Consider the following 141,915-nt stretch of genomic DNA (forward strand, 5'->3'; position numbering starts at 1 on the left):
CGCAGCAGCAGCAGCCCACTACTGTGTCTAAAACATGAATGATACAGAGAAGGTACTTCATAGAATGAGACAATAAATGGATGAATGAAAATAGTATAATACTGTCAGCAACTGAGTAAGTTCTACAACTTCCTCAGCAGGAAGAGCAGAGGCTAGAGACATGGGTGTTACTCTTTAAGAGCAAAAAGGGACTGAGGGTTGGAAAACTAGATGCTAGGAGCACACTGGTGTTCACAAGCCACAACTGTGGATTGCCAAAAAGATAAGCATATATCTCAAAGGCAGAAGAGAGAGAATAAAATACGACAAAAGCGCTCACAAGTAACATGATAGATTTTGTGGCTCTGGTCCCGGGGGATGTTGGGGAAGGTTGCCTAGTGCTGTGAATGTATTGGACTTGCTGTTTGTGCCTGTGAAGGAAAAGTATCATGGATCCACTGACCCATATCATGAATCCCAAACAAACAACATCAACAGAGGAGAAAATCACTGAACAGATTGATTCTGTAATTGTGTTAATGGACAGACAAGAGCAATGGCCAAGATTTGATTTCACACTGACATTTCTGCCATTCTTCTGTCCAGTCATTCTCATGGGAACTATGACATTGACCAGCAAGTGAAACATCCAGCTCAGGATACATGGAGTAGTAATATACTTCTGGGATCTGAATTTGAGTTCTGCCCACTTGGAGTTTGGGGGGTTAATACTTAAGGCCTGAAAGCCACCCAAAAGGCAGGTGATGCTGAGAGAAGTTCCCCAGGCCACTCTGTGAAAATAAAAGACAAGTTTACACCCAATGTCACTTAGGAAATACTTCATCTCAAAGGCTGCCAATGTTGGAGGGATTCCTCCACAGATTAGGGTCAAAGTATTGGCTAAAGCAAGATGGTTGATTATTTGCTCAATTGGTCTCAATCCATGCCTCTTAAAAAGAGAGCAGATACAATGACAAAGGAGTGAGACATTCCCCACAGTCCCTATTCCAGCCTGAGCGAGGATCACCGTACCTATTGCCCCATCAACAGAAATCATTCCTTCATTGGCTGGGATATGATGGTTATGCTCAGATACACGGAACCTGGGGAGAAACAGAACACATGTATGAATTTCTTCAAGTCAAGTGAAGTACATTTCCCACCAGAATTTCTTTAACAGTTCCTTTCTGGAAATTCTACTCTAATGTCATGCATAAAAATCCATCCATGAGGAATTCCCTGGCAGTCCAGTGCTTAGGCTCAGGTTCAATCCCTGGTCAGGTTCAAACTGCTCAGGGTACTAAGTTACCAAAAACTTTGCAGCACATGAGGCCAAAAAAGGAAAAAAAAATCTATCCCTAAAGTTTGTTTCTCTTAATCACCCAGTATAACCCTCATAATACTTATAACACCTGAAATCATTTCATTGGATTATCTTATTTCTATCGAAGGAAGACAATTTCCTCCAATAGAAACATGAGAGCTATTAAAGTAGGGATTTGTCTATCTCGTTTTCCACCCATATCTAGGGTCTAGAACAATCTGTCACTAGTAGGCAGTCAATAAATAACTATTACATGAATAAATGAATAAACAAATGAATGGAGTCATTACTATGACTGTGTGTGCTCAGTCATGTTTCATGACTCTTTATGACCCCATAGACTAGCCCATCAGGCTCCTCTGTCCATGGAATTTTCCAGGCAAGAATATTGGAGTGGGTTGCCATTTCCTACTCAAGAGGATCTTCTTGACCCAGGGATTGAACCTGTGTCTTTTGAATTGGCAGATGGGTTCTTTACCGCTGCACTACCTAGGAAGCCCCAGGCACACAGCTATTCAATATTTTTCTAATTTTTTCAATAAAATGGCAGGAAAAAATTATTCCTCTTCAAAACATAGATTATTTTATGTGTTACATTCAAAGAACCAACTGAAATTTCTTAATTTCTTTTTTCTTTCTTCTTTTTTTAAATTTTATTTTTTCTCTCTCTCTTTTTTCTTTACAAACCCCTGCGTCAAGGGCTGACTTTAAATAGGTCACAGACAGGAAACCGCTCTGCTATAAAACTGAAATATTTTAGAAGCAATACACTAGTAATTTATCCAAATATTATACAAATGTGCAAACATTTTAAAATATACTTTGAATAAGCACTTTAAAATTTAGGAGTAAACTATGTCAATAATGTACTGGAAATATAAAAGTAAAAAAAAATTAAATAACATAAGAGAAATCTTGAATGAGCAGAACTAAATTCCATGTTCTTAGATGGGATAATACGTCATCAAGATTTGAAACTTCCTCAAAGGTGTAGATTCAATTCAACATCAATTAACTAAACAAACAAACAAACATACAAAACTAAGTCATTCTTTAAAGATAACAAAAGAAAAATAATGATGATGAAGTGGATTGACCTACCCAATTTCTTAAAATCTAACACAGGAATTAAAGTGTGTGGTATGGGAACTTCCTGGTGGTCTAGTGACTAAAATGCCATGCTCCTAATGCAGGGACCCCAGGTTCAATCAGTGGTCAGGGAACTAAATCCTGCCTGTCACAACTAAAAGATCAAAGGTCCCATGCACCTCAACTAAGACCCATTGTAGTCAAATAAATACTTAAAAATAAAAAAATTTCAATCTCATACTGCGGTTTTTAAAAAATTGTGTGGTACAAATGAAGAATAGTTAAACATATCAGTGCTTCAGAAAGAAGTTTCAGAAAAAAAATTATAAATAGGAAATTCAACAAGCATGTGCTCACTGCACCCCATGGACTTTAGCCTGCCAGGCTCCTCTGTCCATGGGATTCTCCAAGCAAGAATACTGGAGTGGGTTGTCATTGCCTTCTCCAGGGGATCTCTCCAACCCATGGATCGAACTTCTGTCTCCTGCACTGGGAGGTGGATTCTTCACCACTGAGCCACCAGGGAAGCCCGATCTTACAGGCAAACAAAATTCAGGGCAAAAAAAAAAAAATCAGAAAGAGCAGGAAACAGACACCCACACACACTAGAGGTGTCACTGACAAGAGAGTATTGTAGCTGGTTAGTATTGTAGCTGTAGAGTATTGTAGTTTCCTATTTATAACTCCTGAATGGGCTCTGTATTTGAGCAAAAAGTGTGAAGATGCCTCCCTAGAGTTTTATTTAACCTGAGGTTAAGAGGGACTTCATTAAATCATTAAGCTCTTGTGAACACTGACCCTGTGCTAGCCGCTGCCCTGATCTGTCATATTTACTTTCAAGATTCATATGTTCCCCTGGAACACAGAGCTGAAGGCAGGGTTCACATCAGGTGTCTGATTGTAGGACCAATATCACATCTCAGAAATCAAGTCTTGGACCCAAGTTTGCTATTAGGAATGAAGACCCAACTCTGAGGATATTCGCTGGTAAAGATGCCTTCTGTAATTGGATCTGGCACTAATTCCAAGCTGTATTATTTCAGTTTGAAGATCAAAGTCTACAACAATGTAATTTCCTAGGGCACCCGTTGTAGTAAAGATTTGGACAAGGTCTTAAAATCTTCATACAGGGCACTCAAAGAACTTTTCAGTATAAATGAGTTTCCCCAATTCAGTCTCATCCAGACAAGGTCCAGTGGAAACAAGGCCTAAACATTTATTTAAGATAGTGTGGGGACTTCCCTGGGGTCCAGTGGCTAAGACTCCACCTGACCACAGTGTAGGGCGCCCGGTTCAATCCCTAGTCAGGGAAATAGAGCCCACAGGCCACAGCTAAGAGTTCACATGCTGCAACCAAATAAATACATATTAAAACCAGAATAAGATAGTTTGTGCACTATAATAATTTAATACTTTAATGTTTTATACATTTAATTCATCTTGTTCCTGTGCTTAGGGAATCTCAGACTAAGACACTTTAATCAAAGGACAGAATGAATGAAGACAGAGGTGAAAATTTGGACAGAACTAAAGCAGGGAAAGAAGTGAGATGACTTTGGAGGCAGTGAATAAGAGGAATATTCTCTGCGATAATCAGAAAGCAGCCCTTCACACAGTCTCTCTCAGGGACTCTTGCATGTTCTAATGAAAAGGAATTATTATCCAGATCTTGGGTAGATTCTCATCTCCAAATACTCACTTCTTTTTTTCTTCCAGGCAGTTTCTAAGTCCAAAATAAAAACTCCACTCACCTAAGTAACTTCTGTTCTGGGATGCTGAATCCAATGATCACTACATTTGTCATGGGAGGGAAAATCTGAATCCCTTTATTATAGGCTTGGTTTTCCTGACCTCATCTCTCTAGAGCTGTAATTATTATGTTATTTCTAGCATCAATGACAGTGCCTCCAAGAAAAACACTAAACATCTTTTTCTTGGCATACTAATTATCCAAATTAATTATGAGTGTTTAAATAGACTATCCCAAGATGCTGTCAGAAGTGACTGGATGTAAACATTTTTTCCACATTCCCTACAGGGATGAGGTCAGATAATTGTGAGTCCTAAAAAGTGAGACCTTAGAGAATAAACTGTGATGCTGTCTATATTCTGAAAATCTATGAAAAACATATTTCTTAGGAGAGAAGTCTCAGATTGCTAAGACCTTGATGAATTCCACCTATTCAAGATTTGGTAAGAAAGAAAGAAGCCTTTCTCAAGGAGACAGTGTGGGGGATATCTAACTAAGGTAGCATGTATTGACAGAGAACCTATTATAAAAGGTACGATAGATTAGATGGGGCTGGTCCAAAGGGAAAGAATCCACCTGCCAATGCAGGGGACACAGGTTCCATCCTTGGTCCAGGAAGATCCCACGTGCCGTGGAGCAACTAAGCCCACACCTATTAAGCACCACAACTACCGAGCCCACATGCCACAAGTACTGAGGCCTGCGTGCCTAGAGCAGAAGCCCCACAACAAGAGAAGCCACTGCAATGAGAAGCCCACCCACCACAATTAGAGAGTAGCCCCCATTCACCACAACTAGAGAAAAAGTCTACGTGGCAACAAAGGCCTGACGCAGCCAAAAATACATAAATAAATAATTCAAAGAAAATAATGGTCTATGAGCAACTTGAAAAAATGTTCTACAAGATTAGTCACTAGGGAAACACAAAACCACAGTGAGATATCACTACACAATCACTCAAATTGTTAAAATTTAAGAGACTGATGATGAAGAGCAACCGAACCTCTCATATATTGCTGGCAGGAATGTCAAATGTTAAAACTACTTCGGAAGACAATTCAACAATTTTTTATCATGTTAAACCTATACTTATCATACAACTCAACAGTTTCACTTCTAAGTATTTATTCAAGAGACGTGAAAATGTACATCCCCACAAAGACTTATGCATGATGTTCATAGAAGATTTATTCATAATAAAAGTTGGAAACAATCCAGTGAATAGATAAGCCAATTATGGTATATTCACAGAATGGAACACTGTTCAGCAATGCATAGTGATATAGTTCAACAGAATTCTGCTCAAGACTGGACAACTGATACAATACCAAAGATAAATCTCAAAAGACATTTTGCTGAGTAAATAAGCCAGGCACAAGAGGGTACATACTGTATGATTCCATTTATGTGAAATTCTAGAAAAGTCAATCTGTAGTGACAGAAAGCAGGTTAATGGTTGCCTAATTGCCTGTGACTGGGGAAGGAGGTGGAATTGACTACAAAGGGACATGACAAAACATATTATGCTCATTACCTCAGTCCTGTCCGACCCTTTGTGACCCTATGGACATAGCCTGCCAGTCTCCTCTGTCCGTGGGATTTTCCAAGAATACTGGAGTGGGTTGCCATTTTCTCCTCCCAAGGATCTCCCCGACCTGAGGATCAAACCCCAGTCTCTTGCATCTCCTGCAATGCAGGCGGATTCTTTATCTCTGAGCCACTGGGAAAGCCTAACAGAACATATTGGGGATGGGGAGATGTTGTATATCTTGATTGTAGTGATGGTTGCATAGGTCAAACACACACTGGTCAAAACTCGTTGACCTATACACTTACAGTGGTACATTTTATTGTATGTACATTATACCACAGTGAAGTTTATGCTTTTTAAATATTTATTTAGTTGGCTGCACTGGGTCTTGGTTGTGGCATGTGGGATCTTCAATCTTCTTTGCAGCAGGTGGGATCTAGTTCCCTGACCAGGGACTGAACCTGGGCCCCCTATGTTGGGAGCACAGAGTCTTAACCACTGGACCACCAGAGAAGTCGCACAAGAAAGTTGATTTAAACAGGAAAAAACAGAAGACATTGATGTTTGGATAGGATGGAGTAGTATAAAGCTATCAAGAAAGCTGAGTGCCAAAGAATTGATGCTTTTGATCTGTGGTGTTGGAGAAGACTCTTGAGAGTCCCTTGGACTGCCAGGAGAACCAACCAGTCCATCCTAAAGGAAATCAGTCCTGAATATTCATTGGAAGGACTGATACTGAAGCTGAAACTCCAACACTTGGGCCACCTGATGCGAAGGACTCATCTGAAAAGACCCTGATGCTGGGAATGATTGCAGGCAGGAGGAGAAGGGGACAACAGAGGATGAGATGGTTGGATAGCATCACTGACTCAATGGACAGGAGTTTGAGTAAACTCTGGGAGTTGGTGATGGACAGGGAGGCCTGGCACGCTGCAGTCCATGGGGTTCCAAAGAGTTGGACACGACTGAGTGACTGAACTAAACTGAACTGAGTATGAAGCAAGCCAGTGCTTCTGATCAGAACAACTAGAAAAGCCAGATCAATTACTACAATCTTATCTTAAAGATATCAGAGAGCTGTGAAAGCAACAAGGATGAAGGAAATAAAATTCCAGAGCGGGAAGAATTTTCAGGCAAATGCTGAGGATCCTCATGTCTCCCCAGAGTCCTTTGCAAACTCTGGGTATAGTCTAAAGACTGTGAATCTGGGCTTGGTCCAGGCATGGGGCCACTGCTGAGACATAGTGAAGCCAGAGGAACTTTCAGAAGTTGTGTTGAGGGTGGAGGGATCAACCAGAGATTTGAGGAGCTTCAAGAAACTGACTTCCGAGGACTTCCCAGGTGGTCCAGTGGTTAAGAATCCACCTTGCAATGCAGGGGATGTGGGTTCCATCCCTGGTCAGGGAACTAAAATTCCACACGCTGTGAAGCAAATATACCCGCACCGCAACAAAAGATCCTGCAGGACGCAACTAAGACCCATTGCAGCCAAAGAAATAAATAAATACAAAAATAGAAAAGAAACGGACCTCCTACTTAAGACATTTGCTAAATTGAAAACTTGGCTGGGTAGGAGACTAAAAAGCTAAACCAAAACCGCAGAAAACCAGAGCTACAACTCCCATGGTATCCAGGTATTTGATACATAGGAGACAAAGTCCTAGTGGGGGAAAGGCCGTGAGAACAATAGGTAAGATCTGGAAGTTCTTGCCAGTGTGGTAAATTGCCACTGATGAACCACAGTGACTTTCTCCCTTGGGTTATTTGCCAATATGACTCAGAAATGGACTGCAAACTCAGATTTTTGCTCCAGAGCAAAAGTCTGCTGCCACAGTTCAAAACAAAATCCAAGTGGGACTTCCCTAGTAGTGCAGTGGTTAGGGCAACACCCTTCAATGTAGGGGTGCAGTCCAATCCCTGGATGGGGAGCTGGGATCCCACATGCTTCACAGCCAGAAGGCAAAACATGGAACAGAGGCACTATTGTAACAAAATTAAAAAAAAACTTTAAAAATGGTCCACATTAAAAAAAATCTTTAAAAAGAAAGAAAAGAAAATCCAAATAGTTGTTGCTGTTCTGTCAGTCAGTCATGTCTGACTCTTTGCAACCCGGATGGACTGTAACCTGCCAGGCTCCTCTGTCCATGGGATATTCCAGGCAAGGATACTGGAGTGGGTTGCCACTTTCTTCTCCAGGTCCATTGTGGCAAACTGCATCTAATTTGGAACGCTGAACACAAGTCAACAGAAATGAGACATCCCCCAAGAGAGGGGTCAAGAGCCAGATCTGTCAGGAGTGGGTGGAGGGGTCACAGTCCTTGTGATGTCCTCTTCCAACCCACAGTTTGGGGGCAGGAAACCCAAGTTAGGGATTCAGTTACTCAGCATGAGAAACGCAGAGCTGAGGGGCTTGCCTGGTGGTCCGGTGGTTAAGAATCCACCTTGCAATGCAAGGGACATCTGTTCGATCCCTGGTCCGGGAAGATTCCACATGCTCCAGAGCAACTAAGCTTCTGTGCTGCAGCTGCTGGAGCCAGTGTGGTCCAGGGACCACGCTCTACAACAAGAGAAGCCACTGCAATGAGAAGCCCACACACCACAACGGAGAGTAGCCCCCACTTGCCAAAACTAGAGAAAGCCCAAACACAGAGACAAAGACCCACCACAGCCAAAAAAATAAAATAAATAAAATAAATCTACAAAAAAAAGAAAGAAAAGAAACAGAGCTGATGGGGAGCTCAAATTTAGATAGTCCTATCAGAGAATAAACCCTTTCCTGTGGGTACCTGCGAGTGACCCAGATGGTCGAGCCGGCATGCATAGCGTTGTCCCAGCTCTGGCCCCCACAGAGGGCTGCCCTAAATCTGTAACAGTCCTTGAGTGTGAGTTCTATTTATTGAGCTATACCTGCTTTCATTTCAGCCCAGCTCATGGCAGGTTTTCACTTACAGACACGACCAGGCAATTAGGATCTGTTGATTCAGGATTTTTTTTTAAGCCAGCAGATGTTTTTTCAGCAGCAGCAAAGACACTACAGGGCCAGACAGCCATGTTCCAAACCCAAGTGACAGGCAAGGTTTTCCGAAGCCCTTTTTATCTTGTCAAACTTTGAGTCCAAATTGATCTACTCAAACTGTGCACCTCAAGCCAGAAAATCATCAGCCTCTGAGAGCTGTCAGATATAGGACAAGGACCTACTGTATAGCACAGGTAACTCTGCTCAATATTCTGTAAGAATCTAAATGGGAAAAGAACTTGAAGAAGAATGGATACACATATAACTGAGTCACTTTGCTGTATACCTAAAAATAATACAGTATCATTAATCAATTATATGCGTGCTTGCTCAGTCATGTCTGACTCTTTATGACTCCATGGACTGTAGCCCGCCAGGCTCCTCTGTCTGTGAAATTTTCCAGGTAAAAATACTGGAGCAGGTTGCCATTTCCTTCTCCAGGAGATCTTCCCGAGTCAAGGATTGAACCTGCATCTCACCTCCTGCATTGGCAGGTGGATTCTTTACCATTGTGCCACCTGGGAAGCCCATTAATCAACTATACTACGATATAAAATAAAACTTAAAAAAAATAAGAGTTGTCAGATATACAATTTCACAAGAGCTCCTTAAAAAATGGGCTTCCCTGATAGCTCAGTTGGTAAAGAATCTGCCTGCAATGCGGGAGACCTGGGTTCAATCCCTGGGTTGGGAAGATACCCTGGAGAAGGGAAAGGCCACCCACTCCAGTATTCTGGCCTGGAGAATTCCATGGACAGTCCATCGGGTCCCAGAGAGTTCGACATGACTGAGCGACTTTCACTTTTACTTTCCTTAAAAAACTGAAAATTTCTTTTTTTAATCTCTAAGTGACTTTATTAAGCAATTCATGAATCCAGCAGCAGCAGTATCCCATCTAGCAAATAGATACACACTCACTGAAAATTGCTTGAAACTCTAAAAGTGTATCTTTATATGGAGATTGGCTCTCTTTTTATGTTCTCTCATTTTTTCCCTTGGACTTCAATAGGCAAATGTCATTGTTAAAGATCATCACCTAAAAAAAAAAAAAAAAAGATTATCACCTATTGGGACTTCCCTGGTGGTCCAGTGGTTAAGACACTGCACTCCCACTGCAAGAGGCATGGGTTCAATCCCTGGTCAGGGAACTAAGATCCTGAATGCCAAAATGCGAGGTCAAAAAATGAGATTTAAAAAGAAAAAAGATCACAACCCATGGAAACTTGTTCTGTTTATAGTACTCGAAACAGTTCATCCTAATCCATCCATCAGTGGCAAAAAGCAAGGAATTTGAGTCCCCCTATTTTGCAGCTCTTCCTATAAGGATGATCCCTCTAGAATTTATGAAATTAAAAGCACTTAACATTTTATACCCTGATGCTGGGAAAGATTGAGGGCAAGAGGAGAAGGGGACAACAGAGGATGAGATGGTTGGATGGCATCACCAACTCAATGGACATGGGTTTGGGTGAACTGCGGGAGTTGGTGATGGACAGGGAGGCCTGGCGTGCTGGAGTTCATGGGGTCGCAAAGAGTCGGGTGCGACTGAGCAACTGAACTGAACTGAACTGAATATTTTATATCAATTTTACCATACAGCCATATGCAAGAGTAACAAGATACAAAACAACTAAAAAACACCACCCTTTTTTTCCTCATTGAAATTTCACTCAAACCTCTAGAAGTCAATTTAGCACTTACAAAATTAATATTATAGCTTTCAGGAAAAATCAAGGCTGGTATGCAAGTGGGAAGACAGAATTTAGGAGCCCTTTCTCCTCTTCCTGGAGGAGAAAACAAAAACTAGAACCATCACTCAGCCTGCAGTTTTCCTCCTCACTTTAGCCAGCATGGCCAAAAGCAGCCAGGGCATCCAGTGAGCCAACTGTCCTGGGAATGATCTATTACTCTCATATTCCATAGGTAACTTTTACCTCGGGCTTCTCTGATGGCTCAGGGGAAAAGAATTCAGTTGCCAATGCAGAAGACATGGGTTCGATCCCTGGGTTGGGAAGATCCCTTGGCAAAGGAAATGGCAACCCATTCCAGTATTCTTGCCTGGAGAATACCATGGACAGAGGAGCCTGGCAGGCTATATAGTCCATTGGGTCACAAAGAGTCTGATACAACTTATCAACTAAACAACAACAACTTTTACCTCTCACAACAGATGGCAACTCAGTGCTATTTCACACCACGAATGATTCCACAATCACCCAGGAACCAAGTTTTCATCATATCCCATCCCTTCATCTTCATTTCCCCTTCCTAAGCAATGCTATTGCTGAAGTTCAGTGAGTTAGAGGTGGGTCTAGTGAATCCCACTTGTGACACCATTTGTATCAGAGGTGTCCAAGAAAACCAGCCCCAGGGTCAATGATTCACTATAAAGACTCAGGATTAAACCTCTAGTCATATTCATGGCTATTAGTTATTCTTATGAAAGGATGCAGAAGAGACAAAGAAAAATCAGCAAAGGGAAAAGTACATGAGCCAAGTCTGAAGGAAACTACACAGAAGCTTATGATAGTCTTCCCCCAATGGAGTTATACAAATACTGCATAATTCCTCCACCAATGAGTTGTGTGATATGAAAGCTCAGTCGTGTCTGACTCTTTGTGATCCCATGGACTATAGAGTCCATGGATTTCTCCAGGCCAGAATACTGGAGTAGGTAGCCTTTCCTTCTCCAGGGGATCTCCCCAACCCAGGGATCGAACCCAGGTGTCCCACATTGCAGGCAGATTCTTTACCAGCTAAGCCACAAGGGAAGCCCATGTGATATACTGTACAATAATAAAATGGATGAATTGCTGCTATATTCAGCAACTTGGATGAATATCCCACATATAACGTTGAGCGAAAGACGCCAGCCACAAAAGAGTACATACTGAATGATTTCACTTAAATGAAGGTCAACACTCTAGAAAAATTCATCTGGGTTATTAGAAGACAAGACAGTGTTTACCTCTCAGGAGGAGGTCAGAGGTAGTACTGGAAGAGGCATGAGGGGAAATTTCTGGGATCCTGTTAATGTTTTGTTCCTTGATTGGGTGATGGTATATTCACTTTAGAAAATTCATTAAAATTAAATTAAAATTAAAATTCATTAAAATTCATTTACCAATCATGCATTCTCCTGTATGTTATGCTTGTATTAAACTTTTTCTCCAAGGGACTTCTCTAGCAGTCCACAGGTTAAGACTTCACCCCTAAATGAGGAGGCAGGAGATAAGATCCCACATGCCTCACTGGCCAAAAAACCAAAACAGAAAACAGAAACAATATTGGAACAAATTCAATAGTGACTTTAAAACAAACAACCCATATGTATACATATGGCTGATTCATGTCGATATATGGCAGAAATCAATACAATATTGTAAAGCAATTATTCTCCAATTAAAAATTTTAAAGCTAAGAAAAAGTGTTAAATTTTGAATTTTTTTTATTTCATTATATTTTCATCATGAAACATTTTTTGATATGTTGGTCATGAGTTTTTATTTTTATGAGAAGACTAAAGAATTTACTAAGCTTATTTATAAGTAACTAAATGTGAAAACTACACTATAATTTCTAATATCAAATCTAACTCCTCCAACTCAGAGACCTGTGATAACCTTCACAAGTGTAAATAAGAGGAAGTTCTAAGACTCTGAACTCCCAGTGTAGGGGGCTCAGTTTCGATCATTGTCAGGGGAATGGATCCACATGCCGTAACTAAGAGTTCAATGTGGCGATGAAGACTGGAGATCCTGAGCGAAGCAACTAAGACCTGGTGCAGCCAAATAAATTATTGATTTGTTTTTATAACAAATCCCACTGCCACCAGCAATATGTGAGAGGATCCTTTTCTTAGCGTTCCAAGCAGCATTGACTTTATAAGTCATCTTCTGTTTTGCCAACTAATGGCTAGAAAATGATATTTTATTTTTGCTTTAACTGTCATTTCCCTGGATAATAAAGGCAGAGCATCTTTTTCATATGTTTTATCGGTCTCTTGGATTTTTTTCATTCTATAATTTGTCTATTTATATTTTTTTGCCCAATCTTCTTGGTTATTATTCTTTTATTTGTACAACTATCTTTCGTCTGCCTTGCATGCTACAATCCTTGCCCATTGCCTTGTTTACAGTCATCATCTGCCTAGGATTTTTATTAGTATTTTATTATACGGACTTGAGAATCCTTATCATAAAGGTACCTACCCATCGCAAAACTGTACACAAAATTTCTTCAGTTTTCTTCCAAGATCTTTACAGATTTTTTTTTATCTGTAAGTATTTTGTTCATTGGAATTTGTCTCCTGAATGGCATGATATAGGCTTCCCAGGAGGTTCTAGTGGTAAAGAACCCGCCTGCAAATGCAAGAGATGTAAGAGACACTGGTTCGATCCCTAGGTTAGGAAGATCCCCTGGAGAAGGGCATGGCAACCCACCCCAGTATTCTTGCCTGGAGAATCTCATGGACAGAGAAGCCTGGTGGGCTACAGTCCATAGGGTCCCAAAGAGTAGGACACAACTGAAGCCACTTAGCACACACGCACACATGGCTTGACGCAGGAATCACACTTTATTCTTTTCCAGTTATACCAGCACCATCTTTATTTTTTTAATTTTATTTTTTATTGATGTAGAGTTGATTTACAGTGTTGTGCCAATCTCTGCTGTACAGAAAAGTGACTCAGTTATACATATAGACATTCTTTTTCTATTAATTATTTTAATTATTAAAATATTATTTTCCATTAATATTGGACCTTGCTGTGTATCCATCCTACATATAATAGTTTGCATCTGCTAATGCCACACTCCTGGTCCCTCCTTCCCCTCCCCCCTTCCCCTTAGCAACCACAAGCCTGTTCTCTATGTCTGTGAGTCTGTTTCCGTCTTTTTTTTTTTAAGTTTTTTATTTTGTATTGGGGTTTAGCTGACTAACATACAATGTTGTGATAGTTTCAGGTCAACAGTGGAGGGACTTAGCCATACACACGTAGCCATTCTCCCCAAAATCTCTCTGCCATCCAGGCTGCCACTAACATTGAGCAGAGTTCCATGAGCTATACAGTAGGTCCTTGTTGGTTATCTGTTTTAAATATAGCAGTGGCAGCACCATTTTTAAAAATAAGCCATTCTCCTACCAAATTCAAATACCACCTGTACATGTGATAAAATCATATTTTTTCTGGGCTCTATTTCTAATGTTCCTGATATATCTGCCGAGTCATATAGCAGTCCTACACTATTTTTATCTCAATGGCTTTATGGTGATTTCAAACATCTGATAAGATTAACCTCTTCTCAATTTTCTTTATGTTTATAATTTTCTTGCCTTTTATGAGACATTATTGTTCCATGGAAGCTATATAAGTATTTTACTCAAAAAGTCCTTTGAGGGAAAAAAATGTCCTTTGGGGATCTTAACTGGCACCACATTAAACTTATAAGTTCTAGGAGAAACTATATCATTAAAAGTTATGAAGCTCCTTATTCAAAAGCATGGCTTTCTGTTTGTGCAGATTTTGTTTCATGTTCTCAGAAATGACTTTATGTGGGACTTCCCTGGTGGTCCAGTGGTTAAGAATCTGCCTTGCAATGCAGGGGACTTGGGTTCAATCCCTGGTTGTAAAACTAAGATCCTGCATGCCATGGAGCAACTCAGACCGTGTGTGGCAATGAAAGATTCCGCCTAACTCGAGGAAGATCCCACGTCCCGCAGCTGAGACTCAGTTGTTGTTCAGTCGCTCAGGTGTGTCTGACTCTTTGCGACCCCATGAATTGTAGCCTGCCAGGCTCCTCTGTCCATGGGATTTCCCAGCCAAGAATACTGAAGTGGGTTGCCACTGCCTTCTCCTTAAGACCCAATGCAGCCAAATAAATAAGTAGATCAGTTACCATCTATCAGCATAAAATATTATTAATTTTATCCCCTATGTGTCCATTACATCCCCATGACTTATTTATTTTATAGCTAGAAGTTCGTACCTCTTAATCCCCTTCACCTATTTCACCCATCCCCCTATCAATCTCCCCCTCCGGCACCGTCTAGTTTGCTCTCTAAATCTATGAGTCTGTTTGTGTTTTGTTTGTTCATTTGTTTTTGGTTATTAGATTTCACATATAAGTGGAATCATGTAGTATTTGTTTTTCTCTGTCTGATTTACCATAGTTCAGTTCAGTCACTCAGTCGTGTCTGACTCTTTTTGACCCCATGGACTGCAGCACTCCAGGTTTCTCTGTCCACCACCATCTCCCAGAGCTTGCTCAAACTCATATCCATAAAGTCGATGATGCCATCCAACCATCTCATCCTCTGTTGTTCCCTTCTCCTCCTGCCTTCAGTCTTTCCTAGCATCAGAGTCTTTTCCAATGAGTCAGTTCTTTGCATCAGTTGGCCAGAGTATTGGAGCTTCAGCTTCAGTATCAGTCCTTCCAATGAATATTCAGGACTGATTTCCTTTAGGATTGACTGGTTTGATCTCCTTGCAGTCCAAGGGACTCTCAAGAGTCTTCTCCAACACCACAGTTCAAAAGCATCAATTCTTTGGCACTCAGTTTTCTATATGGTCCAACTCTCACATCCATACATGACTACTGGAAAAACCATAGCTTTGACTATATGGACCTTTGTTGGCAAAGTAATATCTCTGCTTTTTAATACACTGTCTAGGTTGGTCATAGCTTTTCTACCAAGGAGCAAGTGTCTTTTAATTTCATGGTGGCAATTAAAATCTGCAGTGATTTTGGAGCCCAAGAAAATAAAATCTGTCCCTGTTTCCACTGTACATTGTCTTCCAATGAAGGCCCAGTGCAGTAAAAAATAAACGAATAAATAAAAATTTTTAAATAAATAAATAAAATAACAAGTGTTAGCAAGAATGTAGAGAAATTAGAAACATTATACATTGCTGCTCAGAATGTAAAATGGTGCAGATACTTTGGAAAGTTTGGCAGCTACTCAAAAAGTTAAACAGAGAGTTACTGTTCGACCCATCAATTCAACTGCTAGGTACATGTTTTCATACAAAAATTTCTACACACATGTTCATGTTAGCATTTATATTAGTCACAATGACCAAAAGGCAGGAGCAAGTCAAATGTCCATCAACTGATAACAGAGGAACAAAATGTACTGTATCCATGCAGTGGAATATTATACAGCCACAAAAAAGAATGAAGTACTAATACATGCTACCACGTGGATGAGCTTTGAACAAATCACACTAAGTGGAAGAAGCCAGACAAATAATTCCCTTTATATGAAGTGTCCAGAACAGGCAACTCAATAATGACAGGAAGTAATGAGTGGTGCCAGGGGCTGGGAGGTGATGAGATCTAGAGTGTCTTTTAGGGATGGTGTAAGTGTTCCGGAATTATGTACAGTTGATCCTTGAACCACATGAGTTTGAACTGCATGGGTCCACTTATACATGTATTTTTTTTTTCAATAAATACAGACAGTACTACATGATCTGAGGTTGTTGGTTAAAATCTGTGGATGTGGAACTGCAGATAGGGAGGAGTGATGGTGGGACTTGAGCATTCTCAGTTGTGGGCATCTGTGGTGGGTCTTGGAATCAATCCCCCATGGACTCCAAGGACGATCCTAGTGGGAATGTTTGCCCAGTTCCATGAATGTTCTAAAAACCACTGAAATAGGACTTCCCTGGTGGTCCAGTTGCTAAGATTCCACACTCCCTATGCAGGGGGCTTGGGTTCAATCCCTGGTCAGAGAACCAGATCCCGCATGCTGAAACCAAGAGTTTGCATGCCAAAACTAAAGATCTCGGGTGCCCAAACTAAGACCCAGTGCAGCCAAGTAAATAAATTTTTAAAAAATAATAAGAACAAGCACTGAATTGCACACTCTCAAACTGTGAATCTTATGGTAAGTGAATTACATGTTAGTTTTTAAAGAAAAATAAGTATGATGCAGGTATAATGATAAATGGCTACTGAAGCAGAGTCTTGGGATAGACAAAACCATAAGGAGGGCGGCAGTTTCTAATTACCTAGAGGGCACCTTCCCATCACTCAGCTCCAGGTCACTGTGCCATGAATGCAGGTTGTTGCCAAGTATTGCCAGATCTCCTGCATATTTTTCACAAGTATCCAGAAATCTGAACTTTTTTGTGAAAGATCCCACTGTGTAAAACATTGATGACCATTATCAGTTATTCAATTAGGAAAAACACTGCAGCATGGGCCAAGTAAAATATATCTGCAGGCTGGATTCTATCACAGGCTCCCGGTTTGTCATCTATGGGATAGGTTGTTCCTGTTGTTTAGTCGCTAAGTCATGTCTGACTCTTTTGTGACCCCATGGACTGTAGCCCTCCAGGCTCCTCTGTCCACGGGATTTCCCAGGCAAGAATCCTGGAGTGGTTTGCCATTTCCTTCTCCAGGGGATCTTCCCGACCCAGGGATCAAACTAGCATCTCTTGTTTGGTAGGCAGATTCTCTACCACTGAGCCATCTGGGAAGTCCATGGGATATGTATCTCAAGAATTCCTGAATTGTTTTTTATTTTATTTTTAATTGGACAATAATTACTTTACAGAATTGTGATGGTTCTGTATTATTTAATATCAAAAAGAGAAACACAAACAGGAAAGGATGAATCGCCCACAATTCCATCACTTGTTTAACATTTATGTAAACAAGAAATTTATATAAGTTCGCCCTTTCCAACTGCAAGAAACATTGAATAATAACTATTAGGTAGTTGGTGCTTATTTCTGACTGTTTTCTATGAATAATCTTTATAGAGGTGTATATATATATATATATAGAAAATAATATGCACACATTATTATTTATTATATAGGGGTCATGCTAAGAAAATTTGTCTTCCCTAGTGGCTCAGTCAGTAAAGAGTCTGCCTGCAATTCTGGAGACCCAAGCTCAATCCCTGGGTCAGGAAGATCCCCTGGAGAAGTAAATGGCAACCCACTCCAGTATTCTTGCCTGGAGAATCCCATGGACAGAAGAGCCTGGTGGGCTACAGTCCACAGGGTCACAAAGAGTTGGACATGACTGAGTGACTAACACTTTCACTTTCAAGAAAATTTAGCTGAATATTGTTCTTTAAAATATTTATTTATTTGGCTACATAGGGTCTTAGTTGCAGCTCATGGGCTTAGTTGCTGTTATGGGATCTACCACAACCAGGAATTAAACCCAAGTCCCCTGCACTGCAAGACAGATTCTTAACCACTGGGCCACCAGAGAAGATCCTGAATATTGAATTTTGGCTTCCCAATATGTTGCAGGTTTCTTTCCAGATCTGCATGTTCAACTCAACCTTGTTCTTTTTAATAGCTGCATCATATTCTAAATTTTTTTGATGATAATTACCCTAGCCAGTCCTATATTGAGAGGCACTTAAGCTGTTTCCAATGTTTGTACTATTTAGAAAATAAACTGCACTGAAGATCCTTGAGCCTATGTCTTTATATAATCAAAATATTTTGTGGGATTGATTTATACATATGGAATGGCTAAGTCATAGGGTATATGTGGCTTCTTAAAAATTTTTATGGTAGTTGATTTACAATGCTGTGTTAATTTCTTCCATACAGCAAAGTGATTCACTAGGATTTATGAGTTTGTATTTATTTATATTTTACCTTTTTGGCCACACCGTGAGGAATGTGGTGTTTTATTATAGTTCCCCAACCAGGAATAGAACCCAAGCCCCCTGCAGTGGAAGCGAGGAGTCTTAACCACTGGTCCACCAGGGAAGTTCCAGGATATATGTGTTTTAAAATTGCATTCTGTGATCATGAGATTTCTCTCTAAAACATGTGCCAATTTACACTCCCCCCAGCATTGTTTATGAGCTCGTCATCTTCCACACACACTTGGCAGGGCTTGACGTTATCCGTCAGCTGAAGTTTTGCTGGTCTGAGGTCTACGTGTGCATGTACATGCTCAGTCACTTCAGTCATGTCCAACTGACACCACGTGCCCTCCTCTCTGGGGCCCCATGGACTGCATGCAGCCCACCAGGCTCCTCTGTCCGCCGGATTCTCCAGGCAGGAATACCGCAGTGGGTTGCCATGCCCTCCTCCAGGGGAATCTTCCCAACCTAGGGATCGAACCCGTGCCTCCTTCATTCCAGGCAGATTCTTTACCACTGATTCACCAGGGAAGCCTCACTCTGACGTCTACCTGTCTTTTATTTGAAATCTCATTTGCATCCAAGTCCACCAAAGTAGAAAAGAAGCCCTTTCCTCAATTAAATATTTGATCCGAGCAAATATCCTCAGTCTTCTCAACTTAAAGGGGGGAATAAAATACCTTCTTTTCAGGTGTTTCTAAAAAAAAAAAAATAGACCATACAGAGAGCACCTATCACAAAGCAGAAGTTCAGTGAGCAGCAGTAGCACCAAGTGTTACTAAAAACGGTACCCTGATGATGGCAGAAGTCTCAGATCTCTGGTTTACTAGAGCAGATAAGAAGTAGAACTCTGTGAGGCCAGGGCATACTTACTGGGATTTGACTTATGGAATTTGAAATCAGACTTTCGGGGCTCAAATCCTGGCCCAACCACTTACTAGTTCTGTGGCATGGGGCAGGTTACATAACCTCTCTGTGCGTCAGTTTTCTCATCTGTCAAGTGGAGCTGAGGACAGTAATAACTACTGCTTCATGAGGGTTAAACTAGGTAAAACACAGAAGGTAAGGTGCTTAAAGCAGTGCCTATAAAAGTCAGCACTATCTAAGCACTACTATTATTATTGTTTCTCTCTCTCCACTCTTTCTTCCCATGCATCGTCCATAACCCTTCAGGAGAGGAGAGGAAGGACAAGCTACTTGCTCTCTGTCTTTAGAGTCACTTGAGTGTAAAAAAACCAAAGACTTGAGGGACATGCCTGGTGGTCCAGTGGCTAAGACTCTGCACTTCCAATGCCTTGGGCTCAGACTGAGTCCCTGATTGGGGAATTAGATCACACATGTCACAACAAAGACTGACGATCCTGTGTGCTGCAACAAGACCTCTCGAAGCCAAATAAATAAATAAATTTAAAAAAATAAATATTTAAAAAGAAATTTTAAAAAACCCAAGGACTTGAAAGAGGAGATATAGACTCTAGTCTTAGCTCCAAAGAAATTACCTCAACGACCTTGGGCAAGCCCATGCCCTTGTCTATGAGAGTTTCCTCCCCTCTCGAATGGGATGGAAGTGGTCTCCAGACATCCATCATTGGGAGGGGTCCATACCCAGGTCAGGCAACCCTTCATTGCCACCCCAATTCCTGCCAGAGCCTGGGGTTGAGTTAGATGCTACGAGCTGGCCCCAGTATGGCGCCAGTAAGAACACCGACTGCATAGACTCCAGCCTGGTAAAAGGAGGAGGATTCTCTCCCAGACCATGCAGCCCAGAGCCACATTTTATCAGTCAGCAGCCCTGAGTGTGAGCCCTTCTCATGAGTAACCCAAGACTTGGGCTTTACCCTCTCTTAGACCCAGAGCCCAAGTGAGGGAAGGATCTCATCTAGGTGACTCTGCCATTTTTTTCCTCACCCTTTCCCAGCTGCAAATGATTTGGGACAAGAAAAAATACTGTGCATCTGCTAGCTGGTGTCTCTAAACAGTGACTTTCCATCTCTCGATACAAGTCTCCTTTTGTAGAAAAGGATGACAGCACCTGCTTGTTACAGTCATTATAAAAATATCAGTTAGGGAGCTAACAGCAGGAATAATGTGAATCAAGTGGTTTAAAATAAAAGGGATTTATTTGGTTATCTCACTTGTAAGCAGGCCATATGTAGGGCAGGCTCCACTATTTATAGTTGAAATAGCCCCAGATGTATTTCTGTACTTCTTCCTTCTTATACAGGGTGGGAGAGGGGGAGGAATACACAAACATAAAGCAAAAGTTCACTACACTCTCATCTCTTTATCTATTAATTATGCAAAGCAGAAGTGACAATTTTCTGATCCCAACCCCTAGAGGTCATCACTGATTAGAACTTGTGGCATTCCTTTTTTCAGACATTTTTTTCCTACCCGTCAGCAGACCACATCTGAGTGTTACAGACACATATACAAATACATTGTAACCCAAATAGAATCATGCTATGTATGTTGATTTTCAAATTAGTTAGGGTTTATCTAGAGCAGTGATTAAAAATTCATGATAATTTATGATCCATCGAGACAGAAAGCAGATTGGTGGTTGCCAGGTTTCCGTTTGGAGAGACGAATAGGTTCTGGAACTAGACAGTGGTGATGGCTACACACCACTATAAAGGTACCCAATGCCACTGAGTTGCACACTTTTCAGTGGTTAACCTGGTAATTGGTAAAATTGTATGTAATGTGTATCTTACCACAGCTTTAAAAACATATATGCTCAAGAAGGACAGGGAGAAAAGGTAAGTGGATGAAGAAAGACAGGTGTAAGCAATAAGGAGGGATGGGGGTTGGGGCAAATGAAAATGTCAGGCTGGTGATCACAACTCAGCTCAATCAATTGTCACCATGGGGGAACGTGGGCCAGATTTTAGAATTTTTCGAGATAAGACAGAGATAGGGATTTTATGTGAAAACAGCCAATCTGGGTGTGTGAATTTTTTTTTTTAAGATATGTACTATTTATTTATTTGGGCCAGCCAGGTCTCATTTGCAGCACTTAGGATCTTTGATCTTCTTTGGGGCATTCAGGATCTTTAGTTGTGGCATGCGAGCTCTTAGCTGCAGCGTGCGGGATCTAGTTCCCTGACCAGGGATGGAATATGCCTCCCCTGCATTGGGAGTATAGAGTCTCAGCCACTGGACCACCAGTGAAGACCCAAGTGAAGTTCTGAAAAACAGAGTGTGGGCCTGCAGATCCCCAGTTTACAACTTTAGCAGCAGATGACTTATAGGGTCCCTGAAGAAGGAAATGGCAACCCACCTCAGTATTCTTGTCGGGAAAATCCCATGGACAGAGGAGCCTGGCAGGCTACAGTCCATGGGGTTGCAAAGAGTCAGACACGACTGAGCATGCACCCATGCATACACACACACACAACCTATTGCATTCACCAGCCAGCTCTAGAAATGTGCTGTATCAGGACAGGAACCAGGCACAGGAAGGTGTCCTGCATGAGTGATGCTCTGTGAGGGGAAGTCAGTTCTGCCCCTGAAAAAGGAAACCAGCCAAGCAGATACTGGAGTGCAGAGCCTCTGCCCTGAGGTTGGGGTTTGGCATCAGCAAACACTGGCTCCTCCCACTTCTGCAGGGGGTGGAGTTTAGTTTCCCTCCCAGTTGATAGTGGGCCTTGCCACATGAATAGCTTTGGCCAAGGGAGATATGTCAGCAGCGACAAAGGCACACAAAGGTTTTATATTATGCTAAAATATTTATGCATTCATTTGACTGAGCTGAGTCTTAATTGCAGCATGCAGGGTCTTTAGTTGAGGAATGCAAACTCTTAATTGCAGCATGTGGGATCGAATTCCTTGACCAGGGATCAAACCCGGGCCCCTTGCATTGGGAGCGCAGAGTCTTAGTCACTGGACTACCAGGGAAGTCCCACAAAGGCTTTAAATACTCTAGTGATGGCCCTTGAGAAAAGTATGTCCCCTTCAGCCTGGGCTGCAGAATGAACACATACAGAATAAGCCTGAATCCCACCAATGGCTCAGAGCCAAGCCCAGCTAAACATGCAGGCTGGCGCACAGTCACCCACCAAAGTCTGCTCTATACCAGACACACTGCAGTTGACCTCAGTCTGGTGATCAGGAGGCTGTTTGCTGAAGCTGCTGAAGTTTGTGGGTAGATGATTAAACAGAATTATTGAGTCAATATCTGACTGATGACACTTGCCAAGTGTCTTTTGTGCCCAAGGAGTCAAGTGGGTTTGGTAAATCCAAACCCTAATCCAAAACTTCTCAAAACTTCATGGTATTAAGATAGCCTAAACTTTAAGCAATCTTTACACTCTTAAAAATTATTGAGGATCCCAATGCACATCTGTTTGCATTCCATCTCTCAATATTTACTACATTAGATATTAAAACTGAGAAATTTGAAATACAAAAATGGTACTCAACAACATTAGCCACCAGAGAAATACAAATCAAAACCACAGTGAGATACCACTTCACACTCACTAGGATGGCTTATAATCCAAAAAGAGATAGTTATCGGCAAAGATGTAGAGAAATCAAAATCGTCATACATCACTAGTGGGAATGTAAAATGGGCAGCCACTTTGGAAAACAGTCTAGAAGTTCTTCAAATGGTTAAACATAGAGTTAATATTACCCAACAATTCTGCTTGTAGGTATACACACACACACACACACACACACACACACACACATATATTCAAGAGAAATAAAACCATATGCTCACATAAAAACTTGTACACAAATGCTCATAGCAGCATTACTCAGAATAGCTAAAAGGTGGAAACGATCTGAATTCCCCTCAACTGATGACTAGATAAGTATGTGGTCTGTTCGTACAATGGAATGTTTGGGAATAAAAAAGAACAAGGTGTTGATATAGGCTACAATGTGGATAAACCTTGAAAACATTATGCTGAGTAAAAGAAGTTGGGCACAAAAGACCACATACTGAATGATTCCATATTATGTTAAACGTTCAGAATAAGCAAATCTATAGAGAAGAAAGTTTAGTCACTGCCGGGGGTTAGGGGTGGCAGGAATAGGGAGTAACTGATAATGGGTGTCGGGTTTCTTTGGTGCAGAAAGAAGAAAATTTTCTTAAATTGATTGTGGTGATAGTTGCATAACTTTGTGGACATACTAACAACCATTGGATAGTAATACTTTAAATAGGCAATTTTTATGGTATGTGAATTATATCACTATCACAATAAAGCTATTATGGAAAAAAAATATACACACCAAAAAAAAAAAATTTGTGCACATATTCCATTAGCGGGCAGAGTAATGACACCATCACACACGTAACCTCTGGAAAACTCCATTAAGTCCTTTGTGGGAGAATGAAAGTGAAAGTGAAAACACATAAGGCCCAGGAATTAGAGCCAAATAGGGAAAAGCTCTAATGGGTTATCTTTATTAAAATGTTAATTAATTATTTAGGCTGTATCAGGTGGGATCTTTTGTTGCAGCGCATGGATTCCGTAGTTGCAACACATGCCTACCTGCCCTGTAGCATGTGGGATCTCAGCTTCCTGGCCAGGGATCAAACTGGTGTCCCCTGCATTGCAAGGCAGGTTCTTAACCACTGGAGCACCAGGAAAGTCTCTCTAACGGGTTATCTATACTCCAGAGCCCCTTGTGGGGTCAACTAAGGTCTATGTTGTACCTGCATCACAATTCAAATACTCCACCACCCAAACTTCATGCCCCTCTCTCCCTTCCGCACATGTCTAACACTTCAAGCTGTGCTTCAGTGTCAAAGCGCAACAGGATTCATCAGCATATGGATGGAACATAAAACCTAGAAGTTGCATTTAACACATAAACAAGCCCTAATGTATTTTAGGCCTATTTGCAAGATATAGACTTGTATCTGTACTGTGAGCCTGACATCCCGACCTAGAGAGACAAGAAAATAAAAAAATAGCTGCCAGAAGCACTATTTACAATAGCCAAGACATAGAAGAAACTTAAATGTTCATCAACAGATAAATGGATAAAGGAGATGTGGTTCATACATACAATGAGTAATATACTCAGGCATAAAAAAAGGAATGAAATAATGCCATTTGCAGCAACATGAATGGACCTAGAGATTATCTAAGTGAATTAAATCAAAGATATATAATACAAATATCATATGGTATCACTTATATGTGGAATTTTTTAAAATGATACAAGTGAACTTATTTACAAAACAGAAACAGATACACTGGTGGAAAACAAACTTATGGCTAACAAAAGGGAAAGGGGGAGGGATAAGTTAAGAATTGGGGATTAAAAGAGACATACCCCGGTGGCTCAGCTGGTAAAGAATCTGCCTCCAGTGCGGGAGACCTGGGTTCGATCCCTGGGTTGGGAAGATCCCCTGGAGAAGGGAATGGCTACCCACTCCAGTATTCTAGCCTGGAGAATTCCATGGACTGTATGCAAACAGTCGGACAAGACTGAGTGATTTTCACTTTCACTACTATATATAAAATAAACAAACAACAAGGATCTGTATAGCTCAAGGAACTATATTCAATATCTTGTAGTAACCTATAATGGAAACAAATATATACATACATATATATTCATATATATCACTTTTCTGTATACCTGAAACATTGTAAGTCAACTATACTTTGACTTTAAATTTTTTAATTTTAAAAACCATAAAAAAAAAGCTGCCATAAGCATTTCCTAGACATCACAAATGGAAAAAGCCAAAGATGCCCAACCTCACTAGAATTCAATATTGAGAAACATTCTCATTAAAACTACGACAGCATACTAAAATAAATAAATAAATAAAATAAAACTATGACAGCATACTGTTTCATATCCAGCCGGTTGTAAAAAATGTAAAAGACTCCTCATATGAGGTTTTAATCCACAGAGTGAAACAAAACTCCATGAGTTCATGTTGATTTAAGTAAATAGTCAAATATGTAAGTAATGGGGAGAAGGAATGGCTCTTTCTTTCAATAGAATTCTAACTAACAGACGTAGAAGGAGAAAGGGACATGCAAAATCACTATTAGGCAAATGCCCAGTAACAACTGTTACAGACCAGATCCACGCTAAAATTTGTAGGTGCAGGTCTGAGGAGAATCAAGATTTGTATAGTCACAAAGTATCTTCCCCAAGATACTTCTTAATTGCTAAGGGAAAGACAGTGGCTTTACAGTGGAGATGTGCAGTAGACTGTGCCTTAACCAAGTGACTCAGGTCAATATCACCCACAAGACACGGTGACATGTCTCACACGTTGCACTGAGAAAGTCACAGCATTGTTTGTATGGTATTCCTGGCCCCCCCAAAAAATGCATTACTTCATTTCAACCATGGAAAACAGGCAAATCCAAGCTGAGGGACATTTAATAAAAGAGCTCTCCTCAAAAGTGTCAAAGCTGGGACTTCCCTGGAGGTCCAGTGGCTGAGACTCCATGCTCCCAGTGCAGGGGGCCCAGGTTCAATCCCTAATCAGGGAAGTAGATCCCACTAAAGTAGATCTTGCTGCAACTAAAGATTCTGCAGGCCACGACGAAGATCAAAGATCCCACATGATGCAAAAGATCCCACATGGCCCACCTGGAGCAGCCAAATAAATGAATAAGGTCATGAAAGATAAGGAAATGAAGAGGAACTGTCACTGACTCTCGGAGGCTAAGGGCACCTGACGACTCAGTGTAGGATCCTGGTTTGATCCTAGAACATAAGGACATCAGCAGAAAAACTGTTAAAATTCAAGGCAGGCTGGTAGTTAAATTAATGATATGGTGCCATGTTAATGTCCTGGGTTTGATCACTCTGAAAGTGAAAGTGTTAGTCGCTCAGCCGTGTCCAACTCTTTGCAACCCCACAGACCCGTAACCCGCCAGGCTCCTCTGTCCATGGGATTTTCCAGGCAAAGATACTGGAGTGCGTTGCTACTCCCTTCTCCAGGGGATATTCCCAACCAGCAATTGAACCTGCGTCTCCTGCATAGCAAGCGGATTCTTTATCAGCTGAGCCATCAGGGAAGCCCTCTGCTATAATACTATATTAATACTATAATAGCGTTTGATCACTCTACTATAGTATTAATATCAAGGGGATCAGGGTGAGAGATACACAGGAATTCTCTGTACTAGCGGCAAACTTCCTGTAAGTCTAAAATTACCTAGTATTGCAGCTTCCACCTCACTCCCTCTGGGTCTGATCTCTGGAGAGAAGTGCTGAGAAGCACAGTAAAGAGGTGATTTAAATCACTTATATAGGACAGTCCTTCCAAGTCTTTGTTTACATTAGGCTGATTATCTTGTGTTTTTTTTTCACACCTGACTAGTCCTAGAACCCTCTCCAATATGCCCGCACAATTTTTTGTTAAGAAGGATCCCACCACAGAGACCTGTGGGTACACACCTACACTTATTATGGGGTGAGGCTCCGTTCCTTTTTGACCCCCAAGGAGTCTTCCTGCTCATGTGCACAAAGGGAAGTTTTCCTTGACCTCAGCAGTGGTCATCTTATCTCTTTACTTAGAGCTCAGCTTCTGTCACTAGCTTTGTCCTTGGAAGTCTGTGTGAGAACAAAGCTTCAGTTTTACTCCACTTGACAGCTGACTGGAGGCCCATCTATCTCCTACCTCAGGTCCACTTGCCCTGAGGGAAAGCCAGATGCAGGTCCTAAGGAAACTCTGGGGAGGGCCGTATAGTGAGGAACTGAGGTGTGTGTGTGCTGTGTTCAGTTGTGTCCGAGACTTTGCGACCCCATGGACTGTAGCCTGCTAGGATCCTCTGTCCAGGGGATCTCCCCAACCCAGGGACTGAACCTGTGTGTCCTGCATTGCAGGTGGATACTTCACTGTTGAGCCACCTGGGAGAAGCTGACACTTCTGGCCAAGAGGCTGAGGGGATTCCTCCAGCCCCATTCAAGCTTTCTGATGAGTGAGGCCTTCACAGTGAGGATGACCCAGGGCTTCAAGCAAGGATCATCCAGATAAGCCATCCTCTAATACCTGACTCACAGAAAGTGTGTGAGATGACAAACGTTTATTATTTTGAGCAGCTTCTTTAGAGAAAATAATTGCTGTTGTGAACAGTGGCCACCAGGTGGCACATGGATACCAAGGATGGAAAGGGAAAAAAAAAAAACAAACGGCTGCCAACATTATAGAGAGGTCAGGGCTCTGAGTTCATTTATAAGTTTATCACAAGTCTAATAAAGATGTCATCAGGTTTTTTTTTCCCTACAGCCAGGCAACTTGATTATAAGGTTCATTTGGAAGTACAGCAGGCAAATGTGGGGGGAAAAATTGAAAAAGGAGGAGGGGGGAGAAAACAGATATTAAAGACAATATAAAACAATGTATCGTGGATGCATCAGTTACGCACACAGATCAATCCAGAAATAGAAACAATTGCTTATGGAAACTTATGCAATCATGTAATACTTTTTTAATTCAGGAAGAAACTTTAGGGAAGTTTTTAATTTAGTGCTATTGGATCAACTAGATGAACAAACAAACAAACAAGCTTGAGTCTGTTCCTCACACAGGATACCAGCTTAAATTCAAAGTGCATCAATGACCTAAGTGGAAAAATACAGTCTCGTAAATAAGAAACCACTAGTGAGTCTCCTAATGACCTGAGAGTGTGGGAGTGGGGTATATTTGCCAAATGGTTCATCAAAATTCAGAGGCGATGAAAGAGCATTTTGTTAAATGACCAAGCAAAAATGAAAACCTTTCACAGGTTCAAAACATAAACCCACCATAGGCAAACTAAAAACTACAGATGACAAAATGGAAAAAAAAATTTACAACTAAAATCACAAAGGATTAGTATCTCTAAAATATAAAGAGCATCTAAAAAATGGAGGCAAAAAAGACCCAGAAACCTATTGAAAGTGGGTGAGATATACGAAGAGGAAGTTCACATGAAAAGAAATGCAAATATCCCCTACATACACAAAAATATGCTCAACCTCCCCAGGTAATCATTAAAAACCACAAATTCAAACCATGCTGAAATCCTTTTTCTCACCTATCAAATTAGCAAAACTCCAGGTGGTTTGACAACGCTCTGTTGGCATTGCTGTGAGGACCCAGGGTCCTTACACCTTGCTAGTGGAATGAAAAACAAGTCAAACCTCCATGGAGGAGAATTTGGCAATATTTAGCAAATTTACCCTTTGACACCTGCAATCCCACATCTAAGATTCTAATGTAAAGACGCACAGAAAAATGTCATACAAATGTGCCTCTTCAGTACAGCAAAAAACTGGGATCTTAAAAACAAAACAAAACAAAACTGGGGTCTTCCTTAATCCAGTGGCAAGACTCCTCGCTCCCAGTGAAGGTGGCCCAGAGTTCAATCCCTGGTCAGGGAACTAAGATCACACATGATGCAACTAAGAGTTCACTTGCTGCTACTAAAGACTCCACATGCTGCAAAGATCGAAGATCCCACTTGCTGCAACTAAGACATGGCGCAGCCACAATACTTAATTAATGTTTTTAAAACGAGAAAACACTGACGCAGCCATGAATGGAGTAGAGGTTAAATCAACTATGCTTCATCCACAAAAACAGAATACTATTCAGCTGTAAAAGGAAATAAGATCTATTAGGAGTACAGATACGTAAGAATGTGTATGTGTGTGTGTCTGTGTGTAGTGATCTCTAAGATACAGTTAAGAAAAAAAAAGCAAGGTGCAATTAGAGTGCCCAGATTGCTACTTTTTGTGCAGTAAGGAGGCATAGGGTCTCCCGTGTTTTCTGGCACGTGGCCCAGGGGGTGATGAGAGCCGGTGGAGAGTGGCTGGAATGTGAGAGCCAAATAGAGCAGGTGAGGGGGCTGTGAGCTCGAGATTGGTTGGTTTGCATTTGAAAAGCATGCTCCAAAGAAAATCACTGACTATCTCTAGGAACTCGCTAGTCCTGGCAGGGGTAGGCCTTCCAGGGTCAGCAAGGCCCTAGATGTCAAAACATCAGGATATAGGGGAAAAAAACCACAAAACTGGTTAATACACTTCCGTGGCTGGTCCATTATATTTGACCCACTATGAACCTCCCTCAGCCCTCCCTCTCTTTCATTTTTTAAAAATTTAATTAATTTATTTATTTGGCTGCTCTGGGTCTTAGTTGCAGCATGTGGGATCTAGTTCCCTGACCAGGGATGGATCCCGAGACCCTTACATTGGGAACACAGAGTCTTAGCCAATGGACCACCAGGGAAATGCCCCTTCAACTTTCTATAACTTCCCACCAGTGTGTGTCCTGGTCTCTAATCCTATGACACCTGGCTAGCGGATCTTTTCTCCTGGCTGCCTATCTCTCTGGAGAGGCTTAGCCAGGTCTATGGAGTCAGCTGCCACCTTAGATCATTCCCAGCTCTCCTGTTCAGACATTTCTCCTGAGCTCAAGGCCCTAAAACCAACTGCCAAACTGAAACCTGATCAAATCCCAAAGCAAATCAATCATCTCCACCACCATCACCCCATCCCTCTTCCTACAGTGCCTGGGTTTTGTGGACTGGCACCACAGTCCACCTGCAGCCCAGACCAGGAAAGTGGGAACAGTCCTAGATCTTTGGCCTCCCTCCGCTCAAATAGTAATCCAGAACTTTTAAATATCTTCTGGGTGTCACCTCTTCTCCACCCCACTCCTACTACTCTAGTTTGGACAGTCTTCGTCTATAAATTTTTTTTATTTACTTATTTTTGGCTGCGCTGGATCTTTGTTGCTGCGTGCAGACTTTCTCTAGTTGCAGTGTGCAGGCTTCTCATTGCAGTGGCTTCTCCTCTTGCAGACCACAGGCTCTAGAGTGCAGGCTTCAGCAGCTGCAGCATGTGGTCTCAATAGCTGTGGCTCGTGGTTCTACAGTGCGGGCTTAGCAGCTATGGTGCACGGGCTTAGTTGCCCCTCAGCATGTGGGATCGTCCCGGATCAGGGATCAGACCCTTGTCACCTGCATTGGCAGGCACATTCTTAACCAATGGACAATCAGAGAAGTCCTATAACTTGTATTATTGCAGCGGAGTCCGGATTAGTCTATCTGTGATGTTGTGATTTATATTAAGAAAGATATATTTGGTCTTTGTCCCCTCTCCTGACACAGAGTCCCTAAAACATTTATCAGATTTCCTGATAAGAGTGATAAAAGTGAAAGAAGTATCTTTTATTCTTCATAACAAGTCAGGATCCAGGAAGGATAGTGAAACCACACCAGTTACTTTAACAGGGAGAATTGAACATATGGACTGTAATATAAGGAATTGCCAACTTGGCACAGAGTTGTTATCTAGATAACTGCAAGGGTAAAAAGAGGTCCCTAAGGCAGTGGTTCTTAAACCTTAGCCAAACTGCCTGGAGGACTTGTTAAAAGGCGGACCACAGAGGACAATCACCAGAGTCTGATGGATCTGGGATGGGGCCAGAATGATGTGTTTCTAACAAGTTCCCAGCAGATACTGATGCTGGTGCTCTGGGGAGCACACTCTGAGGACCACACCTCTAAGACAGCATAGAAGTAGCAACTGCAGGAAGCAGGGACCAGACCTAGAGCTGGGGGAACAGAGATGGGAAGAAAGGGCACCAGCCAGCTGGAGCTGATGTTTCTGATGAAACTGGTTTTGCAAGTGTTGCCATTGTTGCTGTTATTGTTTAGTCGTTCAGTCGTGTCCACTCTTTGCAACTCTATGGACTGTAACCCACCAGGCTCCTCTGTCCATGGCAATGGCCAGGCAAGAATACCTAAGTGGGTTGCCATTTCCTTCTCCAGGGTATCTTCCCGACCCAGGGATCAAATCTGGGTCTCCTGCATTGGCAGGAGGATTCTTTACCACTGAGGTACCAGGGAAGCCCTTTGCAAGTGTTAGAAAACTACAAACTGGATTCAGGCAATGCTGCTGCTGTTGCTTCCATCCCCACCACCACCAGAGTGAAGAAGTGTTGCTGAGGTAACACTCACAAGAACAGCAGGCTAGTCGCTTCTGCATAAGGTGACCAACCACCCTGGAAAGAGGTTCCCAGGAAGCATAACTTTCATTGCTAAAACTGGGGACACCCAGGGCAAACCTGGCAATCACCTTACTTCTGTAATCTACTCGCAAACCCCATTGCCAGGGTCTAACATAGACCCATCTGGCAAAGCAGAAATGTGGTTTCCCTAGACTTCCCTGTGGTCCAGTGGTTAGGAATCTGCCTGCCAATGCAGGTGACGCTGGTTTGATCCCTGATCCGGGAAGACCCCACGTGCTGCAGGGCAACTAAGCCCGTATACCGCCACTACGGGTAGACAAAGCCTGCACTCCAGGGCTTGCCAGCTGCAACAAGAGAGTAGCCCTGCTCCCTGCAACTAGGGAAAGCCCGCTCGAAGCAACGAAGACCAAGGGTGGCCAGAAATAAAATAAATTCTGAATAAATGAAATGTGGTTTCCCAGCTCAGCATCACAAAGCAGAGCAGAGGAGGGCGGATTGGGAGTTCGGAGACAATAACCTCATAGTTGATATTGATTCTTCATGATCTTCCCGGTTTTTTACAGTCTATCCTCAGGGTTGCTATCAAGAGAAACTTTATAAATAAGTATGACTGATCATTTCACTCTCTTGCCAATATGTTTTCAATAGCTGCCTGTGATGTTGTGATATTAAGAAAGATATATGTGGTCTTCGTGCCCTTTCCTGACACAGATTCTCTGAAACCCTTGGATTTCCTAAGTGATAAGAGCAATAAAAGTGAAAGGAGGGGCTCCCCTGGTGGTCCAGTGGTTGAAAATCCACTTCCAATGCAGGAGACATACATCAATCCCTGGTCCAGGAGGCTCCCACATGCCACACGGCAACTAAGTCCATGTGCCACAATTACCGAGCCAGTGCACCACACCTACTGAAGCCTGTGTGCCTAGAGCCCGTGCTCTGCCACGAGAAAAGCCACCACAAGAAGCGCTCACACCACAGAGAGTAGCCCATGCTCGCCACAACTAGAGAAAGCCCGTGTGCAGCAATGAAGACCCAGTGCAGCCAAACATAAGTAAATAAATCTTTTTTTTTAAGTGAGTGTCTTTTATTCTTCATAACAAGCCCCTTTCAACCACACCTGAGTTCTTGGTGATGAAGTGGCTGCTGGAAAGCTGAGGATGAGGGACAGTTGCTAGGAAACCAATCCTGTGATCAGAGGGTTGGAATTCAGCCTTCCACGCCCCTCACCTCCAGGGAAGGAAGAGAGGCTGGACATTGATCACCAAAGGCCAATGATTTAACCAACTATGGCTGGGTAATGAAGCCTCCATGAAAAACTCTAGGAGGTTCTGAGAGCTTTCTGCTCATGCGGGGCGGGGGGAGGGAGGGCGGGATTGTGTGTGGCATGCCCTCTGCATGTTTGCTCTGCATCCTTCTCCCATATCTTGCCCTGTCCATCTCTTCCATTCAATCATTCTGGAGTTGGATCTTTTTATAATAAACCAGTCATCTAGTAAGTATCTGTTTTCCTGAATTCTCTGAGCTGTTCTAACAAATCATTGAACCTGAGGAGGGGGTGTCGTGGGAACCCCTAATTTGTAGCCAACTTGGACAGATGTTGCAGGTAACCTGAGGACCCACTAGTTGCAATAGGTATTTGAGAGTTGGGGGTTAGACTTGTGGGACTGAGCCCTTAAACTGGGATCTCAGGCCAACTCCAGGTAGATGGTGTCAGAGTTGAACTGAATTGAATTCTAAAACATCCAGCTGGTGTCCCCAGAGAAGTGGAGAACTTCTTTAAAATACATATATTTGGCTTCGTCAGGTCTTAGTTGTGGTGTGCAGGCTCAGTAGCCCCACGGCATATGGGATCTTAGTTCCCTGACTAGGGTTCAAACCTGGGTCCCTTGCACTGGAAGGGACTGAACCACTGGAAGTGCCTGATCGGAGAATTTCTTGGTATGGGGAAAACCTCCACGCATTTGGTGACCAGTATGCAGAGTTGAGTGGTGAATAGACAAAGAAAGAGAGTCTGTTCCTTTTCACTGCCTACCAGCCTATCGGGGTAAAATTCCTACTTTTTATTATAACATAAAGGGCTTACACCTTGGAAGGAAAGTTATGACCAACCTAGACAGCATATTGAAAAGCAGAGACATTACTTTGCCAACAAAGGTCCATCTAGTCAAGGCTATGGTTTTTCCAGTAGTCATGTATGGACGTGAGAGTTGGACTATAAAGAAAGCTGAGGGCCGAAGAATTGATGCTTTTGAACTGTGGTGTTGGAGAAGACTCTTGAGAGTCCCTTGGACTGCAAGGAGATCCAACCAGTCCATCCTAAAGGAGATCAGTCCTGGGTGTTCATTGGAAAGGCTGATGTTGAAGCTGAAACTCCAAAACTTTGGCCACCTGATGCAAAGAGCTGACTCACTGGAAAAGACTCTGATACTGGGCAAGATTGAAGGCGGGAGGAGAAGGGGACAACAGAAGATGAGATGGTTGGATAGCATCACCGACTCAATGGACACGGGTTTGGGTGGACTCCGGGAGTTGGTGATGGACAGGGAGGCCTGGTGTGTTGTGGTTCATGGGGTCGCAAAGAGTCGGACATGACTGAGTGACTGAACTGATCTGAACTGAAGGGGCTCTTCAAAATTAACTTCAGTTACAGCTTAAGTCTCATCTCCTTTCCTGAACTTTATGTTCCAGAAATACAGAAATCTTTGAGTTTCCTAAAGCAAATCATGTTCTCAAGTTGCTATGCTTTGAACATACTATTGCCTTTTCTATTGAAAAGCTCTGTGGCTCAGATGGTAAAGAATCTGCCTACAAGGCAGGCAGCCCGGGTTCGATCGCCTGGAGAAGGGAACGGCTTACCACTCCAGTGTTCTTGCCCAGAGAATTCCATGGACAGAAGAGACTGGTGGACTACAGTCCAAGGGGTCACAAAGAGTCAGATACGACTGAGTGACTAACACTTTCATCGGTTGAAAAGCACATAAATCTCTTTTTTAGAGAAAAACAGAAGATCAGAATATGTGCCTCCCCTTTAAGAATGGAAGTTAGTTTTTGATCCATCACGTGTTAATTTGAAGGCTAAATCCTCCTGGATTTGAAGGCCAAAAACAATGTTGAGGCAAATGTGTTCTTGAATTCCACAGTATTTACTGTTCTCCAGCTTTTAACACCCAAGGAGAAAAAAGATAAGAACACTCCCAGTGCTAATGAAACTTGTTAGTTTTTCTTTCCTGTTAAAGATATTTATACTTGAATTCTTCTTAAGGTTTGGCATATTTTTAGATGAAATCCATAAATGAAAAGCAATGGTTGGTTTAAAAGTTAGAGATGGTTTATACAGTCATATCAGATGATAAAAAAATCAGTAATAATTTACTTAGGCTGTTCTTAAATGTGAAGGTTATTAAGATCCTTATGTGGTTATGTGGTTAAGAGAGTGAGTTTGTTTTTTCCCCTCCTCTCTTTCTACTGCAATTTTTTTTTAATCAAGTGATTTATGACCAGTCTTATTTGGTTTTTCTCCAGCATAAATTGCCTTGTGAAGAAAGATTTCCAAGGCAAACTCTGGGCTGTTTATAGGATCCCATTGGATTCAATACCTTCCTCCAGGAAGTTAATCACTAAGTCGTGTCTGATTCTGTGACCTCATGGACTGTAGCCCGCCAGGCTCCTCTGTCCATGGAATTCTCCAGGCACTGCAGATGGTGCCTGCAGCCATGAAATTAAAAGATGTTTGCTCCTTGGAAGGAAAGCTATAACAAACCTAGACAGCATATTAAAAAGCAGAGACACCACTTTGCCAACAAAAGTCCATATAGTCAAAGCTATGGTTTTTCCAGTAGTCATGTACGGATGTGAGAACTGGACCATAAAGAAGGCTGAACACCGGAGAACAGATGTTTTCAAATTGTGGTGCTGGAGAAGACTCTAGAGAGTCCGTTCGACAGCAAGGAGATCAAACCAGTCAATCCTAAAGGAAATCAACCCTGAATATTCATTGGAAGGACTGATGCTGAAGATGAAGATCCAATATTTTGGCCACCTAATGGGAAGAGCCGACTCACTGGAAAAGACCCGGATGCTAGGAAAGATTGAAGGCAGGAGAAGGGGATGGCAGAGGATGGGATGGTTGGATGGTATCACTGATTCAATGGACGTGAGTTTGAGCAAACTCTGGGAGATAGTGGAGGAGAGTGGAGCCTAGAGTGCTGCAGTCCATGGGGTCGCAGAGTCGGACACAACTTAGTGACTGAACAACAACAGTGAGGTAGTTGGATTATAGCTATTTGCACGACCATCTTTACACTATTCAGATCCTCCTTTTAGGCAGCAACTGTGGGTCTTGGTCTTCAGACTCCACATTTTGGGCACAGTATCTTTGCTAGTATGGACAACCATCAAATGACCGCTGAGTGAATGTGACACCACTTTTGATAAAAAGTCAAATTCCAGTACAGCCCCATTGATTATTATTTAACCTTGGGCAAGATTTTTTCTTTTCTTTTTTTTTTTTTTTAATTTTAGGCCACATCATTTTCCTGAATGCAGGATCTTCGCTCCCTAACCAGGGATTGAACCTGTGCCTCCTTCAGTGGAAGGGAGGAGCCTCAACCACTGGACCACCAGGGAAGTCTGTAACCTTGGGCAAGTTTATGGTTGCCTGACTCTCCACTGACTCACAGAGTTCAGTGGGCAGGGGTGAGCGCTCTGGGGTCAGATTGCTCTGTTTGGCAGTTGCCCATTTCTGAAGACTTGGGCAAATGATTGAACTGCCCAGGGCCTGCCTGCCTCATGTACAGGATATGAATGGTGATGATGGTTCCTACCTTCTCTGTCCCAGTGAGGATTAAATGAGATGATGCGTGTTTGCTTCAGAGCACAGTGCTTGAGACTTTAGACAGAGTGTAGATGTACGCTGTTAGAGTTATGGGAATATGGTCTATGGTACTCACTTCATAGTGTTTTCTTTAATAATTTTTATTCATTTATTTATTGGCTGTGCTGGGTCTTCGCTGCTGCTCAGGCTTTTCTCTAGTTGCGGAGAATAGAAGCTACACTATTGTTGTGGAGCATGGGCTCCAGGGGGCTTTTCAGGCATGCTAGTGGTAAAGAAGCCACCTGCCAATGCAGGAGACAATAGAGACATGGGTTCAATTCCTAGGTCAGGAAGATCCCCTGGAGGAGGGCATAATAACCCACTCCAGTATTCTTGCCTGGAGAATCCCATGGACAGAGGAGCCCGGTGGGCTACAGGCCATAGGGTCGCAAAGAACTGGACACAACTGAAGCAACTTAGCACGCTCCAGGGCACATGGGCTTCAGTAGCTGTAGCTCCTGGGCTCTAGGGCACAGGCTCAATAGTTGCTCCGAGGCATGTGGGATCTTCCTGGATGAGGGATCAAATCTGTGTCCCCTGCATTGGCAGGCAGATTCTTTACCACTGAGCCTTCAGGGAAGCCCCATAGTGTTTTGTTTTAAGAACTAAAAGGAGTGATGTGTTCAGTGATTGACAGCAATCTGCATAGAGGGAGCACTCCCGCTTGTCTCTTTTACTTGTTAAGAGGCAGTTTTGTCTCCTTTCAATGCACCCAGACGAGCAGCTAGCTCTGCTACTTCTTGTTCATCACCCAGAAAAAAAAAAATGTTCTTCTCCAAAAGAAGGACTGCTGGATTATTCCAGGAAAGCTGACAGAGAGGAGGTCAAGGGCAACGTTGAGGATTGGTGAGAGCCAAGGTGGGTGCTACCATAACAGAGCACTGCAGACCAGACGGCTTAAACAACTGAAATTGATTTTCTCACAGTTCTGTAAGTCCAGCATGAAGGTGCCAGAAGGGTTGGTTTCTCTCGAGGCCTCTCTCCTTGGCGTGCAGACGGCCGCCTTCTCCCTGTGTTCTCACGAGACCTTTTCTCTGGGTATACAGGCCCTTGGTGTCATTTCCTCTTCTAATAAGCACACCAGTCCTATGGGGTTAGGGCTCCAGCCTTTTAACTTCACTTAACCTCAATTATCTCCAAACTCAGTCACACTTGGGCATCAGGGCTTCACTGTACGGCTTTAAAGGGGGGAGGGCATGTTCCAATCCAGAACAACGTGCTAAGGCTGGAGGTGAGCAAGGAGCAGAGCCAGATCACAAAGGGCCTTGGGAGGCCTGTTTGGGAGTTTCTTCTTGACCCACCCACCTCTGAAGGTCCCCAGGGAATTGGCTCCATGCAGCGTCCCCTTTCTGTCCTTTTCCTTCCAGGCAGGACTAAGCACAGCTCAACGGTGCATTTTTCAAGGTTGCCTGGAATCCTAATCCTTGGTAGCATAGTGGTTAGGATCCCGGGCTTTCAGTGCCGTGGTCCAGGTTCAATCTCCCTGGTTGGGGAAAAAGAGATCCTGAAAGCTGCATAGCACAGCTCGGCCTAAAGAAAAAAAGCCGCCCGGGTAAGAGCAGACCCAGTGGGAACCACTAAAGAGAAGCTGACTGGAGAGCAAGCACACCTGGGAGGGAGTATGCAAATTAGATGCAAATGACAGCGCGCACACATACCCCAGTTAGGCTTCCTTCTTTGGGTCAGTGGTCCAAGGCTTTTGAAAGAGAGTCTAAACCTGAACAGAGCAGTCCATAAATTTCTATGTCCACCAAATCTGAATGCCCACTGACCAGGGATTGTTCTAGGCCCTGGGGCCGTTGCAGAGTTTAGGATCTAGACCTACACTGTCCAACAAAATATTCTCAATATGAAGCACTTAAAACATGGCTAGTCTGAATTGAGATGTGCTCAAGTATAAAATGAGGCTTTTCAGGGGGCTCAGTGCTACAGAATCCACCTGCCAATGCAGGAGATGCAAGAGACATGGGTTTGCTGTAGAGTAGAAACTACCACAACATTATAAAGAAACTATACTCCAAAATAAATAAATAAATAAATTACACACACACACACACACAAAAGGAATGCAGCCCTGTGACACTTTGATTTTATCCCAATGAGAGTGATCTTAGGCTTCCAACCTCCAGAATTGCAAAACAGTAAATTTGTGTTGTTAGAGGCCACTAAGTTTGTGGTTTCAGGGAAAGAGCAAATTAGCCAAGATGGCGTGGTCAGGCGCTCTCACCCCTGGCCTCTCGCTCTTGCCCCACATTTTGTAAATAATGATTATGTAACAGCTGAGATTACTTAAAGCACCGCACAGGTGCATCACGAGGTACTCACTTGACCAAGGGCTACTTTTGGTCTGTGGGGCTATATAAGCTCCACCTGGAAGACCCTTGCAGGTATGAGCCTTTACGTCATGGCTGCTCTTACGGCTGCGGCGTCAGCTCGGAGAGAAGGTTACGTCATGGCTGTGGCCCGGAAAGAATAAACATGTCTGCGGTTTCTACGGCTCCTCGAGTTTTCTTCCAGCTTCCTCGCTCACGCCTGGCCTATCCTGGGTTCAGCAAACCGTGTGAGAAGTGAGACAGTCATAATTTGTTATAGGAGCTGTAGAAAACTCCCATGCCTGCTAGATATTTCTTTCCTTCTTCCTTCTTTCCTTTATTTTTTCTGGGTATTTCTTTGAGTCACATTCCTCTCTAGCGGAGAGAGCCACTTCCTTCTAAGGTGTAGCAGGGCAAGTTCTGGCTGGGTCTTAGTTGTGGCATTTGGGATCTCCAGTTTTCGTTGAGATATGTGGGATCTTTTTTAGTTGCAGCACGTGGAATCTAACCCTGACCCCCTGCACTGGGATGGTGGAGTCTCAGTCACTGGACCACCAAGAAAGTCCCTAGCATCCCATTCTAAACCTAAGAAAACAAAGTCTGAGAGGTTGGGTAATTTGCCCACAATGACTAAGACAGAAAAACACAAGCCAAGAGCTAAACTTAGGCTTACAGATTGCTAAGAACCACCCTTTACTGATGGGAGAGACTATGATGAATAGGATGGATCCGTAAATTTCCTTCATTCATCTCACAGGTAGCTGGGTCCCTGTGTTCAGCATTCAGGGTACAGTGATGAACAACTCAGGCCAGGCTCTTGTAGCATGGAAGTCACATTGTCTCAGGACACCAGCAACTGAGAAGTCCGCCCACTATGATGAAAGTGATGATGAACATTAAGAGAGAGAGGTGAGAGGGAGTGGATAGGGTGGGTTTTTTTGAAGCAATATGTGGTTCTGAACTTGAGAGCCCACTGCCCCCTGAGGAATGTCATAACCAAATTCATCATGTTCCCTATCTTTTGTTTCCCTCGATAACTCCCCCAGCACAAGCTCCTCTCGTCCTCTCAGGTTCTCTCGTCTCCATCAGTCTCTGTGTTCTCTGCTCTGCCTGCTCCTGCCTCCCTCCCTCCTTCCCAGATTCTGCCACTGCCACCCCTGTAAGCCTTTCGCTCCATGTTCCCTCCGACTCTTACCTTAACTGACACCAGATCCTTCTCCAGAGATAATCCCCACAATCTTAACTGAAGGCGCTTCATCCGCCCACTCGCCAAACACCTCAAGGTCTGGAGGAGGAGAGGGAAGTAACCAGGATATGCCACGGAAACAAACAAACCGGAATCCCAGTGACTCACGTAAAGGCAGAGACTCCCTTGTGCGCCATGTCCAACCTGGGTGGCTCAAGTTCTTCTCCACATGCTCCTTTCTTCACCCAGACTGATGGAGCAGTGTCTAAAACACCACCGATCTCCTGGCAGAGGGAAAAGAGATGTGAACAGCCGTGAGCTGGCTCTTGGAGTTTCAGCTCAAAAGAGATATACGTTGATGTGTCCATATTTCATTGGCTAAAGCAGGTCATGTGGCCAAGCTTGATAATCTAGTATCTTTAGACTCTGCTATCCCTTAGCAACTCAATGCTGTTTCCAGATATTGTTATTCTTTCCCCACACTCTTTTTTTAAATCTTCTTGTTTTGTTGTTCAGTCGCTAAGTCATGTCCGACTCTTTGTGACCCCGTGGACTGTAGCTCGCCAGGCTTCCCTGTCCTTTACCATCTCCTGGAGCTTGCTCAAATTCATGTCCACTGAGTCAGTGATACCATCCAACCATCTTGTCCTCTGTTGTCCCCTTCTCCTCCTGCCTTCAATCTTTCCCAGCATCAGGGTCTTTTTCAATGAGTCAGCTCTTCACATCAGGTACCCAAAGTATTAAAGCTTCAGCTTCAGCATCAGTCTTTCCAACTCTCACATCCATACATGACTACTGGAAAAACCATAGCTTTGACTGTATGGACCTTTGTTGGCAAAGTAATGTCTCTGCTTTTTAATACGCTGTCTAGGATTCACCCAGGTTTTTTTAAATCTACTTATTTTATTTTTTGGCTGTGCTGGGTCTTTGTCATTGTGCATGGGCTTTCTCTAGTTGTGGCAAGCAGGGGCTACTCTTTTTTTTAATAATTTTATTTGTTTGTTTGTTTTTGGCTATGCTGGGTATTTGTTGCTCCTCAAACTTTCTCGAGCTGTGGTGAACGGAGGCTACTCTTTAGCTGAGGCGGGCAGGCTTCTCATTGCAGTGGTTTCTCTTGCTGCAGTACATGGGCTCTAGAGTGTGCAGCCTCAGTAGTTATGGAGCACAGGTTTAGTTGCCCCATGGCACGTGGGAGATTCCCAGACCAGGGATCAGCCCCAGGTCCCCTGCATTGCCAGATGGATTCTTAACCACTGGACACCAGAGAAGCCCCTCCTTCTCCATGCTCTTAAAAAAAGTTCCTTCTTCCCCTTGACAGACCTCCTAGAGTAACAGTTAGATCCTCTTCTCTCTTCTCTTCTGACTCTTTAGTCTCCCTAGAAATCTGGGAGTCACACTTAGCTCCTCCCACTTCCTCACTCCATATCAGACCCTTTAGAATGTTCCAGAGGTTCAAAATCTGTCACTTCTCTCATTCCCCGTGAAGCTACCCTCGTCCAAATCACCATCATCTCTCACCTGTACTACTGAGTTGCCCAAAAAGTTCGTTCAAGTTTTTCCATAAGATGTTGCTGAATACAACAGCAACCTTTCAAATCTTGCTGTACAGTTCATTTGTGATCTAGTTGTTGCTCCCCAGCCTAATCTTTCTGTAGATTCCCATGTCCTTCAGGGAGAGTCTAAAATCCTTGTTTTTTGTTTTGTTCAGTCGCTAAGTCATGTCTGACTCTTTGCAACCCCATGTAAACCCCATATTACTGCAAGCCCTATTTTCTCTCATTCCATAGGTTGTCTTTTTGGGGTTTTGCTTGCTTGTTTGTTTACAATATCCTTAGCTGTGCAAAAGCTTGTAAGTTTGATTAGGTCTCATTTGTTTGTTTTTATTTGGACCATAAAGAAGGCTAAGTGATGAAGAATTGATGCTTTCAAACTATGATGTTAGAGAAGACTCTTGAGAGTCCCTTGGACTGCAAAGAGATCAAACCAGTCAACCCTAAGGGAAATTGATCCTGAATATTCATTGGAAAGCAAATACTTTGGTGACCTGATGTGAAGAGCTGACTCATTAGAAAAGACCCTGATGCTGGTAAAGATTGAAGAAGATGAGAAGGGGATGACAGAGGATGAGATGGTTGGATGGCATCACCGACTGGTGATGGTTGGATGGCAACAACGGACATGAGTTTGAGCAAGCTCTGGGAGATGGTGAAGGACAGGGAAGCCTGGCATGCTGGAATCCATGGGGTTGCAGAGTCAGACAGGACTGAGCAACTGAACAGCAACAACTTGTCAGAGAATATTTTGCATATACTTTCTTCTAGGAGTTCTATGGTGTCACATCTTAGGTTTAAGTTTTTAAGCCATTTGGTGAAACACTCACTCTGAGCGCTTGCTCTCCCAGATCTGGAGCTGGATGAAGGCAGAGACTGCCACGTGCCCAACACATCCACCATGCTCAGAAAATATTTTTCCAATGAGAGAATGAATTTGTCATACATGAAGCCAGGGGAAGGGAAATAGTAAAGGTGAATAGATGCAATATGAATATTGCACATGCATATTCATATTGCAATATGAATATGAATGCAATCGAATATATATGACTGAATCAGCTTCCCAAGGTAATCAAGAGAGGCAGAGGAGGGCTGGGATGCTTGCGCCACCTCTGATTCACTTAGTCGTGAACTCATCGGACATCACTCCCTTCCTGCATTTCCCCTTGTGTTTCTAGACCTCAGAAAATGCCTTCCTCACCCACACTTATTCAGAGAATCTGGTTTCAAGCCTGAGAGAGTGTTCCTGTCCCTCGTCCCCCTCCCTAGCTCCTGCTGTTCTCACCTCTCCCCCGGTTCTCCTTCTCCGCACATCCCACAGGTCCTCTAAGCCAAGTCATCTGCAGAGTCTGAAGCAGCCCCGAGATGCTGCCCATCCTCGGCTTCATTCCTGAGCAGAAGGGCCCTGGAAAAAGAAACATGATGCATGAGTGAGAAACATCCCAGGCCTGGGCAGAAGTCTGTCTGCCAAACCAGGCTGCACGATGGGTGTGATGGGAACAGCTTGGTGTTTTGGGTTTTTGTTTATTTATTTGGTTAGCTTTTGCTTTTTCTTTCCTTTTTTTGTTTGTTGTTGTTTGGTTTTTTGGAATAGCCTTGACAAGGCTCCTGTGTCAAATCATGGTTTCTTCCCTCGAGGCCAAGATGGTGCCTGAAATCATAGCGTCAGAGATGCTAGGACTAGCCTTCTGGGGCAGTCATAACAAAGTAACCACAGACTGGGTGGCTTAAACAACAGAAATTCATTTCTTATAGTTCCAGAGACAAATGCCCAAGATCAGGCTGAGGGCAGGAGGGCTTCTTCTGAGCCTCTCCTTGGCTCGTAGATGACTGCCTTCTTTCCTCTGTGGACAGACATCCCTGATGTTTCTTTGTGTGTTCAAATTTCCTCTTCCTGTAAGGACACCAATCATGATTGAATTAGGACCCATCTAATGGCCTCATTTTCACCTAATCACCTCTTTAAAGGTCCTATCTCCAAATAAAGTCATTTCAAGGTATTGCAGATTAGGGCTTCAACACATGAATTTGGGGGTGGGGATGGGAGGGAGACAGTTCAGCCCATAAGAGACATTCCTTGGTGTTAGGATATTAACAGTCCTTCAGGACTTCCCAGCTGGCCCAGTGGTTAAGAATCGCCTCCCGATGCAGGGAATATGGGTTCGATCCCTGGTCCAGGAAGATTCCACAAGCCACAAGGCAACCGTGGAGCCCGCGCACCACAACTACTGAGTTCGAGCTCTAGAGCCTGAGAGCCACAGCTACTGAGCCCACAGGCTGCAACTGCTGAAGCCCAAGCGCGCGAGAGGCCACCACAATGAGAAGCCCCCTCTTGCCACAGTGAGAGAAAGCCCACACGCAGCAATGAAGACGCAGTGCAACCAAAAATGAACTAATTTAAAAAAACAGACCTTCAGTGTTCTCTGAATAAAAGCAGTAATGATTAGATTAATGAGTAATTGAATTTGCTGTCCCTGAATGCTAGGGACAGGGTATAATTAATTTAAAAATGAATAGGTACAATTAATTGTATGTAAACTAGCACTCTAATTCAATGAGAGCGGGGGAGGCCTGGGGCCCCAGACATTTCCTCTTGGTTGGGCCAGTCTTGAAGGAGAGAGTGTGCCTTAAGTATATCCTTACAGCCCCAGAAACAAGAAAGCGTGAATCCAGAGAAGTAAAGATAGCTCTAGACTCAGTGCTTTTTCTGGGGTTATCAGCATAAAGCCAGGATGTTAAAGGGCTATTTTCAGAGAAGAAAAATCCTGGGACTTAATCAGAGTGAGAGGAAAGATCACAGTTCTAGATATAAAATTCTAGAACCTGAGAGCAAACCCTTGGTTGGTACTTTTTTAAAAAGCCCTCCCTCTGAAAAACACGATGGGAATATATGTTTGTCTCTGCCTTTATGATGAGTAAAGCAAGAGAAAAATTTCCCCTGAGAATTCGTAACAGTAAGTCCATATTCCTGTGTGTTTAAAATCTAAATTTGTACTATCTATGTAGCCTGAAAGACCTCCAGACAAAATTTTAGAGTGGTCCTAAACTGGCTACATGAACCCTGAATATTCATTGGAAGAACTGATGCTGAAGCTGAAGCTCCAGTACTTTAGCCACCTGATGGGAAGAGCCGGTTCACTGGAAAAGACCCTGATGCTGGGAAAGACTGAAGGTGGGAGGAGAAGGGAATGATAGAGGATGAGATAGTTGGATGGCATCACCGACTCAATGGACATGGGTTTGAGCAAACTCTGGGAGATGGTGACAGATAGGGAAGCCTGGGGTGCTGCAGTCCATGCGGTCTCAAAGAGTCGACATGACTGAGGGGTTGAATAACAACCCAAGCTAGCTATTCCCACAGGTACATGGCAGAAGTAAACACTAACTCTACCCAGGAAAATGCATTTTAAACCCAGGCTTTAAAGAATTTCCACAGATAAAATCCCAAGGAACATGAGTTCCACAAACCTAACAAACAGAAGTGACAAACCTCAGAATCAGACTCAGAGCTGGTATGAATATTAAATTATAAGGTACTGAATACAAAATAAATGTTTTAAGAAATCGAAGATGATATTTTGAAAATACTGAAGGAAAAAACAGACTATCAAGACTGGCAAGGAAGATTTGAACAAGGGAGACTAGAAATTACATATGTGAAAATTAAAAAACCCAGTGGACAAATGAAATAGATTATATCACCATTGAAAGGAGAAGAAACTAGAACACATATATATTTGAAGAAATTACACAGGGTGCAGCATAGGGAGAAGAAATGATGGATATTATGAACAATGGGTTGAGAAATATGGAACAGAGTGGGAAGGTCCAACATACATCTAATTTGTGATTTTTTTTAAAAAGATAGGGGCTTCCCTGGTGGTTCCCTGGTAGTAAACAGTCTGCCTGCCAATGTGGGAGACATGGGTTCGATCCCTGGTAGGGGAAGATCCCACATGCTGTGCCACAACCACTGAGCCTGTCCTCTAGAACCTGGGAGCCACAGCTACTGAAGACAGCCTAGAGCCTGTGCCTCTCAACAAGAGAAGCCACTGCAGTGAGAATCTTGTGCATCACAGGAGAGTAGCCCCTGCCTGCTGCAACTAGAGAAAAGCCCGGGCAGCAATGAAGACCCAGCAGAGCCAAAATAAATAAAAAGATAATGGAAGGGAGGGAAGCACATTTGATAATGTCCGGAAATTTTTCAGAATTGATAAGAAAGATTCTTCCTCAAACTCAGGAAACCCAATGAATCCCAAGCAGAATATTTTTTAAAAAATATCCACACTAGGTAATTAGTAAACTTTAGCCCACTAAAGAGAATATCATTTGAATAACCCAAGCATTACTTTTTATTTTTCAATAGCAATAATCCAGAAGATAGTGGAATGAGATCCTCAAAGGGCTAAAATAAAATAACTTGTCACACTAGAACTGTATGCCCAGCAAAATATCTTTCAAAAACAAAAAGAAAATGATTGTTTAGACAAACCAAAAAGTAGGAATTAATTCCCAAAATACCCTTTTCAAAAGAATTTCTAAGAGATATACTTTGGGAGGAAGGAAACTAATCCTAGAATGAAGTTCTGAAACACAAGAATGATAAGAAAAGAAAAAGTAACCAAAAGCATGAGGTAAACATACCAAAAATATCAAAACTCTACCAAAAGTACAGTAACAATGTCAAATTTTAATGTTTAAAAAAGAACTAAAATCTGGAAGAACTTATAAATGGAGAAGATTTTGTAGAATGCACATGATGATATTTTTAGAGTAAGCACTAAAAGAACAGACAGTAAGTGTAAAACTTTCAATATAGCATAGAGGGGAAAACGGAAATGTTGGGAGCAGACTCAATCCAAATGAATGCTGGAAGGAGAATAATAAGAAAGGCAAAACAGAAATGGATAATATGACAGGAGGAATTCTGTATCTCCCCTGTTTGGAGAATAGATTAGAGCATCTTTGTGCAAGATCAGATGAAACATGATGTTTATAGTTGTTAAGTGGAAGTCTGAATGTGTGTAGAAAGATACATATGGGACTTCCCTGGTGGTCCAGTGGCTAAGACTCCATGCTTCCAAAGTGGGGGGCGTGGGTTTGATCCCTGATCAGGGAACTAAGATCCATTTGCTGCGTGGCACAGCCAAAAAAAAGGTATGCATGGATGCTGAGTAGTCAAAAGGGTGGGTTAACTGCCTTCATGACTAATTGTTTCTTAACCCAAACCCACCCTTTCACACTCCACTTTCTGGCTCTGAGGTTGCCAGCTCTCTATTTGATTCTGCTGGGAGGGATCACAAGAAAGACAAAAGGCTGGAAGGAGAAAGTACATGTTTCTTCCTGTTTCGCTTGCTGTTCCTGTCAGCATTACTCCAGCAGCAGTTCTTCTCCCTGATGGCAGCAGCTGACTCCTGTCTTTTCCACATTCTCAGTCTCATTTTTCTCTCTCTGAAACACTGAAACCAGCTGTCCCCTCGTCAGAGGCCTGGGTTCCGGCTCTACAGGAGTATTCCTTCAACCTTCTAGATTCTAATAACCGTATTATAATTATAATAACTCTATGACGTTCACATAATAGTAAACAGGGCTTTCCTGGTGGCTCAGTGGTAAAGAATCTGCCTGCCGATGTAGGAGATGCGAGTTTGATCCTTGGGTTGGGAAGATCCTCTGGAGAAGGGAATGGCAACCCACTCTAGAATTCTTACCTGGAGAATCCCATGGACAGAGGAGTCTGGCGGGCTCTAGTCCATGGGGTTGAAAAAGAGTTGGACACAACTTAGGGACTAAGCAACAACGACAGTAAACAACTAGAAATTCCCTTTGTTGCCTCAGTCCTAGGGGGTGAATGCCTGCATCTGTTATCTCTGATTAATACAACATCCCCATTTTGTCATTTCAACATCTAATTCACCAACTCAACTAATTCCTTATATTAAATTCTCTCTGTTAAAATAACTGGTACAGTTTCTGTTTTTCTGACCAAACCCTAGTTAGTATCGTCTCCTGTAGCTATATGACCAAATTTTGGCCAGTGGAATAAGAGCAGATGTAAGGTAGGTAACTTCTGAGTCTTGTCTTTAAAATTAAGCTAACTACTCCATACTTCTGCCTTCTGTTTTCTGATAGAGGGGAACAGATTTAGTGACCCTAAGATGGCTTCACCCATATGAGACAGGATGTTGCCTCGAGCAGGGCAATAAGAAAACTGGGGCCTGATGACCTCTTGGGGCGGGGCCACCCACCTACTCTGCGACGTTTTGTGAAATAAATGTCTTCTGAGGCAGCGTGTTCTAGACTCTCTCTATTATACCATCGTCATTCATCCTAGTGTAAATGGCTCTAGATACCAAAAACACAGGAGCCCCAAAACTTAAATAATATAATACAAATAACTCTCGAGTTAGAAAATAAAACATAGGAATTTCCCGGTGGTCCAGTAGTTAAGAACCTGCCTGCCAATGCAGGGAACACGGGTTTGATCCCTGGGCCAGTAAGATTTCACGTGCCATGAAGCAATTAAGCCTATGCATCGCAACTGCGAGCCTGAGCTTCAGAGCACAAGCATCGCAACTCCTGAAGCCGGCATGTCTCAGAGCTGCTGCTGCGTCGCTTCAGTCTGCCCGACTCTGTGCGACCCCACCGACACCAGCCCACCAGGCTCCCCCGTCCCTGGGATTCTCCAGGCAAGGGTGCTGGAGTGGGGTGCCATTGCCTTCTCCGTCTCAGAGCATGTGCTCTGCACAAGATGAGCCGATGCAGTCAGAAGCCCTCCACCACAGCTAGAGTAGCCTCTGTGCAATTAGAGAAAGCCCACACACAGCAACAAAGACTCAGTGCGGCCAAAAATAAATAAATGAAATGCATCCTATAACTGAAAGGCAGTAAAAGCAATGTTTCAAGGGTAATTCATTGCTTTGAACGTTTTTATCAAAAGACTGAAAACAAATGGAGGAAGCCTCAGTTTAGAACTTAAATATGAAACAACAGAGAAAAATCCAAAAAGGAAGAAGAAAATAATTTAAAGGCTGAAATTGATAGAGTGAAAAAACAGAGAAGACCAAAAAAAAACCCCTCAAAACTTGGCAATTTGAAATTCTAATAAGATAACAATGCTTCAGGCAAGACTGACAGAAAAAAGATGCAAATAAAAACAAAATGCATAACTGAAAAGGAGGGAACTACATATAGAGATATTTTCAAATGATAAAATAAATTTTTGAATTACATAGACCAGCGCACTTGAAAATCTTGACAAAACAGACAAATTTCCACAAGAATAGAAAACGCCAATACTGAAATAAGAAACAATAAACTCTGAAGAGACCAACAGTCATTAAAGAAACTTTAGTTAAAAGAAGCCCCAGAAAGTTTAGCAGGGGAATTCTACCAAGCTTTCAAAGAACAAGTAACACCTGCAGTATATAACTTATTACAAGGAAAAAAAAGAAGAGATATTTATTTTATGAAGCTGGTATGCTTGACTCCTAAACAGAATAGGGACACTTTGGGAAAAGAATATTAAAGGCCAATTTTACTTTATAAGTATAAATATAATTCCTAAATAAAATATTAGATAAGCAAATACAATAAATGTATGAAAAATAAAATATCATCAAGTAGGTTTTAATGAACATCAGATAGTTAATGTAATGTACTACATTACTGAATAAAGGAGAAAAGTCCGATGGTCACATCTATGCCTTGAAAAAATCATTTGATAATGTTCAACATCTATTTATGATAAAAGCTCTCAGAAAATTAGGGATAGAAAGGAACTTCCATAATTTGATAAGGACTATCTACCAAAATCTACTACACATCACACACTTAAGATAGAACCTTAAGCTCATTTCCTTTAAGATCAGAAGGAAGATATAATACAATCACCAATACTGTTCACTCCTAGGGGTCCAGGTCACTGCAATAAGTCACTATAAATATGTATATAAGGGATGAGAGGGAGGAGGACAAAACTGTCATTATTTGGATGTGATTTGGTATTCCATATAGAAACTCCAGGGGCTTCCCTGGTGGGTCAGACGATAAACAACGCACCTGCAATGCAGGAGACATAGGAGATGTCGATCCCCGGGTTGGGAAGATCCCCTGGAGGAGGGCATGGCAACCCACTCCAGTATTCTTGTCTGGCAAATCCATGGACAGAGGAGCCTGGCAGGCTACAGTCCATACGGTTGCAAAGAGTCTGACGTGACTGAAACGACTGAGCACACATGCACACACAGAAACTCCAAACCATTAAGACTATCAGAAAGTCAGCAGATTGGCCAAATAACAAATCAAACTGGAAAAATGAATAGCACTTCTCTATACTATAAAAAAAGCTGAGTGCAGAAGAATTGATGCTTTTGAACTGTGGTGTTGGAGAAGGCTCTTGAGAGTCCCTTGGACTACAAGGAGATCCAACCAGTCCATCCTCAAGATCAGTCCTGGGTATTCATTGGAAGGACTGTTGTTGAAGCTGAAATTCCAATACTTTGGCCACCTGATGCTAACAGCTGACTCTTTTGAAAAGACCCTGATGCTGGGAAAGATTGAGGGCAGGAGGAGAAGGAGGTGACAGAAGATGAGATGGCTGGATGGCATCACTGACTCAATGGACATGAGTTTGGGAGGACTCCAGGAGTTGGTGATGGACAAGGAGGCCTGGCATGCTGTGGTTCATGGGGCCGCAAAGAGTCGGACACGACTGAGCGACTGAACTGAACTGAACTGATCTGGTAGTAAACAACTAGAAACTCTAACAAAAAATAAGATCCCATTCAGAATAGTAACAAAAGTTTAAAGGTAATCTAGGAATTCATCTGTCAATCCACAAGATGTTTATGAAGAAAAAAATTTAGGGAATTCCCGGGCAGTCTAATGGTTAGAACTCCAAGCTTTCACTGCCAAGTACTTGGATTCAATCCCTGGTCTGGGAATTAAGATCCCAAAAGCCACGTGGCATGGCCAAAAAAGAAAATAATAATGTTATTAAAGGAAACAGAAGAAATCTAACAAGGGGAGATGAACCATGTTCATGAATGCAACAATTTAATATTATTAAGATGTTTCTTCTATCTAAATCAAGCTATAAATTCAACACAAGCCCAAATTCCAGAAAGGTTTTTTTTTTAGAAACAAAATAAATGGATTAAAAAATGCGTGTGGCAGAATCAAGACTCACAAATAGATAAGAGGATCTGTATCAAGTAAGATATCAAGAAGTCAAACAGACTTCCCTGATGATCCAAGTGATCCAGTAGCTAAGACTTCATTCCCCCACTGCAGGCGGCCCGGGTTCAATCACATGCTGCAACAAAGACCTGCCACAGCCAAACAAATAAATAAATAAAAATAGTTTATTGAAAAGATATACCAAAAAGCCAGAGGAAAGAAAGAAAACAAAGGTGGAACGGCACATGATCAGACAAACTGATCAAAGGAACAGGAGACACCTGTATATGAAATACCTTGAGATATTTCAGAATAAGCGTCCTAATCAGAAAGGAAGAGATGGACTGTTAAAGGATAACATCGTGAAAACTGATTCTTTATAAGGAGAAAAGAAAAGTTGGTTCCCTACTTTTCACCACAATACAATGTTCAAACAAATGGATTAGAGAGCGAAACATGAAAGATAATCTATAAAGCTAGCATATTCCTTTCACAAGGCTGCAAATCAAGGTACCACAAACTGGGTGGCTTAACACAACAGAAATGTACTGTCTCCCAGTTCTGGAGGTTAGAAGTCTGAAATCGAGGTGTGAAGGGGCCAAGCTCCCTCTGGAATCTGCAGGGGAATCCTTCCTTGCTTTGTCTTAGCTTTGGGTGATTTGCTGGCAATCTTTGCAGTTCCTCGGCTTGCAGCTGCACTGCGGAACTCCAATCTCAGCCTTTCTCATCACATGGCACTTTTCCCTCTGGGTGTCTGTCTCCAAGTGGCTGTCTTCTTATAAGGACATCAGTCCTATTGGGCTAGGGCCCCAAACTGCTCCAGTATGACCTCATCTTAATTTAATTCATTACATCTGCAACCACTCTGTTTCCAAATAACAGCACATTCTAGACTACTTGGGGTAAGGATTTCAGCATATCTGTTTTTAAGAGATATAATTCAACCCAGAACAGCTAGTAGAAAAATGCAGAATATTTTTATGACTTTGGAGTGAATAAAGATGTTTAAACCAAGAAAACAGAAACCATATAATGAGATGGATTTGACTATATTAAGATTGAAGTTTTCCTGCAAAGACATGATTGAAAAAGTTTAATAAGTGACAAACCAGGAGAACATATTTCTAGCTTCAAAAAAAAAGTGATTAAAATCCAAATATACAACAAAGTCCTGCAAATATCTAAGAATGCATGCATGCATGCTCAGTCGCTCCGTCAGGAACCCCAGCATAAAAATGGGCAAAAGATATGAATAGGCTTACTTCCCTGGTAGTCCAGTGGTTAAGAATCTGCCTGACAAAGTTCTTTCTGAGTAACAAAACACTCATGTATTAGCCAGGAATATAGCCATCTGGAATCAAGATTACATTTCAAAGAATCTCTTGAAGCTAAAAAGCCGGGCAACAATGTTCAGATCCACTGAATACAAGTGGAAGTGATGAGATCACTTCCAGGAAATGTCCTCAGAGGGATATGTCATGATTATCTGTCCTTTCTTCCTTTCCTATGTCCAGAATGTGGACAGGATGGCTGGAGACAAATAAGTCATCTTTGACTACATGGTGATTTGGGGATGGAGGAAACTCATGGTGGAGCCTGAGTCCCTAACACTATGGAAACAGTCAACCATGAATCATCTTCTTTCTGGGATACAAAAATAAATGTATATCTTGTTTAACTGAGTGTTATTTGACAAACCACACAACCCAACATAATCCTACCAGAACTGCCCAAAGGAAAATCTTGGCACATCTGGAAAAAGATACAGGCAGGGATTAAGCACAGGCACGTCCACTATCTCACTTCCTGAAAAATTTTGTCTTAGTCATGGTCATTACTCTGGTCGGAAATCTGAAGAGGGAAATCTGTCTATCTCTGATCGATCTGAATAATCCAGAAATTTCAGAGTTTATTAATTTAAAGACAAAACTAATGTGAAAGTTGAGTTAAGCACAGAATTATCAGAAATGGCTATATCCATGGTTTTCTCCACCCAGGAAAAAAAGCACTTGTCAGAGTAGATTAATCCACACTTAACCTGCAATGTGGTTAAGTTAAGGTTTGCAATGTGGAAAACTGCTGAAAGTACACATTAGAACTTCTTTCAACATATTTGTTTTGACATTTTTATTAAGAATTTGAGTGAGGAATTAAATTGTAATAAAAAACAGACATGACATGATGCCAATAGAACAGTTCATGCCTTGAATAATGGAATCAGAACTACACAACATCAGAACCCCGAGAGGTTTTAAGCTATCGTTAAGTCCCCATTTCACAGCTCAGAAAACGGAGGTTCAGAGTTGTCAACTCACTTGCCCAAGGTATACCTGGAATCAAGGGTAAAGTTGTTGGCATACCTTCCTTCTACTTTTTCTTTTTGAATAAATGAAAACTATGTCATTAAAAAAAAAAAGAGAGAATCTGTCTGATAATGCATGTCCCTGGTCCGCGAAGATCCCACATGCCCCAGGATATCTAAGCCCATGCCCCAACTATTGAGCCTGCGTGCTAGAGCAGGGAGATGCAACTACTGAGCCCACATGCTGCAACTGCTGAAGCCTGAGTGCCCTGGTCCCGTGCTCTGCAACAAGAGAAGTCACTGCAGTGAGAACCCCACGCAGCGCAACCAGAGAGTAGCCCCTGCTCACCACAACTAGAGAAAGCCCACGTGCAGAAATGAATACCCAGTGTGGCCAAATAAATAAATTTTTAAAAGATATGCATAGGCAATTAACATAAAAGGAAGTCTAACTGGTTAACAAGTCTGAAGAGATGCTCAACTTCCTTCATAATCAGTTAGAAAATTATAACTTTTTTAACTTTTTATTTTGTATTGCGGTATGGCCAGTTAGAACATGACATTTTAAATCTATCAGACTGGTCAAAATTAAAAGGTCAGCGAGGGACTACTATTAGTGAGGACATGTAGAATTTGGAACTATCATGAACTTTGGTTAGCATAATTCAGTATGTATATCGTATGATCCAGCAACCCCAATCTTGGTATATAATCCAGAGAAACTCTCACTGAAATCCCAAAGGATATAAGTACAAGATCGTCGATTGAAGTATTGTTTGTAGTAGCAAAGAATTCAAGGCAATGCAGGTCTTCTTCATTAGTAGAAGAATAATTAAGGATGGTGAACTGATAAATTAGAGTGCTATGCAGCAAACAGAAGCAATTACCTAGATATGAAAACAATATGGAATGCTCTTAAAACAATATTGAGCAAAAAATGTAAAAACAGAAATGTAGTTGGTATAATTTTTGTAAATTAAAAACATATACATATACAAAGCACTATACATCTTTTAGAAATATAGACACAAAAGAACTACTGTATTTTAAAAAAAGGAATATAGACATATCCAAGAACCACAAACTAAACACATTAGAAAGAGTGTCTTTGAGGAGGAGGAAGAAAGGAAAGTTGGGATGGGAATATGGAGAAAAAAATAAGAGAGTAACTTCATACAAACTATTGTTATAGTGTATCAGAAATGAAACTGTATGGTAAAATCAACTCTCAGGAAAAGAAAAGGAAAAAAAATTAATGAAAGAATGAAAAAAGAAGTACAAAGGAAATGTTAAGAAAAAAGATGCATTAAAAGCAAAAATTATTAGGAAAGACAACAAAGGATATTTCATACTGATAAAAGAAATAATTCACTTATGTCATATTAATATCACAAACCCTTATGCACCTAACAACTTCAAAATATACGAAGCAAACACTGAGGAGAAACGAACATAGCCTCATTCATAATGGGAGGCTTTATTACACCTTCCCAAGCCAATAGATCAAAGAGGGGGGAAAAAAGGACGGGCATAATAGTTAAGGATTAGATCATTAATAAACTTGTATAATCAGACCTCTTATCCCAACAACTGGAATGTACATCATTTAAAAACAGAACACAGGTCAGGTCTGGGCTCCCACCCAGGGTCCCTATGCACACAGCAAGTTCTTGCAAGGCCCAGTCAAAGCTGGGGCCGGAGGGAGGGGCCCTCATTTCCTAGGGTCAATTCTCTTGCAGTCTCGGCCCGCTGATCCTTTGATCTCCACCTACAGGGCCCTTGGCGGCCGTAAACCAGCCGTTGCCCGGGCTGCGAGGACGCTTCGCGCCCGGTCGCCTCCCGGCCTCATTAGGCCGGCGGGGCTGTAAAGCAGGAATCAGCCGCTGCCTAATCTGGACCTGGGGTCAATGAGAGCCCAAACAATGTGCACAAAGAAGCCGGCTTTGGAGCAAGAATTTGGAATATGCATTTAAGTTGTGCTTTGCATTGGAAACCCCTGGGCAATTAAAATAAGCCTGCTTTGTAGTATTTTCTGTCCTTTTCTTATGTGTGGTTCCTGCAAGTCAAAGGGACTGGAGTCCCTTCTACAGTTTGGGAACTTGTTTTGAAGTAGCCACCAAACAGATTTTTTCCCCCTTTGGGTGAAGTTTCCCTCCAGGGTTCAGCCTCTTCACCCCACCCCCTGACTGGAATAGAGTATTGACGTCTTTGAGAGAGCAAAGGAGGTAGATGGTGCTTGATGTATACTTTATTTTTCCATGCTATAGTTTGAACCCTGAGGTTTGAGCTTTTTCCTGGTTAAATCTCTTGATACCAAAAGTGTGGAAAATGAAATGTTCATTAACTTGAAAAATCTTTAGCCAGTGGATAGGAAGATTGTCTCTTTGAGAACTGCAGCACCCAGATCGTCTCAAAGATTGACTTTAAAATCAAGCTAAAGATGCACTGGTGAACTGTTTCCCCTGGATACCTGTGGTGTTCTTTGGGTCATTTGATATGGTAAAACTGTGGTTGATTTTCATAAGTTACATGAATGGAATTTCTGTAAAACCGGACGAGTGACAAATTGGTAGGGCTCTTTTGTTTGTTTGAATGATAACTCCAAAGGGCACTGCTTTTCCCTCTGAGGTGTGGTTTCTACCATCACTATTGAAATTTACAGCTTGAAAAACACTAAGTTCCCGGAAGCCTTTAAAGGGGGGAGTGTTCAGAGCACTTGGACTAATAATAACAACACAGGAGCAAAACTTCTTTGAATAAGATTCTTGTTGTCAAAAATCTGTTGAAACTAAAGAAAACATATTTCTTGAAAAACCGTCTAATAGAGCAAACAATTTTGTATATTTTTAATGTGATGACAGTCCAACCCATTTACTGAGCTGATGAATACAGAAATGTGAGCTCTATAGTAACTAGAAGAATAACCTTCACCAAATGGCAAGTTTCTAATGTTTGTTCTCTGATTGGGTGTCTATATTGTCTAATGTGTTTTGTTAAAACACAACTTATGTAAAGACCATTTGAGCATAAGATGTTAAAAATAGAAGATTCCATTGTGTTTTATTATAAGCTAGCGTTTAAAACAACATATCCAATAACATTTTATGATAATTTTCTAAGAGTAAATGTAGCTTGTTTTGACCTATCTGCAGTTCACTTTTTGTTTTTTCGCACGTGTTGTCCTGCTTGGTATCCGGGACAGTCTCTAATTCCTGACGATGAACTTGATACTGATATTGGTATACAGCAGCCGGCGCTCCATAACACTACCTATCCTAAATGCAGGGTTAATGCCCAACCTACTGTGCAAGAAATGATTTACTGATGAAGTTTCAAAGACAACCACATCAATTTGGATGTCTGTTACCTTGAAGTGATCATTTTAAGAGTAGTAGCTTCTTCCCTAGGTATAAAAAGACTATTTTCTTCTTTTGGTGTATTTCATTCTGTGTTGAGCAATCATCTGTGAAATGAAAAAGCAAAAAAGCACCCCCCCACACACACACACAAACCTCCAGCCAATTTAGGACCATAAATGTGAAGACAGAGGTGATGACCAGCCTGATTCAGGGTGTGCTATCTCATGCTTTGTGTTGACTGTTGAAAATCTCTTTCAAATATCCACATTCCACATGTAGAACTAAAGTGCTTAAAACTAGAAACATGAGTGCTTGTTTATTTAATTTCATGTTAATTTCATGTCTGTGTTCAAAAAGCAACATCCAGGATCTCTACAACTGACTTAAATAAAACCATTTAAATTAAAAAAAAAAAAAAACAAACCCAGAACACTTCCAAAACAAAACCAAAAACTGCTGCATACTAGGTCAAAAATGAAATCTCAATAAATTCCTACAATTTATGTCATTCAAAATACGCTCATTAAATAAAATTAAAAATCAACTACAAAAAGAAAATCAAGGAAAAATCCATTACCTAGATATTAAAAACCACATTTCTAAATAATTTGGGGGTTAAGAGGAATTGAAATTACATTCTTTTGGAACTGAATGACAATGAAAACACTACATATCAAAACCTGGGGTAAACATAATAACAAAATAAATACAAATATGGGAAAAAATGAGTCAACAAGGCAGAAATTAACGAAATAAAATATCCCTCCAAAAAATAAGTAAAAGGGATTATCTTCTACTTATTTCAGCAAACAGAAAGCTGAAAGTTTTTTAAAGACCAATAAAACTGTAAATTTTTTTTTCAAATCTGATCCAGAAGGATAAGAGAAGGAATAAATAAACATCAGGAAAGCCAAAAGAAATATAACTTCAGATCTATATGATTCATCAGAAATAATAAGCATAAAGTTATGCCAATGAATCTGAAATCCCAGATAAAATACTGTTCTAGGCATATATAAATTATAAAAATGTATTCTGGGAGAAAGTAATAAATCTGAATAAACCAATATCCACAGAAGAGGTTGAAATTGTAGTCAAAGACCTACTAAAAAGGCACCCAACATGAATGATCTGACACTCAAATGTCCAAGGGACAGATACCTCTAATATATCACAAACCATTCCAGAGTGTAAGAAATGGTAGGTGGCTCCCTCCCTCAAAGCATAGAGTATGCTGCTGCTGCTGCTGCTAAGTCGCTTCAGTCGAGTCCGACTCTGTGCGACCCCTTCGACGGCAGACCACCAGGCTCCGCGGTCCCTGGGATTTTCCAGGCAAGAGTACTGGAGTGGGTGCTTCCCTTAAGTCATAACTGGGCAAGGACAGCGCAAGAAAGAAAACCGTGAGTCAGTCTATTCCACTCATGAAAACAAATGCACAGCAACTCTAAATAAAATAGTATTAAATCAAATCCAGCCACAGTGAAAGAAAGGAGGATGATACTATATTAACAACACAAAAGTCATCTGATTATATCAATAAATGTATAGAAAGCATTTAATAAGAGTCAATACCTACTGAAAAAAAACTTCATAGCAGTTAGGAATAAATTTTTAAAATGTACTGAAAATATCATACTTGATGAAACCTTAGGGGCATTCTTTTTAAAAGTCTAGAACAAGACAAGGATTGTCCATTATCATGACTGTCATTCAACACTGTATTGGAACTCTGAACCAAAGGGGGAGGGGTGAGACATGAGTTATAAAGATTGGAAAAATTAAGCTGTCTTTTATTTCCCCCCGGACACCAGGGCCATCTAGCTAGAATAGTATGGAGAATTATCTGTCAAGCTATTCTAGAACGAATAAGAGTGAGTTCAACAAGGTAGCCAGATCCAAGCTCAGCATTAAAAACAGCAGTAACTGATTGGGGGGAAAAAAAAATCCCAGCCATTAGTAAAAAAGTAAAAACAGTCAAGTCCAGTCAGTGAACCAAAAAGCATATATAAGATATCCCAGGAAAAAAATTATACTTACATCCAAGAACGGAAGAATCAGTATTACAAAGTAATAGACTCTCCCCAAATTAATAATTATTCATTACATTCCCAACCAAAATCCAAAGGATTATTTTTTTATGGATTTGACAAATGCCACCCCACACCCCATTCCCATCGCAGAGTCCCCCAGATTTAGAACCAAGCCAAGTTCTCCTCACTGAAGTCTAGGCATCTGCTTGGAGACCACCTGTTCTGCTGCTCAGCTTCTTTGACTTGAATCACCCCATAAACAATTGGTAAACAAAACAAGATGGTAGCATATCACCATCATATTGGTTAACAGGCAATTTTCTCTAGGAGGCTAATGTTTTGAAGCAATCAGAGGTAAATTTTCTCATAATTAAAGGGGAAGACTTAGTAATAAAAGAAGGTATTAAAGGGAAAAGCTGCAACTCTACAGAAATGTCTTCCTTTAGATCCACAATGGATAGTTCAGTGACTTCAAAAATCATAACATTTACTACAATAATATTGTTGTTCAGTCACAAAGTCCTGACTGGTTCTTTGCGATCCCATGGATTGCTGCAAGCCAGGTTTCCTTGTCCTTCACTATTTCCCAGAGTTACTCAAACTAATGTCCATTAAGTTGGTAATGCCATTCAACCATCTCATCCTCTGTTGCCCCCTTCTCCTCTTGCCCTCAATCTTTCCCAGCATCAGGGTCTTTTCCAATGAGATAGTATGTGGCAAAACTGTGAAAGCAGGTGAAGAAACTGCAACAATATTTTCCCAGATTAATGAAGACTACACCTTGGATCAGATTTTCTTTTTTTTAGGCAGTCCTGGGCACCTTGCAGGGATCTTAGTCCCCTGACTGGGATCAAACCCGTGCCCATGGCAGTGGAAGCAGAGTCCTAACTGGACCATCAGGGAATTCTCCAGATTTTTACTTTTGATGAAAATAATCTCCATGAGAAAGTATCTCCAGATCGGCATCTCTGTGAAGGAGGTACAAGCCCCAGTCTTTAAAATTGCAAAGAAGGCACAGAAAGTATTGCTAAGTGCATATGCCCTCTGGAAATTTAACTGAGCTTGTACTTTTATTAGGGTTTCCCAGGTGGCTCAGTGATAAAACAATCTGCCTGCCAAGGCAGGAGACGTGGGCACCATCCCTGGGTTGGGAAGATTCCCTAAAGGAGGAAATGACAACCCACTGCCAGTATTCTTGCCTGGGAAATCCCCTGAACAGAGGAGCCTGGCGGGCTACAGTCCATGGGGTCAAAAAAAGTGGCACGGCTGAGCACATTTTTATTGGAATTCATTCCTGGTTTTGTATAACTCATTATACAGTTGCATATGTTTTCAGCAAGCTGTCCCTAATTCTCTTTTTCCCCATAAAGCTTTTTTATTTTTAACAGTGCACTGTTTTGCAGGCCTACAGGTTTTTCAGGAAAGCATGTATCAGGTTATAGTAGAAAGACCTGTTCTCAAGAAGCTGGGGCATCTCTTGTAACAAGCAAGGAATTCTTGAGAATTCCTGAGCTTCCCTCACAGGTAGCCAGGAGAGCAGGTTCCCTTTTCCCTCTGAGCAGGGAACAACTTCCCAGGAGACTGTGGAGCAGTTCTCTAGGGTTCAGGCACCAGAGCCCGTCATAGTTCTCTTCTCTCCTCCCGCCAGACCCCCACACCAGTCAGGAGAGGCTTAGTGAAAAGATGCAGAATTTTGCTGCTTACAAGCTTTCGGATCTTGAGCAATTCGCCGAACCTCTGCAGGACTGCTTACCCACTCTTTAAATGGGAAGACACGGTTTTTTAAAAATTACTGTCGTCGCGGTCGTGGTGGGTTTTCATTTTAAAATCTGCCTTTGATTGTTGCTTTATCATTTACATTTGTGACCTTGGACAAGACACTTTACTTCCCTAGGCGTCATCTGTAAAATGGGGCTTTGAGAGCACTTAGTACCACCATGTGTGCGGGCACTTAGCAATAGGATGCACATTAAGCCCCAGTAAATTGAAGTTCCCATTACGGAAGGCGGGGATTCTCGAGTTGTGACTGTGGAGGCAGAGGAACCCAGAGCTGGTGGGGAAAGCAGATGTGGCGGTGATTTCCTCAGGGACACTCCGCACATCCTCCCAGCCCCGTCTTCCCAGCAGAGGCCTCACAGTCAGCCCGACCCGCGAGCTTGTGGCAGCTCGCCGCTGGGCTGCCTCCCCACAGCGCCGGTCCGGCGTGTAGTCCGAATGGACTACACTTCCCAGCGTGCACCTCGGGTCGGGCCCCCAGGGGCCGTCCAGCCGCGGGGACCTCATCCTGGCCGCGTTAGAGGCTCGGGGCAGTAACCACCATTCACGCAGCTCCTACTTTTCCCTTTGCGAAGCGCGTCAGTCACCGTCAACCCCACCTTGGGCTGCGGCCCTCGAAAGGACTGTGAGGAGCGCTCGGCCCTTTCCTCCTCTCCTCCTCCAGTCGTCCGGCCCACCGCGTCCCAGGGAGGGTCCGAGGCCAGGCTTATCTACCCAGAGGATTCCTTCGGCCCCGCGTAGTCCCCACTTCGGCCCGAGGCCGGCGGTCAGGCTCTGGAGGCTGAGGGACGGGGACAGACTTCGAAGCCGCGCTGCCGGAGACTACAACTCCCAGGCGGCACCGCGGCGCAGCGGCAGCGAGCACGTCACTCAGGCACCGCCGGCGGCCCCTGGAAGCGGTGCGGGCGGGGGCAGGGGCTGGGGCCAACCGGGAGGCCGGTGCTGAGGATGGGGGCCGCCCGGCCGCCCCGCGTGTGAGGAGGCCGAGGGGCGCGCCACCCCGTCCTGGGGCGGGCGCCCCCCGGGACCCCGCCAGCTCCGCCCCGCCCGGAGGTTGTGGCCCGGGATGCGGAGCCGGGGGCCGCCGGTGGAGCTGCGCGGGGTGAGAGGCGCGGGGAAGGGGGCTGCCTGCTTCCCTCACCCTCGTCCCCCACCGGCGGACCCCGGCAGGAATTCGGCAGCTGCGCGGCCAGGCCTTCTTAGCGCCCTGACGTTTAGGGGGGACAGGTGAACCCGCCGCCCTTCCCCCACCCCACCCTGCCTGGACAGCTGAATCAGGGGGCACGACCCTGCCCTTTTAAAGAGGATTTTTCTTGCTCCTGTGGAGGGCCCCCCCGCCATGGCCCCCAGGAGTCCCCTAGAATCCGCAGGGACTGCCCCCCATCCTGGCCGCCGGGGCCCGCCCTCTGCATCCCGCGGGCAGCCTGTGTGAAGCGGCCTCCCGCAGCCCCCGGCCCCTCCCCCATGGAGGAGGAGGAGTGGGGGGCGGCCAAGGAGTGGGGCACGACCCCCGCGGGGCCCGTCTGGACCGCAGTGTTCGATTACGAGGCGGCGGGCGACGAGGAGCTGACCCTGCGGAGGGGCGACCGCGTCCAGGTGCTTTCCCAGGACTGTGCCGTGTCGGGCGACGAGGGCTGGTGGACCGGGCAGCTACCCAGCGGTCGTGTGGGCGTCTTCCCCAGCAACTACGTGGCCCTCGGCACCCCCGCCGCGCCCGCCGGCCTCCAGCTGCCCCAGGAGATTCCCTTCCACGAGCTGCAGCTAGAGGAGATCATCGGCGTAGGGGGCTTTGGCAAGGTCTATCGGGCCCTGTGGCGAGGCGAGGAGGTGGCGGTCAAGGCCGCCCGGCTGGACCCTGAACGGGACCCGGCGGTGACAGCAGAGCAGGTGCGCCAGGAGGCCCGACTCTTCGGAGCCCTGCAGCACCCCAACATCATTGCCCTCAGGGGTGCCTGCCTCAGCCCCCCACACCTCTGCCTGGTGATGGAGTATGCCAGAGGGGGCGCCCTGAGCAGGGTGCTGGCAGGGCGCCGGGTGCCCCCTCACGTGCTGGTCAACTGGGCTGTGCAGGTGGCGCGGGGCATGAACTACCTGCACAATGATGCCCCTGTTCCCATCATCCACCGGGACCTCAAGTCCATCAACAGTAAGTGGTGTCCTCCTCCAAAAACTTGCTTCCATTGAACCTTGTGAGGCCAAGCCTTGGTGGCGGGAGGGGGACACCAGAAAATCTTGGCTGGGGCAAGAGGGGGCAGCAGTATACCTTCAGGGCTGGGTGAGACAGCCCTTGTCCCATTAAGGGAGGAAAAGGAAGCCCAGAAAGGTTGAAGACTACAGTCACAGTAGCTATAAAGATGTTTTCATGAACACTGTGACAGGGCCTGTGTTCCCTGCTGTGAACAGGACAGGTATAGTGCCTGCCCTCATGGCCCTTACAGTCCAGCGCTACCATAGTCCACCAGGCAGAGACAGAAAGAGCCTGACCTGGAGTCAGGGTTTCTCAGCCTCAGTGCTAGGGACATTTGGCACCAGAGGGTTGCAGAGTGGCTGACCTGGGTGATATAAGTTGTGGAGTAACATCCTTGGCATCTACCCACTAGATGCCATTAGCATTCCCCACCCACCAGTTATGAGAACCAAAAACGTTTTCAGACATTGCCAAATGTCCTCTGTAGGGCAAAATAGCTCTCAGTTGAGAACCACTTCCTGGTGTCCTCCTGGGCCTCTGTCCCAGCTAGCCAAGACAAACTGGGAAAGAGGAGGAGGAGGAAGAAAAGGGATGTGGCTTATGTAAAAGCTTCCAGGCTGCCTGGCCTATCATAAGACTCTCAAAAGTTGATTGGTTGGTTGAAGGAGAACTGGGGCCAGATGGAAGGCAAGGTTCCCCAGAACTTTCATCTAGATCAACCAGCTTCTCATGATGTCAGTAAACATTAACTGAGTACCTATCACGCTGAAGCCCAACAGGGACCAAAACAGCCATGGTTTCTGCCCTTAAGGCACTCACCATCTAGGGGTTTCATTCATTTCCTGGATATTTCCTGAGCACCTGTTGGGTACCAGACCCTGTCCTGACTGTTAGGACACAGCAGGGAAAGAAAAATCCTACCTTTCTGGCTCTCCCATCCTTCCTCTGCCCCATGTCACTCCCTTTCTTGTCTACGTTGATTTGTTTATTCTGTCGTTTGGTATTTACTGGATCAGATCATATACTATGAAAGAGAGGCCCATTGTGAGTGAGGCCAACATGTTCCCTGCCCTCACATAATATGAGAGGGTTTTCTCTTTGCCCTCAACCCTCACGTCTCATGTTTCTGATTCATGTCAGTTCTACATCTTGAAATGTTTGACTCCACCCCACTATTTTTCTGCTAGCCCCTGGAGTAGAGGGGTGGAGTCTTTCTCACCTGCCAGGTCTAACATTCACTCAGCAGACAGCTACCACATGCCTATGGTGTGACCAGTCCTGCACCAGGGCTGGGGAATTGAGCAAGACAGACAGACAGCCCCCATCCTCTTCGATGCTCATGCTCTAACTCTGAAATTCTGGGTAAATGGAGGCAGGACTGGCCTCTTGAAGCCTGGGTCCCTTCTCAGTCCTTCCTCACTCCTGCTGATTCACAGCCTGCAGGTGGGGTATAAGAACATGCTCCCATGGCCCCAAATTTTTCTGTAGCCAAATGCCACTTGGACAAGGGGTCAGTGGGGCCCTTAGCCTGGCTTCCTGATTGGGCACTGGGACTGATGAATGCCTGAGACAGAGGAAACAGGGCCTCCACAGCACAGCTTCCCCCGTCTAGCCTCCCCGAGGAACTCCTCATCTGATGTCATTCATTCATTGGTTCATTCAACTAATAATTCTGAAGCAGAGTTAAGTGTAGGCACTGTCCTGGGCTCTGGGGATTACAGAAGTGAACAAGATAAGATTACCCCCCCCCCACATGCTTATGGAAGTTATATTTTAGTGGACAGAAATAGATGGTTGGTGTTTAAATAGATAACAAAATTTCAGAGTATCAAGGGCTCTGTAGGAAATAAAGCAGATTAAGGATGGGGCAGAGGGAGCTCTTTAGATTAGATGGTCCAGGAAGGCAACATTTGAGCAGAGACCTGAACCCAGAGGACCCAGCTTTATGAAGACTTGGGCAGGGCAAAGGTCCTAAGGTGGGGATGAAGGTGTCTTGTTGGAGGAACAGCAAGGAGACTGAAGAGGCTGGAAGAGCAGGAGTCAGGCAGAAGACGGAGATGAGGTCATAAAAGTAGATGGGCCAGATCACGTCAATCTTGAGGGGCTATGGTGAAGACTTTGGGTATTTTATTCAATGTAGTAGAAGCCATTAGAGGGTCTTAAGCAGGGGTAACATAATTTTATATACATATATAATTATGTTATATCTATATAATGTATATATAACATGGGCTTCCCTTGTGGCTCAGCTGGTAAAGAATCCGCCTGCAATGTGGGAGACCTGGGTTCAGTCCGTGGGTTGGGAAGATCCCCTGGAGAAAGGAATGGCTACCCACTCCAGTATTCTGGAGAATTCCATGGACTATATAGTATATATATGTATGTTATATATACATATATATATATATGTGTGTGTGTGTATGTATATATATATATATGTAAGTGAATTGAGTTAGGGAGTTATTTCTCCCATGCTGGGAGAAGTATAAGACCATGGGGTGTTCCCTGTGTCACAAGGTCACACCACAAACAGGAGTTGGTGACCTGAGAAGGGAAGACTTCTAGAAGGTAGAGTCACATGCCAGAGCCTCAGTTTGCTTGTCAATAAAATGGGTTGCTTGCTAGTTAATTTGTTCAAAGGGTTTAACCCTGTACCTGCCATATAATAGGCTCCTGATAAACACTGGCCATGATTGTTACTGTTGTTGGTAATCACTCTAGGCAGCAAGTAAGTTGGAACCATTCAATGTGCTTGGGGGATAGATCAGTCAGTCAGATTTTGTTATAATACTGCTGTGTAACAACCCCCCCCACACACACACACACCCGGCAAACTTGGTGTCTTAAAACTCAGTGTCCTTTGTTACCGCTCATACATTTGCAGGCCTGCTGGAGGTAAACTGATTTAGGTGGGGCTCATCTTCCTTGGACCAGCAGGCTAGCCAAGGCATGTTGTTGTGGTGAGGGCAGAAGGGCAAGAGGGCAAGCAGATATGAGAGGCCTGGGCTTGGAACTGGCACTGTCTCTTCTGACTCTTTTTTTTTTTTTTTTTTCTTCTTCTGACTCATTTTATCCGACAAGTTGAGTCACACAGCCAACCCAAAGTAAAGGATGGGGAGATACACATGGCAAAGTGTGACGAAAAAAAGAGTAGAACTGGGGCCACGAAGGCCCCATAGCAGGTGACAAAAGGGAAAGGAAAACCATCCCCTCCTGCTCATGTCTGCAGTTACCACTTCTGGGGTGGTTGGGAATCTGAACGTAGACCAAGGAGAACCAAGGCCATGGCTACCAACCTTTCACTGAACTCCTGGGAGCCCAGGTTAGACTCAGGAGGCTCCCCAACCCTTCATGGGAGGCTAAGGCAGCGATTAGACCAGGGGGAAAGGGTTCATGGTCTTCTGGCCTGGAAAGGAGCTACTGCAGAAGGGGGTGACCCACGGTGACAGGGAGAGAACAAATAGGAGATTCCAGGTGAGGTGGGGGTAGGACACAGGTCTGTAGCTAAACAGATCTAGGATGACCCCCCCTTTCTTTCCACCCTGCAGTCCTCATCCTGGAGGCCATAGAGAACCACAACCTCGCAGACACGGTGCTCAAGATCACAGACTTTGGCCTCGCCCGCGAGTGGCACAAGACCACCAAAATGAGCGCTGCGGGGACGTACGCTTGGATGGCCCCGGAGGTTATCCGTCTCTCCCTCTTCTCCAAAAGCAGTGACGTCTGGAGGTGCTGACGGTGGGGTGGGGGACAGGGAGGGGAGGCCTCCTGGGAGTGGAGGAGGGAGGAAGTGGGAGAAGGGCAGAGTGGGAGGGACCGGCTGCCACAGCCGCTGGGAGCTGGGATCCAGCAAAGGGGCTGCTGGCAAGGTCAGACCAGCAGACAAGCACCAAAGCAGGTGCCTGCTCTGCTAGCAGAAGTGGTATAGAGATAGGCCGTCAGCACCAAAGATCCTCAAGACACCATCCATGACATGGCCCCCACTCCTCAGACAGGAAACTGAGACCTTTATAGGTAGCCATTCATTCATTCATTCATTCATTCATCCATCCAACTGCCCTGGGCTCAAGGGATATAGCAGCATATAAAAACAGACCCAGTTCCTGCCCACAGGAATAATACATACATACACGGGCTTCTCTAACGGTTCAGTGGGTAGAGAATTCTTTGCAATGCAGGAGACACAGGAGACATGGGTTCAGTCCCTGGGTCAGGAAGATCCCCTGGAGGAAGGCATGGCAACCCACTCCAGTATTCTTGCCTGGAGAATCCCATGGACTGAGGAGTCTGCGTGGCTGCAGTCCAAAGGGTCACAAAGAGTCAGACACGACTGAGCAACTTTCACTTCACTTTCACATACAAACATGTGAAGCTGAAAAGGCTGTTTTTAAATTAAGAAAATTGTAAAATAATTTTTAAAAGATAATAAGTTAATAATAAGTTAATCCACCAGATAAAGGACTAGACAGTATTACGAGCTAAGAAGCTAACTGAAAAGCTCTCTGCAGTCTGGAGATGACTTTGGGGAAGGTTTTTATGAGAAGTGGCACTCGAGCCCGGTTCTGAATGACGAGAAGGAGCCAGTCATGCTGAGTTTAGGGAAAGAAGCTTCCCAAGCAGGGGGAGCAGCTGCCACAAAGGAAATACTGAGGTGAGAACGAGCATGACATGTTCCAGAAAAGGACACATGGCTGGAGCAGAGCAGGCAGGGAGGAAAGTCATGGAAAGTGATGGAGGAAAGAGAGAGCTGAGGGCTCCGCAGAGAAGGGAGCAGACTCCAGGTTTATTCCAAGTGCACTGGAAAGCCATTGGAGGCATTTGTGAATGACACAATCTGATGGAGCATCACAAAGGCTCCCTCGGCTGATGGACTTCAGGGGACAGGAGTGGGGGCAGGAGGCCAATGAGGTGGCTGTTTGTCACCTGCAAGACCTGGTGACAGCAGAAACTCGGCCTTCTCTTGGGGGGAAGCCAAACCCAGGTCAGTCCCCAGCTGAGGCTCCAGATGGACCAAGCAGCAAAGTCATGGTCCTGGGGCAGACAGATCAGACAGGAAGTCTCAAATAGAGCAGCGCAGCCCTTGGGGGGAAGTTTAGTCTTGCTTCACATAAGGCATTCATTTATGATCCCAAACATTTATAGAAGCCATATTTCAGTGACAACAGAAAACCCAAAATAAAAATAATATGGATGCTTTTGCTCTCATGTAAAAGCCCAGGCCTGATACACTATTAGGAATTCAGAGTCCTATTTTAGGGTTTTTAATAGGGGCGTCATTGACATTGGACAATCAAAACATCCCCACAGGTTTCCAGAGATGTAGAAGAGGTAGAGGGGGTGGGGTCTGGCCACCAACACTTAAAATCCACTGTTATCTTCCTCCACCTTGTATGGCCACCATTCCCAATTCTACTTCATGGTCCAGGATGGCTGCTTGAGCTCCAGCTTTTATTGTCTATATTCCAACCAGTAAGAAGGAGAAAAGAGGAGAGGGGACCCCCTTCCCTTTAAGGAGACTTTTTGGAAATTAGTTGCACACTACACACTTCCATATCCCACTGGCCAGAACCCTTGCCATATGGGCATACTTTGATGCAAAAGAGGATGGAAAGTTATTTCAGGCAGCATTCCTCCAGCTCAAATTTACCAGAGCTGTCACTGAGAAAGGAGCTGCATGAGGGCAGGGCCTGTGTCTATCTTACTCCGGTACCCGGAAGAGTGCCTCGCACACAGCAGACATTTAATAAGTGTATGTTGAATGAATGCATGCCTCGATATGGGGGAGCATGGGGATCCACTACGTGTTAGGCATTGCATAAAACACCCATCAGGACCCGGAAGGAGCAGAGTTTACTGGAGCAGATAAACGTGCAGGTGACAGTAACGTGGTGATGCGTGCTCTGGAGCTGTAGCCACCAAGGACGCTGTTGTGGGCTTCAGGTGGCCCTGAGTGCAGTGTGGCTCCACCACTCACAAGCTGTGTGACCTTAAGCAAACAATGTAACCTCTCTCAGCCTGCACCCACTCACTGGATAAAACAGGGGTCTTATCCAGTGCCTTCTGCCTTACAGGACTCAAGTAATGCAGGCCTGGAGTAAATGCTCTGTAAATGTTAAATAGTGTTAACTTGTATTTAGAGGTAAGTGCAGCGGGTTCAATGGAAATGTAGTGAAGGGGCCTCTGACCCGGATTTGGAGGCTGTGGAATCAAGGAAGCCTTGTTGGTTAGAGAGGGCACCTGAGTTGTGACTTGAAGGACAGTTAGGCAAAGGGGAAGGGTGTTCTCAACCAAGGGAACAACGTGTGCAAAGGCCAGAGGTTAGGAAAAACAGGATTTGTTCAACTGTTTAGCGTGGCTGCGAGATGCAGCTGGGGTTGGTACAGGGGCCAAGAGTGTTTAGAGGGGGAAGCTGCGGGCGTCAGCAAGATCAGAGCTAAGAAGGGTGGATTTGCCCAGTGGGCATGAGGAACCCACCGAAGGTTTTCAGGCAGGGGAGCGGAGGAAAGAGGGGCAGAGCAAGGGAGAGACACCAGAGGACCAACCCCACCACATCTGTTTGAGATCAGGCTGTGGAGGTCAAAGCCAGTTCTTGTGGCCTCACTGGCCGGGGCTGGATGCTGGGGGGCGGAAGGCCCACCACGGGACTGGAGGCAGGGCTGGGGTGTAGGTGAGGATGAGGGTGGGCTGTGGCATCACCACTCCCTCTCCCCCACCTGCAGCTTCGGGGTACTGCTCTGGGAGCTGCTGACGGGTGAGGTCCCCTACCGTGAAATCGACGCCTTGGCCGTGGCATATGGCGTGGCTATGAACAAGCTGACTCTGCCCATTCCCTCCACATGCCCCGAGCCCTTTGCCCGCCTACTGGAGGGTGAGCCAGGGCCCCGTGGAAGAGGGTAGGCTCTGCTTGGGGTGGCAAGGAGCCCTCAGGCCCAGACCTCACCCCTTCACACCCATCCATTCCGTTGAGCCCAGGAGTGAGGGAGAAGGGGCTGGAACCATGGGACCATGATCAGTCTCCCCTAAGGTTGGCTCCGTGGCCTCCAGGCCTTTGTTCTGGCCAGGCAGGCCCACAGCACTTGAGGGCAGCCTATTAGGATTCACTGGCCCTGGGATTCCTCCCCGACCCTTGATTCTACCACCAGTCAGGGAACAGGTCCCTGAGTTTCTCTCCCCAGGGTTTCACCAAGTGAAACGCTGCCGGGAACATGGCTTTGAATTCCTTCCCCTGGGCTCCATGGGAGCTATTTGTCCACAGTCCCTTAAAGTCCTGCCTCCACTGAGCAGGCTGATGCCCCAGAGCTTGGCCATTGACATCTCCACTCCCACTGCTGTCCTCCCCACCCCCACCCCAGAATGCTGGGACCCAGACCCCCACGGGCGGCCAGATTTTGGCAGCATCTTGAAGCAACTTGAAGTCATCGAACAGTCAGCCCTGTTCCAGATGCCGCTGGAGTCTTTTCACTCACTGCAGGAAGACTGGAAGCTAGAGATTCAGCACATGTTCGATGACCTCCGGACCAAGGAGAAGGTGAAGGCAGGGGTGAGGTGGGAGGGATGGAGCAAGGTGCCTGAATCCTGATGCCGTGGATGAGGCAGAGACCCTTCCCCTGAGCCTGGGGATCTTCAGGTCCCATTCAGGGTGAAGGGAGCCTTTTTCACATGTTAAGGAAAGACAGCCTCCTGTTGGCAGATTGATCAGAAAAAGACACCCTGCCCTGAAGTACTTGCAGGTGACACCACGTGAGGTCTAGAAATTGGCTTTAAAATCCTACAGCAAAAGTGAGAGGGAGAGGGGAGCAGGAAGGTGATGCGTGAAAAAAGATTTATAAAGTTAACTGTTGAAGTCGGATGGATGGTGGGTGCGTCGGATGCACTTTTCTCTCTCCGCTTTTGTGGGTGTTTTCCAAATTGAAAACTTTAAAAATTAAAAATCAAAGAGAAAAAGAAGAAGAAGAAAGAAAAGCCAGCCCTTTCTTTGGGCCAGCACAGCCTCCTGCCCTCGCCCCCAACCCCGGGTAGTGAAGCGTGAGTTGGATTGTGCCCCAATTTGCCCCACAGCAGAACGGCCTGTTCGGGACACCAACCAGGCCCAGCAGCCCCGGGACCAGCCCCGGGGGCAGGGTAGCTCCGGCCCTCTCCCCAAGCCGCCCGTCTCCTCCCCAGGAGCTCCGGAGCCGCGAGGAGGAGCTGCTGCGGGCGGCGCAGGAGCAGCGCTTCCAGGAGGAGCAGCTGCGGCGGCGCGAGCAAGAGCTGGCCGAGCGCGAGATGGACATCGTGGAGCGGGAGCTGCACCTGCTCATGTGCCAGCTGAGCCAGGAGAAGCCCCGGGTCCACAAACGCAAGGGCAACTTCAAGCGCAGCCGCCTGCTCAAGCTGCGGGAAGGCGGCAGCCACATCAGCCTGCCCTCCGGTACCCGCCCACGCCCCTTCAGCAGCCCCGAGAGGCCGCTGGGAGCAGCGCTAACCCAGGGGTCATCTCTTCCTTTTATTTCTTTACTTTTCAAGCCTTTTAAAATTATTATTACTAAATATATCACAACTACGGAAAATGACCCCCAAAAAACTGTATAGCTTAATGCATTAATAGGATCTCCCAGGAGAGCAGAGAGACCCTACAGCCACTCCAGATGCCTGCACATGCCCCCTCCAAACAATCCCCCTGCCACTTCCTAAAAGTAAACACCTGCCTTGACTTTCAGGGCCATCACTTCCTTACTTTTCCTCGTAGTTTTGTCTCCCAGCTATTTGTTTAATATCTTTTTAAGTCTTCTTCTTTGTCCTCCTTGCCTCATTTATCCCAGAGCATTTCCCATAGTCTGGATTTTGCTGCTTGCAGCTCCCTGGTATCTCTTAACATGTCCCTCTGTCCCCTGAATTTCCTATCAATTGTTATTAGGTTAAACCATGTGAAATTGCTGGTGTTCAGCCATTTTTGACCTACAGAAACAGAAGTTTTACATGGCTTAACCTAAGAGTTGGATCTCAAGGATCAGTTTTAAGTTCAGGTTTGATTTTTTTTTTTTTTGAAGACTGCCTTCTAGGTAACATCAGAAGGCACTTCATGCTGATATTCTTTCTGTTACAAGAGATGTTACAATCCCTAGAACAGTGCCTGGAATTACACCAGCCAACAGAAATATAATGCAGGCTGCATGTGTCATTTTACATTTTCTGGTAGCCATATGAAAAAAGGGGGGGGGAGTGGGAAACAGGTGAAATTAACTTTAATAGTGTATTAGTGTATTTTGTTTAGCCCAATATTCACGTGTAGTCATTACAAGAACAATTTTAAATAAGATATTTTACCTTCTTTTTTTCCCACACTAAACCTTTGAAATCCAGTGTGCATTTTATGAGCTTCCCAGGTGGCCCTGAAAGTTAAAGTTGCTCAGCCATGTCTGACTGTTTGTGACCTCCTGGACTATACAGTCCATAGAATTCTCCAGGCCAGAATACTGCAGTGGGTAGTCTTTCCCTTCTCCAGGTTATCTTCCCAACCCAGGGATCGAACCTAGGTCTTCCACATTGCAGGCAGATTCTTTACCAGCTGAGCCACCAGGGAAGCCAGGTGGCACTAGTCGTGAAGAACTCACCTACCTGCCAATGCAGGAGATGTACGAGTTGCAGGTGTGATCCCTGGGTCGGGAAGCTCCCCTGGAGGAGGGCATGGCCACCCACTCCAGTATTCTTGCCTGGAGAATCCCCATAGAGGATTCTCAGGCTACAGAGGACTGGCAGGCTACAGTCCATGGGGTCTCAGAGTCAGATAGAACTGAAGTGACTTCGCTTATGCACACATGTTCATTTTATATTCTTAGTGCATCTCAATCTGGGCTCTAAATTGTCCTCAAAAATTCTTGACCTATATTTAGGCTTCATAAAATGTACAATTGAAAGAGCAGATTCACATACCAAAGTTGTTCCGGACATACTTAAATGTTTCCAATGACTGAACTATCTGTTTTTAAAAGTAAGCTTAAATTACTTATAACTAAATAACTAAAGGTAACACTCTCCAGTTCCTTGGTTGCACAAGCCACATTTCAAGCGCTCACTTTCCATGTGTGGCTAACGGCTGCCATATTGGACACTCAAGCCTAGATCCTCGGGGCAGCGGCTCTCAGACCTGAGTGAGCAGCAGAGGTAACTTGAGTACTGTTACACTGCAGTTGGATTGCTGCACCTCACCCCCACAGTTCCTGATTCAGGGAGGGCATCAAGAATCTGCGTTTCCAAGAGGTTTCCACTTGATGTCGATGCTGCAGTGGTTTGAGAACCACTGCATTAAGGAATACAAAATGGTGGCATTCCTTCAAAGGGAACTTCTCTTTGGCTACTCATGGAACCCTGTGCTTAGGAAAGTCTCTTTCTTTTTGCAGGCTTTGAACATAAGATCACAGTCCAGGCCTCTCCAACCCTGGAGAAGCGGAAAGGATCAGATGGGGCCAGCCCACCCGCAAGCCCCAGCATCATTCCCCGGCTGAGGGCCATTCGCTGTGAGTATCTCCCAAGGCCCCGAGCAGTCAGTGAACAGACTTCCCTGAGCACATAGCTGGCACCAAGCCAGAGCAACATCAGGGGGGCAGGCAGGTAGGATCCCCCTCCCTCATTATCACTGGGGGAAACAGACAACAAGTAAACAAGCTGGTGAGCAGGATAACTTCCTGTAGTGGTACGCACTCTAAAGGAAATCAGGGAAGGGAATAAAACAGAAGGGTTGCTGTTTTTAAATCACGAAGAAAGATTGTCAGAGAAGCCGAGGTTTAAGTAGGGACCTGCATGGTCAGGAGGGGTGACACATGCAGAGATCTGAAGGAACAGTGTCCCTGGCAGAGGGAACAGCAAAGGTGGAAGCCCAGAGGCAGGAACAAGTATGCTGATTATCAGCTGGGAAGGCCAACTTGGATGAAGTAGGAAGAATAGGGAGAGCAGTGAGTTTATGGTCAAGGGTTCACCAGGAGAGGATTGCCCTGGGCCTTAAGAAAGGGGATAAGGAATCTGGATTTTATCTGAAATCTGAGGGGGAACCTCTGGAGGGCTGTGAGCAAGGCAGGGATGGAGTAAACTTGACCTTTTCCCTCTGACTGCCGTGAGGAGTAGGGACTGTAGGCAGGCAGGAGTCAAGGTGGGAGACAGGTGAGACGAGGGTGCTGGGCCAGGACAGGGGCCTTGAACGGGGCAGATGGCCTGTCAGCCGCACAGCGGAGGTGCAGGGCTCGCTGAGGAGGTGAAGGATTCCCAGTCAGCTCCCCCAGTCCGTCCTGCTCCATCATTCACCCCGGCCTTGCCCCACACACCACCCCTGACACACTGCTCTTTGGGCACCTGCTTTGTACCCAGAGGTCATTCTCCTGGGCGGACGCAGAGACAAATGATGACCGAACCATGGTGGTCAGGATGTTCAACGTGTGATAGGAACAGAGGAGAGAGAACAGTCGACTCTGTAGGGGACAGACTGTTCCGGAACACTCCACAGGGACTTGGCATCTGCTCTTCCCTCTGCCTTGTGTCCACCTGACTCCCTCCCTCACCTCCTTCAAGTCTCTGCTCAGATCCCTCCTTCTCACACACCAGACCATCCCTAACACCCCGAGCCCCCTACCAGCTTTCCTTGCCCCACACTGCTAATCACCTTCTAGCCCCCGACCCAGATGACAACCTAGGGTGACTCCTGTTGATCATCTGTCCTCAGTCCCTAAAATGTAAATTCTTCCAGGGCCAGGGCAGGGTGTCTGGTCTACTCTTATCACTGCTGTCTTCTCGGCACCTCCCACAGGGCTTGGCACGTAGACGGTGCTAGTAAACATTTGGGAATGAAGGGATGGCTGAAGGGTTAACTGGGGAGGGGTGACAGGTGATGACACTGAGGAAGCCAGGACATCATCCCAACAGCCGTGGGGAGCTATGTGAGGATGGCTAGCAGGGAAGGGTTGTGATTGGAGTCAGAATCCCAGCTCCCTTGGGCTTCCAGGTGGAGGGTGAGACCAAGGCGGGGAGAGTAAGGCTGGAGATCAACTGGGACAGGCTGAGACCCGGTGACCAAGTGGCTTCTCTGGGCCCAGTGACCCCCGTGGATGGCGGTGGCTGTAGCGCCAGTGGCAGCAGCAGTGGTGGCAGTGGGACGTGGGGCCGCAGCAGCGGACCCCCAAAGAAGGAAGAGCTGGTCGGGGGCAAGAAGAAGGGCCGGACCTGGGGGCCCAGCTCCACACTGCAGAAGGAACGCGCTGGCGGAGAGGAGAGGTACTGGCCGCATGGAGCCCCCCCGACACCCTGCGCCTCTCTCCTAGGCCCTTGGCAGCCAGGAGGCCTATGACTGGCCCCTCAATCTTTGGTGCCCCCTGCAGGCTGAAGGCCCTGGGAGAAGGAAGCAAACAGTGGTCATCAAGTGCCCCCAACCTGGGCAAATCCCCCAAACACACACCGATCGCCCCAGGCTTTGCCAGCCTCAATGAAATGGGTAAGAGGGTGAGGGTGCCTTTAAAAGGGAGGGGGAGGGACATTCCCTGGAAAGGGGAACATAACCCAAGACCAAGGGGTGACCATTCCCCAGGGTTGCGCGGAGGGAGCCGGATTTCACTGGCCAGAGGGTAGGACGCATTCCTGGAATGGGAGGCAGCTGGTCCCTGGGTGGTGGGGGTCATTCCCAAGGGGAGGGGGGTTGGGGGGAGAAATACTCAAGAACCACGCTTAGTGGGACTTGGTGATCTTGTTGGTGTGGTCATTGGGGGCAATCCCTTGCCTCCAAGTCCCGGGGTGGGGGATGGGCCAAAGGGCCCGGGGCCCAGAGTTAAGTTGAGTCAGAGGCCAGTGACGGCCCTCTCCCGGTTGCAGAGGAGTTCGCGGAGGCGGACGGAGGCAACAGCGTGCCCCCGTCCCCCTACACCACCCCGTCCTACCTCACGGTGCCGCTGCCTACCCAGCCCTCCCCGGGGGCGCGGGCGCCATGGGAGCCGAGTCCGCCCGCGCCGCCCGCCCGGCCCGGGCACGGCTCCCGGCGGCGTTGCGAGCTCGCGCTGTTGGGCTGCGCCACGCTGCTGGGCGCCGTGGGCCTGGGTGCCGACGTGGCCGAGGCGCGCGCGGCGGACGGCGAGGAACAGCGGCGCTGGCTCGACGGCCTCTTCTTCCCCCGCGGCGGCCGCTTCCCGCGGGGCCTCAGCCCGACCGGGCGCTCCCCCGGCCGCCGCGACGATGCGGCCCCCGGCCCGGGCCTGGCGCCCTCCGCCACCCTCGTGTCACTGTCGTCGGTGTCCGACTGCAACTCCACGCGTTCGCTGCTGCGCTCCGACAGCGACGAGGCTGCGCCGGCCGCGCCCTCCCCGCCACCCTCCCCACCCGCGCCCCCACCCAGCACCAACCCCCTGGTGGACCTGGAGCTGGAGAGTTTCAAGAAGGACCCCCGGCAGTCGCTCACGCCCACCCACGTCACGGCCGCGCGCGCTGTGAGCCGCGGGCACCGGCGGACGCCATCGGATGGGGCGCTGGGGCAGCGGGGGGCGCCAGAGCCCACGGGCCCCGGCCCTGGTGAGTGAGGCTCCACGTGCTCCGGGAGCAGAAAAGGGCCCATCTCCCTTGCTCCCACCAAAGCTCTATGTCCCAGCCCAGCAAGGACCCCCTGGACGCGGAGTCCTCTTGTTTAGCGTGGGGAGAGCCAGTGTCTCCATGGCCCCCACTGCTTCAAAAGGCTTTGTGGATCCCTGGGTAACTGAGACGCAGAATGAAGCAGGAGTAGGAACTCTTAATGCCTACAGGGGCCAGGCAGGTGACGTTAATGGCAACGATCACTAGTGCTAACACCATGTGTTGGGTACCCGTTCTCTATAGTTTATTAACACGACAAAGATGATTAGAACAGAAAGGAACTAAGGACCTCCTATCAGGCACTGTGCTACTTGTTCTACAATTACTGTATTTAATCCTCGTCTGTGTAGCCGAGGTGCTGAAATCCCCATTCACAGACAGCAACATGCCTAAGGTGTCTCTGTGGGTCTTGGTGAGCCTGCCCAGTGTTGGAGAGGTGGGAGGGATGAGGGCTTTGTCTGGAGTACTAGCAAGGAGACGGGCTCTGAAAGACAAAGGGCTGCCCAGAGTCGCACCCAGACGAGTGAGCAGTTAGGAGTGGGGGGCAGGTGGGGGTGGTGAGGTAAAGGTCCAAACCCTGCTGGACAGTAGGCCCAACAAAATCAGATTTTTTTGTCAAGAGAAGTCCAATTCCAATCTTCATGTAAATGCTCCTACCTTTTAAACACCACCCTCTGGCCCACCCCACTCACTTCCTCCGATCCTCTCTTCCAGGCCCTCGAGATGCCCTGGACTTCCCCCGCCTGCCCGACCCCCAGGCCCTGTTCCCCACCCGTCGTCGGCCCCCCGAGTTCCCAGGCCGCCCCACCACCCTGACCTTCGCCCCAAGGCCCCGGCCAGCCGCCAGCCGTCCCCGCCTGGACCCCTGGAAACTGGTCTCCTTCGGCCAGACGCTCAGCATCTCGCCTCCCAGCAGGCTGGACACTCCAGAGAGCCCGGGACCCCCCAGCATGCAGCCCACGCTGCTCGACATGGACATGGAGGGGCAGAGCCAGGACAGCACAGTGCCCCTGTGCGGGGCCCACGGCTCCCGCTGAGGCCTGCCTGCCGCCGCCCGCCTGGGCAGCCATGAATGTAGCGCCCCAGGCCCCGCCCCAGCCCACCATGCCACATGGCAGGGGAGGCCCTGGGCAGGATACTCACTATTTATTGGGGAAGGGGGGAGGGAGGGCATTTAATTTATTCCTTTGTACCCCAGGGGGTGGGGCCCTGTGCCTGCCCTGCGGTGGGGGGGAGGGTGGGCAGGGGTACTCAGGGACAGGGCATCATAGAGGATTTGGCACAAAATGCAGCATTAAAGGTAACCCCTGCCCCCTACCACGTTTGGCTGTGTATCTTTCCCTGGCCCAGGCCCAGGTCCTAGATCATCCCCAGTGGCACAGCACCCCACATCCTCTGTCCCGGGCCTCTCTGGTCTGAGTCCAGGGTGTGTAGCCTAGGCCCTTGTCCCCTCCCGGGCCCCACAAGAATACCACACACAGAGGTTATGGTCACCAGTGACAAGTGCTTTACCAAAGAACATGAGTCAGGGGAAGTTACATGGTGAGGTGAGGTGGGGTGGGGTGGGGTGGGGGGGAACAGGGACAGTCCCCCCCAGGTTGGCCTCAGCCAACGACGTCCCGAGTCCCGGGCCCGGCCCCACTGTCTTCCCGCTGGAGGCTGCAGCGGTTCATCTTGAGCTGAGTCAGCTGGATGTAGCGCAGGACGTTGGTGTCTGCAGGGGAGGTGGGCAGAGTATTATCTGTGTGTCCTGGGGCAGCAGGTAACATCCTCACCACCTTGGCTCATACGTCATGGTCCCCATCCTCCACTGGGTCCCCCACACAGCCTGTGTCACCAGAGCCCTTCTCGCAAAGCCCAGCCAAGCAGGCAAGAGCAGGACATGTCACACCTCCATACTTTCATATCTGCTGTGCCCTCGGCCAGGCATGCCTGAGCTCAGAGACTCCTGTCCCACTTCTCACCCTCCAGTGACACTGCAGGAAGCGTGTTCTCTCCAAACCCCTTAGCAGGAAAACTCATCTCACACCCTGGGCCATACACCTATTGTGCTCCTCCTTCAGTGATGATTAATACAGAACTGAGTCTTCTGCCTCCTCCACCCATGTGCGCACACACAGACACACATACACCCGCTATGATCTCCCACCAGGCAAGGAATAAGCCTCCAGGTCTGACAACCTGCTAATTTTCTGGCATTGCACACACATGCACACCCCCTATGATTTCCCACAGGGCAAGGAACAAGCCTCCAGGTCTGCCAACACCTCCCCCTGCTACTTTTCTGGCATTGCCAGGAAAGGTGAATGAATAGGTGAGTGTGTGAATGGGTTAGTGAGTAGGTGAATGAGTTTGAGGGGGGAGGGGTAAATGGAGATTGCCGGGGGCGGGGGGAGGGGGGGGAGGTTGTGAGAGGCCAGGATGGCTGAATAGGTGAACAGAAGGTATCAGGGTGGGTTAATGACCGAAGAGATGAGAGGTGGTTGGGTGAATGTCAGGAACGACAGGTGAGTGGACACGAATGACTGGCAGGTGAGTGGATGAGTATGTGTGTGTAAGGAGTAGATGGGTAGGGGGTACAGCACTCCCTGAAGCCGCTCTGCCCTCAGACTCCTTCCCTTGTTTCCTCCTCTCTCCCACCCTCGCTTGCTCCCACCCCGCCCCTCACCTGTGGGCTCCCGGCTGCGGGCCTCCTGCAGGTAGCGCAAGGCGCGTGCATAGTCGCCCAGGTGGTAGAAGGCAATGCCGGCGCGGTAGGTGGCCTTGAAATTGCCCTGCTGCTTCTCCAGCACCTTGAGACAGTACTCGCGCACCCGCTCATAGTTCACCAGCTCCGACTGCAGGAGGCAGGCTGCGGGAGCACCAGGACCGGGGCTCTCACAGCCTGTCGACACCGAGGCCTCAGCCGATCGCGAGGAGCCTGGCCCTTCAGGCGCCGGAGAATCAATCCCTTCCCTTTCAGACGGCGGCGCGCAGCCCACAGGCTTGCTCGGGCCACCGGGGAACGCCAAGCTTCTGACCAATCAAGACAGAATCAATCTGCGCCGCCGCTAGAGGGCGCGAAAAACACAGAGCGGGGCTCTCGGAGCTTGCTTAGCTGGGAGGTGTCTGTTAGGGAGAGTACTAAAGGCGATCTCAGAGGTGGTGAGGGATGGGTCCTTGAATGGCTCCTCCAGGGTAAGTTTTTCTCACCTGAGATTCGCAGGTGGCAGCCCAAAGCCCATTTCCTGCATCCCAACTCCTTCCATCCCTGTGGCCCCGTAGACTCCCAACGCCTCTCCCTGATCAAGTTCTTAGTTCTTCCCCCCAACTCACAGACCCCAGCCCCAACCCCTTCGAGCCTCCAGCCCCCACCCCAAGGCTTGAGGAGTGCCTCTCACGTCCCGCGCCTCTCACATAGGCACCCTCTGCTCTCCCCGACGGCCGTACCCGTGAGGGAGTCGTAACATTCCACCTCTGTGTTCTCCACCAGGCGCCGCTGCTCCTCGCTGAGGCGGGCTGGCCCGGGGCTGGTGGCGGGCCCGGGGCTGGGGGCGGGCAGGCCTCCCGGGCGGGCTCCCTGCGCCGCCTTCAGCTGCAGCAGCGCTCGATGATACTTGCCGATGGCTTCCCGGAACTTCTTCTCCCGGTAGCAGCGCTGACCCTCCGCCTTAAACGCCACGGCGGCCCGCAGGCTGCTGTCGAGCGCAGCACCCAGGGCTCCCGAAGCCTCTGGGGTAGGACTGGACCGAGCCGACCCATGGCGGGGGCTGGGGCCCGGCGGGGAAAGGGCGGGAGGCGGGCGCGGCGGAGGCTCAGGGGCAGCGCTGAGCATCAGCACCGGGGACAGCGCGCCGCGCTGCATTGTGGGAAACTCCTGCGGCCGCCGCTGCAGCTACCGCATCGCCCCCCGCGGGGCTGGTCCCCACCCTTTCTCCGCCCCCGCACCTCCGACAGCCGACTCCGGCTGCCCCCTATGGGTCTAGAGAAACCCCTCAAAACCCCACTCTCTTCAAAACCCTTCTTCCCACTCCTCTTACCTTCCCCACTCTGCTGCTTGCTCGCCTCCCTTATGCCCAAAGCTCCCGCACCTTTCTAGAAGGAAAGAACAAGTCTGGGGAAAAGAGCAGGAAGATAGCCTCGTGGAAAGCTGGTTTTCAGACCGGTAGGCATCTGGCATAGCTGGGTAGGAACACAGGCCATGGATTCAAGCTGCCCAGATTCAAATTCCTGCTTATTTTCTCACTAGTTGTTGACTTGGACAAATCACCTAAATTACCTGTGATTCTGTATCCTCATCAGTAACACAGGACTGTGATAGCAACTGTGGAACACACTCGTTTATCTATTCAACAAACAAATATTGACTGATATCTTTCTGTGCCCAGTTCTGGGACTGGGTGGTGCTGGGACATAGCAGGGACTGACAGCACCTCAGATTCTACCCTCACTGGGTTCCTAGGCAACTGCGGAGACTGACAGGTGATCAGACAGTGGCAGCCCAGAGTGGGCCAGCCTGGGAGGTAGAGACAGAGGGGCCAGGGCTGTAATGGGGGAAACACAACAAGCTCTGAGGGCCCACAGGAGGCACCTGGCATAGGCTGAGATGGTGAGTGAAGACTTCCCGAAGGAGGGGAGAACTCGATGAACAAGAGAGATCTGTTTCCTGCCCGCATCTAGCTCACTGTCTGGGTAGAAGAAGCAGTGAGAAAGCAGTCATGTGACAGTGCAGCATGAGGATCACAGTAATAAAAAATGCACAGAGAAAGAAACACATGAGAGATTTTCGAGAGAAAACCAGGGTGAGTGAGTGTCCTTCAGCCCTCCTGAGCTGCTTACCCGGGGCTGAGACCTTGGCCAAGCTCCTCGGTCTTCCTCCACTTTCCTTCTGCATAACATGCAGGTAACAAGTGAGCTGACTCCCGAGGAGCTGTAGGAGCCGGATCATGTTATGTAGGTAAAGCATGTAGTTCAGTAATGACCAGATAGCAGCCAGTGCTCCTTATCATTCTTGAGACTGTGAGATATGTGATTGTAAGTGCCTGACTCGCAGTCAACGTCCACGTAAACTAGTTTCACTTATGTCATCTGGCTCCACCGGGTCTTAGTTGCAGCATGAGGGATATTTCCTTGAGGCGCATGGACTCTCTAGTTGCAGTGTGTGGGCACAGTTGCTTTGAGGCATGAGGGATCTTAGTTCCCCGACCAGGGGTCAACTTGACATTGCCTGCATTGTAAGGTGGATTCTTAACCACTGGAGCACCACGGAAGTCCTGGCATATTCATGAATAGTTGTGGAATGAATGAGTGAACGAGTAACTATGTATAGCACCATTACCACCCCCACCAAGACCCTAGCCTGGGTCTCATTCCCAAACACCAACCCTGTATTTCCACTGTCCCCTCCCCTTCCCACGGCAGTTCCCACCCAACAGACCCAAACCTGAACATAACAACCTCTCATTCCAACTGCATTTCTATATTTTATTGTACTGAGTCTCTCCCTGATCCTCCAAACTTGAACACCTCAGTGGTAAAAACTTCCTCCTCTCAGCACCTCCAAACCTAGGCTTGGTTAAGAGTCTAATATTCCCGAGACTGATTTCCAGAACAGCATCAGTCACCTTTCTGCACCCCAGGCGTGTTTTTAATTAAAAACGTGGAAACCCACTGATTCATAACAATTATTTTCTGAGCAAACCTACTAATGTCTGAGTGCTACAGGCTCAACAGAAAGAGGGGACAACTGTACTAGCTCCCAGTTCTGCTGGGATGCGGTGCTAGTACTTTCACAGTACCTACGAGGTGTCAGGCACGGTCCTAAAGCTTTACCTTTATGTTAACTCACGGCCTCATCACACCACCATGAGGTCGGTACTATAATTATACCCACTGACACTGTGGCACTTCAGACCCCATAAACCAGACCCCATTTAACAAACTCTTGCTATCCAAGGCCCATACGATCACAAACTGATGACCCTCGCAGGCCAGTATATGTAATGTGTTGGATTTGTGCAACTGTTAAAAATACTGAATTAGTTGCCAACATATAAAAGCAGAGCTATTTATGGAATCGCAGATTTTCAACTTCCCTTACGAACGAAATCTGAAAACCTGGCACCATGAAGGTGACATTCTTCATGACTAGGACAGGCATTCTCAGTTTCTTACAGTCGCCCTTCTTCCTAGCTTCTCCCCAACCCGGAGACCGAGGTTCATTAGCCCGCGTTGCTATCTTCCTCTCAGCGTCTCTAACTCCCGCAAGTATTTGCGTTTGAGATCCGCGCTTTTCCCAGCCCAGCAGCGCTTGTGAAAGCCCGCCAGTGCCCCCTGGCGGCGTAATCCAGAATTCTCATCTCGTCTCCCAGCAGCCATTAAGGGCCTCGGTGAGAACATCCAATCAGGTGAGTGGGAGGCCCGGGAAATAACCAATCAAAAACGAGAGAAGGGCCAGAATTTGACCACTGAGGATAAAGAGCACTCGGAATAAAAACTTTTTTTTATTGAAGTGGGAAACAGACGCACAAGGAGAGAGTCTTTTTTGCTGGGGTCTCCGGGCTCAGGGAGGCCCCGGTAGGGAGTGGCGGAGCAGGTAGGCAGCGGCGAGGCTGGTGCCCTGGCGCTGGGGCCGCGCGTACTTGAGGAAGACGGCGGCGCGGCCGGGCGCGGGGCCTCGGAGCGCAGCGCGGACCATGCACCGCTCGAGCGGGCCCAGCTCCGCTCGGCTGCGGCGGAGAGACAGAAACGGAGGTGGGGCAAGAATAGCGGGGGACAGGACACGACCTGTCCTCGGAACTTGGGGCTCGAGGCTGAGAAGACAAGCTGACTTGGGTCCCCGGGGCTGCTCAGGGGCTCTCTCTGGGTCGGACACGCCACCCATCCTCTAGAGCGACTGGAGGGGCGGACCCTCTGTTCTGCCCTCAGGGCGCCGCTATGGGAGAGCCAGGACCCGCGGAGAGGGAAGGAGTGGGGCTGAGGGTGGACAGACAGACATCCAGCTCCACCCCAGGGGCATGGGCTGGAGGAAGAGATGATCACTCTGCCCCGCGGTGGCACAGTTAACAAGATGAGGGGTTCGAGCAGCTAAAGGGTAATCCCATTCGCGGCCAGGAGGAGAGTTGGGGAACTCGAGGCTTGCAGACCCCTCATTCGCAACTCTGGAACGCAGTTAGAGCATCTTCTGGGCCTGAGGAAATCCTATTTTTCACCCTAGGACAAGGTTCTGGGCCCCCAAATCTGTACAAACACCCCATTCTCTGAGACACCTCCAGAGAAAAGCAAATGGGACCACCCAGACTAGGCAGTCACCCCATTCTCTCTCGCACTCAGGAAACAAGTCTAGCCCCGCCCCCACACAATTGTCTCATATTCTCTGAGACGGTAAAGACGGCGACAAAGAAGGTAGGCCCTGCAGCCACAGAGACCCTCCACAGCGGCCATACCTGTAAAGCGCCGGCTCAGGCCCGGAACCCGCTCCGTCGAGCAACCGGTGAGCCAGGCCCAGCGCCGCAGCTGCACGGCGACCCGGCTCCCACCCTGCGGCTTCGGCCTCTAGCAGAGACAGCTCCAAGAAGTAAGTGGCGAGAAGCAACACCTGTAGTTTCCGCGGGGAGCGTGTCAGGGCTCGCCCCTACCCGCGAGGCCACGCCCCTACCCGCGAGGCCACGCCCGCCCGCACAAGCCACGCCCCTACCCGCGAGGCCGCGCCGCGTTCCTGCCCCTTGCACCTGGGGGCCGCTCCGGGCCAGCGCAGCAAGCAACCCGAGGCAAAGTAGCGGGCCCGGATGGTGCAGCCGGAAATCCAAGCGGCTCAAGATGCGGCGCTCCGCGCGCAGAAGCTCGGCCAGCGAGAAGGAGCCAGCGCCCAGGAGACAGAGGGAGGAGGGCTGGGAATTGGGCGGGGGGGGTGGGGGGTGGGGAAGAGGTGGGGAAATCTTGGACCCTAGCTCGTTAATCCCTGCATTGAGCGCCTGGCATCGTTTCAATCCCCGTTCTGGGCCTCAGCTTCTGTTCTGTAAAATGGGGCCATTGATTTGCTGTCTGGAAGTCACGTAAAGCAGAGGCTTCACAGCCAGATAGACTTGGGTTCCTGACCTCAAACCCTACCGTTTGCTGTCTGACATGGACATCCACTGAAGCTCTCTGAGATTCAGTGTCTTCACATAAAACCGGAGATATGACTTCCTGTTTCACCAGGCAGTTCTGATAAGTCTATGCATGTTAAATACACTCAAGAAGGACTATAGCTACTATAACTACTCAAGACTGAGTCCAAGTCCCAAACGCTTGTCTTCTGGCAAATATCTTCCTCTCTCTGGGCCTCAGTCTCTTCCTCTGTTAAAAGGACACATTGGTAGCCTCTACCACATAGAGACATGCTGGGATTCTAAGACTAGGTGAAGTGTTTGCTCGGCACACACTAGGCGTTTAATCTGTGAGGCGGGGAGGAAGGGCTTCACCCTCCCAAGCCCCGCCCCGGAAGTACCTCGGGGAGCACGCACTCTTCCACTTTGCACGCCACGAACAGGCAGGCCATGCCCAGCAGCTGCAGGCGGTGTAGGCGCACTCGGCCCGCGCGCAAGTAGGAATCAAGCAGGTGCACGGCCAGGTAGAGCGTGTCCCCCGCCAGACCCAGGTACTCCTGGGGAGGTGGGGGGAGTGAGCACCAAGGTTCTAGACTGCTACGCAGGCCCCTCCCTGCCCTCTCCCGGTTACGTACGTGCACCTGAACCAGCCAATCCACCACTAGCGCGCGCATCTCCGGGGTCACGGTGCGGGGCAGGGCCCTCGGGGGCAGCGCGCGGCACACCTGCGGTCAGGCAAGGACGGCCTCAGTCTCCACACCTGTGCCTTGGCTTCCCTCCCGGGCTCCAGCCTCCTCGCATCAGTTGGACGTCACGAGTGCCACATACAAACTGGCCTCCAATGTCTCCTGCGAATACACTCCTCTTGCGTGTCCCCATCTAGAACCCTGGACTTTGTTCTGGACGCCTCACTTTCCAGCTCTCCAGTCTAGCCCCCAAGGCCACAGGACTTCAGTACTGGGCATCTTCTGCTGGGTTCCCAGACTCCAGTCTTAGTCACCAACCCTCAATCCATCCTCAGAGCACCCAGAGGGTCTTTCTAAAGTATAAATCTGACCAAGGAACTCCCCAGCTTAAAACCCTTCCAAGGCTTTCAGTACCCTTAAGAGAAAATCCCAATTGCCCTGACTCCGGCCCTGCTCCAGCATCACCTATCCCCTCTCTCCCCCCAAAACCCACACTTAAGCTACTTCTTTTGGTCCTGGACTCTGCCAGCCTCATTCCTACCTCAGGGCCTTTGCACTTATGTGCCAGTTGAAATGGTCATTCCCCACTCCTTGCATTTCTCAGTCCTTCTAGTCTCAGCTAAAATTTCCCCAACTTTTTATATACTTTTCTGTGCACCCTATCATCTCTATCTCATCGCTTTATTTTCCTCATGGTATTTTCAGCCTGGAGATATTTGGTGTTTACTTCAAAGTTTTGTCTTTTTGCCCCACTAGACTGCCAGCAGGGCAAGGATTTCTGTCCAGATCACAGCTATATCTTGGTTCCTAACAGAGACCCTGGGGTGGGAGAGATGCTCACAAGATGTTAAATAAACCGCATCCCTTCAGTATTTCTTCTGGCAGTGCCTGTCTCAGACAGTATCTGTGGACAACCATAGCCTGCGCTTTGGTTTTTGTGGTCCTTCTGAAATTATTGCCTACATTTGCTTGTTTGTCTCCGCTCATTGAGGCAGACTGTCTTGTGTTGTCCATCACAGCATCCCCAGTGCCTAGAACATGCTCAGAAATATTTGTTAATAACTCACTGAATAATTGATAAGTGGGTCAATGTGAGGGTCTACGCAGTACCAAAGGAGGGGCTGCAAACAGCTGGAGAGGCTGGGAAAGGGCATTCCACACAGGTACAGTGCAAGAGAAAAAGGCCAAGAAGTTGTGGGTGGCAGCGGTACAAAGGCTGCAAAGTCAGCGGGAAGTGACGTGAGAGGCTGGTGAGGTGGGAGTTAGGGACGACTTGTTGAGTGCGTGCTGCGAGAGAGTCAGCTTTGGCTTCCTCCAACCCGAACGTCGCCTCTGCTGTCCTCCAGGGATGTGGGCAGCGCTAAAGTTGCCCAAAGCCCGCTGGTCCACGAGTGTTCCCCCCACCCCACCCCAACCCCACTCACCATGACTTCGGCGAAGATGTCCCCGGCGTACTCACGTTCTCCCTCCAGCCCCAGCGCGCTCAGAGCCTCCTCCAGCCCCGGCGGCGCGCAAGGCCCCAGGGGCCTCTCCGGGCGTCTTGGGGAGATGCTCCTGCCCCCTGGGACGCCGTCAGGGATTGAGGTGCTCCGAGGCTCTGGGTCAAGGGACACGTTTGGACTCTGCAAGGGAGAGGGGCTGGGGTCAAGAGCCTGGAGAGGCCCAAGCCGAGAGGCGGGAACCTGGCTCCTGTATCTCACCAGCATCCTTCGGGCTGGCGTCAAGCCGAGCGCCCGCCTCTTCCTGCTGGAGTGGAGGACCCGCGACAGGTGCTTTAAATGCGCGTGGGCGCATGCGTGCTGAGCACGCTTCACCTGGGCAGGCGCAGAGGCAAAGACGAAATGCTACACAGGCTGGCTTTGCCCCATCCAAACTCTCTAGGTCAGGCAGATGGCTCAAACCCTCTTTCTGCTACTTACTATATGATCAAAAGCCGGCCCTGTGAGCCTCACTCTCCTCAGCAATAGAGTAGGGATTTCAAAACTTACCCGACACAGTGGTCCTGAGGAATTTGTAAGATTGTTAAATGTCCAGCACAGGGATTAAAACCTTAAAAGCTCAAGGCACGGGAGCTATAAAATCATGTAACAAACACTGATAGAAGGCCTCTGTCCCCTGTGGTGGGTATTCAGGGATGAGCCCGTGGTTGTTGCCTTTACCAAACCCACAGCTTCCAGGGGAGCTGATCCTCACGAGTCACCGACGATCAGTCTGGGTTAGTGCAGGGGCCTCTTCACTGCTTTTCCCGTAGCCACCGTCCACAATCGCCACCCACTGTGCAGCCAGAAACGATGCCGTGACCCCTAATACATCACATCATGCTCTGCCTCTGTTCAAAACATTGTGGGTGCCCATAGCCCTCAAGTTGAAAGTCCAAGAGGCCCTGTATTATCTTCCCACCCCCAAACATACCTTTGAGCCCATCTCCTATGCCCCTCACTCACTCCTCTCCCATCACACTGGCTTCCTGGCTCAGCCTCACCCACACCAGGCACAGTTCTACCTCAGGGCCTTTGCACTGGCTGTTCCCGCTGTCTGGAACCTCCTCCCTCAGAGATCCTTCACCTCCTGCAAAGTGTTTCCTCAGATACCTCCTTCTGCATGAAAAGCGACATCCTGAGCATCTCCTGTTCCCATTCTATGCACGTACTCTTGCCTTAGCATTTACCGCCTTACTTGCTGTCTCCCTCCTGACTAGAACTGTGAACCCCATGAGGGCAGGGCCTATCTAGGTTTTGTCTCTACTGCTGCATTCTCAGTGCCTCAAGGCGACTTGCCAGTGTCAGTACATAAATATTTGTTGAATGAATGAGTGAACACACAGGAAGGGCCTCTCTGAGGAGGTTATGTTGAAACTGAAACCTGTAAGAGGAGCCAGAAATGCAGATAGAGGATAGAATGTTCCAGGTGTGTGTGGGGGTGGGGGGGAAGCATGAGCAAAGACCCTGAGGCAGGAGAGCTTGCTATTTTCAGGCAGTGAGAGGTCAGTGAGGTGGGAAAAGTGAACAAAGAATGTGAGATGCTGGACCAGTGGCTTCCAGTCATACTTAAAACTCAAACATCTTACCTTGGGCCCAAGGTCCTTTTGGCCCATTGTTACCTGTTTAACCTCATTTCCTTCTACTCTTCCTATGCCTTCACTCCTTGAGACACTCTGTCTTTATGTTCCCCAAACACATCAGACACCTGCCTGCCTCAGGACCTTTGCACTTGCCGTTCCTGTTGCCTGAACCCAATGAGAACCGGGATATGTATATGCTCAGAGGACCTCTACACAGTGGGAGGCAGACCTCAGACATAGTGCGGGGTTGGTTCCAGACCACCTCAGTAAAGCAAATATTGCAACAAAGTGAGTCACACACATTTTGTTTGGTTTCCCAGTGTATGTAAAAGTTGTGTACACTAGTCTATTGTGTGCAACAGTATTATGTCTAAAGAAAAAATGTGCATACCTTAATTTTAAAATACTTCATTGAAAAAAAATGCTAATCATCATCTGAAAACAGGGTTGCCACAAACCTTCAATTTGTAACCAAAAAAATGCAGTCTCTGCAAAGCACAATAAAGTGAAGCACGATAAAATGACATATGCTGTAACAAAATTACTACAAGGGGAAAGTAGTAACTTTACAGAGGTGAAATCTGACGGACACCTTAACTGAGGAATGAGTCATCACCAGAAACAGAACAGATTGCCTATATAACTCCTGATAGGATATACCAAGAAGGGCACCTCATTTCAAGGAAGTTCTTTCAAAAATAGCTTACACATAACCACAAAGAAACATCAGGCCACAAACCCCGATCAAGAAGCATTCTGCAAAATAACCAGGCTTTCCAGGTGGCTCAGTGGGTAAAGGATTTGCCTGTAAGGCAGGAGACAGTTTCGATCCCTGGGCCAGGAAAATCCCCTGGAGGAGGGCATGGCCACCCACTCCAGTATTCTTGCTGGGGAATCCCATGGACAGGACTCTGGTGGGCCACAGTCCAGGGGGCCGCGGAGTCAGCCACGACTGAAGCGAGTAAGCACAGGCACACTGCCAAATAACTGTCCTGTGAGCTTCAAACCAGACAGTGGAAATGCAGCACGTTAAGTCTGGACTGAGTCGTTGGCCAGGACTTACTTTCTTTTGTATTCAGGGGCCCTAATGTGATCATTAATGAAAATCTGATTAAGGTCCAAGAGAAAAGTGTTGTCTCAATGTTAACTTCTGAACTTTGGTAACTGGACTGTGGTTAAGAGAATGTGCTGGTATGGGGACAGACATATAAATATATAGGGGGCGAAGTCAATGCAGGATGTCATGGGGAACCTCCGTGAAGGGCAGGTGAAAATTCTTTGTACTTTTTAAAAATAAAATTTTGGAGATTCATGGAAAGTTGTAAAGAGGACAGAGTTCCCATATACCCCAAAGCCACTTTCCCCTATGAATACTTTAGTGTGGCCTGTTTGTCACAATTTAGTAAGCCAGTGTGGACACAGTATTATCAAACCCATGCAACTCTTCAGACTTTCTGAATTTTTACCTAGTGTCTTCGCTGTCCTAGGACCTCATTGGCTTCTTTTGGTTGATGGCTTCTTAGGCTTTTTTGGAACCTTGACAGTTCTAAGAACCTGTGGTCAGGTCTTTTGCAGAACATCCCTCAGTTGGAATTTTTCTGGTGGCTATCTTCTATTAGATCGAGAGTATGCGTTTTAGGGAGAAAGAGCCCAGGGGTAAAGTAACATTCTAATCGCCTATCAAAGGCACACACTGCCCACATGATCCACTACTGTGATGTTGACCTTGATCACCTGGCTGACATAGCTTCACTTTCTCCACTGGAAAGCTACCTTCCCCCACTTTTCACACTGTACTTTGGGAGTGTCTTTGCAGCCCGTATCAGAGGAATGGTGGTAGTGTTGGTGGTGGTGTTTCCCCTCCTTGGAGGCAGAGTATTTACAGAAATTATCTGGAAGTCTGTGCAGGTATGTCTCTTCCCACCATATGTCATTTCCATCAGCACACACTCATTTATTTTACCCCTTGGGTGTAACCGAGTATTATGCTATTTATTGTTGCTCAAGTTGCTTTCAGCTGTGGCCACTGGGGGATCTTCCCCCTTGGCTCCCATGCCCCTTCACCTGCCCCATCAGTGAGGTTTTGGTTTCAGCAGGTCCTTACGTTCCAGCACAAGATGCTCTGAATTCATCTTGAACATTTCCTGCTCCAGTCCTAGAATCACTGTGGTACTAATTTTGAAAGTTTCAAAAGTTTTCAAAGTACCCGCAGTTACTTCGAAATTAAAAGTTTAAAATACTCGAATCGCTACGCTTTGGGGAAAAGCTATGTGACATGTATTAAAACACAGCAACTCTAGAATGTAGGCCACAAAAATTTAAAAAGCACAAGCGCAGTAAGATGGATTGTTACACTGAGGTTTATTACATTATTGCTGACAGCAGCAAACAAACTGGAAACGAAGTAAATGTTTGCCATGGCGGGGCGGGGGCCCAGCTGAGTTGGCTGAGGCACCTCCACCTGGAGAAAGAAGTTTGTGAAGCGGCTGGAGGTGTGACAACAGTGTCCACAAGGAGTCCCTCAGATGCAAAACAGGAGCTGAGGAAGGATCTCGTTTCTACCAGTGACCCGGCACGGCCTACTGGTGTTGGTACACCGGCAGGAGGCGGCTAAGACGCGGCTAAGACGCAGCAGGATGGAACCCAGCAGCTTGACATAGGCACAGGGGTGACGTGAGGGCCAGAATGACTGCTCAAGTGCTCAGGGCCAGGGGTGGTTCTGACTTTCCTCCTCCTTTCACAAAACTTGTGAAACTGTCTACACACACACGACAAAAGATCAACCTATTCAAAAGTTAATTTTCATAATTGATGGAATTCTATTAAAATTCTTCCCCCTAAAACACTTCGGGAAAAGTTCCGCCAGTGACACAAGCACCACCACTACGTCTAAGGGGATACGTTCACCGGAGGGCGGCAGCTGAGCAGCCTCTGGGAGCCCGTCCGTGGACGCGAGACAAGCGCTAACTGGCTGAGGTAGATGCGGGTCGGACCCACACGGAGGTCTGAGTGACAGTGTGGTGTGACAAGAAACGGGCACTGGTCACCTCCAGGGGCTGCACCAGAAGGCCTTATTAAAAGAAAAAAATTCTCTTTATCAGAGTGTAGTTGCTATTAGAAGGCTTCTCTTTATAAGCCTCTCTGCCGTTTCTCAAATGGCCACCAGGACACACTTTTATAGCTCAATAACATTCGTATAAAATTAGAAAACAGAATCTCTTGAGTTTTTGTTCTAGGATCTGATTTTTTTCTCTACTCTCATTTACGACCTCAAAGACTCCAGGTGTGTGAAAGCCAACACCTTCTGGCAAAGTCTGACACTAAATTCATTTGTGCCAGGGCTCAGCAAGGGCAGCCCTGGCCTGGTGGCTGCAAGGAGCTCCAGGATCCAAGGGCCAGGCGCCAGAGGGCGCGGAGCCCCGAGGGTTAGGAACCCACCTGAGGTGCCCCCGGTTGACAGTCACCACACATCCCACTGATTCTCTAACGGCTTTGTATTGGACAAGTGACTTCCCAGGTGGCTCAGACAATAAAGTGTCTGCCTACAATGTGGGAGACTCAGGTTCGACCCCTGGGTCGGGAAGATCCCCTGGAGAAGGAAATAGCAACCCACTCCAGCACTGTTGCCTTGAAAATCCCATGGATGGAGGAACCTGGTAGGCTGCAGTCCATGGGGTCACAAAGAGTCGGACATGACTGAGTGACTTCACTTTTTTTTTATCGGAATTGGGGGCCATAAATGAGAAGGCGTGTGCAGGCAGTGTCCCCGTCTAGGAAATGAGTCCACTCCCTCCCACATTGGCTCCCAGGGCCCAGCCCTTCCACCCATCTCTCCACCCCGCCTCTTTTTGCCTAAGCAGTTCCTGGGGGACTAGAATGGTCTCTATCCACTGTACCCCCAGTCCAGGCACCTTCCACAAACTCGTCACCAGCTCCCCGAAGTAACCTCCACCCCCCAGTCTGACCTTGAGCACCCCAGGTGCCTCCTCTGCCCACTTCCCACCTCGTGGCTCAACAGGCCCCGTGACAGCAATGGGAGCAGGAGGCAGCCGGTGCCAGGAGCTGGACCCGGGAAGCAATGAAAGGCGGGGGTGGTGGGCCCCAGTCTGAAATGAGTGTCTTTATTGCTTGTACCGTACAAATACGAGGAGATGGGGACAGGCCAGTGGGGAGGAGGAAGAATTGTCAGATTAACGACATACACACACAGGAAAGAAGTACCCCACCCACCCAAACCACCCAGAATGTCTCTCTGTGAACTACCTACAGGAGGTGGGGTGGGGAGAGCAAAACCACAAAATCTAAAGTCCAAACACCCAGAGATGTTGGGGGGCAGGGGGGCAGGGCAACAAGTGGACCGCAGGCGTGGCTCCCCTGCTAGGCCAGCGCCCCTCCCCCTGGGGATGAAGTGCTTGAGCCAGGGGCGGGGCCCGAGTCCACTCACGCCACACACACACACACACACACACACACCCCATGTGCACCCGGCACCCCAGATGCACAGGGGCGCCCACACACACAGTCTGAGGCACAGACGGGAGTGCCCACAGCACTGACACATTCACCTTAAGGCTGCAGAACGTGGGGCCTGGAGAGGGGGAGAGATTGAGGGGGCCCCTCCCTCGGCATGGGCCCGACCCCCACCTCCACCCCCTCTTCAACCCAAGTCCGCGGGGCGGGCCCAATACTGTCTCGGTGCGAGATGTGTAACAGCCGAGGCTGGCGCCCCTCCGCCCCAAGCAGAGAGAAGGGGGAGACCCCAACCCCCATCCTCGGAAGGGGCTGGGGTCAGGCCCGGGCTCCAGCGGGAGGTAAGGCCGGCCGGGAGGAAGCCCTGGTAAGGCACGGGGCTGGCGGGTGGGGAGGCTTGCCCCCGTCGTGTTCCTCCTGCCTCATCCACAGGGTCAGGAGAGCAGCTGAGGGGGCGGGGAAGACAGGGCCAGGCGGCCGTGCCCGCTCCGGGTTCCCCGAGGGGAGAGCAGGCCCCATCCACGCGAGGGAGCCTGGACCCCCATCTTGCACGCAGCTTTCACAGGTCCGTGCTACTCCCCCACCCCCGGTCCCTGGACATTATTGCTTTTTCGCCCCCACAGGAGGAGGGGGCCTGATTGCCCCCCGCCAGGCCACTCGGAGCCTGACGACAGGGCCAGGAAGGCAGCCTCTGACAGGAGCAGCTGCGCGGAGGTGGGCTGCCCGCGGGCTCCATGGCTCCACGCTTCGCCCCTCACGGGGGCTTTATGTTGATTAAAAACCGGAATCTCTCCCACTGCCCAAATGCCTGGTCCTGGGCAGGCAGAGGAGAGGCTCCCGAGTCCTGGTCTGTAACAAAGGTGAGGGCAGGACGGGATCCTGGAGGCAGGGCCGTGAGGACCGCTGAGGTGAGTTTGGCAGAGGGCTGAGGGAAAAACTGGAAAGGGGGGGGAAGGAGGTGAGGGATGGGGACACAAACAAAAAAGGCAAAATAAAAAGTTGGAAAAAAAAAAAAAAAAAGAAAAGAAAAAGCCCCCGGCGGTGATGGCAGCAGCCTGCGTGCGTCCCGTGGCGGTGGCTCACTCTCGGATGCTGGCCGAATACGAGAACTGGGGGAAGTGCGTCCGCTGGTCCAGCTCCAGCGAGCCCAGGCTGTCATCTGCAGGGGTCGGTGGATGGAGATGGGGGAGAGCTGGCCGGGAGCAGGCCCAGGCCCCCTGGCCAGCCCCCGGCAGGGCTGCAGCCAGGCCACAGCGCAACCCCCAGGGACAGAACGCGGACTGAGGCTGAATGGCCTGCCTCCCTCTCAGGCACAGCCCCACCCCTGGGCCGGCGCCCCGGCCTGCTCCCCCAGCCTCCCAAGCACCCCCCAGCTTCTCTGACTCGGTCACACCAGGGTCTCGCCCAGACCTCTGTGGTCCAGTCTCCTGCCCTGGGCACCACTCCCGTCCTCAACCACCCTTCCTCCAAAGCAAGGCGGTCTCCTCTTCTGCTCAAATCCCTCCCTGGCTCATCTTCACTTCTCCCAGTGGCCCCCCGATTCTGCTGCTCGCCCTTCCCTGCTTCGTTCCGACCTCCGCGACGCTCCCATTTCTGGGAGTCCTGTGTGCCATTCCTCGTGCCAAGAACTCAGCTGCCCTGTCTCCTTCAGGAAGCCCTCCCTGACTCACAGTCCAAGGCAGGCGTTTCCCCGGGCTCCTCCAGACCCGTACTCCTAACACCACAGGCCTGACCACTCTGGGCTGTCACCCCACCTGGACTCTGAGTTCCCTGAGGGCAGGGCCCAGGGCTGTCTCGTCACTGCTGTGTCTCCAGCACGGCCCAGCACTGGGCGGGGGAAGTAAGAACTCAAAACAGCTACAGAATCATTGGAACCATCGATGCAGCCCCAAAGCCCTGAGCAGTGAGGGAGACGACGATGGGCACTGACCACTCCTCCAGGGTCTCCTGCCCAGAATCCCCCTCTAAGTGCTGCAGCCACTGGTTCCTGGCGACCCTCACCGGGTCCACTGGTGGGCCGACAGTGAAAGCCTTGGCAAGCTCAATGTAGGGTAAACTGCTCAGACACGGAGAGGGTCCTGTGAACTTCCTCCCGGAGAACTGGGTCAAGAGCAGAACCCCCGAGCCCCGCTTCCAAGCCAGGCCCATGGGAGTGGGGGCCTCAGACACTCACAGCGGTCCGGGGGCGTCACTGTGATGGACTGGGCGGTGAACTCATCATCAAAGTACCTTGTGTCGACCTCAGACGTGACCTGAGGCTTGAAGGGTGGCAGGAGCTGTGGAGAGGAGTCCAGCCTCAGGTCCCTGAGGAGCGGAGGCCTCGGCCAAGGTGACCCAGGAGAGGCTGGGCTCCTGTGGGCAGCAGGCAGGCAGTGGGGCTCACCTTCTTCTGGACCACGTCCTGCCAGTTGATACTGAGGAAGAACCTGTGCTCCATGACCTCCTTGGCATCGCTGGGCCCCCCGCCGAGCCTGGGCAGAGACGGCCATGAGCACCTGCCTCCCGGGGCAGCCGGGTCCTGGGAGACGCGCTTTCGGTACGGGCCCTGATAACCTTTAACGACTCCACCTTTAACATTCTGGGACACTCCACCACCTCACAGAGGAGGGATCTGGGGCTCAGGGAGGGAGTCCCTGTGCCCAGGGTCAGAACCTGGAGATTCCAACCTGGCCCCAGGGACGGGGATGCAAGCTGAGAGGGTACGCTCTGCAGATGGCTGCTTCACATCCTGGCTGTCACCCTGGGCCAGGCACAGCCACCCTGCTCCTTAGCGTCCCCGGGAGAGAAGGCAGGGCAGGCTTGGCCAAGGGAGCGCCCGACGTGCCAGCTGCAGGGCCGATCAATCAACACACAGCAAGCACTCCCCGGATGTGTGCACCCGTGGACGCTGCCCCTGCAGGCCGAGGGAAGTGGCGGCGCTGGGCTGGGCAGGGCAGGCAGGGGCCAGCCCTCACCTCTGCTTAGGGTCCTTCTTAAGCAGCCCAGCAAGCAGGGACTTGGCCTCGGGGCTGAGCGTGCGCGGGAAGCGGATCTCCTCCATGAGGATGAGCTCGAAGAGGCGCTCGTGATCCTGGTTGTAGAAGGGCAGGCGGCCGCACATCATCTCGTACATGACCACGCCCAGCCCCCACCAGTCCACCGCCCGGCCATAGTCATTGTCCTCCAGCACCTGAGTGGGGAGGGGCAATGAGGGGCCACCGAAGGAACCGCAGCCCAGCCCTCAGGGGCCTGGGCTGAGGGGCCCCGCCTCCCCTGGCCTTCCAGCCCCAGACACCTCGGGCGCCAGGTACTCAGGGGTCCCACAGAAGGTCTTCATGGTGGCCCCGTCACTGATGCCCTCCTTGCACAGGCCGAAGTCGGTGATCTTGATGTGGCCATCCTTGTCCAGCATGAGGTTTTCCAGCTGCAGGAAAAGTCAGAGTGTCAGGGACATAGCTATCTCAGGGTTTCCTGCCACCCCCGAAACCCCACATGCCCCTGCCCTTCCCTGGGGTGGGGGGTTGTGGCCTGGGGGGTGGGGGTGGCAGGGCCAGGGGGAGGGGTCAGAGAGCAACCCGCCCCCACAAGGAGTCAGGCTGGCTGAGGCTCGGGGGGAGGAGTCAGACCCAGCACCTCCCCAGCCCCTGCCACCCCCAGGGAGCTGGGAAGACAGGGCAGGGGGAAATGGGAGCCAGGTCCTGCCCGACCGGCTTCCCCCACTGTGGGTGGTGGTGGTCACACTTCAGGCATGAGGAATACTGAACACTATCTATTTTTTCCTGATCTTAACACAAATGGGCACTTCAGTGGGCCTGTGTAACCTCCACCGAGTCAAGAAACAGCCCCCCAGCCCTAGGTGCCCCGCTGCATTATTAGCCACCACCTCCTCCAACAGAAAAGGGAGTTCATTTCTGTGCTTCTCTTCATAGTGTTTCCCACCTACGTATACACTCTGAGTGACTCAGACTCATCTCAGCTGTTCTGGCGGCCCCTCAGCCTCAGCCCGTGAGACCGGAGCCTGTCCTCCTGAACTGCGGTACAGATGGTGTGGCTCCACCACAATGTCTTCTGTCCCCTCTCCCACAGTGGGCACTTGGGAGGCTTCCATCTGGGGTTAGCGTACACAGAGCCGCTGAGCGTCCACGTGGAGACGCACACAGGCGCCTGTTCTGGCGCACGCTCCCAGGGCAGAACGACGGGCTCTCAGCGGACATGTGTGCTAAGCGCTGGTGGACTCTGCCAGGCCATCTTCTAAAGAGCCTGGATCAATTGACACCCTCTCGCCGTTGCTCCCAGGAGGCCTGGAAGGGCCCCACGCAGGCCACCTGCCCAAGACCACCACCTTGGGCCTCGGTGGGAGGCTCAGCTCCAAGAAGGACAAGACAGACCCTCCATGGAGGGGAAGCTCAGCAGATGGGAGGGCGGCCCGGGCGCGGCCTGCTCACCTTGATGTCGCGGTACACCACGTCCCGCGAGTGCAGGTACTCCAGGGCTGAGACTATCTCCGCGCCGTAAAAGCGGGCCCGCTCCTCTGTGAAGACACGCTCCCGCGACAGGTGGAAGAACAGCTGCCGGCGGAGGGAGGCAGCAAGGGTGAGACCCCTGGCCCAGAGGAGGGGAGGATGGCACCCAGCCCGGTGACATGGTGACACCTGCCCCACGAACTGCGAGGGACGGTGAGGACCACGTGAGGGATGGAGAGGGCCGCGCTAGGGACGGTGAGCACAAGAAACTCACGTGAGCGACAAAAAGAAAATGGGCAAGGGATAAAGAAGGAAGGCTAGACAACAGGTGCCAAGTGGAGAGTTGGGGGGGGTTGCAGGAGGGGGCAGGCGAACGAGGGAGCGACAGCAAGGAGGCAGAAGAGCACAACTCGTGCGCGAGCGGAAACAAGCTGTGAGACGAGACCACGTGGGAGAGGAAGCCGGCGGGTCACGCCGGGCGGAGGGGGCTGCGAGGGACGAGAGAGGGCGACAGGCGGGCACGGTGGGCGCTGACGTCTCTCGTCAGCGGACCTTGCTGCAAGCAGAGGATGGGGGATCCTGACCCACAGACCCTTTCTCTGCAGCCTGTAAGAATGTCCTTGCGGCACCATCGGCCACCACCCCACAGTCCTCTGGGCCTCAGTCTGTATCCCGCCCACCAACTCACTAAACGTGTGAACTCGGACGAGCCACTTAACGTCTCTGAGCCTGTCTCCCCACCTGCCTCAGGGGGAGGGAGTGAAAGTAAAAAGATAACACTCCAGTAAGTCTCCCTCTGCCCCCCACTCCCGGGAAGGAGAAATCCAGAAGGGCAGGCCGGGGGTTGGGGGCAGACCTCGCCACCGTTGGCATACTCCATCACGAAGCACAGGCGGTCGTGTGTCTGGAAGGCGTACTTCAGCGCCTGCGGGAAAGAAGGTGGCGGCATGGAGGTGGGAAGATGCGGGCTCTCTGCTGGGTCCCAGGAGACATGGGCGCTGCTGATTCCCTCCCCGCCCTCTCCCCAAAGCCCCGGCCAGGGTTGTGGGAATAACGTGACTAGGGTTCAAATCGCACCTTCACTTTTTGTGGGGAGTGAGGGAGCTCCTGGCTCTGACAGCAGGGAAGGGGTTACAGGGCTCAACGATCCTGTCCTCTGCCTCTAAATAAGCCTCCAAGAGACACAGCCAGGGCACAAACTATGTTCTGAGCAACCACGGCTGTTTCACGTCTCTCTTCCTCCCATTTTACAGTCCAGTGTGTTAAACTTAGGGGCTTCCCTGGTGGCTCAGTGGTAAAGAATCTGCCTGCAATGTAGGAGACCCAGGTTCAGTCCCTGGGTGGGGAAGATCCCCTGGAGAAGGGAATGGCAGCCTACTCCAGTATTCTTGCCTGGAGAATCCCATGGACAGAGGAGTGTTAAACTTACACACACACGCCAGGTTTGCTGGCTGGGCATTGGCAGTGGCTTGGGAGCCAACTTCCCAGAAAGCCTGGACAAGTGATTCTCCAACAAACAAGTAGCTCTCAAACTGTACTCTAAGGAGCCCGACAGAGTTCCTCAGAGGACCCTGAGGTGACCCCCTGCTCAAAAAAACTCTATTGCTCCCTGTTTTCTACACTGAAGAACCTCGTAAGGTTTCATTTGAACAAGTGCTTTGGTTCAGTAGGCCATTTGAACAGCAAGTGAGCTACAGAAACGACCCTTAAACCATTTTCCACCTAGTTCCTTCAACTGACGTCTGCTGGCCTCGATGGAGACTGTTGCCCAAAGAGGTGTCTGTCTCCTCAGCCTAAGTTGACAGGCAGCACAGTGATGGTACATCTGCCTCTGGGATTACTTCCTAAAACTCAACCCGCTGGACTAAGCACCTCTAACCCATACGGAGAGAAGCCAGGCTCTCCTGGGGCCATTTCATAATCTGGTATCATCAGACGGCTGAGGGGTTGACACGAAGCCACCGTCTGTAAAGAAGCTGCCGCCCTGGTGTCTCAGTTCAGGCCACCTGGGGAGGCCATACAGCTGCACCCCCACCACCAAGCCAACACCAGTCCACGCTCCCCAGAGCCAGGGGTCATGACTTTCTCTGAGCTCTGTCCTAAGGGCGGCCTGGACGCCCCACGTGTGCGCCCTGCCTGAGACGGAGTGTTACTCACGGTAAGGAACGGGTGCCTGGTGTTCTGCAGGACCCGGCTCTCGGTGACCGTGTGGGCAACTTCATCCTGCAAACAGAGGCTGGGTGAGGGGCTGGAGGGCAGCACCATGCCGGCCTCACACCCCGCCTCCAGCCTGAGAAGATGGGGAAGGAACGGGTTGGTGAACTCCAACTCCGTTCCTAACCAACGCAGAGAACATGAATTATCACTCACATGCCCTAATGAAATACCAGACCCAGACAAGACCACTCAGTGACTCGCTGTCAAAACCACCAGGTGAAAAGCTAATGGAGACTTCTGACAAGGGAGGATCCCGCTGTCACCACCTGGACCCACAGGCCAAGTCTGACATCTGCAGGTGGGGGAGCAGACATGGTGTTCCTATAAATGGTGGCGACCCTATAAACATTCTTGAACGACCCGGCTCTAGTCAGGACTCTAGGCTGTGAGCAATGGCTCCCGGTGTGTGGTCCCTACACTGGCAGCATCGGTGTCACCTCGGAATTTAGGAAAACACAAATTATCAGGCCCCGCCTTGGACCCACGAATCAGAAACTTGGGGTGCGGGCCCAGCACCGATGTCACAGGTCCCCCTCCCCAGACTCTAAGAGGGGCTTGAATTTTGTGTCTGTGTGGGCCCAGAGAGCGGCGGTGCCCGGACACCTGCTCTCCCTCCACGGGGCACGTCTGTCTCCAGGGATGCCGTGGTAACATCGGCAACCAAGTCTAAGAATGTTTCTGACTCACAACTCGGGTGGAGGGCTGCCCTGGTAGGGGCTAGGGATGCGGGGGCACACCACACAGGGCACATCACAGCCTCCCTGGCAGAGAGTGGTCTGGTCTCAAGTGTCACAGCTAAGGCTGAGAAGCCCTGCCCCGCACCCACGACATCTAGGGCTTGTTAATTTTTGTTGGACATGATCACAGTGCCACGATCACAGTCTTTAAGATCATCACCTGTTAAAGATAGACATCTAAGCATGTATGGCTGGGAATCTCTGATACCTAGAACATGCTTTAAGGTACTCCAGAACAAAAAGAGACGAGGGCAGAGCTAATGAAACAAGACTGGCCAAATGGTAATGTTGAAGCTAGGTGACTAGACGGGGCAATTCACTATATTTTTCTTTAAAAATTTTTACATATTTTAAGAATTTCCTAGTTTAAAAACTTTAAATAAGAAAAAAGGAACAGAATTCCATTTCCAGCCCAGCCTCCTCCTCAGACACCCTGAGCCAAGGTCCCCGCCCTAGTGGACCCCCAGGCCCTGCTAGGTGAGGCCCCTGTTAAGACTTTCTCCTTCTTCCTCCCTGGTGTCCAGAGGGTGGGGGACTCAGCAGGCAGGGCCACACTCTCTGAGCCTCAGGCTCCCCTACTCTGGGGCCCCACAGGACTAAGCAGTGGTTCTGGGGGTGGGGGGGACACAGCAGCAGACGCAGGAGGCGTCCCGCCTGGTGTGTGCTCCTGGACCACAGGCACGCTCCGGGCTGGGCTCCAAGACAGCTGGCCCACAGTAGCCCGGGGAGGGCCTACCTTGGCGATGATCACCTCCTTCCGCAGGATCTTCATGGCGTAGTAGCGGCCGGTGGCCTTCTCCCGCACCAGGATGACCTTGCCAAAGGTGCCCTTGCCCAGGAGTTTGAGATAGTCGAAGTCATTCATGGTCTGCCCGGGATGGGGAGAGAGTCGGGCAGTCAGAGCTTGGCGTGTGGCCCGTGGGAAGAAATTTTAACAAAGAGAAGAGAAAATTCAAAGGATACTATTGCCAAAATGCCCAGGCGGGAGCAGGGAGGCCCCAGGCAGCAACTGTTTGTTCTGAAGTGGCCTTCAGACTGAGGCTCTCCCACCATCGGCTTTCCCTGGCATGGGGCCCTGGGGGGCTGGGCCAGGGCTCTGAGGTGGGGCACAGCGGTCTTCACCACCACTCAGGATGAGGCTGCCCCACATCCCGTGGGCCCAGGGCAGTACCGCGCCATCTACCACCTGAAATCACCACACCCACAGGGCAGTCAGGAGGTGTCCGGGCCGGGGCCCTGCGCTCCTGGTTCAGAATTCCAGGGGGCAGGGCTGAGAGGAGAGGGGTGCTCAGACCAGCAGGCCTCAACCTCCCCGCTCCAGCACTCACCACCTTGGCCCGCGCCTTGCTAACTGCCACCTCCATCTCCTCGGCCGCAGACGAGTCGCTGGGGGAGCCGCACTTGTAGTCCATGGGGTCCTCCCCCGGGCCCCGCTGCTTGAGGCTGTTGGCAACCATCTGGATGGCCCGCATCCACTCCTCCCTGTGTGAGCACACGTCTGGGGATGAGTCCTAGGGCGCCTGGGCCTCAGGGCAGGAGGGGCTGAGCCCCATGAGCAAATGACTCAACACCTTCCAGCATTCTGGGGAGATCTGCCTGACCGAGGGGAGCGGAACTGTTACAGGCCCCTCTAGCTGTGGCAGATCGGGAGATGGCAAGACTAGAATAAGAACAGAGACTATCCGTGTATCCAGCAGGGGCCTGACCCAAGGGCCACTTGAAATAGAGGAGCAATTCATGACCAGAGGGGAGACTGCCTTTCCTCACGGGCTCTGAAAACTAAGCTGCCTTCCTGAGCCTTGAACCAGGGAGACAGTGCTCCTCTGACGCCTTGGGAATGAATGATGAGCTCATGCGTACAAGTGACCAGTGTTTTGTAAAAGAAAACCAAGAACAGAAGGAAGCGTTCATTCACCAAAGAAGGTGGAGATCTTACAAGGCAAGAGCTGACCAACAGAACCCCCTGGAGGTGCCTGTCTGGGGATGGGTGGCTCACGGGCCATCCTGCTGGGACTGGGGCGGGGTGGGGAAGACGCTGGCAAACAGGGAAGCAGGTCCCAGCAGAAGGGAGACAGGTTTAAGAACAATAAACTAGTTCTGTCACTCATGATTTAAACTCGCTGGGAAAGAATTTTCTTTTGATACTCGCAACAGACTGGTCTGTAGAGACGGGAAAATACATCTAGGAGAAATAAGTAAAAAAAAGCCTGCTGTGCTCATTCATGTCTGACTTTGTGATCCCATGGGCTGTAGCCCACCAGGACTACTCTGTCCATGGGATTTTCCAGGCAAGAATACTGGAGTGGGTTGTCATTTCCTTCTCCAGGGAATCTTCCCAATCCAGGGAATGAACCCACGTCTCCTGCATCTCCTGCATTGGCAGGCAGATTTGTTACACTGAGCCACCTGGGAAGCCCAAGTAAAAAAGACCACACACCAAAAAGAAAAAAGTATGAGGCTAAATGATGCTAAATTGCTTGGACCCACTAGTTTGGACCCACTACACAATTTTAGGGGTCAGCCCAACATCTGTTGAGCCCCCCGCGGATTTTGATCATGTCTGTAAAAGCCATGTGACCAGCCCTGGCTGAGCCCCACGGCTTGCTGAGCAAAAGCAGCACCCAAGTCCCAGGGTCCCAGTTCACACCAGAAGCTCTGCCTCTCTCCTGGCCTCACTCACTCAAGAAGACCTCGCTTCCTAAGACAGTTGAAAGAGTCCCAGGAGCACGATTATCAAGGGCTGGTGCAGGGGCCCTTCCCAAGCCCGAGCGGAGTCTGGGAGCCCCAGACGCCATGTGTGTCTGCCCAAGGGCAGGGCTTTGGGGCTGGTGTGACCCAGCCCCCGGCAGGTACTCGGAAGACACGTGGGGAATGGCTGAGAGAGGCAGCCAAAGCCCTGGGTGGCCCTAAGCCTGCTGCACACCCAGGCCGAGCGGCGCGAGCCTCTCCCCTCCCCGACCCAATACCTCAGGCGGGTATTTCTCAATGGGTTTCACCCAAGCCCTCCTTGGAACAAGTAATGGGACAAATCCCTGGCCCTACATTAATATTCCTGTTTCCAAAAACTGGGGGGGAGGGGAGCATACCCTGCGACACACTCTATCAGATCAGAACTGTCCTCTCAGAAATCTGAAAATGCTGAATTTGGGTATATGGCCATGGATTGAAGAAAAAAAAAATCACCCATCTCCTAAAATAGGCTGAATATACTTAAAAAAAAAAAGGCATATACCTCACATGTAGAGATCGTGAGGGACTGCCACATGGAAAAAGCAATTTGCAGGCCAAGATGTGCATGTACTATTGTCTGTCTATAAGGGAGGAAGAGACAGTCCACCCTCAGGAGCCTGAGTGGACAAGAGATGGAGCCTCCACAGTGCGGGAGGGGCACCAGAAGCAGGGGACAGCAGAGCTGGGGCTCAGACAGCAGCCCTGGTACTGGGGCGAGCCCCTGCCCCCAGCTCGCCCCCTCCTCAGCACCCAGGCAGCACTGAGACACTGGGGAGCTGCCATGTACAAAACCTGCACCCAGAGAAAGTTCTTGCCTCAAGGAAGGGGCTAAAGATTACATTGGAGGGGCCTGGGCCCGTCCCACCCGGAGCCGGAACCCACAGGGGTGCACACGGAGCCTGGTTGGGGGTGACTCTCCGCCGCCTGACACGTCCTGGATCTGGTTCCAACTGGACTGAGGTGGCATGGTTGCGGCACTCAGAATTTCAGAGAAAAGGCAAGGGCCTCTGTCCAGGCACCTCCTCAAGGGCTTGCAACATGGTGTCTGGGGCAGAGGGGAGCTTCCTCCCCGGGCTGGGGCTGATGGGCCTTCCATCCCTCAAAGGAAAGCTCCCAGGGAAACGCTGAGGAAAATAATGGTTCCAGACACACCACCTCACTCCATGCTCCTTAAGAGGGCTGCAGAGGGAGCAGCCGTGCTCCCGATGGGAAACTGAGGTGCGCGGAGGTGGGTCTCCTGTGGGGGTTCCACAGTCAGGAGGCTGTGGCGCTGAGACCCACACTCGGCGCTCCGCCAGGCCCTCCAGCCCAGGGGAATGGCGCTTGGGGCACTCACGGGCGGGCTCAGGGACACCACCCTGCATGCACAGAGTCCAAGGGCACGGCAACGGCAAGCTGCCTCTCAGGAGCCCTGACCCCGCCATGTTTCCAGCCCACCTTCCGAGAGGGCCCCCCTCACTAAACAACACACGGCCCTCCACTTGCTCCCAGAGCTGCTGAAGTGCTTTACGTGAAGTAACTCCTTTTGAGTCCTCCCTGCATACCTCTGAAGGAGGTACTATTATTCACCTCTTCTTACAGACAAGGAGACTGAGGCACAGAGGGGTTGACAGTTACCCAGTGGCAGTCAGCAAGCAGAGGCCCAGGGACACAAACCCAGCCAGGCTCTGCAGGGCGGCGGCAGGCAGGGGAGCTGGGCCTGATCTCACCCCACTGCCAAATGGCCGTGGGACCCTGGGCGGCCTCACTTCTAGGACCTCCATCTGCCCCTCATGTTCCCTGGGCCTGACACCACGGCTGAGAGGACAGACTCTGGAGCTGGAAGGCCTAGAGGGAATCCGGGCTCTGCCCCTTCCGGAGGCAACCATGGGTGGGCCACCTGACTTTCCCAGGGCTGTCCAAGGAAGGAAGGAGACACCGACATCCAGTGCTCAGGACAGAGCGAACACCTCAAAGGGCTGTGAGGAGTCCCCAGCCAGTCCCTCCTGAGTGGCTTCTGGGTGCCAGCCTTCTTCCGGGCGCTGGGGGTGCAGCAGGGAACCAGCCCCATTGGAGCTCCAGGCCCAACATGCAAGACACCTGTGTCAAGGCTCCAAGGCAGAGGCCAGAGAGAAAGCCCCTGCTCAGGGTGGTCAAGGAAGGCCTCTCCAAGGAGGTGGCACATAGTCAGGACCTGGAGGACTTCCCTGGAACGTGGGGCCTCCCCAGGGCCAAGAACAGACACTTGGCTGTGAAATAAGTGAAATGGAGGGGAGGAGGCAGCCCTGTGAAGTGTCAGGAGGGAAAAGAATCCAGGCAGAGTGACCAGCATGGTGAAGGCCCTGAGGAGGAAGCCTGGGGTGCCTGTGGAAAGCCCAGCAGGTGCCAGCCTGGCTGGAGCCAACCGAGAGAGAGGAATGGAAAGGATGAGAGCAGGAGGGAGGCCACGGCGTGAAGGAGTTAAGTCTTGATCCTTCACATCACAGAAGTCCTGGAAGGGTCTATCAGGGCTGACAGGACCTGACTTAAGTCAGCAGCTGCTGTGTGGAGTATGGGCTGAGAGTCTCAAGAGGAAGCACAAGGCTGGTCCCACGGCAAGAGGAGAGGGTGACAGAGGATTTGGAGGCGAGAAAACGTGGCATGACTCTATGGGCCCCCCGAGCCAAGACGCTTCCACATCCTCCTAGCTCCTCACAATCACTGAGCCCCACCGGGACAGCGGCACAGTAACTGGTCTGACTCCAGATCCTGGGCCCCAGCCCTGGGCCACCCGGCTGAGCAGAATGAATTGCACCCTGGAGGGAAGGCCAGTGGCCTGGAGGTGACAGGGCTGTCCTCGTCACAGCCTCGGGAAGAACAGCTGACTGCTGGTCTGACGCCAGATGGGGCCCTCTCTCCTAACCAGGGTCCTCCTCTGAACCAGAGGGGTGTTCACAGCTGGAGGCATCTGGGGTCCCCCTCTGCTCAGACACTCTCAGATGGGCTGCCTTGGCTGATTCAGGCCCAAGCCCTGCTTGGCAAGCAAAACATAAGGCTCTTCAGATCTTCTTCCTTCTTTTATTCTGTACCTCTCTGGGCATTGGTCTCACCATTATTATGTCTGTTTAGCAGGTAAGGAACTCCTGCCTAGAAATGTTGTGAGGATAAGTGAATTAATACATGTGAAGACCTTAGAACAGGGTCTGGCTCAACAGAGCATTAGTCATAACTGTTATTTTATTCATTTCACAAATATTTACTGAACACCTAGTTATGTTCCTGGCACAAATAAACAGAAAATGTCACAACAGGTAGGACAGATGTTATGAAGACAAATAAAGCAGACTAAGGGTAACAGTCATGGAAGGCAGGCAGGACCCTCCAAGAATGTGGCATCCATCTGAGCAGAGACCCCACAAAGTTAAAAGCAGAAATATAATGACATCTGGGGAAAGAGGATTCCAAGCAAAGGAAATAGCAAGTGCAAAGGTCCTGAGGTAGGAAGTGTGCCTGGCATGTTTAAGGAACAGCATGGAGGCCACGGTGGCAAAAGTGAGGGAACTGGTGGCAGGAAAGTGTTCTGAGGCCAGATCATGCAGGTCTTTGTAGAACAGGGCACATCAGCTTTGGCGTTTACTCCAAGTGAGACTAAGAGCCTCAGAGTTCTAAACAGAGAAACTGCACGCTAAGATTTCCATTAAAAAAGATCACACTAATGTGATGCCCTGTTAAATATTCCTGCCAAGACCAGGGGTCGGCCAACTTCTCCTGGAAAGTGCCGAAGAGTAAATATTTTAGGCCTTGCAGGTCACACAGTCTCTGTTACAACTCAGTCACTTCTCAGTTCTGCCACAGGACAGCAAAGAGCAGTCACAGATAATTGGTAAGTGAATAGGCATGGTGTTCCAATAAAACTTTATTTATAAAAATAGGAGGCCAGGCCATAGTTTGCCTACCTTGATTCAGACCTAATTTCCAGTTTACAGGAAATACAGGCACAGAAGAACAAAGAGAACAGTGCCAAAAGACAATAATATGACACATGCAGAGTACGGGGCATCCTACAAGACAACCAGCCTGGCTTGTCAAAAAAGAAAAAAAAAAAAATCATGTCGTGGCAGGGGAAGAGACACAGAGGTTAAACTAGATTAAAACGGGACACAGACAGCATGTACCTTGGTTTATCAAATCCTAGTCTGAAAAACAACATTTTGAGGACAACTGGGGAAATTTAACTATGGCTCAGATCTGGGGAGGACGTTAGTAAATATTAATGTTACAAATAATCACCTCTGGTGTGATAAGGGCACCAAGATTCTGTAGAAGAAACTCCTTATTCTTAGGCGATGCCTGCTGATCTATTAAGGAGGAAAGTGTCACGAAGTATGAACAGAAGTTCAAGTTTCAGCATAAAATGCAGCCACATGAGGCCAGCATGGCACACGCTCAACTGCTGAACCTAAGCGCAGGGGATCTAGCTGTTCATTTGAGACAGTGGTCTTTTACCTGTTCCGTCCGTCCTGAAACAACAAGTCATGGCAGGGAGCTGCGCTGGGGAGAGCCCGCTGGGGGAGGAAGCGAGCAGGCTGCCGTAGCGGCCACCACTCACCAGAGTGGCCCCGTCGGCCCCCCACCACCCCACCCCCCCCCCCACCCCCCCCACCGCTCCTCAGGCTCAGGCCTGGCAAAGCAGCGAGCACAGTCACGAACAGAGCAGCCTCCCTCTCCTGGGTTTCTGACTCGTACCTTCCCTAGGGTTAAGGTCAGGAATCTGGGGTCTGGTCTCAGAGCGACCCCATCAGATTTCTCTCCAGAGGCAGCAGCAGGTACTAAGAAAAGGAGGAAAGTGGGGGCACTCCAGTCCCTACGGTCTTGGTAAAGGGATTCTTCCCCACGCCAAAGAGCATGGCATTACGAAAATGGAAACTAGAGTAGGTCTCTTGCTACTAAAACTCTGCCGGCTCCCCACGGCTCCTGCTCCAGGCTTGCAAAGTGTGTGCCAGGTACTGCTGAGTCCAGGGCTTCCTGTTTATCATCCCCCTGAATCTTTCAGCAACCCTGTGACAAACCCCAATTGATTCACTGCTTGCCAAGCCCTGTGGGGACCTCCATCTGGAGCCCAGGCGCCGGCTGAGCTCGCCAGCTTCAAGGCCTCCGCTTCCCCTCTTCCAAGACCCCTAGCCCTGATTCTTTAGTCATGCAGAAGCCTTTGCGGTCCCTGGGATGACAGGCTGCCTTGCATCCAGGCTTTTTCATAGGCTGGTCCCTTTTCCCAAAGCCACCTTCTTCTTCCTATCTCCACAACGGACTCCTCCCCCATTTCTCAAAACTCAGCCCAACACCTAGACCCTATGCCCCTTCTGATCCCAACTGGCTTTTACTGGCAGGACATGTTTCCTGTGTCCAGTTTTCATCTGAGTAATATCTCAGGGGGCCTGAGATGACCATTCTGTTCCCCATAGTGGGGCAAGTATATTTTCAACCTTGGGAAGCTTTGCAATGACACAGTTTAGATTACAGTAGCATGTCTTTTCGCTCTAGAAATGCACTACCCACAAGGGCAGCCACTAGCCCTAGGTGGCTATTTAAATTAATTAAGTAAAATACAAAATTCTGTTTCTCAGCTTCATGAGCCACGTTCACATGCTCAGCAGGCACACGTGACTAGTGGCTACCCTGCTGGACACTGCATTTCTACCATGGCAGAAGCTTCTCTTGGACAGCACTGATTTAGGGTGCTCCAGAGGATCAGCTGAATCCTCACCCCAAAGACAAGCTAAAAAAATGTTTCTCAAAATGAAAGCCACACGGGTTCGAACCCTGGTCAGTGAATTAAGATCCCACATGCCGCATGGCAGCCAAAAAAAAAGGAAAAAAAAAATCTATCAAAGTGAAGGCCAAAGGGACAACATGAGGGAAAAATATTTGCCACTCGTTGCAAACGGGCTAAGCTCTCTAATATATAAAGAGCTTTCACAAATAAATAAGCAAAAGACCAAGTACCCCAAAGAAAAACAGACAAAGGACATGAACAGACAATTCAGAAACAGAAACTCACATGGCCCTTGAACACACAACATGTAAGGACACACACTCACCAAACGTTTGGTAAAAAGTTGAATGTTTGAAAACACAGGCTGTGAGAACCCTCTTAGACATAGGCATAACCCTCTTAGAATTCTATTACGCCTAATACCAATACAATTGGTAATAAAAATTACCAATGCATACTCCCTGTGACCCAGTAATTCCACATCTAAGAATCCACCTTACAGATTCACCTGCATGTATGTCAAACAAGGTAACCACAAGTTGTTTCACTGTGGCATTGCTTCTCCCATCCAAGTACTAACCAGGCCCAACCCTGCTTAGCTTCTGAGATTAGACAAGATCGGGCGTGTTCAGGGTGGTATGGCCTGTAGACTGTGGCACTGCTTCTAATGAGCCCAAAAGGCTGAAACAACCCCAATCACCATTAATAAAGAACTGCTAAACTCAGGGACACAGATGTGCACCTGTCAAAAAGAAAAATGCAGCAGCAGCATCTCTATATATACATAGAAGCAGAGAGAGTCCCCAAGATACATTAAATAAAACAACAATTTGGGCATGGTGTCACCTTTTGTATAAAAAGAAAAAACAAGAGGAGCAGGGCACAGAAGTGATATCTGAACGAGCTTGTCCATACTCATTGAGAAGAAGATCCTATAGGACACGTAAGAACAGCAGGCAATTTGTGGGTGGGGGATATGGCGTGCGGGGCTGAAGTGAGAGTGAAGCTTTCACTAGACACCTCCTCGTGCTGTTTTGCATTTGTGAACTAGGTGAAGCTGCTATCTCTTCTCATTAGTAAGTTGATCTTTTAGAAAACAGAATCTCTGGACCACCTGCCTCTATATCAATGGAGATGCTCATTAAAAAGGCAGTTCCCTGACCCTCTGCAGGTCTCCAGATAAGCAGAGGCCCTGAAGAGGCCCAGAGTGCCTCACTGCTAACAAACTGTCGTGATTCCAGCACACCCTCCCATTGAGGACACAGAACGGGGAGAACCCCTGCTCCTCCTAGCTCACACAAGGGCTGAGATGGGAAACTCCTAGGTAGGGACTCAGGGGAATCTCTCCCTCTGTACCCCTCGCCTCAAACTGAGCCTGGCTCCTCCCAAAGGGCGGCCACGCTGAGGCCCCAACTTGCCTCTCGTCCGGGGAGTCAACATGGAAGGTCCTCTCGATGACTGTGGTCCACTGCAGACAGCGAATGACGAAGGTATTCGGTCGAGGTCTCTCGGTCTTCATCAGCTGGCATTCTACAGAAGAGGGGTGTGAGCAGAGTGTGAGGGGCAGCCCGCGTTCCCCAAGTCACCCCCGTGTGCCAGTCCTGTGACATTACTGACCAAGAGAGCCTGTCCCTACAGGTCCTGTGTGTGTGTGTCTGTCCCTACAGGTCCAGTGTGTGTGTGTGTGTGTGTGTGTGTGCGCCTGTCCCTACAGGTCCAGTGTGTGTGTGTGTGTGTGTGTGTGTGTGTGTGTGTGTGTGTGTGTGTGTGTGTGCGCGCCTGTCCCTACAGGTCCAGTGTGTGTGTGTGTGTGTGTGTGTGTGTGTGTGTGTGTGTGTGTGTAAGGGGGACCGCCCACCCAACGGTGATGGGTCACTGGTCAGGGCTGTGATGCGGGATGGTGGGGCATCCAGAGGCAGCCAACCCCGTCCAAGGGCTCAGAAGGCTTTCCCAGAGGAAGGGCATCCCTGTACTGAGCCCTGAAGGCAGCAGAGGGCATTGGGTACAGAAGCCTAGAGCTGAGAGAGGGCCCGGTGTACTTAGGGAAGAGCAAATCCCATGTGAGGAGAGAAGGGAGAGACGGGCTGGAGAAGTGAGCGGGGGCTGGCCTGCAAGGCTCGGGGGCATGGAGAGGAACCTGGACTGTGTCCTGAGGGAGCAGGAAGAAACAAGAACTTAGACCCTCTGGTTGTTGTGTAGAGGTGACAGAGAAGGGAGGCTGGAAGCCCAGGGAGGGCATGGGGCCATCCAGAGTAGGGGAGGGGAGGGAAAGCAGGCAGACCACAGGGCCACAGTGGGGTGCATAGAAGCATCTGGATCACCGTCCTGGCCTGAGGATGAGAGGCAACAAGGCCCTCCTGGAGGAGATGGGGGGAGAAGTTCAGGGAGGGAGAGGGGACTCAAAGGATGGTGTGCCTCATGGAGGGGATCTCATGGCAGGACACTCAAGGATACCCAAGGAGAGATGTGCAGAAAAGCAGCTCAGGCCAGGTGGGGAGTTTGGGAGGGCAGCTGGGGCCAGGGACGGCCGTGCCGGGGTCACCAGCACACGGGAAAGCCACCAAGGCAGGGCTTTAAGCAGGACGGAGAGGTGAGTGGGGCTGGATCCCAGAAAGAGCAGGCGGGCTGCTCGAGAGGCGAGGCTGGGGACGAGGCTAGAGCAGGAGCCGGGGGGAGAGGCCCGTGTCTGGGCTACGTCAGGGCAGTAGAGATGAGTGACTCTGAAACGTTCTTAGGGGGTGTGACAAGAATGTGGTGACCCACTGGGTCAGCGGAGAAGGAAGGTGACGGCGGCGGGAGGGCAGGTTCTGTGAGGCCCAGGCAGGGGTTCTGCACGGGCCAGGCTTTCACTGATCAGCTTCCGGCTAGAAGGCTCAGCCTCAGGTACCACAGAGGGGCCAGAAGGCTGCTAAGTGCCCCAACTCCTTTCTTCCTCCTGCTCTCCACTGGCGATCAACACAGCCCCCAGGCCCAGGAAACACAGAGGTGGAGCAGGAGAGGGTGGAAAACAGACCTGGGAGCAAACAGACCCCAGACAGGCCTACAGCCTGGAACAAACACACCCCACGTGCCCCCAAGACGCACCTGCGACAGAGAAGTTGTTTAAGGGGGGCAGGGTCTGGTCGGGGGCCTCAGGCCGCTCCTTATAGCCAATGAAGGAGCCGTCGCTCTTCAGCAGGAAGTACCGGGGCCGCCAGGTCTTGATATATTCACCTGAACAGGCAGGGTGGGAGGGAGAGAGGTCAGGGCAGCCAGCCCCGCGGGACAGTGCCTGGCAAGGGGCCCCACACTGGGAGGAGGACGGACAAGAGGGTGAGGAGTGTGCTTCTCCCGGAGAAACCCTCCAGGCGGCCCCAGCTGACGCAGGCTGGGCGCTGGGCTGGGCCCAGTGATCCAGAGGTCACGCCTGGCAGGAAGGCGCCGCACCGCCCCGGGGCACCAGCTGCCTCACAGTGTGGCCAGCAGTAAGCCATCCTCGCCAGAGCATGGCCCAGTCCCAAGGGAGGCCCAGGCTGCTAACATACATGCCTTGTGGCCCCAGAGGGCCAAATCCCATGGGCGGGTATTCACTCTACAGCTGCGTGGGGGGATCAAATGTCAAAACACTGTGCCAGGCCGGGTATTACTGCTGCTGTGCCCTCCAGGTGCTCCTTGACTCCTTCCATTTGTTCTAACCATGAATATCCAAGCACCCCGTGTACGTACATATACACACACACACACTCCTCAGAGAGGTGGCTAAGCACTAAAATGAAATGGGGAAACACATATCTGCACAAAAACACATATATAAATACCCATAGCAACATTATTCATAATAGTAAAGAGCAGAAACTCCAAAGTGCATCCACTAACAAATGGATAAGTGAAATGTGGCATATCCATATGATGGAATATTAGTATTACTTGGTCATTAAAAGAAATGAAGTATTGGGAATTCCCTGCCAGTCCAGTGGTTAGGGCTCTGTACTTCCAATGCAGAGGGTGAGGGTTCGACCCCTTGTCGGGGAACTAAAATCCAATACGCAATGCGGCCAAAAAAAGTATTGATACATGAAGTATTAATACACGCTACAAGGTGGATGAACCTATATACAGAAAAATTACAAAAATCCACAAAACAATTACTAGAGCTAACAAATTCCGCAAGATCAACACACAAAAACAAATTGTATTTCTATACACTAGCAATAAATAATCCAAAAAAGAAAACAAATCCATTTACAACAGCACAAGTAGGCAACAATTTATACACTAAAAACTACAAAACAGGGGCTTCCCTGCTGGCTCACTGGTAAAGAATCTGCCTGCCAATGCAGGAGACCCAAGTTCAATCCCTGGTCCTGCAAGACCCAAATGCCTCAAAGCAACTAAGCCCATGCTCCACAACTATTGAGCCTGTGCCAGAGCCTGTGCACCAAAACTATTGAGCCCATGTTCCACAACTACTGAAGCTAGTGTGCCCTAGAGCCCACACTCCGCAACAAGAGAAACCACTGCAATAAAAAGCCTGCACACCACAACTAGAGTAGCCCCTGCTTGCTGCAATTAGAAAAAAGTCTGAGAAAAAAAAATAATAATAAAAAAAAAGAAAAAAGCCTGTACAGCAACGTAGACCTAGCACAGCCAAAAATAAATAAATAGAAATCATTAAAAACAAACAAACAAAAAAAAAAACACTGCTGAAAGAAACTAAAGACCTAAATAAATGCAAAGATCCTGTGTCATGAATTGAGACTTGATATTAAGATTGCAATACTACCCAAAGCCATTTACATACAGATTTAACACATTCCCTATCAAAATCCAATAGCCTTTTTTTGCTGTCGAGGAAGAATCAACCCTCAAATTTACATGGAATTCAAATTCATGCGGCAAGGGGTTCCAAATAGCCAAAGCAATGTTGAAAAAGAACAAAGGGAAAGGACTCATACTTCCTGATTTCAAAACTTACTACAAAGCTACAATAATCAAATCAGTGTGGTATAGGATAGCCATACAGACCAAAGGAGTAGAACTGAGAGTCAAAAAATAAATCTACACAACTATGGGCAACTAATTTTCAACTACAGTACTAAGACCATTCCATTGGGGAAGACCAGTCTCTGCAACAAATAGTACTGGGACAACTGGATATCTGCGCGCAAAAGAACAGAGATGGAACTCTACACCATATTTTAAAAATTAACTCAAAGTGGATCTACCTAAAAATAAGAACTAAAACTATAAAACTCTTAGAAAAATACACAGGTAAATCTCTGTGACCTTGAACTTGGCAACAGATTCTTAGATATGACAACAAAGGGAAAAAAATAAAGTGGACTCATTGAAATAAAAAATTTTGTACAAAAGATGTTATCACAAAAATAAAAAGACAACCAACCAATAGAATGGATGAAAATATTTGCATATCATATGTCTCATAAGAGTCTAGTATCCAGAATACATAATGAACTTTACACCTCGGCAACAACTAAAAAAAAAAAAAATGTAAAAAATGGGTGAAGGACTTCCCAGGTGGCTCAGTGGTTAAGAATCCACATGCCGATACAGGAGATACCGTTTTGATCCTGGATTGGAAAGATCCCTTGGAGGAGGAAACGGCAACCCACTCCAGTATTCTTCCCTGGAGAATCCCATGGACAGAGAAGCCTGGTGGGCTACAGCCCAAGGGGTCACAAGGAGTCAGACACAATTGAGCACGCATGCGGTGCCTAAACACTATACATGAAGAACTATAAAGGTATTTCTCCAAAGACAAACAATGACCAAAAAACATATAAAAAGATGCTTAACACCATCAGTCATTAGGGAAATGTAAATCAAAACCATGATGAAACACCACTTAACACCCACCAGGATGGCTTTTATTAAAAACAAACAACAAAAACTCAAAAGAAAAATAGCAGGTGTGGGTGAGGATTTGGAGAAACTGAACCCTTATGCACTGCTGGTGGGAACATAAAATGGTGCCGCCCTGTGCAACTGTGGCATTCCCTCAGAGTCTGATACAGAATATACTGTGGACCACATGTACAGAATGTGTGATCCAGATATTTTATGTATTTTTTCTATATTATCTAACTACATAGAATACACTAGATTATAAGCAATATAATCTAATACATACCTATTGGGGCTTCCCTGGCAGTTCAGTGGTAAAGAACCCACCTGCCAATGCAGGAGACGTGGGTTCAATCCCTGAGCTGGGAAGATCCCCTGAAGAAGGAAATGGCGACACTCCAGGATTCTTGCCTGGTGATTCCCATGGACAGTGGAGACTGGTGGGCTACAGTCCATGGGGTCGCAAAGAGTCGGACATGACTGAGTGACTAAACAATAGATATGTATGTCCCTGCAATTCCACTCCTAGGTGTATACCCCCCAAAATTGAAAACAAGTACTCAAATATCTGTATGCAAATATTCATAGCAACACTATTCACAACAGCCAAAAGGTAGGAATAACTCAGCTGTCCATCAATGGACATACAGATAAACAAAATGTGATATACTGATACAACGAAACATTGTTTGGCTATAAAAAGGAATGAAGTACTGTCTGACACATGCTACAGCATAGAGGAACCTTACAAACCTTCTGCTCAGTGAAAGAAACCAGACTTCAGCAGCCACATGTTGTATGATTCATTTATATGAAATGTCCAAAATAAGTACATCCATAAAGACAGAAAACAAACTGGTGGCTGCCAGGGGCTGGGAAGAGGAGAATGAAAACTGCCTGCTTCAGGCGCTGGGGGCAGCCTTTCAGGCAGATGAAAACACTCTGGAACTAGACAGAGCTAGTGGTTACACAATGCTGTCAAAGCAGTAAAAGCCACTGGTTGTGCACTTTAAAACACTTAATTCTGTGCTGTGTAAATCTTACCTCAATTTGAGAAACAAAAACAAAACTAGACAAATTCATAGATGCTACTGGAGGTTAGGAGAGCGGTTACTGCTTGCAAGAGGCAGACACCCTTCTGGGGATTGACTTACTCTATTCCTGACCTGGACACAGGTTTTGGAGTGAGTTTACGATCTGGGCACTTACCTGTGGGGTTTTATATGTCGGTAACAAGCTACAAAAAACCAGAAGGAAAAACATCCTCACAACAATCCCATTTTACAGACAGGGAAACTGAGGCACAAAGAGGTTCCAGTGCTTGCCTGAGGCTCATGGTTGTTAACTGGGAGAGCTGGGATTGGAACCTGCGTTTGCTCTGTCCAGAGTCATTGACACTGTCTGCTTGTAAGCTGGCAGACGCTGCCTGGCCCGGAGGCTGTGTCAGAAAGGGGACCTGCACGCGGCACGAAGGACCCGGTCCCTGAGTGGACCTTGCTGAGCGAGAGGCAGCTTGTAAGCCAGGCGCTGGCGCAGGCCTTGGAGCCTGGACCGTGGCACTGCCACCCCCCTGCCGGAGCCCCAGGCACCTCAGTCTTCCTGCTGAGCTGCAGCTTCCGGTCTGCAGGACGGTGCCCACCGCACGGGGCCTCCTGCGAACACAGCCCCAGGCCCGGCACAGAGTGGGCAGAGCGGGCACACAGTGAGCTGAGCTGCTGTTATTTCAACCACCAGGAGTAGGGCAGGGTGGCGCACGTGTCTGAAGAGTGGCAGGGCCCACCTTGCCCTGCCCACCACTGCTGGCTGCTGCTCGGAACGACAGGCACTGGGAGGCCCAGGAGAGATGTGCGTGAGCGTGTATGGGTACGGCACAAAGCCGAGACAGAAGGTCATCTCAGCACCATGTCTGGGCCCCCGGAGATGAACTGAGACACTGAAGGCCTGGGAGGGGCTGAGATCCACTCAGTGGCACCAGCAGCCTCGGGAGCCACTGCCCGGCCATAGTTCTCCAGCCACCTCCGGAGCGCTCCCACCCCAGCCTAGAGAGCCACAGGCCTCAGAAAACTCAGGAGCCGGAGACCTGGCACACCTTATTACACTCATACCATCCACACACATGATCCCAAGCAGCCATTCAACAGATATTAAGTGCCTACTGCATGCCAAGCACTTTTCCAAGGCACTGCTCTCATGAAGCTGACACTCTCAGAGGCCTGGGCTATTGACCCATTTTACAGAGGGGAAACCAAGGCTCAGAGAGATGACACAGTCACACTGAAGGAAATGGCAGAGCCGGGGTTAGAACTTTGACACCTGCCAAGGTGCAGAAAGCTCCATCATCAGCCCCAAACTCAAGGCCCAGTCCGGGCAGGTAGGCCAAGGGGCCTTGAATACCACCCTGCCTGGGAAGGGCAGTAGGGAAGGCTCCGTTCTTGCTCGTGCGGGGTTGGGGTGGGGGATCCTCAGCACCACTCTGGGTGGGCGGGCTGGGACAGTGCAGGGTGCACGGGTACTTCTCCCAGTTTCTGCAGGGCCAGCCCACCAGCTTCCCAGCCTGCCTCAAGCATGCCCAGCCCACTCCCCTCCACCAACTCGGCCCCCTTCACCCATGCCCCCGTTAACTGTGGGGCTCACTCCCTTGCCTCCTTCAGATCTTTATTCAAACACCCGCTTCTTGGTGAGGCCCTCCCTGACCAGCCCCTCTCTGACGGCCCCCTCACCCCTCCCCTCACACTGCTGTTTCCCTCCAAGGCACCAGCCACCACTGGGCACACTCGTGTACTCAGGTGCCCCTGTCTCTCCCATTAACGTATGACACCAACACAAGGACGGGAACTGTGGGCTGTCTGGTTCACTGCTGTATCCCCAGCGCCTAGAACATGCCTGAAACACGGGAGCTGCTTGATGCATGTCTGCCAAGTGAATGAGAGCGTGCAGACGTGGCCCCCTCAGGTCAGGCGCCCCACTCTGCAGGGAAAGGTCCACGGAAGCTAGGACAGCCAGCCTCCTTCACCCCTGGGTGCCTGGACAAGCTGGCTCTCGGCCTGTGCTTCTTCCCAGCTGCCTAGTATGGCACTGAGCCCGTTCAGTGCGGTGGTGCTGGGGCAGAGGCCTGGGGCCCCAGGGTCGAGTCTCTTGTAAGTGACTTCATTTCTTAGCCACCCTCCAGCACAACCAGACCTGGTCCCGAGCTCGCGCACAACATCCTGGGCTTCCGAACGCCAGGCGAGTTCCAGCCCCTTCCACGGCTTCAGGCGCCGTCGTCTGGTGCTGTGTCACGGCTCTGCCTGCCTCCTCCGGCTCGCACTCGCTCACTCTGCTCTGGCCACCCTGGCCCACTCTGTTTCCAGGCACACGCCCCCCGCTTTGTCCTCGCTGCCCCATTCCCTGGGACACCCCTGCCTGGCTATCTGCATAGCCTGCTCCCTCACCTTCTCCTGGCCTTCATATACTGGTCCCTCCTCAGAGCCGCTTCCATGAACCCCTTCTTTCTCCAGCGTTCCCCTCAGAGTTCCTACTCTTCACAATGGCATGTATCATCACCTGACATCACGTCTGTCTATCAGTTTATTGTTTGTCCCCCGTCCCTCAATGGATCGCACACTCCGTGAGGACACCACAGTGCCCCCAGAGCCTGCGATAGCCAGCCTGGCACACCATGCACTCTGTCAGTATTTGCTGAATGAATAAATGCTGGATATTGCCTCACTGTGTTACTTTAGCTAAGTGACTTACCTGCTCTAGGCCTCAGTTTCTTCATCTATAAAATGGGACCATGAACAGGAACACTTATGCAGAGGCAGAGTTTGAGGCCTGGCCTGGGGGTCAGCAAGGCCTGGAGACTCAGGCCCAGGTGCAGCCACAGCTCCTCCGTCCAGACTACTTTCAAAGAGTTCATGACAGGGGCTGCAAAGAAGCCACTGGCGGGGGCGGGCAGACAGGCAGGGCTCAGAATGCTGGCTCCTCAGGTGGTAAAGACCCCGTACCTGTGCCTCTCAGGGCACAGCTGCCAGGAGAGCTGGGGCAGAAGGGAGAGACGTGCAATCCCGTGAGTAAACACAGCCCCTTACCGCGCTTATGGAGCCAGCCTTCTTTGATGACAGACACCTCGTTCATGGTGGCAGCGTGACACGCTGTCACCTCACTTGGGACAGCTCAGGGCAGCAGGACATGCAGGAGGTGCGCTGGACAGAGCACAGCCTGCAAGACAAGAGAGGAGCCCGTCAGTCAGAGCGGCAGGGGGACTGGCAGCAACCCCTTCCCTTGGGACACCCTGCCTGAAGCCCCTCTGGCGGCTCTGCCAGGGTGGAGCCAGGGAGGGTAGGGAGAGACCAGCCCGCGGGGCCCAGGCTGGTGGAGGGGGGCAGTGAGAGGCGGTCGGGTCCCTAGGAACCGTCTTGGGGAGGAAAGGACACGACCTTGCCCTCAGAGCCCTCCTCTGGAAGGAGCAGAGGGCCTTGGCTGTGCCCGCGCCCCGTACCCAGGACCCCTTGCCCAGCAAGGCAGCCCCACCACCGCCACTCCTGACTAGGTGGGAGGCTCCACCCCCTGCGTCACTCCAGGCCCCGCGCTGAGGTCACCTGGGATGAATCAGACAGCCCGGGGCACCTGAGGGCGTGCTCAAAGCCACCAGGATCTGCCTGCCACCCCCAAACACACACACACACACACACACACACACACACACACACACACACACACGCTTATACTCTCTACTTTCCAAACCAGGCGCCACCAACCTGCCACCTTTAGCAAACCGAGTACCACCCCCCTACCCAGCACCAGGCCACGTCATGTCACTCCCTCAGCCTCCTGGTCCCCACCAGCTGACAAAGGAAAGGAAGGTCTCCGTGCTCCGATCTTTAACAAGAAAGGAACCTACTGCGTACGCACTTATCTGGGGCCTGGGAGCCAGTCCTGGGGGCTTGACCAAGGCCCTGGTCCTTCCCCGAGACTTCTGCTTCTGTCCTCATGGACCGGCAGCCGACAGACTGACGGACGCCAAGGCCGCTGCTTCGTCTCAGGTTCCCGGGGCGGAGGGGAGAAGCGGGGGAGGCAGCCACCAGCTGGGCCCCTACCTGGAGCCACAGGCCTGGCTGGGGGCCATGGAGCCCAAGGCGCCTTTCGCCTTTCCTGGCCTGGGGTTATTTGCGGACAGCAGGTCAGGAGCTACGGTGGCCCCCAGAGAAGCGGCAGCTGGCCCTGGGGACACCGTGGGCATCAGCTTTCTCTCGTGCCCCAGGGGAGCTGGTGGGCCGGACACACTACTGCCTGGCATGTGACGGTGGCAGGCTGCCCAGGCCCCGGGCAGAGGGAAGGGAGGTGAGCGGGAGGAAGCCGGAGGAAGACAAGATGGACAGTGACAGGGAAGTAAACAGCGGGTGAGAAACCATGTCCTGGACTCGGGGCTGCAAAGACGGGGCCCAGAAGGGGCTCCCTCCCCTGGCAGGTACGGCGGCACCCCAGGGGCTCACCCAGGGACTGAACACACCCAGGACCACCAGACCCTCACTCCGAAATGCCCCCCAGTCTGTGGTTCGACCCTAATGCGACCAGGGTCTCCAGCCCAGCCTCCTGACCAGGTGGCTCAGGTCCAGCGCCGTCCCCTCCCACGAGGACTTGCCCCACCTCCTTCTGGGCCTCCCACCCTCCAATCTGTTTCCCATTCAGCAGCCTGACAGACCCTCAAATCTGACCTGTGCTTTCCCACGGGCCTCGGCAAAGAGCCAGGCTCCCCAGCTTGGGATTCCGGGGCCCTCAGGCCCTGACCTCCGCTGCCCGCCACCCCAGCTCAGCCCCGCGGTCCCCACCACCCATCCACCGGCTTCCGGATCACCTCTCCAGCCCCACCTCCCCTCCCACCCAGGCTTCCTCCCTGGGTGCCCAGCCCCTGCTCCCCAACCCTATACTCCACCTGAATCTGACCGTGTCCTTCTCTGCTCACAGCTCCATGGCTCCCCAGAGTGCGCAGAACACACACAAAAGACAAAGTCTTTTCCACCAGAGAAGGCCCCACGTAAGTCAAGAGGCACCTAGAAAGCCCTCAAGAAGGCTAATAACCACGACAAGGATGATCACACACCAGCCACCACCCACCTCCCCAGTTCCTCCCCCACTCCCCCTCTCTGCCAGGTTTCTGTCGCTCAGGCCTCCATCCCCAAAACCTTTTGTGTACTGGGGTTCTCCCTCTTCTCTGAGGTCTCAGCTGAACCAACGCCTCCTCCAGGAAGCCTTCCTGACCTCAGAGGCTGCACTGGGCGCTGTGTGCCCCGTGATCAACTCTCCCCACACCTACAGGCGCTGATTCAGCACACCAGTCCCACGTCTGGCTGCCCACTGAAGGCACAATGGATAAACCCAAGTCTCAGGAGGGGACACGTGTACACCCGTGGTGGACTCACGCTGACTATGGCAGAGACCAACACAGCATTGTAAAGCAACCATCCTCCGATTCAAAATAAATAAGTAAATAAGAGACACAACAGAGTTCGCTCTCTCTTCCTCTGCCACGTGAGGACACAGCAAGATGGCAGCCATCAGCAACCAGGAAGTCAGCACCCAGCAGGAACCAGCCCTGTGGACGCCCTGAGCGTGGGCTTCTCAGCCCTGAGAATTGGGAGAAAGTAAAGGTCTGCTCTTCAAGCAAAAAAAAAAAAAAAAAAAAATCTCCCCAAAAGATCTCCAGCCCAAGACCAAACACAGCCACAGAAACAATTCCAGGGTCTGTTCACGCCACCGATCTTTTTCTGAGTATGTTCTAAGCTTCAGACTCTATCCTGCGTGCCAGAAACAGCGCATCTCTAAGACACAGCTCCTGCCTTCAAGAAGGTCACGTTCCAGTGCGGAAGCCAGACAATATACAGGACACAAGGTCTGAGGGTGGCAAAGAAGAACGAACAGGGGAAAGGAGGACCGGAATGGCTGCTGCATTAGCCACGTGGTAGGGGGGACACGTGAGCCAACACCTGAATTAACCGGGGCCGGGGGTGGGGGGCACGTGGCCATGTGGAAGGAACAGATTTCAGGCAGGGGAACAGCAAGTGCAAAGCCCTGAGGAGGCCTGGGAAGGAGCTCCGGGAATGTGGAGAAGCGCCCAGAGGCTGGCCCAGGGTGAGGGGCTGGGACAGGGAGAACACTCAGGGCCTGGAGGCAGGTGTGCTGGGAAGTTCAGAATTCCTCTCCAACACAGGGGCCAACACCACACTTTTGCCAGGTGTGAGCTCCATTCAGAATAGGGCTGGGTTCCCAAACTGGGCTGGGATGGAGAACCCAGGGGCCAAAGGAAGAGCAGATGTACAGGTAAAGACAGGGACCCCAGGCCCACTCGCAGCCCCCCCCCCTTCTCTCCGCCCCCTGGCCCAGCAACTTCACCTCTTAGAGACGCTGTGAGCAGCACCCCTGTGCACAGAGGCTCGGCCCCCTGCCTGGCCCCCAGCGAACATGCAAACACATGGCTGCCTCGATCAGAGACAGACGTGAAGGCGGCCAGGTGTGGCTGAGGTTGCAGAATCCAAGGGCCGGTGCCAGCCGGGTGGCCTTGAGCCCGAGGGTACGCCTCCAGTCTCCCCGGATCGCTCCCACCCCCCACGCCCCCAGAGGGCCATGCCCGTGCCCAGCAGACGCTGACACAGGGGAGGCTTTTACCTTGGGTCTCCCAGCTGGCTGCTGCTCAGCACGCCAGAGCCACTTGTTACATTCTCACTTCAGCAACTAAGCAGCCAGCAGCAGCCAGGGCAGGGGGAGGACCTGGAAGAGCCCCTGTATCCTGCCTGGATCCTGCCCGGCCTCCCCCAGAGGGTGGCGTCTCTGCTGAGGTTTCTGACGCAGTCCCATGGTGATGAAACACAAGCACCACGGCCAAGAAGATGGCCTGCTCCCTGGGGAGCTGCGGGCGGAGGACACCCAGCACACAGGGGCCTGCTGGGCCGCGGCCTGCGTGCCCCATGCTGGGGGCCCCAACCCCACTCACTGCTGCCTGGGGTGTATGGGCTTCATTCGGCTGAGGGTCTGGGTAGGAGCTGGAGCTGTGGGTTAGAGGCGTGCCACCTGGGAGGCAAGGTGAAAAGAGAAAGGGCACCTCACAGGAGGGAACCCACACACACAACGAAGGACTGCGTGCAATATCCTTAGTTATGGGGAAATGCACATCGAAACCATCTGCTGGGATGGCTAAAAATTCAAAACCTGACAATGCCAAGTGTTGTCAAGAATGTAAGAGGGCTTGGGGGCTAGGGGGTTCCCTGGTGGCTCAGAGATAAAGAATCCACCTGCCAACGCAGGAGACATGGGTTCAATTCCTGGTACTGAAAGACCCCACATGCCGCGGAGCACCTAAGCCCGTGAGCTGCAACTACTGAGCGCCCTAGAGCCCATGCTCCACAACAAGAGGAGTCACTGTTAACAAGAAGCCCGTGCACCTCAATGACGATTAGCCCCTGCTCGAAGCAACCAGAGAAAAGCCTGTACAGCAATGAAGACCCAACACAGCCAAAAATAAACGAATAAGTAAATAAAAATTTTTTTTAAAAAAGAATGTTTCAAAGGGGGACTTTCCTGGTGGTCCAGTGCTTAAGGATCACCTTCCTATGTGGGGGATGTGAGTTCACTCCCTGGCCGAGGAACTAAGATCCCACGTGCCAAGGGCAACTGAGCCTGTGCACCAAGATGAATGCCCACGCATGACGCAACCAAGGCCCAACACGGCCAAGTAAAACAGGCCTTTCAAAAAATCAATAAGTAAAAACCGCTAAAAGAATGCAAAGGAACTGCTACTGGTGGGAGTATAAAACAGTTCCACCACTATGGAAGACTGTTTGGCAATAAGAATTAAAGCTCAACATATCCCTACCCCATGACCCAGCAACTCCATGGCCCTCCAACCGAAATGGGTGTATTTGTTTACTAAACGGCGTGTACTAGATCGTCCACAGCAGCAGCATTCTCAGTAACCTCAAAACTGGAAACAGACCAGGTATCCACCCGCAAGAGAATGGATAAACAAACTAAGGTAAATTCATAGAGCTCAAGGCCACTCAGCAAGGAAGAGGATCCAGCTCCTGAAGCCTACAACAGGATGAAGCGTGAGAACTTCACCTGCAGTGACAGAAGCCAGATGCGAAATGACCCACTGAGCACGAGCCCACGGACTGCAAGCTCAAAACGGGCAACGTGACACGATTTCTCACTAGCGAAACTGTGCAGAAGGTCCAGGAAGCAAACATCCACAGGTCAGGAGAGCTGTTACATTCGGGAGTGTCAGAGGAGGGGGGGTTTCTGGGAGCGGACAATGTTCTGTTGTGATTACAGAGCATCACTTTTACAATTATTTGTCATACTGTATGGTTTAAAACACGTTGGAGATACCTTTCTGTATTTTATGACGAAGTAACAACAACAACAAAAGAACCTGGGTTTGGTCTGGGGGCCTGGACGATAACAGGAAGTTAAACTCAGGCTTCCTGGCCTCCAGGGCCCCCTCTGACCCCAGGCTAGCTCGCCTGGATGTTCACCTCAAGGCCAGTCACCGATGAAGAAGGAAGAGGAATCTAGGGTCTGGATTTCAACCCCAGGCCCTGCTGCGCCTTGGCCCTAGTGAGCCTTAGTGCTCCCATCTGTGCAATGATCCAGCCAGAGGAAGGACACGCGCCCTGAAGGGTGGGGCTTGAGTTTGGGTGAGTATTTCTAACACAGAAGGAAGCTGAATGGGAATGAAAATCACCACCTGCTGCGGTCAGCTCTCAGCAGGGAAGAGAGGTGACTGGAGACAGGTCCCTAAAGGGGCTCTGACTGCACTAGCAGGGTTTGATTTTTAAGTATCTGCTAAGTACATGGTAAATATCACTGACTCGTTCCACAGTATGTCTCACTCTCCTCCATTTGTTCTTTTTTTTTTTTTTTTTTTTAATTTTTGGCTTTATTTCCACCTGTCTGCCTCGTAGGTCTTATTTCTCAATGATTTCCAAACTGCCTTGAGGTTTCATCTCACCCTGCTGGTGTCATGTCCATTAGAGGCAATTTACAGGATGACGCAGGGTGGCGGATGACAAGGCAGGGGAGAGAGAGAGGCTGTCTCGTCCTACCTGGCAGCCGCTGGAAGGGGTTGGGCCCTGGAAAGCTTCCTTCCAGACCTCCTCTTCCTCCAGTGTAAAATCAGGGTCGCTGTGGTTCCTGCCACTAGGGGGACTGTGTGGCCTAGGTGAGCTCAGTGCTTCTGTCCTCCCCGTCTCCACTCCAGGATCCTTGACCACGTGGTCAGAGGAAACTGCTCTCCCCCAAACCCTGCCATGCCCCATCTCACCTAGAGTAAAAGAAGCCACAGTCCTTGCAGCAGCCCCAGAACCCTCTTCTGCATCATCTCTTCACTCCTCCAAACACTCCATGGCACTGGTGCCTCCGACATACCAGAGGCTTCCTCCCCCACCTGCGCTCCTGCCCCCGACCACAGGACCCTTGCACATGCTACCCCCTCAGTGAGAACTGTCTTCTTCAAGTCTCTGCAGGCCCCACCTGGCTTTCTTGAGCCTCTGTTCACATGTCTCCTCCTATGCGAAGTCACCCTGTCCTCCATAGTCAAGTGTGTACCTATTACCTTTCACAAAAGTGAGGCGCTTATCATCACTGGCATGACTGTACACGTTTACTTGTTCACAAGTTTACTGTCGACCTCGCTCCACTGTGACATCAGCACGGTGGGGGCAGGGCTCCAGCCTGCTCGGGCACCGCTGGGTCCTCAGCATCTCCCAGCGCTGGGTCCCCAGTGGGCACTCATAACTATCTGTGGAATGAATGTATGTGAGAGAGAAGCCCTATGCCCAGAACGTGCTCAAAATCAGTTAAATTCCTTTCCCTGCCACTTGTCAAGTCTCTCTCTCATCTCCTCTCTCTGACCTGCTTTCTACACCAGACAGCACAGATGGGATGAGGGGGAAGCAGAAGCGCTGCATCTCCTGGAGCTGCAGACAGTGAGGAGGGGGCGCCTTCCTGACACCCTGATCCCCCAGGAGCCTGTCACCCACCCTGTAATCTGTGCCTTACCTACTCCCAGGAGGACTTGCTTGGGAGGGAAATTCAATAGGCACCCGTCGTTCGACAGGCAGCGTCTGCCGGTGGGCATCTGGGCAGGCAAAACAACTCCCTCACTCACCACCTGCAGCTCCGGAAACCGGCCCCATGTTCTGTGAGGGCCCGTCAGCAAAACTGATAAAGTAGAAAACGCACATGTCCTCAGAGCAATTTCTCTTGCACAAATCACTTATGCGGGTGCACAGAGGTTCTCAGGCGGAGTTTCTCAACCTCAGCACCAGTGACATTTAGATAATTCTTGTCATGGGGCTGTCCTGAGAACTGGAAGGGGTTTGCGGCATCCTGGTCTCTGCTTGCTAAAACCAGCAGCATGACCTCCCCAGGAGGTCATGACCATCAAATATGTCTTCAGACATGACCCAGTGTCCCTTGGGGGCCAAGCCAACAGGTGAGAATGCCATTCTGAGGATACTGTTGCTGGAATAGTGAAACCCAGGGAGCAGTCTAAAGGCCCACAACATCATCCCAACGGCTGACATTATGCCAGTACTAAGCAGCGTCAACGCCTACGCAGCACTTGGCACATGTCAGGCGCACCTAAGTGTTTTGTACATGCCAATTCAACTCTCACAGAAACCCTATACGGCAGGTACTCTTTAGCTGAGGATTTTTTTTAATCTTCTTGTATAATTATACTAAAATTTTTTTGTTTTCTGGCCACCCCACATGGCTTACAGGATCTTAGTTTCCCAACCAGGGACTGAACCCCAGCCCTACAGTGAAAAAGCAACATACTAACCACTAGACCTCCAGGGAATTCCAAGCCCTCTTATCCTCTCCATCTTCACGAAGAAACTAGCCACCAGAGTGAAAGGACTTGCCCCATCACCTGATCAGGAAGTTCGGAGCTGGGCTGGGACCACACAGCACCACGTGGCTGGTGGAGTTATTGTTCAGTTGCTCAGTCGTGTCCGACTCTTTGCAACCCCATGGACTACAGCACCGCCAGGCTTCCCTGTCCTTCACCATCTCCCGGAGCGTGCTCAAACTCATGTCCACTGAGTCAGTGATGCCATCCAACCATCTCAACCTCTGTCACCCTCTTCTTCGCTTGCCCTCAAGCTTTTCCCGCATCAGTCTTTTCCAAAAAGTCGGCTCTTCACATCAGGTGGTCACAGCACTGGAGCTACAGCTTCAGCCCTTTCAATGAAATGTTCAGGCTGGTGGCGTTAGGGAGACCTGGATTCAGGTCCCTGAGCCTCAACTTCTAGCCTCCGCAAGTCTCAGTTCCATTCTCTGTGCAGTGAGGATGACAGCAGCACCTCTGCTACAGGCTCCTGTGTGGGAAGGGCCCAGCCCAGCACCCCACCCTCCAGGAGGGTCCACCCCCTGGCAGAACACAACCAGGCGTCCCACGTGCGAGACCCAAGCTGGACGTGAGGCGCTGACGCTCCTGTCAGCGTTCAGTGTGCTCCCGCACAAGACTATCGACCTGATCCCTTTCTGAAGCACAAACGTGTCCCCACCACATCACCTCAACTCAGACCTGCTTCTTTTTTCATGAGCTGACATTACTGAGATCGACAGGCATCACACAATCCACGTATAAGTTCATTTGCAGCATCCTTGGCAGAAAAGCAGTTATACGATCAACAACAGATCTTATGAGGAATAGAGGCTTCCACAGGAGGGCAGGAGGTCCATGGTAAATGTCATGTGCAGAGAAGGAACTGTGCCGAAGAGCCAAGAGGGGCAGAGTAACGGGAGCAGGAGTGAAGGTGGCCTTGGGAAACAAATGCATCTCAGCCTCAGCTCCGCCACCTGCCGTGTGACCTTGGGTAGGTGCTCCCCCTTCTCCACCAGTTTCCTCATTCGCAGCTTAGAGATAACAAAGCTCCAAGGTTGCTATGAGGATTAAATGAGTTCATCCACGTGAGGTCCTTCAAACAGTGCCTGAGACAGTGACTGCACAACACCTATCACCTGTCATCCTTTCCCCTGAAGGCAGAGACACAGGAACACGACACGCTTCTGCACCGTGAACTTCTACCGACACTGCCTCCTTGGTGAGCAGGCGGCGCTGAAGACACCTTTCTCTCTCTTCATCACCACACGCTCCCCCATCCTCCCCATCTGTCTACTTGGAGCAGGTAGGACTGAAGGCAGGCTGAAGATGTGGGTGGGCTGCAAACAACACTGGGACAGAATAAGCATCAGAGCAGGCTTCCTTCTGTTCCCTGCCAACATCGGCCTTAGAGCACCCACAGAAACCATGTCAAATGTTTGAGTCTGCCTGGCCACAGACCCAAAACACGCTGAGAGCACCATGCTACAGCCAGTTCAGTTCAGTTCAATCACTCAGTAGTGTCCAACTCTTTGCAACCCCACGGACTCCCGGAGTTTACTCAAACTCACATCCAGTGAGCTGGTGATGCCATCCAGCCATCTCATCCTCTGTTGTCCCCTTCTCCTCCCACCTTCAATCTTGCCCAGCATCAGGGTCTTTTCAAATGAACCAGTTCTTGCCATTAGGTGGCCAAAGTATTGGAGTTTCAGCTTTAGCATCAGTGCTTCCAATGAATATTCAGGACTGATTTCCTTTAGAATGGACTGGTTGGATCTCCTTGCTGTCCAAGGGACTCTCAAGTCTTCTGCAACACCACAATCAAAAGCAGCAATTCTTCGGCGCTCAGCTTCCTTTATAGTCCAACTCTCACATCCATACACGACTGCCGGAAAAACCATAGTTTTGACCAGACAGACCTTTGTTGGCAAAGTAATGTCTCTGCTTTTTAACATGCTGTCTAGGTTGGTCATAGCTTTTCTTCCAAGGAGCAAGCATCTTTTAATTTCATGGCTGCAGTCACCACCTGCAGCCAGAGGGACCCTGAGACTCAGCTCAGCTCTGGGATCACATCACAGACCCTTATGAAGGCCGCAATGGCCCACTTGAGGAAGTCCCTGCCTGTTCTCCAGCCTCACTGGTCAGTATGCTCCCCCCACCAATGTCCCCTTTACTCCTTGCTCTCTCCCTGCCTCCACCCCAGGGCCTTTGCACATGCTAGTTCCCCTGGTGGACACACTGCTTACCCATCTTCACGTGCTAAACCCTCGTTTCCTCAGGGAAGCCTGTCCTGACTGCCCCCAGCCCACAAGTCACAGGCCTTCAGAGCTCGGCTTTCCTGTCTCCTCACAGCACTTACCTCTACTGTGCTCAGTCACTCGTATAAGTCTCTGGTAACAGTGCCCCCCCCACCCAAGACTAGGAGCTCCGTGAGGCAGGGACAGAGTCGGTCCTGATCCACACTGTGTCCCCAACCCCACCCAGCCAGGGCCAGGCCCAGAGCTTTCATTAATTCAGGATAGGGGTGGCAAATAGAACCACAGCTTTGGAGCTCCGAGTTCTGCCAAGTGAAGGTGAAACAAAAAATCCTGCCTCCACTCATTCCACAAATATGGTGCCCGTGCTGTGTCAGCATGGCTCGTCCCGGGGGAGGCGGCAGAGACCAAAACAGCACTCCCTGCCCTGGGGGAATTTCAGGGGGGAGGGCGGGGGAGAGTGGACAGGCATTAAAACACAAACAAGTTAAATAAACAGGTGAGCTATACAGTACATCAGCATTTGACAAATGTTGTAGAGAAAGGCATACAGAGGACTAGGTGTGTGGGAACGGGGCAAGAGTTTCCGATTTTGTAAATGGTGGTCGGAGCAGGGCTCACTGACACGGTGCAATCTGAGCGGAAATCTGAAAGAGCTGTGGCAGCTTCATGGAGACCCGGGGGAGGGCGGTCCAGGCCGAGAACAGCACGAAGGTGTGGACTGTGTGAGACACAGTCGGGGGGGCGGGGGGAGCAAGGCACCACGTGGCTACAGAGAAAGCCGGGGACCTGGCTGGGAGGGCCTGGGAGGCCACTACAAGGGCTGTGGCTAGGGATTCCCTAGCAGGACAGTGGTTAGGACTCCGTGCTCTCACTGCAGGGGCCCGGGTTCAATCCCTGGTTAGAGAACTAAGATCTCAGGTACCATGTGGCATGGCCAAAAAAACCCCAACAATGGGCTGTGGCTATTTCCTGGAGAGAGATGGGAACTGCCAGCTTGAAGAGGGAGCAGTGTGCGGAAGCCCTGGCCCCAGCGAGGCAGGAGCTGTCCCCAGGAGAAGTGCTATGCATTTGCCTGACACTCCCACCACCTGGCTCCCTTGGCGACCACAAGGACCCATACCTCACAGATGGGGCAAACTGAGGACACGAAGGCTGGAACAGTGGGACACGGCTGACGAGGTGGGACCACAGTATCCCAGCCTGAGCCTCTTCCACCTCCCTCTTCCCTCGCTCCCAAGAAACCGAGCCCCACTCCACCCCAGCCAGCCCTCCCTTACCACCCTTGATGCCCTGCAGAACTGGGCTGCCCCTGACAGACACAAGCACGTCTGTGCGCGCACACACACAAACACACACACACACACGCACACACACAGCCCCTACAGTCTGGCTGAGGGGCTCCTCCCTCACAGACATTGCTCCACATCGCCATCATCTGCCTGCCTCCCCAGCCACGAGCTGAGAGGGGTGCTGGTGGTGTGAGTCCCCAGCTCATCCCTAGGGCACCTTGGAGCAAAGACACAGGGTTCTGACCAGGGCCTGTGAGCACGTTTACTGAGTGCTCATGTGTATGACAATCCTGCCTGCAACCCTGTGAGGTAGATGCTGTGACTACCCATTCTTCTGAAGAAGAGACTGAGACCCAGTGAGAATAAACCGTGTGCCCAAGACCGTAACCGCGGGCAGATGCAGACAATTTTCTGTAATGATGCAAGCATGGCTACTAGGGCTAGTCCAACTGAAGAACTAAATTTTCACTTTAATTATAACTACTTAAAATTTAAATAGCCCCTCGTGGCCAGTGGCTAGCACAGTGGAGGTGTAGCTCTACAGAACGTCTGTGAGGCACCAGGAGCCTGAAGCCAGGGGTGCAGGTGAGGGTGAGCCAAGTACCACAGGCACTCAGCGGCCCGGGGCTGGATCATCCCGGCCCGCCAAGGAGCCACTCCCACGCTACACCGTCACTCCCCGGCCCTGACCCTGACCCATTCACCCCAGAATGAGACCCACACCCACACCTGCTCCTGTTCGATTCAAATCCTGACCACCACTTCCAGGCTGCGAAGGATGCTCCTACCGAACGTCGGCATTCTCATCTACAAAACTGGATCCTAACACCAACCTGACCAAGCAATTATTTTGTTATTTCAAAAGATGTCTTTTTTGACAACCCAGGGTTGTCGTGGGGACCCCACGAGACATGCTGCAAGCACAGTTGACAAGTGAGGCCAGTGCTCTGGAAGACAGGCAGCAATTACACCAAGGTGAACTCTTCTAAGTCAAGGCCAGCCTGAGCCTCAGTTAGCCAGAGCTATGGTGGAAGTGGCAGCTATGTTAATACTGTCACTAGCAGGTTAAACGGAGAAGACAATGGCACCCCACTCCAGTACTCTTGCCTTGAAAATCCCATGGACGGAGGAGTATGGTAGGCTTCAGTCCATGGGTTAGCTAGGAGTCGGACATGACTAAGTGACTTTACTTTCACTTTTCACTTTCATGCACTGGAGAAGGAAATGGCAACCCACTCCAGTGTTCTTGCCTGAGGAATCCCAGGGACGGGGGAGCCTGGTGGGCTGCCATCTGTGGGGTCGCACAGAGTCGGACACGACTGAAGCAACTTAGCAGCAGCAGGTTAAAAGGACTCACCCAGATGATTCATGACATGTCCATATTAACCTTTCAAAACTACCATCTAAATGAAAACACACAGCTAAAAAAAGCAGACTTGCAGACACTACCCCAAAACACAGGCTCAGCACCCCACACTGTCACACACCACCCCCCCTCAACTAGGTCTTTGGACACCAGTTTGAGAAGCACAACCCTAGGGAACCCCAGGCCTGCCCAAACAACCCAGCGTCTGCCACCCTCCTCTCCTCCTCCCCCAGCTCCAGCACAGTGGCCTACTCTCAGGGTCACCACCACATCAAGGGATCTCCCACCTCAGGGCCTTCACCCACACTCTACCCTGCCTGGCCATTTCTTCCGGCAATTCACCTCGTGGCCTGAATGCCTCACCTCAGGAGATCTCCCCAAGGCCCTTCCCACCAAGGCCAGCTAGATCTCTGCTGCCTTCCTCGGGGCACTCACAGGGCAAACACTCCCTCTCTGCATCCTCCTCCAGACCAGGTGCTGCTCCCTGGCTTCCAGAACTATATGGTCCACAAAGTGAGAAATCTGGTGAGAGAAGGGAATACACAAGCAACCAGACACAGCCAAGGGCTGGCTCCGGAAGCCATTCAGGAATCAGACTCCGAGGCAGGGGGTAGGGGACCCCCTCACCCCTTCCCCCTGGCCTCTGCCAGGGGAAGGATGGGGCTGGCCAAGGTCAAGGCTCCACGGGCCTTAGCGGACAGAGACAGGCAGCCACATGCCATCTCCCAAGCAGACATCGTATGGATCTAACTCAGTCATTCCAGGACAACTGACGCTTGCTTTGTGCCAGCTCTGTCTAGAAGGAGAGAAAGCAAAAAGAAGATCATTAGAACAGCAGCAGCAACCCCAGAAACAGTGGCCATGGCATTGGTCAGAAGCAGAAGGGCCAGTCTTAAAAAGCCAGACTTGACCCCAGACAGAGCTGGGTTCAAACTTCACATCTGTCACCTACTAAAACTTTAACTTTGGGTAAAGCCGGTAACCTTCCAAGCCTCCGTCTGCGGAGAAGGGCCGCCCCAAGCTCCCAGGCTGTGCTGGGGAGCAGTGCCTGGCAGAGAGAGCCCGCTCTGCCAGTTCACAACAACCACACGGCATTCTACGCAGCACTGTGCACCTCCATTTCCCATCCGCAAAATGGGGGGACTGCTGCCTACCTCACAGGCGGCTGTGTGTCTGAGGGGGCACGCGCAGAGCGTGCAGAGCGTCTGCTGGGTGGGGGGGCGTGATGAATACTCCTGTCCGGCGCCCTTCCCGGTGGGAGCCTCAGCTGACTGGCCTGCCACCCCTTCCCTGCCAACCCCCAGGCCCAGGCCGGCCGCATCCAGAGCCCCTTCTCCACTCTCAGGTGCCCAGCCCGACAAACCCCAGCAACAGCAGTTCAGATCTGCCGAGCACCTTCTCTGGACACCAGTGCCATGTACTCTGACACGCCAGCTCCATGAACCCTCCCTCCAGGGCCTCTCGGCAGGGACAGCCCCCTCTCAGAGAGATGAAATGAGGCCCCCAGGGCTACAAGGCAACCGAGAGAGGAGCCAGGAGCAGGGTTCACACCCAGGTTGGCTGCCCCCAGCCCGAACTCCTACACAGTGACCCACAGATGATGAACACCCTGAGACTGGGCTGGAAAGGCCGGGGGCGGCGGTGGGGGGGAGGCGAGGGAGTAGCAGGCACCCCAGCCCGTTCAGAAAAGGGCCCACAAGGTGGCAAAGCAAGGCAGTCTTGGATTTCTGGCCTCACCCTTAGAAACAACATCTGCGGAGGCGCTTCCTGGGCAGGACAGCTGGGCCCGAGTAACTTCCTGCAGGAACCTCTGACACGCAGGCTCCCCTTGGCCAGCCTGGCTCCCTGTCCCCCGTTCCCGCACCCAGGGCAGCCAGGCCCCGACGTGGGCGGCCGCCTGGGGGTGCCGAGCTGGGGGCCAGGCTGAGCTCCCACCCCAGCTCCTTCGCTCCCTCCCTCCCTCCTGGTTCTGCTCCCAGGGCCGTCTCCCCAAGCTGGGCCTCTTGCTGCTTGGCTGGTTGTCCAGAGGAGCCTGCCACGGAACCACCCCACCGTGCAGCCCAGAGGCCTGGTGGCTGACAGTCTTCCACTAAGAACTCTTGGGAAGTTGAAGAGAGGCCTAGGGAGGGGTGGGTGTCCCTGGAATCCCTGGAGGCTTTGAGATCAACTGCCAAAGACGCTCCCTTCCAACCCCCCTTCCCAAGGGGTTTCTGGAGGCCCAAGGATGTCTGATCTGAGGGGCTCTGCTCCTTCCAGGAAGACACTCCAGACAGAGCCTGAGAAAATCAAGAGCCAGGCTCCTGCTTACCACGCTAACCCTTAAATTCCAGGCTCAGGTGTGGGGTTAGAGGTCACCCTCACCCCTGGTTATCAAGCACCTTCCTGGGTTGGGCGGGGAGGAGGGCCTTGGGAGCCACTCTGCCCAAATACAAAGCCTGTCAGTGTTGGGAGAACCAGCACAGGTTACCAGGGCTCTCCAGGCCTCAGTTCTCACTCCTGGGAGGTGGGAAAATGAAGTCGCTTAGTCGTGTCCGACTCTTTGCGACCCCATGGATTGTAGCCTACCAGGCTCCTCCGTCCATGGGATTTTCCAGGCAAGAATACTGGAGTGGGTTGCCTTCTCCAAGAGATCTTCCTGACCCAGGGATTGAACCCGGGTCTCCCGCATTGTAGGCAGACGCTTTACCATCTGAGCCACCAAGGAAGACCAACGGAGGTGGGAACCAGAGCCAATTCCTCCTCGGTCTGAGGGGTCTTCACTCATGCACGTCCTCCCACGGCTCTTCACTGCACACCACTCCTACCTACACGTCACCTCCCCTGGGAGGCCTTCTCAGATCACTCCAGCTAAAACATTAGGTCCCTACTCCCTCTCTCCCCTGAGCTCCATTCATTCCACTGAGAGCTCTTGGGAAGTTGATCAATTTGAAACATTAATCACAACCTCATTCCTATCATTGGCTTGCTTGCTGCGAACCTGCCTCCACTAGAAGGCAGGCCCCGTCATCCAAGTTCTAGAGCAGTGCCAGGAATGCTGCAGGCCCTCAGGCACGTAAGCTGAGTGGAAGGCAGAACCAGCAGGTATAGTTTTTATCAGGCATTACTGTTGTTCTGTGCTGTTGTTTGATATTAGCCCTGCTGCTGGGATGGGGAGGGGTGGGCAGAAGATCAGCCCATTGAGCCTCCCCCATGTGTCCCTTAAAGGGAACAGCCATGGGCCCTGGGGAACACGGTGTGAAAACCACAGAGGAGGCGGCGACCATCAAGGTCTTCGCTCTTTCTTTAGCAGAGATTCTACTCAAGGGGGAAGTGGGAGGCCTGTGAAACTCCCTGACCGGCTCCAAAGTCTATCCCCGCCCCAGGGAGAAGCCTGAGAACCTCTCAGATGGCGAAAGGCATCTTCTAACACCCTAAGTCTGCCCAAGCCGCTCTTCAAGACAGTCTGCAAGGCTCCAAGTGACCCTGCCTGCCCTCAGTCCCTGGCCTGGCCGCCCAGGCCTCTGTGCAGCCTACCTGCGCCTCACCAAGCCCCGTCCTTCCTGCAACTTCTGCACTGTGGTTCCCCACACCCCCAGGCTGTTCCTTCTCCTCAGGTCACCTTGCCAATCTGGGATCTGCTCAGAGGCCTTCCTGGCAGCCCGTCACACCTGATTTTAATTGCTGAACCCCTTCCCTGAATCTGCCCCTTGTTTATGCACCAAGTTCAGGGTTTCTCTCTCCTAGCTCTGCAGAGGCAGGGCCTTCCTCAAGTGCCCCTCTGTATCCCTGGCACCTGAAGAAATGCCGGGCACAGAACAGGTGTTCAATAAATGCTGGTGGATCAATGAAAACCTCTCATTTCACTCAGCAGTGCCTTCAGGATCATCGCCATGCTTCCCGCCCCGGCCCACGAGGCAGCCTGGCCCCTGACTCCCAACAGGCACTTCTGCTACCCTGTGGGTTGGAGACTGCCCTTGTGCCTCTCGGCCTTCAAAGGGACTGTTCTCACCTGGGTTGATGTGGTTACCAGCACTCCTGGGAGCTATGGTGGTGGAGAATCAATGAAAGCACATACAGCAAAACAGTTTCCGCAGAACCTGACATCTGGAGAGGAGCTAGAATTTCGGCCTCGGTGGGGCTCCGGGCAGCAACGGTGGAAGAGGGCAGGGACCTGAGGGATGCATGTGAAGTCTCTCACAATATGTCCCCCACCCTTGAACCCTCCAGAACCTCCGTTTCCTCATCTGGAAAATGGAGATGCTAATTTCAGCCCTGCCCTCCTCCTGGGGTGACCTAACAGGGCTCTTTAACCTGGGAAGGACCTGCAAAATCCTAGCAGAAAAAAATAAGAATTACAATTGTTAAGATCTCTTGAGGGTTCACTGTGTGTCCAGCACTATTCTTAAATAGTGATAACAGGAAACGTTTGCTGCAGGCTCACTGTTATACCTGCATGGTTACAAGTGCCTTCCACAAATTAACCTGTTTAACCTTCACATCAGCCTATGAGGAGGGAATCATCCCATGACACAAGTGATGAAATGAGCTCAGGAAGACTGAGGACTTACTTCCAGTCATACAGGCAGCAAGGGGTAGGGCTGGACTTGAACCCGATGCTCTGAAGCACTTCAATATAGCTCTTCACAGAGATTACAAACCAGGACAGCAGACTCCTGGATTCTGGCTGGGCCAGGCCGGGGGACTGAATTCCAGGACGATGCCTGAGAGGGCTGAGGGTGGCGAGGTGGGGAAGGACAGATGCCCTCAGACTGCCACCAGAGCATTTATGCAGTGCCAGGCACAGGCCAAGAAGCTTCTCTTGGATTAATTGATGTGATCCTCACAAAAGCCTGAGGAGGATGCTGCTCTAAGCCCATTGCGTGGAGGTGAATACTGTGGCTCAAGGTCACACCATCAGAATGTGAAAGCACTAGAACATGCAGATGTGCCCACTACACCATCCTTGTGCAGGGACCTCACACACGGCTCCCCTGGTAGCTGTGTCGTGTCTCTCCTTCTTGTTCCTCCCGGCTCCCAGCAGACAGTCTGCCCCTAGTTAAAAGATGTCCTGGCTCAACTCTGAGGAACCAAGTTTTACCTGCAAGCCCCGAAACTGTTGGGCTGGCTGCCGGCAGAGTGCTCGAGGTAGCCCTAGGCCCCAAGGCTGAGGGGAAGAAAACACCCAAGGGGGAAGCTGGCTGGAGGTCTGAGGTGACTGAGCCCCTCCACCCTGCCACAAGCTTTGGGACCTAGTGAGCGAAGAATTTGTTCAAACCCCAGTCTGGCCCCCAAGAATCTGACAGACCTGGGACAAAGCAATTTCTCCTCCGAGCCCCAATTTTCTGACTCTGAAAAATGGACAGAAACACCACATCCACCCCTGGGTTCAACGAAACCACTGTTCCAGTTCCACGCCAGCAAGAGGTTCACTCTGAGGCCAAACCAGGCCAGGGGTGCACTTCCCAGCTCTACCACTTCCAGTTTTGAGATGTCGAGCACATCATTTCACTTCGTAGCAAGGGTCTCAGTTTCCTCACCTGTAAAATGGGTATCACACTGCTGCCTAGCTCATTGGTGTGTATAAAACGGGAAGAACTGTACCTACCCCATGGGTGTGTTTGGAGGTTTGAATGAGGTCATGTGTGTAAACAGCCTGTCATGTGCGTGACAGGCTGAGTGTTCAAAAAAATTCATGAACTCTGGAACTGATGTGCTACTCTGTGCCTCAGTTTCCCCTTCTAAACTGGAGATCATGACAACAGAACACAAAGCTCTAGGATGTGAGTATCCAGCATGTTAACCCTTGTGAAGCATTCTAAACAGCCTATGGCACACAGAATGCACTCAATAAATAGGCACTGACCTCATGATTACTGTTTTGACTACTGCTGTTAATCCCATCAGGCAAACCCTTTAAACGTTAGCAGGCCAAAGGAAGAAACCCCCGGTGCAGAGAAATTCTACATAGCAGCCACCATGGCCCCACAGAGGCTCAGGGACCATTCTCTCCAGCAACCACAACCCATGGAAGCCAATCAGCTTGGAAGCTGATGGTGTGGACAAGAGCGACTGTCTGCCCGCTTCCACCACATCGCCAGCCCACACTAGCTGGGTCAATGAGGGATTACGGCCAGCCCTCTGGGAACTCCAGACCCAGGGCAAAGGTTACGGAGCAAGCCAAGGTCACAGGCTGGCCTGAGGAGCAGGGGCAGTGGCCTCATGACTGGGTCGAGCTGCTCCAAGGTCCCACCCAGCAACCACAGTGAGAAACCAGATTCATGGGGTAGCTGCCCCCAGTCCTTCAGATCAGCCTTCCTCCCTGGGTCAGTGTGGGCTGGGGCACTCCCGCCCAAGTCCCCTTGGCCTATGGAGAGAGGAACAGCTGGGAAAACAGCGCTCAGCCTCGCTGCCGCCTAATGGTGAAGCCAACTGTTAATCGCCTAGTGGGGAGCGTAAACATGATGGGCGGCAGGACTGCTAACCAAGGAGACAGGACCATGTGTCTGGCCTGGCCAGGATGGAGGGGGCGGGACACCAGCACCCACCATCAACCACTATCAGCCCAGAGGTCCTGATGGATGTTTTCTCTGAGAGGAGGAGAGTAAACAAGGTTCAAAGGCAGACATGGAGGGCCTAATGACGCCTAGGACACTTGCTGAGCCCAAGAGGTTTCCAAATGCAAGGAAAAGGGTGCTCAGAATCCCAAGGATAAAGACGTCCCCAGCCATCCTGCCTTCGGGGAGAAGGGGCCCTCAAAACACTCCTTCCTCCCAAGCCTTAAGCAGGTCCAGGGGCACAGGTCCTCAAATCCAAACTTCATAACCCCTCCCCTCCCTAATATGGAGCCGAAAGCTCAGAAAACAAGTACCGTCTAAGACGTCTCCCCCTCACCCCACGCCCCAGCTAAAACCACGGCAAGAATGTGCCACAGGTGTCCCACACACCTTAAAATATAGTTTAATAATATGCAAAGGTTCTAGGGTAGAGAGCAGCCCCACTGACCACCCAGTTCCCCCGAAAGTCAACAAGAAGTTCAATAAAACTGATTCCCCCTCCAACTCAGTGTAAACCCCAAGCTCCACCCACCAAACACAGAAGGCAGATCCCCTTCCTCATCGCTCGGCATTACAGGGTTCCCACAGTGCTCCCCTAAACACCCCTCGGGCCCGGCTCCTCGCCCCGCGCGGTTCAAGATCACAAACATCCCATCTCCTCCTCTGATAAGGCGCGGCTCTACTTCTAAGGATGGCTCCCCCCCTCACCCGCCCCGGGACCTCAGTGGTACAACCCAGAGGGCGCTACCGCAGCCACACTAGGTTCAGGCCCCCTGCCCAGAAGCCCCCACCTCTCCAAACACGCTCTAGGAACCGTTCCCACAGCCCCGAATAGATACAGCCCCCTCCACCGGGTGAGGCGCGCCCCCTCCAAGGCTCCGCACCCGCTCGCCCAGCGCGCCGTCCCTCCCGGCCCACTAGCTCAACGCCCAGCCCGCACACGCCGGGGGTCTGCCGCCCCCAGCCCTCCCCCGCTCTTTGATGTGCGCCCCCTGCCGCCTCAGTGGTACAACCCGCCGCCCCCGCCCCCTCAGGGACAGTCCCACCACCCCCGCGCGGCCACCCCCACTCCGTCCCGCAAAGGAGGGGGGGGCTCAAGGACCACGGTCCCCGCCCGGCGGACGCCGGTGGTACGGCCCAGCGCGGCTTTGCGGGGGGCGGTGGGGGTTCCGGACGCGACCATCGCGGGGGGGGGGGCGCGCTCGGGGACAGGCGCTGGCGCACTCACCTGTCACCGCCGGCCGCCGAGCTTCGCAGGCGGGGCTCTCCTCCTGCCCATCGCCACGCTGCGCTTGATCCCGCTCCTTACGTTTCCTGGAGGCGGCGGCGGCGGCGGCAGTGGTGGCAACGCCTTCGCGGAGCCAGGCCCAACGGCTCGCGCGGCGCGGCCCCCCCGCCCCCTCCCCCCAGCCCCCGCTTACCGCCCCCTCCCACCCTCTGGACGGAAATACCGCCTTCTCCCGCCACAAACAGGAACTGACGTAAGGCAGGGAGCGAGGGACCCCGAAGAGCCCTAGGGCGCAAGCGCAAGGTGGCGGAGGTGGCGGCTCAAGAGAAGGGCGCGTGCGTACAGTCTGCAAGCTTGGGCCGGCGTGGGCCTGGGATGTGCCTCGCGCAGGCGCCAGACGCGGAAAAAGAAAAAAAAAAAGAATTGCGCAGGCTCAGTAGGATTCTGACGCCTGCTGTCCCTAGAGGCTGGCTGGCAGCTGTGATATTGCCCGGCCTACCCCGTCGTTATTTACATACGCTTTGATCTCGCTTTACTCCTTCCTCGTCTTTAGTCCAGGTTCCTAAGCTCTTAAAGAGCCCGGGAGCGGGCGTTAGGCAGGGTTTCCTTTCCAGTACATCTCCTCGTGGTTGAGCACAGGCTCTGAAGCCGCACAAACCCAGCTTTGCATTTCCTTGCTGGTGGCTGTGGGCAGAAGGCTTGACCGTTTTCTGTGCCTCAGTAGCCACAGATGCAAAATGGAAACAATCATAGTTGCGTCACTGGGCTACTGGACTGTTTTACGTAAACAGAACGGTTTATATCAATTAAGACATGCTATGACTCTAAAATATTAATCCTGTCTGCCCATCATATACATCAATGAAATATGGGAATGTTACTTTTTTACGGGGTAACTTGGGCCTCCAAAGGCGTTAAAATCGCCCTGTAAAAATAAAACTGCACAGATCCTGGCCTTCTATTAACTAGACTAGTAGACAGCCATGACACATCTGGCACCCGGGCCCCTGCTCTCTCATAGGTTGGGTGGGGCTTCCTACCTTCTGAGGTTGGGTTCCAGTAATGCCACATAGCTTCGCAAGTATGCATTGGTTAGTGCATACTTCTAGAAAGTCTGGCTGGGAGCTGAAAAATCCTGGGTCTACCTAAGTCTGCGAGAGTGTTTCAGGCAAAGTCCTGCTCAAGTGTGTGTGTGTGTGTGTGTGTGTGTGTGTGTGTATTCAGTCGTGTCTTTGTGACCCCGTGTGTGTGTGTGCAGTCGTGTGTGACTCTTTGTGACCCCATGGACTGTAACCCACCAGGGTCCTCTTGTCCATAGGATTTCCTAGGCAAGAATACTGGAGTGGATTGCCCTTCCCTACTCCAGGAATGGAACCTGCGTCTTCTGGGCCTCCTGCATTGGCAGGTGGCTTATCACCACGCCTCCTGGGAAGCCCCGGCTTCCCCAGAGGTAAACTGAATGCTGGAACCAGCCCTTACTAATGAGACTCCAGCTTGGAACTCGCTGCTCTGTGTTCCTCCTAATTCCTGGCCTTCCCCCATCACACCCTGACCAATGCTTCCGCCTAAACAGCCCTGACCATTTTAGTCTCTCACTGTGTGGTAACAGATCTGTCTCCTCCACTGCCCAGAAGGCCCCAGGAGGGAGAAGTCTAGGACTAACTTAGTCATCACTGTGTACCTAACACTGCCCACCAAAGGGCCTGGCACAGAATGGGCTCTTGAGGAGTATTTGTTTCAAGAAGTGGTCCTGGGATTTCCTGGACAGGAAGTGGTTAAGAATCTGCTTTCCAATGCAGGGGACTCAGGTTCAGTCTCCCGTCTGGGAACTAACATTCCACCTGCCATGAAACACGAAGCTCACGTGCCACAGCTAGAGAGAAGCCCACAAGCCAAAATGAAGAGCCTGAGTGCCTGAAGGGAAGGTCCAAGATCCCACATGCCACAAGGAAGACCCAACAGGGCCAAATAAATACATAAATATTTTTAAAAAGAAAGAAAAAGCTGATACATTAAAAAAAAATTTTTTTTAAGTAGCTCTTCCGCTCTGCTCTAGACTCAAGGCTGCTGTGGCCTACCCTCTTTACTCCTCTCCATGATGAACAGTGCATAGCCCATTCCCCGACCTCTAAGTCTTCCTGGATTAACCCAAATCCCGTCCCTCCTGGGACACAGGGTGGATCACAATGCACAGAGACCTCCCTCAAAGCTCCCACGTGCTTGTGTCTGAACTTGTTCGGGCACTAGCAGTCAAGGGTGTGTGTGTGTGTGTGTGTGTGTGTGTGGGCACTAGTAGTCAAGTGTGTGTGTGTGTGTGTGTGTGTGCGGGCACTAGTAGTCAAGGGTGTGTGTGTGTCTAGTTAGCTGTGTCCAACTGTTTGGGACCCCATGGGCTATACCCTGCCTCTGTCCTTGGAATTCTTCAGGCAAGAATACTGGAGTGGGTTGCCATGCCCTCCTCCAGGGGATCTTCCCAACCAAGGAATCAAACCCAAGTCTCTTGTGTCCCTTGCATTGGTAGGCTGGTTCTTTACCACTAGTGCCCCTTGGGATGCCCAGTAGTCAAGGGTATTGCATTTCAAACTATTTTAATACCTGGTAGGAATTCCCTGGGGGTCCAGTGGTTAGGATTCAGTGCTTTGACTACTGAAGTGCAAGTTCAGTCCCTTTTTGGGGAACTAAGATCCTGCAAGTCATGGTACAGCCAAATAAACCCTAGTGGACAAAGGTGTATACCTATAATCTCATGAGACAAAAGTGTCACCAAATACTATTTACCCTTATGTATAATGCACTCTAGGGCTTCCCCAATAGCTCAAGCGGTAAACAATCTGTCTGCAATGCAGGAGACACAGGGAACACGGGTTCAATCCCTTGGTGGGGAAGATCCCCTGGAGGAGGAAATAGCAACCCACTTCCGTATTCTTGCCTGGAAAATCCCATGAACCGAGGAGCCTGGTGGGTCACAGTCCATGAGGTCACAAAGAGTGAGACACGACTGAGCAAGCACGAACTTACGATGCACTGCTGCTGCTAAGTCGCTTCTGTCGTGTCCGACTCTGTGCGACCCCATAGACGGCAGCCCACCAGGCTCTCCCATCCCTGGGATTCTCCAGGCAAGAACACTGGAGTGGGTTGCCATTTCCTTCTCCAATGCATGAAAGTGAAAAGTGAAAGTGAAGTCGCTCCTTCCCGTCTGACTCTTAGCGACCCTGTGGACTGCAGCCCACCAGGCTCCTCCGTCCATGGGATTTTCCAGGCAAGAGTACTGGAGTGGGGTGCCATTGCCTTCTCCGTTATGATGCACTCTGGTATTTAATTTTTGTTTTCAGTGCCATTTGAGACCCTGCTGAATTGATTTTCTGACCCACTATTGGCTTGTGCCTTGCAGTTTGAAACAAACTAGCCTGGGGGTGAACAATATGCGTTGGCTTTGGAAATAGACAGGCCCTAGTTCCAATCATGCCTCTCCTGTGTCCTTGCCAGAATCCCTTCATTTCTCTGAGCCTGCCTTTCCTCATTGCAAAACAGTAGCAATAGAACTTACTCATCAGTGTTACAGGTTAGGTTCTGGGGGCGGGGGCGGGGGGGTGTCTTTTTAAACTTAATTATTTATTCAGCTGTGCTGGGTCTCAGTTGCGGCACTCAGATCTTCCATCTTCCTTGGGGCATGCAAACTCTTAGTTGTGGCATGTGGGATCTAGTTCCCTGACCAGGGATGGAACCCAGGCCCCCTGAATTGGGAGGATGGAATCTTAGCCACTGGACCACCAGGGATGTCCCCT

The 141,915-nt window shown here is 49.5% G+C and overlaps 4 protein-coding genes and 2 long non-coding RNA genes across 10 annotated transcripts; 2 read left to right on the forward strand and 4 right to left on the reverse strand.

The window, feature by feature from the left end:
• Window positions 1-1,034: 1,034 nt before the first annotated feature.
• On the reverse strand, window positions 1,035-60,539 carry LOC122692018. 2 transcript variants are annotated; one of them, XR_006340559.1, is made up of 4 exons: window positions 60,440-60,539; window positions 42,482-42,601; window positions 39,812-39,927; window positions 1,035-1,082 (listed from the first exon to the last, which is right to left on the reverse strand). It is a non-coding gene; the product is annotated as an uncharacterized LOC122692018 (long non-coding RNA). The 2 variants fall into 2 exon arrangements; XR_006340560.1 differs by lacking the exon at window positions 1,035-1,082 and adding an exon at window positions 39,214-39,329.
• Window positions 60,344-76,923, forward strand: MAP3K10 (mitogen-activated protein kinase kinase kinase 10). 2 transcript variants are annotated; one of them, XM_043899162.1, is made up of 11 exons: window positions 60,344-61,986; window positions 65,577-65,757; window positions 68,748-68,896; window positions 69,381-69,556; window positions 70,192-70,438; window positions 72,408-72,524; window positions 74,091-74,268; window positions 74,373-74,485; window positions 74,579-74,615; window positions 74,860-75,549; window positions 76,321-76,923. In XM_043899162.1, the coding sequence occupies exons 1-11, from the start codon at window positions 61,305-61,307 to the stop codon at window positions 76,676-76,678; spliced, it is 2,928 nt and encodes a 975-aa protein (XP_043755097.1). In that variant the 5' UTR covers window positions 60,344-61,304; the 3' UTR covers window positions 76,679-76,923. The 2 variants fall into 2 exon arrangements, with proteins under 2 accessions (XP_043755097.1, XP_043755098.1); XM_043899163.1 differs by lacking the exon at window positions 74,579-74,615 and having other exon boundaries at window positions 60,347-61,986.
• A 167-nt stretch (window positions 76,924-77,090) lies between these two features.
• On the reverse strand, window positions 77,091-79,571 carry TTC9B (tetratricopeptide repeat domain 9B). The gene is made up of 3 exons (XM_043899165.1): window positions 79,036-79,571; window positions 78,275-78,457; window positions 77,091-77,320 (listed from the first exon to the last, which is right to left on the reverse strand). Exons 1-3 carry the CDS (start codon window positions 79,448-79,450, stop codon window positions 77,211-77,213), a joined length of 708 nt encoding a protein of 235 aa, XP_043755100.1. The 5' UTR covers window positions 79,451-79,571; the 3' UTR covers window positions 77,091-77,210.
• A 958-nt stretch (window positions 79,572-80,529) lies between these two features.
• On the reverse strand, window positions 80,530-86,064 carry LOC122692016 (cyclin P). Its single transcript, XM_043899164.1, has 6 exons — window positions 85,783-86,064; window positions 84,308-84,397; window positions 84,074-84,229; window positions 83,316-83,474; window positions 83,031-83,182; window positions 80,530-82,313 (listed from the first exon to the last, which is right to left on the reverse strand). The coding sequence occupies exons 1-6, from the start codon at window positions 86,062-86,064 to the stop codon at window positions 82,148-82,150; spliced, it is 1,005 nt and encodes a 334-aa protein (XP_043755099.1). The 3' UTR covers window positions 80,530-82,147.
• Window positions 86,065-91,519: 5,455 nt separating this feature from the next.
• On the reverse strand, window positions 91,520-138,338 carry AKT2 (AKT serine/threonine kinase 2). Of its 3 annotated transcripts, XM_043899168.1 has the most exons (15): window positions 138,131-138,338; window positions 134,358-134,519; window positions 117,661-117,790; window positions 110,831-110,959; window positions 109,165-109,276; window positions 100,614-100,767; window positions 100,022-100,153; window positions 98,489-98,554; window positions 97,188-97,256; window positions 96,314-96,436; window positions 95,164-95,292; window positions 94,844-95,058; window positions 94,273-94,360; window positions 94,063-94,165; window positions 91,520-93,048 (listed from the first exon to the last, which is right to left on the reverse strand). In XM_043899168.1, the coding sequence occupies exons 3-15, from the start codon at window positions 117,704-117,706 to the stop codon at window positions 92,969-92,971; spliced, it is 1,446 nt and encodes a 481-aa protein (XP_043755103.1). In that variant the 5' UTR covers window positions 117,707-117,790; window positions 134,358-134,519; window positions 138,131-138,338; the 3' UTR covers window positions 91,520-92,968. The 3 variants fall into 3 exon arrangements, with proteins under 3 accessions (XP_043755103.1, XP_043755102.1, XP_043755104.1); XM_043899167.1 differs by lacking the exon at window positions 134,358-134,519 and having other exon boundaries at window positions 138,131-138,337; XM_043899169.1 differs by lacking the exons at window positions 134,358-134,519; window positions 138,131-138,338 and adding an exon at window positions 118,484-118,640.
• Window positions 118,903-120,027, forward strand: LOC122692020. The gene is made up of 3 exons (XR_006340561.1): window positions 118,903-119,039; window positions 119,537-119,606; window positions 119,888-120,027. It is a non-coding gene; the product is annotated as an uncharacterized LOC122692020 (long non-coding RNA).
• Window positions 138,339-141,915: the final 3,577 nt, after the last annotated feature.

Source organism: Cervus elaphus, chromosome 4 (genome assembly GCF_910594005.1).
Source record: "Cervus elaphus chromosome 4, mCerEla1.1, whole genome shotgun sequence".
Classification (NCBI taxonomy): Eukaryota; Metazoa; Chordata; class Mammalia; order Artiodactyla; family Cervidae; genus Cervus; species Cervus elaphus.

Bases quoted from the DNA above. Each gene is read 5' to 3' on its own strand.
- LOC122692016 (XM_043899164.1), bottom strand. From the start codon at position 86,064: ATGCTGGTGAGATACAGGAGCCAGGTTCCCGCCTCTCGGCTTGGGCCT. The intron at 84,398-85,782 runs GTGAGTGGGGTT...GCCTGACCGCAG, and splicing joins ACATCTTCGCCGAAGTCATG to GTGTGCCGCGCGCTGCCCCC. The intron at 83,475-84,073 runs GTACTTCCGGGG...CCCAATTCCCAG, and splicing joins AAGAGTGCGTGCTCCCCGAG to CCCTCCTCCCTCTGTCTCCT.
- MAP3K10 (XM_043899162.1), top strand. From the start codon at position 61,305: ATGGAGGAGGAGGAGTGGGGGGCGGCCAAGGAGTGGGGCACGACCCCC. The intron at 68,897-69,380 runs GTGAGCCAGGGC...CCCCCACCCCAG, and splicing joins CTTTGCCCGCCTACTGGAGG to AATGCTGGGACCCAGACCCC. The intron at 74,486-74,578 runs GTAAGAGGGTGA...ACCATTCCCCAG, and splicing joins TGCCAGCCTCAATGAAATGG to GGTTGCGCGGAGGGAGCCGG.
- TTC9B (XM_043899165.1), bottom strand. From the start codon at position 79,450: ATGCAGCGCGGCGCGCTGTCCCCGGTGCTGATGCTCAGCGCTGCCCCT. The intron at 78,458-79,035 runs GTACGGCCGTCG...GTGCTCCCGCAG, and splicing joins ATGTTACGACTCCCTCACGG to CCTGCCTCCTGCAGTCGGAG. The intron at 77,321-78,274 runs GTGAGGGGCGGG...CCTCCCCTGCAG, and splicing joins CCGCAGCCGGGAGCCCACAG to ACACCAACGTCCTGCGCTAC.
- AKT2 (XM_043899168.1), bottom strand. From the start codon at position 117,706: ATGAACGAGGTGTCTGTCATCAAAGAAGGCTGGCTCCATAAGCGCG. The intron at 110,960-117,660 runs GTAAGGGGCTGT...CTGCCTGTTCAG, and splicing joins AGGCTGGCTCCATAAGCGCG to GTGAATATATCAAGACCTGG. The intron at 94,166-94,272 runs GTGAGCCCCACT...TCCTCTCCACAG, and splicing joins AGGACGTGGTCCAGAAGAAG to CTCCTGCCACCCTTCAAGCC.